Here is a 144,179-nt window from a genome sequence, read left to right on the forward strand (position 1 = left end):
ACGTGTACACAATTGATTCCACCATTAGCAAGCTGCGCTTTTTGCACATGCTGTATTTTGGAATTAAAATCTATGAATAAAGTATTTGGACTAAGATGAGTATAAAAACATGGTTATCCCCTACAAGCTACTATTACAATGCATTGTAAATTCATGAAATGAGAGTGTATCTTTACTCTCTCAGCATTCCATGATGGGACATTTAACCTATATTTCATGCTCTAATTAATTACATAAAATATGTTTTAAATTTCAGATTTACAAACTATTAAACAAGAGAAAATAATTCACTGAAATAGCTCAATTAACACCACACACAATTACAGAAAAAAGTCTCTAACAAGCTCATTAAAACACAGATTTTATGATAGAGAATTTCTGATGTCTCTTTTTAAGAACGTCACATTCTTTGCAGCATTTTGTGAGTCCATTCAATTTCTTGGTATTCATCCTGTAAGTCTGCAAAAAAGAACAGCAGATTAAAACATGGTTCATTTTCTTTGTTTTGAACAAGAATTGTCCATTTCCCTTTATTATGTAGTGAGGAAAACGTTCTAATCCCCAACACAAACGAAGGAAAACAATACATTTAATGTATTTAAGCGTTTTGCTGGATCGGGGCCTTAATACCTCATAGACTCAGACTTTAAGGCCAGAAGGGACCATCATGATCACCTAGTCTGACCTCCTGCACTCCTGTGATAGACCCCTCACCTCTGGCTGAGTTACTGACGTCCTCAGATCATGGTTTAAAGACTTCAAGTTACAGAGAATCCACCATTTTACTCTCGTTCAAACCAGCAAGAGACCTGTGCTACAGAGGAAGGTGAAACGGCCCAGGATCTCTGCCAATCTGACCTGGGGAAAAATTCCTTCCCGACCCCAAATACAGCAATCAGTTAGTCCCTGAGGATGTGGGCAAGACACGTGAGCCAGACACTTGGGAAAGAATTCTCTGTCGTGACTCAGAGCCCTCCCCATCTAGTCTCCCGTTGCCAGCCATTGGGGATATTGCCAATAGCAGTTGCAGATGGGTCATACGCCTTTGCAGACAACCTCCACTCTTATTAATCTATTTACTCTTGAGTTAATCATACTTAGCACCCACCTAGGGCTTTTCATCCATAGAGCTAAAAATACTTTGGAAAGGTGGGTAAAGTCTCATTATTCCCATTTCACAGATGGGGAAACAGCAATTCAGTAATTTACACAAGGCCACACAGAAGTAATCAATAAAATCAGCAACAGCAGATGGCCTTGTGGTTAAGGCACTGGCTTAGGACTCAGGAAATGTGAGTTTGATTCACAGCTCTATCAGCATCCCTGTGAGCCCTTGGGCAAGTTGTTTATCCCAGCCACCCAAGTCAATGGAAATTACCTGAGTGTCAAGGCTGTATGCATGGAGGTCTCTGGTTGGGTGGCCAGGGTGTAAGGTTGCCATACAACTCTCCCTGCTCCATCTGCAGCCCCTCCATGACTGTTGTATGAGGCAGGTTTTGGGGTCAGGGAGGCCATAGGTCTCTCACTTCTTGAAAGTGGACAGGCCAGGCCCATGCACTTTTCACCAGGGTGGACCCCACTCCCTTTCCCTCTGTAATAAATGAAAAGGGGTGGGGGGGAGCTTCCTTTTATGAACACCCAGCCAGCCAGTTAGCTATAAAATCCCTCTTGGTGGCTGTTCTCTGCTTACTTTACCTGTAAAGGGTTAACAAAGTTCCCCAGATAAAGGAAAAGGAGTGGGCACCTGAGCAAAAGAGCCAATGGGAGGCTAAAACCTTTTAAAATGGGAAAAAAGTCCCCTTTGTCTGTTGTACTCTGGAGAAGGAGACATGAAGCACCAATGCAGGAATGTTGTGTAAGGCTTGAAGCAGGTATGGAAATTCATCTTCCATACCTAGAAGAAATTATTTGGATAGGGCATGTTTAGTTAGACACAATCAGGGTTATTTCTTATTTTGGCTTGTGGATCTGCTCTGTGCTAACCCCTGATGCTTTTGTTTGCTTGTAACCTTTAAGCTGAACCCCCAAGAAAGCTAGTTTGGGTGCCTAGTTTTTGCAATTGCTCTTTTAAAATCTAGCAAAAGCCCCTAAGTTCCAGATGTATTTTTTTCCTTTTTGTTTTTAATAAAATTTACCTTTTTTAAGAACAGGATTGGATTTTTGGTGTCCTAACAGGTTTGTGTCTATGCTGTTTGATTAGCTGGTGGCAACAGCTAATTTCCTTTGTTTTCTTTCTCAGGTCTTCCCCGGAGGGATGTGTGTGTGAAAGGGCTTGAGGGTACCCCACAGGGAGGAATTCCCAAGTGCTCCTTCCTGGGTTCAATGGCTTTTTTTGTATTTGAATGGTGGCAGCGTTTACCAAGCCAAGCTCAGAGAAAAGCTATAACTTTTGGAGTGTAATACAAGCCTGGAGTGGAAAGTATTATTTTTTAAAATCCTTGCAGGCCTCCACCTTCTGCACTCTAAGTGCCAGAGTGGGAATTCAGCCTTGACAGCCTCCTCTTCCCTCCAAGGCCCCATCCTATGGTCAGGCTAACTTGGAGCCCAGTCGGGGAGCCCGGGCAGTTGTGGGACCCACAGCGGACCCTTGACCAGCCTGGGGTGTGGGCTGAGAACAGCCCCCGGTCTGTGTTCCCGTCCCCTGGGTTCCCCGCCCAGCGCAGGGCAGGTGGAGGTGGAGTGTCCGCGACAGCTCCACACAGCTGCCCGCACAGCTCTGTCCTTGACCCGGCTCCAGCCAGTGGCGGGAGGGCTCGGAGCTGCAGCCTGGCCATGGTAAGACTTGTACCATGGGCAGCTGTGTGGAGCCATGGATTCTCCATCTGCCCTGGGGGGGGGAATCAGGGGATGGAGACACAGGCAGGGGACTGCTTTTGGCACCCAGACCTTGCTCCATCTTCCAGCTTGGCCGGAGGTAGGATCTCTGAGGGAAGATGAGGGGTTGTGGGGGACGGGGCTTTGGGGGAAAGGGAAGGGGGAGGGGCAGGGCCCCCCCAAACCCTTCCCCCCGACTTGGGAAGGCTCTGACACCCTTGGCTGGGGTCACTGAATCTGCATAAAATGCAGCTCCTGCCCTCACAGGGATCTTCTGCATTAGACCCCTTTTTAAGGAGGGAGGGTGGAGTAACGGTGTTTCAAAGCTCATTCCCTCAGCCCCACTGAGCCATCCAGCCCTTGCTGGGGGGACGTTCCTGCTTCCCCACACAGTGCGGCTCCATATACTAAGGTAGTGGACTTCTCCCCATACATACAGGCAAGTTCGCACTCAAATGTCATGTCAGGGCCTGGTTCAGCAGCTGCCCCCTGTAGGGCAGCCTGCACATGAGCGAACGTGTGGCAGGCTGTTGTAGCATTTCATACCACTGGGGCAGAGAGGGTTCTGACTCCAGCCATGCCCAGGAAGAGAGAGCAGAGTTTTACCTGACAGCTTCTCGGTGAGTTTTTCCCAGTGAGACAAGCCGAGTTTGAGCATGGTGGAAATGTCTGTCTGCAGCTTTGTCACGATGGAGTCCTGCAGCAAACACATTGCACAGCACTTGAGCATGGAAGTGACCTCAAAGCAACTCAGTCCTGGCCGTCAGCTCATCTAGGGGAGAAGGAACCGAAATCTGCACCATCTGGTGCAGCGTCAGCTGAATAGTCTGTGAAGTTCTAATCACAATCAACCACTCCTGTGCAATGCCACCAACCAGTCATGCAGGTACCACCTAGGGCATCATGTGAAGGCTCTGGGGCTGCACAGGTGTAACCATGAACCTTGTTTGCCCTGCAGAACTTTTATTGCTGGTTATGACAGGCAGGAAGGAAAGAGCCCAGCTTGACCCTCAGATCCCAAGGGGAATTTACAGAACTGGCAAGTGGCTTGTAAACAGAGAACATTTCTTGTGGAGTGACAGTACAAATGATGCTCACAATGCCATTTTTACGGTCACTTTTCAGAATAGAACCATCTATTAAGGTTTCATCTGAGGAAGCCAAACACAGTGAACTGCATGAAACTCAATATGTCTATGCATATTGTGACAAAGTTCCTCCTCTATCTTGGTGGGTCTTGCGCTTATTGGCAGATTTGCTTGCCTTGGAGCTTCACAACGGCCCTCAGTTTGGCGGTTTTCATGAACCCACAGTCCAGGTCAACTCCTCCTGTGTCTGACCAGGAGTTGGGAGGTTTGGGGGGAACCCGGGCCCGCCCTCTACTCCAGGTTCCAGCCCAGGGCCCTGTGGAATGCAGCTGTCTAGAGTGCCTCCTGGAACAGCTGTGCGACAGCTACAACTCCCTGGGCTACTTTCCCATGGCCTCCTCCCAACCCCTTCTTTATCCTCACCACAGGACCTTCCTCCTGGTACCTGATAATGCTTGTACTCCTCAGTCCTCCAAAAGTCCGTGTTCTCACTCTCAGCTCCTAGCGCCTCTTGCTCCCAGCTCCTCACATGCGCACCACAAACTGAAGTGAGCACCTTTTTAAAACCCAGGTGCCCTGATTAGCCTGCCTTAATTGATTCTAGCAGCTTCTTGATTGGCTGCAGGTGTTCTAATCAGCCTGTCTGTCTTAATTGTCTCCAGAAGGTTCTTGATTGTTCTGGAACCGTCCCTGTTACCATACCCAGGGAAAAGGGACCTACTTAATCTGGGGCTAATATATCTGCCTTCTATTACTCTCCTGTAGCTATCTGGCCCGACCCTGTCACAATATCTAATTTATATATTGTGACTGGGCAAGGCCAGATGGCTATAGAAAAGTAGTGGGAGATAGATATATTAGCTCCAGGCTAAACAAATCCCTGGTACCAGGATAAGTGAAATGGAAGCTGCTCCAGGTCAATTAAGACACCTGGGGCCAATTAAGAACTTTCCAGCAGGCAGGGAGAATGCTAGGTTGATTGGGACAACTGAAGCCAATCAGGGGCTTCCTGAAACTAGTTAAAAGCCTCCCAGTTAGTCAGGTGGGTGTGTATGTCAGGAGCTGCAGGAGGAAGTTGCACTGTTGGAGAGACTGAGTAGTACATAGTACTACCATATCAAGCACAAGGAAGGAGGCCCTGAGGTAAGGGTGTAGTGGAGCTTGAGGAAGCGAGGGCTGCTGTGTGGGGGAAGTAGCCCAGGGAATTGTACATGTCATGTTTCTAAAAGGTCAGCTACCATAGATGATACTAATAGGGTCCCTGGGCTGGAACCCAGAGTAGAGGGTGGGCCTGGGCTCCCCCTGCCCACCTTTGCCCCCTGATTAATCATTGAGTCTGGGAGACAACAGAGACTGTGCAAGGAAGGATAACTTCTCTTCACCTCCCTAACTGGCTTATGATGAAAAGGGCTCAGTAGACTGTGACCCTTGTCTCTAGAGAAAGAAGGGTTATGTGGAGGGTCACAGTGAGCCTCTGAGGCTAGCAAAATCCACCAGGAAACACGGGACCCACGGAGGCAAGGACAGAGCTTTGTCACTATATATATATATATATATATATATATATATATATATATATATATAGGGGAAGTTTATAAAAATGAATATAAAACAGAACTAGGAATTGTAGAAAAATGATAAGGGAAGCAAAAGAATAAAGAGAATTCTACGGTCAGCAGAGTTAAGGAAAATAAGAAGTTTTTACAATATATTAGGAACAAAGAAGCCTAATAATGGCATTCTTCAATATTGTCCATTATTGAATGGATGTATGGTATTGGACTATTAATAGATGGAAAAGATAAAATTATCAATAATAATTCAGAAAAGACAATAGTGTTCAATAAATATTAGGCAACTAGCCAAAGACTCAAAAAGTAATAGCAAAATGCTTTTAAGTACATCATAAGCAGGAAGCCTGCTAAACAACCGGTGGGGCCACTGGATGATGGAGATGCTAAAGGAGCACTCAAGGACGATAAGGGCATTGTGAAGAAACTAAATTAATTCTTTTCATTGGTCTTCACAGCTGAGGATGTGAGGGAGATTCCCAAACCTGACCCATTCTTTTTAGGTGACAAATCTGAGGAACTGTCCCAGATTGAGGTGTCAATTAGGGGAGGTTTTGGAACAAATTGATAAACCAAACATAAATAAGTCACCAGGACCAGATGGTATTCACCCAAGAGTTCTGAAGGAACTTAAATGTGAAATTGCAGAACTACTAACTGTGGTATGTAACCTATCATTTAAATCAGCTTCTGTACCAAATGACTGGAGGATAGCTAATCATAGAATCACAGAATCATAGAATATCAGGGTTGGAAGGGACCTCAGGAGGTCATCTAGTCCAACCCCCTGCTCAAAGCAGGACCAATCCCCAATTAAATCATCCCAGCCAGGGATTTGTCAAGCCTGACCGTAAAAACTTCTAAGGAAGGAGATTCTACCACCTCCCTAGGTAATATGACTCCAATTTTTAAAAAGGGCTTCAGAGGTGATCCCGGCAATTACAGGCCAGTAAGTCTGACTTCAGTACTGGACAAACTGGTTGAAACTATAGTAAAGAACAAAATTGTCAGATATATTTTCCCCATAATTTGTTGGGGAAAAGTCAACCTGGTTTTTGTAAAGGGAAATCATGCCTCACCAATCTACTAGAATCCTTTGAGGGGGTCAACAAACATGTGGACAAGGGGGACCCAGTGGACATAGTGTACTTCCAGAAAGCCTTTGATAAGGTTTCTCACCAAAGGCTCTTAAGCAAAGTAAGCTGTCATGGGATAAAAGCGAAGGCCCTCTCATGGGTTGTTAACTGGTTAAAAAATAGGAAACAAAGGGTAGGACTAAATGGTCAGTTTTCAGAATGGAGAGAGGTAAGTAGTGGTTTCCCCAGGGGTCTGTACTGGGACCAGTCTTATTCAACATATTCATAAATGATCTAGAAAAAGGGGTAAACAGTGAGGTGGCAAAATTTGCAGATGATACAAAACTACTCAAGATAGTTAAGTCCCAAGCAGATGCAAAGAGCTATAAAAGGGTCTCACAAAACTGGGTGACTGGGCAACAAAATGGCAGATTAAACTGATTAGGATATGAAACGACTGCCATATGAGGAAAGATTAATAAGACTGGGACTTTTCAGCTTGGAAAAGAGATGACTAAGGGGAATATGATAGAGGTCTATAAAATCATGACTGGTGTGGAGAAAGTAAACAAAGAAGTGATATTTACTCCTTCTCATATCCCAAGAACTAGGGGTCACCAAATGAAATTAATAGGCAGCAGGTTTAAAAACAAACAAAAGGAAGTATTTTTTCACACAACGCACAGTCAACCTGTGGAACTCCTTGCCAGCAGATGTTATGAAGACCAAGACTATAACAGGGTTCAAAAAAGAACTAGATAAGTTAATGGAGGATAGGTCCATCTATGGCTATTAGCCAGGATGGACAGGGATGGTGTCCTTAGCCTCTGTTTGCCCCTCTTTTATACTTTCTTCCACTGCTAGAAAGATCCTTGCTGTGACATGGAGTCAGGCAGCCCCCATTGGTCAGGCAGTTCCCCATTGCACACGTGTTCTCTCTGAGAAGTCTCGCGGAGAGTGGATTCCCTTTAATGGGCCATCAGCACATGTCTGGCTGGTCCTTTGTGTTGGAATATGTAAGGGTTAAGTAAAGCCCTGGAAAACCGCTGGTATGCTGGCATGGTATTAGGGAGTAGAAGCATGGGCCGTTTCTGCACTTGATAAATAAAATGCTACCCCTCTCCCTTCCCTTTTGCTTGTGAAGGATTCATAAGCGTTGCATCTGGATAAGGAATGTGGGGATCTAAGGGATACTCTTTGGGTAAAGCAGTGTTATCTCCCCCTCCCTTCCTGTCCCAGCTACATAAATGAGCTCGGGGTCATGGCCCCTTCCTCCCTTCCCTGCGAACTGCTGATTAGGGGAAAACACAGTTACTTACCTCTCGTAACTGTTGTTCTTCAAGATGTGTTGCTCATGTCCATTCCAATAGGTGTGTACGCGTGCCGCATGCATGATCACCAGAAGGCTTTTCCCCTAGCGGTACCTGTCGGGTTGGCTGTGGAGACCCCTGGAGTGGCGCCTTCATGGCAGTGTATATAGGACCCTGCTGACCTGCCGCTCACTCAGTTCTTTCTTGCCAGAATACTCCAACAGTGGGGAGGCGGGCGGGATTTGGAATGGACATGAGCAACACATCTCAAAGAACAACAGTTATGAAAGGTAAGTAACCATTTTTTCTTCTTCGAGTGATTGCTCATGTGTATTCCAATAGGTGACTTCCAAGCAGTTGCCCAGGGGGAGGGGTCGGAGTTCACCTGATCGCTGAGTGCAGGACTGCCCTACCAAAGGCAGCATCATCCCTCGCCTGCTGGGTAATGGTGTACTGTGAAGTGAAGGTGTGGACGGAAGACCATGTTGCTGCCTTGCAGATATCCTGGATAGGGGACCTGCACCAGGAATGCCGTGGATGCCGTCTGTGCTCTGGTAGAGTGAGTCGTAAGCAGAGGGGCTGGAACTTTAGCCAGGTCATAGCAAGTCCTGATACAGGATGTGATTCGTGACAAAATGCGCTGTGATGAGATCGGAAGCCCCCTCATTCTTTCTGCGATGTCAATAAAGAGCTGTGGTGATTTATGAAATGGCTTTGTGCATTCAATGTAAAATGCCAAGGCATGTCTAACGTCCAGGGAATGGAATATACGCTCCCTGATAGTGGCATGGGGTTTAGGAAAGAACACCAGTAAAATATAGATCTTGGTTCACATGAAACTGGGATACAGCCTTAGGGAGAAACAAATGGTCCCTCAGACCAGACATCACTCACTCGATTTTCCAGAGGTGGGGCTCTCATATAGGTGTATAGAGTGGGCGATGCAAAAGTCCCACCGCGTGAGGGCTTCCCGACACAGGGGAGAGGAGCGAGCACTACCCTGTTTGTTTATATAAAACATTGCGCAGTATTGTCCACGAGCACTGATACGAATGTGCCCTGGAGGCAAGACTGGAATGCTTGGCATGCCAGGCGAACCGCCCTCAGCTCCCTTCCGTTGATGTGCAGCGATAGCTCTGTATGGGACTAGAGGCCCTGGGTTCTGATATTGCCCAGATGTGCTCCCCAACTGAGTGCCGAGGCCAGGGAGAGCGTAGGTTGGGGTTTGGCAAAGGGTACTCCTGCACAAACCAGCTGTGGTTGTAGCCACCAGTGGAGAGAGTTGAGAATCCGAGGCGGGAGGGTCACTATTGTGTCCGGTGGGCCCCTGCACAGTCTGGGCACTTGCGCTAACCATGCCTGGAGGGGCTGAAGGCGCAGCCTGGTGTGCTATACTACGTATGTACAGGCTGCCATGTGCCCCAATAGCCTCATGCAATTTCTGGCCGTAGTTGTGGGAAAGCGGTGCAGGGTCTCGATAATGTCCGTGAGTGCTTTGAAACGCAGTTCTGGAAAAAATGTCCTCACTTGCGTGGAGTTCAAGAGAGCTCCTATGAACTCTATTCTTTGTGTGGGGGTCAGTGTGGACTTGGGCTCATTCAACATAAGTCCCAGCCTGCAAAATATTCCACTGGTAAGGGACACATGTTCTGTCACCCATTCCTGGGAATCGGCCTTGATGAGCCAGTCATCCAGATATGGGAATACCTGCACCTGGTGCTCGCGGAGGAAGGCTGCCATGACCGCCATACACATGGTGAACACCCGGGGGGCCTTGAAAGGCCAAAAGGGAGCACCCTGAACTGGTAGTGCTGGCCACTGACTACGAATCTGAGGAAGCACCTGTGGGCTGGGAAAATGGAAATATGGAAATGTGTGTCCTTCAAGTCGAGGGCGGCGTACCAGTCTCCTGGATCCAGGGAGGGAATGATGGTGGCCAGAGAGACCATGTGAAACTTCACTTTCTTTATGAATGTGTTGAGGTCTTGTAGATTCAGGATAGGCCAAAGCCCGCCCTTGGCCCTGGGGATGAGGAGATAGAGGGACTAGAACCTATTGCCCCATAACTCCTGAGGAACCTCCTCTATTGCCCCTAGAGCTAGGAGGGAATGCACATCCTGCAAAAGGAGTTGCTCGTGAGAGGGGTCCCTGAAGAGGGATGGGGAAGGGGGTGGAAGGGCAAGAGGGAACAGAATTGGATAGAATATCCCACCCCTACTGTGCTGAGGACCCAGCGGTCTGACGTGATCTGAGACCAAGCATTGTAGAAGCGAGAGAGTCAGTTCACAAAGGGGGGTGGGGTGGGGGAAGGATCCAAGATAGCATCTGGTTCACTGTCCTTGGGCGCATATTCAAAGTTTGGCTTGGGCCCAGGGAGCTGTTTGGTCGAACCCTAGCCTTGGCCTGAGGAGGATTGTGGAGGGCGCCTCCTATTATTCCTGCCCCTTCTCCTTTGTGGATCTCGCCTAGGGGGCCCAGGGTAGAAGCAGGACAGGGGCTGAGGCCTAAAGGGTTTTCTCTGAGGCGCAGGGGTGTGTAGCCCCAGAGACTTCCGAGTCGCCCGCGAGTTCTTCAGGCTATGCAGGCACGTGTCCGTATTTTGGACAAACAGGCCCTCACAGTCAAAGGGGAGGTCCTGTATTGTGTTCTGGACCTCAGATGGAATCCCTAAAACCTGGAGCCAGGCGATGTGCCTCATAGCGATGGCGGTGGCCATGGTATGAGCTGCAGAGTCCGCCGCATCCAGGGCTGCCTGGAGGGAGGTCCTAGAGACTACTCCACCCTCCTCAAGGAGTGCGCCAAACTCCTTGCAAGAGCTGGCCAGGATTAACTCCTGGAACTTAGCTAACAAGCTCCAGGAATTAAAGGCGAAGTAATTCAGCACTGCCTGCTGGTTCGCTACTTGAAGCTGGAGCCTCCCAGTCAAATAGACTTTACGGATGAAGAGATCCAGCTTCTTGGCATCCTGTGACTTAGGTGCGGGGCCTGGCTGTCCCTGGCGCTCTTTGTGGTTTGCCACATCAACCACCAGAGTCCCCAGCCAGGGGTGGGTAAAAAGGTGCTTATAGCCCTTTTGTGGCACAAAATACGGTCTCTCAACCCCTTTAGCCATTGGTGGTATAGAGGCTGAGGTCTGCCAGAGCACCTTTGTGGTGTTCTGAATTGTCCTTATGAGGAGCAGGGCCACTCTAGAAGGACCTTCAGGAGTGAGGATGTCCACCATCGGATCTGAGTCCTCCGTAACCTCCTCTGTCTGGAGGTTAAGGTTATGGCCACCCTCCTAAGCAGGTCCTGGTGGCCTTTGGTGTCCTTTGGTGGGAGAGTGGTGGAGGTGTCTGCCACCGCCTCATCCGGCAAAGAGGAGGAAGAGGTTCCTGGGATAGGATCTTCCTGCCCTTCCGGTTCTCTGGAGGTTGGGTCAGGTACCTCGGAGCTCCCCGCGACCACATGTGGCTCACGTGTCACCGACATGGGTGCAGGAGGGGCTGCGCTTGCCTGTGGCTGCTCAGCAGCCCTGTCTCGTACGGAGTCCTCAGGGGCCCTAGGGGTGTAGCGTGCCAGTGACGTCGCTGATGGGGGGGCACGGGGTGCCGATGCTACCGATACCGGCCTGGATCCCTGACCCTGAGCCTGGTGGTAGGCCCAAGGGGTCCAAAAGGGCCATTGTACTGGGCCCTGCCACCGGGGCAGCCAGGTGCCGGTTGCTCTGCTGGCCTACGGTGCCGGGATTGGTGCCTGGACCAGGAGCGGTGGCGGCTGTGTCGGGAGACAGAAGACTCGGCTTCTGACCCTGACGAGTAGTCTGTACCTGACCACAGGGGCGCAGAGCCAGACGGTGCCGGCGAGCGGTATCAGGGGACCGCGATTGGCACCGCAGCATGGTGGGCTTCCCCCGACGACGAATTAACGGCGGTGTCACCAGCGGTGCCGCGATGGATGTTGGAGCTGCCCGTGGTGCCAGGCTCGATGCCGCAGTCGGTGCCGTTGCTGATGCTACCGGCCCTGCCTGCGTTGGCAAAGCCGGGCCCCGCACCTGCGGCGCCGGGTACTGCGCAGTCCTGGCGATGAGCTCTCGGGCCGCCTCATAGGTGTCTAGAGTGGAGGGGAGATCAAGCTCATCCTCCAAGTCGTCCCTGGTGGGGGAGTCCATTCTCGCCGGACTCAACAGCTCCGCCACTAGGGCCGGAATCAATGGTGCCACTTCTTGAGGACCAGACCGAGGGTGTCCCGCCAGAGGACGCACCCCACTAGAATCCCCCCATGGCTTCTTGATGAAGGAACATCCCCTGTCTGGCCTCTTTTTCTTACGTGGCACCGGGGATTGGGAACGGTGCCACCTGGAGGCACTGGCCTTGAGGGCTGGGGAGCAGTGCCGGTGCTCCCTGGCAGAGTCCTTCCTCGGTGCCGGGACATCCCACACTGAGGCAGGTGCGCTGCACACTGAGGATGCCAGTGCCGGTTCTGGCTGAGGCCGAAGGGCTGACTCCATTAGGAGGAGCTTAAAATGATAGTCCTGCTCTCTCTTAGTCCTGGGTCTGAAGCTCCTGCAAATTGGGCCCTTATCTTTCTGATGGCCCTCCCCGAGGCACTTGAGACAGGCGGCGTGCGGATCACTTGTGGGCATAGGCCTCGCACACCTCTTGCACGCCTTAAACCCCTGCGACCAAGACATGGTCACTGGGGAGAGAAGAATGGGGGGAGAGCCCCCCAAAGTAAGCTAAACTAATCTACAACTATTAATAACTAACTGACTAACGACTATTTACACAAAACAAGGGAACCACTTGGTAAGGCACTTGCAGATGCAAGTGACTGAGCTGTTCCAAAGACCATCGCAGGCGGTAAGAAGGAACTGAGCAGGCGGCAGGTTGGCAGGGTCATATATACACAGCCATGAAGGCGCCGCTCCAGGGGTCTCCACAGCCGACCTGACGGGTACCGCTAGGGGAAAAGCCTTCTGGCGATCATGCATGCAGCACGCACAAACACATATTGGAATGCACATGAGCAATCACTCGAAGAAGAACTTGTGGCTACAGTTACTGCAAAAAAATGTATCTTCAAGGAAAAATGTCTGTATGATATGCTTAATGCTGTAAACAGTAAACAGGTGCATGTATAATCATATTCAGCTTATAGCTATTAATATTCATTGTATGGGCATTCATATTACTCAATAAGGGTTTTGGGGGTGTTGTAGTAAATGTGGGTATTTACAAACCAACTTAGATAAAAGAGTGTGAAGTGATTAACTCAGTGCTTACTCGACGATTGGGTCGAGGGGAACAAGTATCGCAATAAAGAAGCCCGTACTCAAATCTGCCTCTGGGTCAACCTGCTCCTTTTCTTCTAACACTTTGTTGCCACTGAAAGGCCAGCTGTGGGCATCTCCCAACCTCACAACATAGTTCAGTAACACATCCAGCAACACTTCATACCTTCGCATACAACGATAGCACATGTGAGTCAACAGGATATTTATGTTCAAAAGATGAAGACATTTAAATGATACCTCACAAGGCAGCCTTGTACAAAACATATCAATCACATGACAGTGATGAATATGGGGGTTCCAGGGTGCTACTTTGAGGTAAAGAGTGTCACACTCATATCATACAATAATGATAACACTCTTTCCATTCCACTAGTATCTTGGGACGATATTAAACAGCAGCTTCTAAAATTAGACATTTATAAATCAGCAGATCCAGATAACTTGCATTCAAAAGTACAAAAAGAGCTGGCTGACGAACTCACTGAACAATTGCTGTCGATTTTCAATAAAGTCTTGGAACACGGGGGAAGTTCCAGAAGACTGGAAGAAAGCTAATGTTGTGCCAATATTTAAAAAGATTAAACAGGATGACCTGGGTAATTATAGGTCTGTCAGTCTGACATTGATCCTCGGCAAGATAATGGAGTGGCTAATACAATCAACCCACAGGTGTCAAACAGTTACAGCCCTTATTTTATGAGGACCACATCTTGAAAGAATTTTTTCCCTAAACCCCTTCTGCTGGGTTCCAAACAACCCCCAAAACTTGCTAGTCTCATAATCAGAAGCAAAGTCCCCATTGACCAATTCAAAGCAACACCAGATCCTGCCAAAACAGTTGCAAAACCTGCAGACATATCTCCAGTGCTATGATGGTCAATCCACCCACCCCCTCTCCACAACACACTTTTCAAGATCCAGGGGTCCTACATATGCCTATCCCAGCGTATGGTGTACCTCATCCATTGCATCAAATGCCCCAACAACCACCATGTGGGTGAAACCAGATAATCACCACACCCTTCAATGAACTCACACAGAAAAATGAAAAGAGACAAAACCACCCTGCCACCAGTGGGGGAACACTTTACACAGAGCGATCACTCTATAGCTGATCTCTCAGGCCTCGTCCTCAAAGGCAACCTGCACAACACTCTCAAAAGACAAGCCTGGGACCTTAAATACATAACTCTGTTAGACACCAAAAATCAAGGATCAACAGAGACACTGGATTTGTGGCTTATTGCAACAATCTGTAACCTACTAACCCTCCTTTGTCCTATGACTGCAGAGGTGTTACCTGCCCACTGTATGCAAAGTGGTGCCGCATGTTAAACCCTTATGCTTAACCATCAGTATCACCTCGTATTTATTTGTGACACACTAGTTACCTTTTCTAGACCTGAAGAAGAGCTCTGTGAAGCTTGAAAGCTTGTCTTTCTACCAACAGAAGCTGGTCCAACAGAACATATTACTTCATCCACCTTGTCTATATCAGGGGACAGCATTTACAATGTCACCAGAACGGTTCGCATCTCACAGTTGCTTTTTGTAATAACTAGGCAGTAGCTATGCTCAGTACTATCCACAGGGCCGGTTCAACAAGCCTTCACACTCACTGGGAGCCCCATCAGTTTGCATGCGTAAAAATAGAGAGCAGCATCAAAATGCTTGTTTGCATCTTCCAGTGTCCTGCAAATACTTGGATTCACCTACAAACAGATGTGCTCACAGTTACCATGGGCACATAGCTTTAACGGGCTTGCGGAAAGTGTTGCTCGTTACACTGAGCCAGGTGACCCGCTTGTTGTTCTATACAAAGAAGGTACGAGTTGCTGGAGCATACACTGACTCTCAGGGAAATGGTGCGATCACTACTCTTTCTTGCTACACCTTCGAGTTCCCTGCAGTTCACTGTGGAGAGATCAGTTACACTCTGATCACCTGTTGTCTCTTGTCTTATACTTGGATAGTAAGCTCTCTGGGGCAGAGTCTGTCCTTTTGTTCTATGTTTATACAGCGCCCAAAACGGTAGGGTCTGGCCATGACCAGTGCTCCTTAGCGCTATGGTAACACAAATAATAAATATCAATGATTCTGCAAACTATGCTCACACTTACTTTAAAGCCCACTTGTGGTTCCACTGGAGTCAATGGTCCTATTCATTAGTCACATGCGTGTTTGCAAGTTCAGACCCTTAAAGGACGCCTTGAATATCAAGGTCACATTGTGTCTACTCTTGGTGGAAACTGAACATCCCATGAAGCAGGGGGTTTGCGCCAATATCTTTGGCCCACATTCTGGCTGGGTAGCTTGCTCTGGGCCACTCCCTCTGTGGACACTGTACTGTGGCCAGACAGCACCACCCAAACCCATAAATACAGCCCCACAGAGCAGGGGGGAGCATCCCTCACCTTCAGTTCCTGGAGCTGCATGTTCATCTTCTCCTTTGCCATCTCAAACATTCCACCCGCCGCCTTTTTCTCAATGCTCTCCTTGAGGGTATTTTGCATCCTCTGGCAGGATTGTGGCCCGTGGATCTTAGCCGCCTCTGTTGGAAAGATGGAAGCAGTCAGAGCTCTAGACAAGAGTGGGCAGGATTTGGGCAGGGAGGGTGGTGGGTGCTGGGTTTAGATGAAGAAAAGAATGGCAGCCAATGGCATTGACAGCACCACCGGAGGGGACATCTAGCTGATTCTTCTAGTGACAGTGACTTTAGTGCTGGAGAAAGGAGCCAGCCTGGATGCCCCGGAGAATGACACTCCCTCATATTCCTCAATGCAAATGACGCTGCCATGTTCACACGTGCCCCAGCCCAGAGTGGGAGGGGCCTCACCACCTCAGGGCACTGCAGAGATGCCAGTGAAACTCTGAGCAGGAATTGATTTGTGCCAGATCCCAATTCCTGTTCCAAGACTCTTCCCCATCCCACGCCTCTGCCTCAGCGAAGTGCCCTGGTTCCTTCTCCCGTGCCTCTTTAATCCTTCTGGAACTCCTCTACCCAGGGCCATCCCTAGGGAGATGTGGGGCCTGGGACATAGGCGCCGAGTTTCTAATTTGCCCAGGGGTGCTCCCCCAGGCTCCGTCCAGGCCCCACCCCCACTCCACCCCTTTCCCCAAGGCACCACCCCTTTTCCCTCCTCCACCCCGCCCTGCCTCTTCCCTGCCCAGTTCCGCTCCCTCCCCGGAGCGCGCTGCGCCCTCACTCCTCCCCCCAGTGCCTCCTGATGCTGCGAAACATCTGATATGCGGCAGGCAGTAGGTGTGCGAGGGAGGGGGAGGCGCTGATTGGCGGGGCCTGACAGTGGGCAGGAGGCGCTGGGGGGAGGGGAAGGTTCTGGTAGGGGGCTCCTCCTTGAATCATAGAATCATAGAATATCAGGGTTGGAAGGGACCCCTGAAGGTCATCTAGTCCAACCCCCTGCTCGAAGCAGGACCAATTCCCAGTTAAATCATCCCAGCCAGGGCTTTGTCAAGCCTGACCTTAAAAACCTCTAAGGAAGGAGATTCTACCACCTCCCTAGGTAACGCATTCCAGTGTTTCACCACCCTCCTAGTGAAAAAGCTTTTCCTAATATCCAATCTAAACCTCCCCCACTGCAACTTGAGACCATTACTCCTCGTTCTGTCATCTGCTACCATTGAGAACAGTCTAGAGCCATCCTCTTTGGAACCCCCTTTCAGGTAGTTGAAAGCAGCTATCAAATCCCCCCTCATTCTTCTCTTCTGCAGGCTAAACAATCCCAGCTCCCTCAGCCTCTCCTCATAAGTCATGTGTTCTAGACCCCTAATCATTTTTGTTGCCCTTCGCTGGACTCTCTCCAATTTATCCACATCCTTCTTGTAGTGTGGGGCCCAAAACTGGACACAGTACTCCAGATGAGGCCTCACCAATGTCGAATAGAGGGGAACGATCACGTCCCTCGATCTGCTCGCTATGCCCCTACTTATACATCCCCAAATGCCATTGGCCTTCTTGGCAACAAGGGCACACTGCTGACTCATATCCAGCTTCTCGTCCACTGTCACCCCTAGGTCCTTTTCCGCAGAACTGCTGCCTAGCCATTCGGTCCCTAGTCTGTAGCGGTGCATTGGGTTCTTCCTTCCTAAGTGCAGGACCCTGCACTTATCCTTATTGAACCTCATCAGATTTCTTTTGGCCCAATCCTCCTTGCCCCCCAGCCCGCCTGCCGCTCTCCTCCCCATTCGCCTCCTCACCCCGCTTGCCCTCCTGCCTCACTTCCCTGCCCACCTCCTCATGATTTTATCAAAAGCGCGGGGCCTGGGGCAGTCGCCTCGATTTGCCATATCCAAGGGACTGCTCTGCCTCCACCCATCCACAAGGATCTCAGACTGATCCTAGTAGTAGAGAGAGAGAGAAAGAGACAGACAGACACACACACACATAGCATGGAGCACGGGGTCATGAGACCTGAGCCAGAGGCTGTGAACCAAAGTCAGGCCATGTATTAAAGCTGGTGCTTACAAGTTCACTGTCTGGTACATGAACTGGGCAAGGATCCTGCTAGCATTGGTAAAACACAGGCACTTCTAAGAAGCACCAGTCATTGGGTATGTATGTAAACACATTCCAGAAGGCTAGCACAAGTACACCCCCAATCTAGCACAAGATAAGAGGATTTGACAGAAGTGATGAATAAGGATGTTTTGCCAGAGACATCAGGAGCAAGGAGGTAACAAGCAGGTGTCATGGAACACATAAGGCCGTCTGTAAGTTGTTTGTCTCAGTCTATTAAATGTTGGGGAACCTCGCCTTAACCCTTTGCATGGCTGACAGGACAGCAGAAATTCCACCTGCTGGCTGAGCCGCTCCTTGCCAGGGGGCACTGTGCCTGGAAGGCAATAAACCTGGCCAAGTGCCTTTGTCACTGAACTGTGCCTCTGGTCTTTCTTTATGAGTAACATCGAGGGCTGCTGAATTAGCAGGCTGCACTATTTGCTAGTGCTGATAATGCCGGAGCTCCAGGAACAGAAGCACTGAGCAGCTGTAACAGCTTAGCAGCCTGGACAGCATTACTATGGTAATGACAACCCCCAGTCACCAAACCTTCCAGCCAGGCCCAAACAGAGACCCACCCCATCCCCTACCTGGTCATCACTCTCACAATGACCCTCAGCAAGTATCTATCCTCTGTCCCAGAGATATGCCTCAGTCCAATCCCCCATCCCCAGAAACACTGAGAATCACCACCCCGCACCCCAATTTCCAGGTGAGTTTCCAGTTAAAAGGCAAGGGAGCCATGACTGGTTCAAGTCCTCAGCCTCTCTGCTGAGATTGTCAATAATTGGACTGAGTTCATGGGTGGCTTCTGAGTTGTTGACATCCGTCCCCTAGCACCTGGGCCAATGCCCACCTGTGACAATTTGGGAATCTGTCTGTACAAACGTATGACTTCTGTTTGACACCGGTGGATGTTGCAGGTCCTGTGCCAGGCTGCAGACTCCATTTTGAAAGTGAGAGCTAGCTGTCCTCTCTGTTATGCTATTGCCTTTGTATTGGGCTGAAATTCCAATGCACAGTGACACAGGGCTGATAACGGATGGTCTTTAACAGAAGATATTGAAATGTAATTGCCCTAGACAGTGGACTAGCTCACCCAAGGGAACTGATATGTCAAGGTAGAGGTTGCCTGGGCAACAAAGTCACCTGACAGGGGTTTGTGTTCACATGAAGAAGCTGGCAAGGGTATTGCCTGACAAAAGGTGCTAAAAGTGATAAAGAGGGATGAGCGGATCTATGGGGTCTTTGGCTGTTTTGTTTCTACCTCAAAAGGAGAAAGAAGCAACTTGGCATGCAGGGGCTGCAACAGGCAGAGGGTGTGTCAAGGTTCCTCCCCTACTCTGAACTCTAGGGTACAGATGTGGGGACCTGCATGAAAACCTCCTAAGCTTACTTTTACCAGCTTAGGTTAAAACTTCCCCAAGGTACAAATTAATTTTATCCTTTGTCCTTGGAATATCCACTGCCACCACCAAACTCTAACTGGGTTTACTGGGAAACATAGTTTGGACACGTCTTTCCCCCCAAAATCCTCCCAACCCTTGCACCCCGCTTCCTGGGAAAGGTTTGGTAAAAATCCTCACCAATTTGCATAGGTGACCACAGACCCAACCCCTTGGATCTGAGAACAATGAAAAGCATTCAGTTTTCTTACAAGAAGACTTTTAATAGAAATAGAAGTAAATAGAGGTAAAGGAATCACCCCTGTAAAATCAGGATGGTAGATACCTTACAGGGTAATTAGATTCAAAACATAGAGAATCCCTCTAGGCAAAACCTTAAGTTACAAAAAAGACACACAGACAGAAATAGTTATTCTATTCAGTACAATTCTTTTCTCAGCCATTTAAAGAAATCATAATCTAACGCATACCTAGCTAGATTACTTACTAAAAGTTCTAAGACTCCATTCCTGGTCTATCCCTGGCAAGAGCAGCATACCGACAGACACAGACCCTTTGTTTCTCTCCCTCCTCCCAGCTTTTGAAAGTATCTTGTCTCCCCATTGGTCATTTTAGTCAGGTGCCAGCGAGGTTACCTTTAGCTTCTTAACCCTTTACAGGTGAGAGGATTTTTCCTCTGGCCAGGAGGGATTTTAAAGGCGTTTACCCTTCCCTTTATATTTATGACAGGGTGCCTGCTTGCTTTCCTGAGCCCAGATGGCCCCAGGGACTGCCAAGGGAAGAGGTTAAACTGGCAAGGGAAAAGGAAACAAGCTGACCCGGGGGAAGAAGGCTCCATGTTGCAGCCCACAAGCCGTGCACTGAAGCAGGACTATGGATAACCCAAGGGACCCTGACCTCAGCCCAAAGAATGCCTTGGAGCGGTGAGGAAACAGAGGCAGGGAAATGCATGTAGGGTTTAGTGTTGTGTGTGCTCGGTATTCTCCTGTGCTTTATCTGAAAAAGTCTCTCTTTGGTGTTGAATGCTTCACAACTACTGCCTGCCTCTGCAGAGAGTTACACTGTAAACCAGAAGCTTCACACCTTTGAGGTGGAGTTCTTGGAGAGGGTGTGTTTAAGTAACTGGGGTGTCTTAGGGAGGATCAGTTTGTGGCCTGGGGGCCCAACACAGGAGGTGTGAGGAGCTCCATTTCCGTGAAGGGGTAGCAGACTGGGAGTTGATGTCCAGGAAATGTTCCAGAGAGGCCAAGGGAGGAACCAGTGCTGCACCCCACTGAGACCCAGGGAAGTTTAAAACTCCCAGGGATCCAGAGGCTTGGATTCCCCTCACGCAGTCTGCTGGATAGCTGGAAGGGAGCACCGGCCGGATCTACGGCACCATCAAACCCATGTTGCCCAAGAACACCAATTTACATATTTTGCTTCATACTTTACTGGTGCTAATGAAACTGAGATGGTCCCTGTAACTAGTCCCCAGTGAGAGGCAAGAAGAGTTCTATCTGCCTGGAAAAAACATCTCAAGAGGCCAGAGAACAAACTTCTTCTTCGCTTTCCTGTCCCATTTTAGTCAGGGTCAGTGGCTCTTGTTCTTGGTTTCCAAGCATTCCTGTCAAGTGTATCTTCCAGCCTGACACGAAACTTCTTCATGTCCTCCTCCAGCATCTCAAACCACCCTTTTCTGGGTCTTCCTCATGGTCTTTGTCCTGTGAATAGTAGATATTGTACTCTCTCAATGTGTTGTTGTCTCACACAACCCAACTACCTCAGTCAACACTCCTTCAGCTTTTTCCTGATGGGATGTACCTGCATCATTCCATCTCACTGATTAGCCTCTCAGTTCTGGTCTTACCCATTGTCCCCCAGAGCATTCTCATTTCTGCAGTGTGAAGTAGTCATTCTCTCTTCCTCCTTGGCCAGCATTCTGACCTGTATGTCATGGCTGGTCTAACTATGGTCTTATACGCTTTGCTCTTTAGTTTTCTTGGCATCTTGGTACTAAAGAGAACTCATCAACTCCCTCCATTTACACACCAAGTGCTCTTCATGAGACTCTTAACATCCATTTCCACATTCCCATCAAGGCTCAACACTGATAAGAGGTATTTAAATTGTTGCATGTATTGTAACGCTATACCATCCAGCTTAATGGCTTCTCCTTGTCCCTCTCCATAAAGCATCATGTGTATTCCATCTTTTGTCAGCTGATTTGTAAACCGTGTTCTTCTCCTGCAGCCATCCATCATTCTAGGCCCCTTTCTAGTTCATGTTTATCCTTGTGACACAACATTATGTCATCCGTGAAAAGCACGCTCCATGGAGCCTCTCTCCTAATGCCCTGCCTCAGGGTGTCCATTACAATCACAAATAGGAATGGCTTAAAGCTGATCCTTGTTGTAGACCTTACGGTAAATGGCCCACTGGAGCCAGAGCTGCTCCTCACTACTATTTTGCGGCCCTCGTACATGTCCATGATCATCTGAATATATAACTCCAGCAGATTGTGAGTCCACAGGCATCACCTCTAGGGATGCTCTTATAAGCCTTCTCTAAGTCCACAAACACTAAATGAAATTCCTTGCATTTCTCTCTGTACTTCTCCTGCAGGATTTGGGCTGTAGACACTGCGTTGATCATTGACCTTCCTGGCACAAACCCAAATTGTCTGTCACTTACTTGATGCTCCAGTTCCTCACAAAGTCTTTTCTCGATAATTCTTTCCAGTCATTTCATCATATGACTCATTTACTTGATGGGTTGGTGCCCAGAAATCTGAAAACTCTTTCTGCCCTTAAGTTCATAAGGGGGTCATAGAAGCATAGAATCATAGACTATCAGGGTTGGAAGGGACCTCAGGAGGTCATCTAGTCCAACCCCCTGCTCAAAGCAGGACCGATCCCCAACTAAATCATCCCAGCCAGGGCTTTGTCAAGCCTGACCTTAAAAACTTCTAAGGAAGGAGATTCCACCACCTCCCTAGGTAACACATTCCAGTGTTTCACCACCCTCCTAGTGAAAAAGTTTTTCCTAATATCCAACATAAACCTCCCGCACTGCAACTTGCGACCATTACTCCTCGTTCTGTCATCTGCCACCACTGAGAACAGTCTAGATCCATCCTCTTTGGAACCCCCTTTCAGGTAGTTGAAAGCAGCTAACAAATCCCCCCTCATTCTTCTCTTCCGCAGACTAAATAATCCCAGTTTCCTCAGCCTCTCCTCATAAGTCATGTGTTCCAGCCCTCTGATCATTTTTGTTGCCCTCCACTGGACTCTTTCCAGTTTTTCCACATCCTTCTTGTAATGTGGGGCCCAAAACTGGACACAGTACTCCAGATGAGGCCTCACCAGTGCCGAAAGAGGGGAATGATCATGTCCCTCAATCTGCTGGCAGTGCCCCTACTTATACAGCCCAAAATGCCATTAGCCTTCTTGGCAACAAGGGCACACTGTTGACTCATATCCAGCTTCTTGTCCATTGTAACCCCCAGGTCCTTTTCTGCAGAACAGCAGCCTAGCCATTCGGTCCCTAGTCTGTAGCGGTGCATGGGATTCTTCCGTCCTAAGTGCAGGACTCTGCACTTGTCCTTGTTGAACCTCATCAGATTTCTTTTGGCCCAATCCTCCAATTTGTCTAGGGCCCTCTGTATCCTATCCCTACCCTCCAGCATATCTACCATGCCTCCTAGTTTAGTGTCATCTGCAAACTTGCTGAGGGTGCAATCCACTCCATCCTCCAGATCATTAAGGAAGATATTGAACAAAACCGGCCCCAGGACCGACTCTTGGGGCATTCCACTGGATACCGGCTGCCAACTGGACATGGAGCCATTGATCACTACCTGTTCAGCCTGATGATCTAGCCAGCTTTCTATCCACCTTATAGTCTATTCATCCAGCCCATATTTCTTTTACTTCCTGGCAAGAATACTGTGGGAGGCCATGTCAAATGCTTTGCTAAAGTCAAGGAATAACACGTCCACTGCTTTCCCCTCATCCACAGAGCCAGTAGGGTCAGTAGGGGAACCCAGGCCTGCCCACTCCACTGGGTTCCAGTTCAGGGCCTCAAGCTAGAAAACCTGGATCAGCATGTGTCGACTCTGGCTGTGCCCTGAGCTCCTTCCTACCTTCCCTCAGGTTTCTGCAAGCTTTTCAGCCTGGTGCTCTGGTTGTCTCTTTCTAGGGTGTTGTCCCTCTTGGCAGGAGTTCCCTTCTCCGCCTGCTCACTCCTCTGGCAGGTGCCACGGCCCTCTGCTTCTTGGCCCTTTGATACTCCCAGCTGTGGTGAGGTTGCCAATCAGCAGGGCCTGTGCTAAACCTTTGCTTGCTGGGCCAGCGTGGGGTACATACACCCCATTACAGTCAGTAATAACGACATGCTTAAATATCCCCTTTAGGCTTGAAGATAGAGACCAATGTCTTGCAGGCTTCTCTGAGTAGTTACAACAGCTCCTGAAGAAGCTTGTAGAAGGAAGATAATATGGATGGTGAGAGTTCAGTTGTTGTGACCTGCACTGGATGTGCCATGTTGGTCTTTCTTCCACAGGACAGAAGTGACTTTGTCTGTACAAACTGAAAGCTGGTCTCCATATTGGAAGAGAAGGTTCAAGGTCTGGAGAAACAAGTATCGACCCTGCGTTACATAAGAGAAACTGAAGATTTCCTGGACAGATGTCAGGATATGCTTCTATGGACACAACGTTCTGAAGATTCAGAGCAGGCTGCACAGCGGGGACAGGAGGACGGTGAAGAAATTTGGCAGCATGTGACCTCCAGAAGAAGAAAGGGGAGCGTCCATGTACTAGCAGGGCAGATACAGGTAAGTAACCGTTTTCATGTTTTCTCCACAGGTACTAATGCGGAAAGTGGACTAGATGATACATCTGAGGGAAGGGAACAGAAGGAGACTCCACCGATTGGAAGGCATGAGATGCGCTGTCCTAGGGTTGGGGGTTCCACGACCACCGCTGCCAAGAGAAGGAGGTGGGTGGTGATGGTCGGGGACTCTCTCCTCAGGGGGACTGAGTCATCTATCTGCCGCCCTGACCGGGAAAACCGAGAAGTCTGCTGCTTGCCAGGAGCTAGGATTTACGATGTGACGGAGAGACTGCCGAGACTCATCAAGCCCTCGGATCACTACCCCTTCCTGCTTCTCCACATGGGCACCAATGATACTGCCAAGAATGACCTTGAGAGGATCACTGCGGACTACGTGGCTCTGGGAAGAAGGATAAAGGAGTTTGAGGCGCAAGTGGTGTTCTTGTCCATCCTCCCTGTGGAAGGAAAAGGCCCCAGTAGCGACGGTCAAATTGTGGAAGTCAACTAATGGCTACACAGGTGGTGTGGGAGAGAAGGCTTTGGATTCTTTAACCATAGGATGGTGTTCCAAGAAGGAGTGCTAGGCAGAGACAGGCTCCACCTAACAAAGATAGGGAAGAGCTTCTTTGCAATCAGGCTGGCTAACCTAGTGAGGAGGGCTTTAAACTAGGTTCACCAGGGGAAGGAGACCAAAGCCCTGAGGTAAGTGGGACGTGGTATACCAGGAGGAAGCAGAAGCAGGAGAGCGTGAGAAGGGAGGGCTCCTGCCTCATACTGAGAAAGAGGGACGATCAGCGAGTTATCTCAAGTGCCTGTACACAAATGCAAGAAGCCTGGGAAACAAGCAGGGAGAACTGGAAGTCCTGGCACAGCCAAGGAATTATGATGTGAGTGGAATAACAGAGACTTGGTGGGATAACTCGCATGACTGGAGTACTGTCATGGATGGATATAAACAGTTCAGGAAGGAGAGGCAGGGCAGAAAAGGTGGGGGAGTTGCAATGGTAGGTAAGGAAGCAGTATGACTGCTCAGAGCTCCGGTATGAAACTGCAGAAAAACCTGAGAGTCTCTGGATTAAGTTTAGAAGTGTGAGCACCAAGGGTGATGTCATGGTGGGAGTCTGTTATAGACCACCGGACCAGGGGGATGAGGTGGACGAGACTTTCTTCCGGCAACTAACGGAAGTTACTAGATCGCATGCCATAGTTCTCATGGGTGACTTCAATCACCCCGATATCTGCTGGGAGAGCAATACAGCGGTGCACAGACAATCCAGGAAGTTTTTGGAAAGGGTAGGGGATAATTTCCTGGTGCAAGTGCTGGAGGTCGAGTTCAGGATCCTGACACAAGGGAAAAAAGAGAGCAGCAGAATACAGACTCTGGACTTCAGAAAATAAGACTTTGACTCCCTCAGGGAACTGATGGGCAGGATCTCCTGGGAGAATAACATGAGGGGGAAAGGAGTCCAGGAGCAGGGACAAACCATCCCGATGTGTAGAAAGAATAGTAAATATGGCAGGCGACCAGATTGGCTTAACAGGCTTAGGGGACTGGAACACATGACTTATGAGGAAAGGCTGAGGGAACTGGGATTGTTTAGTCTGCGGAAGAGAAGAATGAGGGGGGTATTTGATAGCTGTTTTCAACTACCTGAAAGGGCGTTCCAAAGAGGATGGATCTAGACTGTTCTCAGTGGTAGCAGATGACAGAACGAGGAGTAATGGTCGCAAGTTGCAGTGAGGGAGGTTTATGTTGGATATTAGGAAAAACTTTTTCACTATGAGGGTGGTGAAACACTGGAATGCGTTACCTAGGGAGGTGGTGGAATCTCCTTCCTTAGAGTTTTTTAAGGTCAGGCTTGACAAAGCCCTGGCTGGGATGATTTAGTTGGGGATTGGCCCTGCTTTGAGCAGGGGGTTGGACTAGATGACCTCCTGAGGTCCCTTCCAACCCTGATATTCTATGATTCTATATCTTCTCCCTTCATCAGGCATTTTTCCAGTTTGGAGGATAAAGTTAAAGTAGTTCATCATCATCACTACTTCCTCACGGCTTGATGCCAGAGAACAAACACCACAAAATTCAGGGTCACCCAGCAAAAGGGTCCTACCTTCATAGTAAGGCTTTAGGTCACTCTGGATGGATAGCGGAAGGGACTCGTAGACAGCCATTTTCTTCTTAAGGATCTCTCTTTCCAGGGTCCTCAGGATGACGTTTGTCTGTGTGAATCAATTTAAAGCATTTGCCATTATCTTTTCAATCCCTCATTTGTAAAAACGATCTGAATAAACGGTTTGGAAGAGGAGACCTGATCAGGGATTTCGGGGTGGGGAGGTGCTTTGCTTATTGGTTAGACCCAGAATCAAGGTGGAATATGCAGGTGTGGGATTCTTAAGGCCAGAGTTTTAGATACAAATATGTGAAAACAAACAGCCTGTGAGCTCCACATACCTTTTCCCAGCTTAAAGGCTAAAGAGCACCTGGTGCCTTCTAACTAACTTCATTACTCCTGTGGCTCTTGAAGATTTCCTGGTTGGGGGCGCAGAATTTGAGTCTCTGCTGAGTTTCCCACCTGGGGGCTGCGGGAAGCCGCGTGGGCCGAGGGATGCGCTGACTGCCCTTCCCACAGCCCCCATTGGCCTGGAGCGGCGAACCGCGGCCAGTGGGAGCCGCGATTGGCTGAACCTGCGGACGCGGCAAGTAAAGAAACCGGCCCGGCCCGCCTTGGACTTTCCCTGAATAAGCGGTGGACCGGCATTGAGAACCACTGCTCTAAGTTATACCAGGGCCAAACCAGTCCTGGAGTCAAAGTGATTTCTTCCCCCCACCCTCTTGGGTCCTGTTCTAAACACTGCTCTGCTGCACCTGAGAGTCTGGCCCTGCATGGATGCCAGGTAATAAATGCTACACACTGTGTGTTGGCTACAACATACAGCTGTTCATGTCTCTTATCAGTGGGTCAGAAGGCAGAGTTCATCACAGAGCCAATCTCACAGAGACTCCCTGAGAGTCCCCATCAACCATTGTTACTCTCCCATTGTTATCCCCATCCTGCAGCCCTCCTCGGCCCTGCCAAGCAGAGGGGCAGGATAGCAGGATGAGCCTTACCCCAGATGTGCTGGCTGGCAGGGCAGAGCACTCACTCTTATCTTAACCTCAACTTACTTCCTCAATGAAGAAGTTGAGCTTGCAGTGGTCACTGGTCACTGGGCTCTTCTTCCCAACCTCGCGGATTTTCTCCTGCACCGAGTCTTTGAACATGTCAAGGCAGGGTTTCAGCGAGGCTCTGGTTCCCTTTTGGATCCTAGTTGGATAATAAAATATGAATCATTAAAAAGACAAATGGGCTCGACACAGCTGAGTGGGGAGGTAGGAGGAGAAACAAAGGTGGCTCTAAGACATCTATATCCCCCCCCTCCAATCCCACAGCTGGCCAGGTGCCATGCTGACTCTGGCATAAGCTAGAGCAGCCACAGGGCTAGTCTAATATCACCTGGACTGATCCCCTGAGAACTGTTCTGTCAGCTCAGGATCACTTGAATCCAGTGCACACAGGTGCCTATCACACTCCCTCTCTCCCTCCGCTCAGCTCCAGATCACCCTCTTCGCTAGGGCTAGGGGCAGCCGATGGTGTAAAGCTGGAATAGTTGGGAGAGTCCCCTAGGTGAGAGCAGTTTTAAGTGCCCTTTACACCAACCTTGTCCAGGCTGAGGATGTGATCTTAACAGTTTAATTCTCTGGGAAGGAGTGAAAATCCAAACACACCTTTCTATAGCAGCTGGGTTAAACACTTTGACCTCCCCAGCTCTGCAGCAGCCACACCTCCACTGCCTCAACTACTGAATCATAGAATCATAGACTATCAGGATTGGAAGGGACCTCAGGAGGTCATCTAGTCCCACCCCCTGCTCAAAGCAGGACTGATCCCCAATTAAATCATCCCAGCCAGGGCTTTGTCAAGCCTGACCTTAAAAACTTCTAAGGAAGGAGATTCCACCACCTCCCTAGGTAACGCATTCCAGTGTTTCACCACCCTCCTAGTGAAAAAGTTTTTCCTCATATCCAACCTAAATCTCCCGCACTGTAACTTGAGACCATTACTTCTTGTCCTGTCATCAGCTACCACTGAGAATAGTTTAGATCCATCCTCTTTGGAACCCCCTTTCAGGTAGTTGAAAGCAGCTATCAAATCCCCCCTCATTCTTCTCTTCTGTAGACTAAACAATCCCAGTTCCCTCAGCCTCTCCTCATAAGTCATGTGTTCCAGTCCCCTAATCATTTTTGTTGCCCTCTGCTGGACTCTCTCCAGTTTTTCCACATCCTTCTTGTAATGTGGGGCCCAAAGCTGGACACAGTACTCCAGATGAGGCCTCACCAATGTCTAATAGAGGGGAACGATCACGTCCCTCGATCTGCTGGCAATGCCCCTACTTATACAGCCCAAAATGCCATTGGCCTTCTTGGCAACAAGGGCACACTGTTGACTCATATCCAGCTTCTTGTCCATTGTAACCCCTAGGTCTTTCTCTGCAGAACTGCTGCCTAGCCAGTCGGTCCCTAGTCTGTAGCGGTGCATTGGATTCTTCCATCCTAAGTGCAGGACTCTGCACTTGTCCTTGTTGAACCTCATCAGATTTCTTTTGGCCCAGTCCTCCAATTTGTCTAGGTCCCTCTGTATCCTATCCCTACCCTCCAGTGTATCTACCACTCCTTCCAGTTTAGTGTCGTCTGCAAACTTGCTGAGGGTGCAATCCACACCATCCTCCAGATCATTTATGAAGATATTGAACAAAACTGGCCCCAGGACCGACCCCTGGGGCACTCCGCTTGATACTGGCTGCCAACTAGACATGGAGCCATTGATCACTACCCGTTGAGCCCGACAATCTAGCCAACTTTCTAACCACCTTATAGTGCATTCATCCAGCTCATACTTCTTTACCTTGCTGACAAGAATACTGTGGGAGACCATGTCAAAAGCTTTGTTAAAGTCAAGGAACAACACATCCACTGCTTTCCCTTCATCCACAGAACCAGTTATCTCGTCATAGAAGGCAATTAGATTAGTCAGGCATGACTTGCCCTTGGTGAATCCATGCTGACTGAAAAGGAGTACTTGTGGCACCTTAGAGACTCCACAAGTACTCCTTTTCTTTTTGCAAATACAGACTAACACGGCTGTTACTCTGAAACCATGCTGACTGTTCCTGATCACTTTCCTCTCACCTAACTGGGCTGAGCCCTTCTCCTTTTGGGCACCGGGGATGGATTGAAGCCACGGAGCTTTATTCACTTCCTTACGTGCCACTATCCAAAGCCACTTAAACCCCAAATGTGCACAGGGTTGCATTTTCCTAAGTTACTTAGGTACAGTGCAATTAACGAAAATGTGAATGGCAGGTGGGAGCAGGCCCGCTGAAATCAATGGAGCTGCAAAATTTGTCAAGGTGTCACCTTATTCTCCTGAAATCCCTCCTTAAACCCAGCTCTGCTGGGACCTAGACAGCACCCCCTCAGGCCTGGCCTATGCTAGTGGCATCTGATACTTCTGCTTTTTGCTAACCCCATTTAATTTTGTTACTCATCTTCCTATCCATCACCAGCATTTGTCTGACGCCCAGACTGTGAGCAGGGTCTGTCTTCTTCTTAACATGTCCGCATAGTGCCTAGCACAATAGGAGCCAGGATCTGTCACTGGGGTTCTGAGGCCCTACCATAACAATTATAAATGGTGGACAAGAGAGGAGAGTCAGGGCTGATCGTCTCGTCTACAGCCATAATAATGTGTCATGACTGGAGCTTGGACAGTCATGCCTAGTGGTCAGAGCAGGGATGGTTAGAGGCCAGGATTCAGAGTATGGGTCAGAGCTGTGGTCAGGAGTCCAACAGTGAGCCAAGAGGCAGATCTTACAGACTAAGACTTTAAGGCCTGAAGGGACCATCATGGTCATCTAGTCTGACCTCCTGCAAATTGCAGGCCACAGAACCTCACCCGCTCACTCCTGTGATAGACCCAGAAGCTCTGGCTGAGTTCCTGGAGTCCTCAAATCGTGATTTCAAGACTTCAAGTTACAGAGAATCCACCTGTCAAGGTTCCTTCCCCACTCTGAACTCTAGGGTACAGATGTGGGGACCTGCATGAAAAACCCCCTAAGCTTATTTTTACCAGCTTAGGTTAAAAGTTCCCCAAGGTACAGACTATTTTACCTTTTGTCCCTGGACTTTATTGCTGCCACCACCAAGCATCTAACAAATATAACAGGGAAAGAGCCCACTTGGAAATGTCTTTTCCCCCAAAATCCCCCCAAGCCCTACACCCCCTTTCCTGGGGAAGGCTTGATAAAAATCCTCACCAATTTGCATAGGTGAACACAGACCCAAACCCTTGGATCTTAAGAACAATGAAAAAGCAATCAGGTTCTTAAAAGAAGAATTTTAATTAAAGAAAAAGTAAAAGAATCACCTCTGTAAAATCAGGATGGTAAATACCTTACATGGTAATCAGATTCAAAACATAGAGAATCCCTCTAGGCTAAACCTTAAGTTACAAAAAGACACAAAAACCTGAATATACATTCTATTCAGCACAACTTATTTTATCAGCCATTTAACCAAAACAGAATCTAATGCATATCTAACTAGATTGCTTACTGACTTTTTACAGGAGTTCTGACCTGCATTCCTGCTCTGGTCCCGGCAAAAGCAACACACAGACACAGAGAACCCTTTGTCTCCCCCCCCCTCCAGCTTTGAAAGTATCTTGTCTCCTCATTGGTCATTTTGGTCAGGTGCCAGCGAGGTTGTCTTAGCTTCTTAACCCTTTACAGGTGAAAGGGTTTTTCCTCTGGCCAGGAGGGATTTAAAGGTGTTTACCCATCCCTTTATATTTATGACACCACCATTTACACTAGTTTAAACCTCTAAGTGATCTATGCCCCATGATGCAGAGGAAGGCAAAAAACCCAAGGCTCTCTGCCAATCTGACCGGGGAAAGAATTCCTTTCCGACCCCAAATATGGCGGTCCATTGGACACTGAGCATTTCAGCAAGACACACCAGTTAGACACCTCAGAAAGAATTCCGTGTAGTACTTCAGAGCCCTCCCCATCTAGTGTCCCATCACCACCATTGGGGATATTTGCTACTAGCAGTCAAAGATCAACTACATGCCATTGTAGGCCATCTTATCAAACCATCCCCTCCATAATTTATCAAGTTCAGTCTTGAAGCCAATTAGGTTTTTGCCCCCCATGGCTCCCCTTGGGATGCCGTTCCAGAACTTCACTCCTCTGATGGTTAGAAACCTTCATCAAATTTCAAGCCTGAATTTGTTGATGGCCAGTTTATATCCATTTGTTCTTGTGTCAACACTGGCCCTTAACTTAAATAACTCCTCTCCCTCCCTGGTGTTTATCCCCCTGATGTATTTATAGAGAGCAATCATATCTCCCCTCAGCCTTCATTTGGTTAGGCTAAACAAGCCAAGCTCTTTGAGTCTCCTCTCATAAAGTAGATTTTCCATTCTTTGGGTCATCTTAGTATTCCCTCTCTGCACCTATTCCAGTTTGAATTCATCATTCTTAAATATGGGAGACCAGAATTGCACACAGTATTCCAGATGAGCTCTCACCAGTGCCTTGTATAATGGTATTAATACTTCCTTATCGCTACTGGAAATACCTCGCCTGATGCATCCGAGGATCACATTAGCCTTTTTCATGGCTACATCACATTGGGTGCTCATAGTCATCCTGTGATCCACCAATACACTCAGGTCTTTCTCCTCCTCTGTTGCTTCCAACTGATAAGTTCCCAGCTTATAGCAAAAATTCTTGTTAGTTCCTAAGTGCATAACCTTGTACGATGAAATTTCATCCCATTTCTATTACTCCAGTTTTCAAAGATTGTCCAGATCTAATATGATATTCTGGTCCCACTCTGTATTGTCAATACCTCCTAACTTTATGTCATCTGCAAATTTTATTAGAGCACTCCCACTTTTTGTGCCAAGGTCATGAATAAAAATGTTAAATAAGATGGTTCTCAAGACCAATCCCTGAGGAACTCCACCAGCAATCTCCCTCCAGACTCACAGTTCACCTTTCAGTATGACATGTCGTAGTCTACCCTTTAACCAGTTCCTTATACACATCTCAATTCTCATATTAATCCCCATCTTCTCCAATTTATCTAATTTCCCATGTGGAATTTATCAGATGCCTTTCTGAAATCCAGGGAGATTAGATCCACTGCATTTCCTTTGTCTAAAAAAATCACTTGTTTTCTTAAAGAAAGAGATCAGGCTGGTCTGGCACGATCTACCTTCTGAAAACCTCTGTTGCATTTTATTCCAATTTCTGTTTACCACTATGTCCTTAACTACTTTCTCTTTCTTTTGTTCTAAGACCTTGCATACAACTGAGGTCAAACTAACAGGGCTGTAGTTTTTCAGATCTCTTTCCCCCCCTTTCTTAAAAACAGGTTGTCAGGGTTCCCTCCCCACTCTGAACTCTGGGGTACAGATGTGGGGACCCACACGAAAGACCCCCTAAACTCATTTCTACCAGCTTAGATTAAACCTTCCCCAAGGCACAAATCCTTTCCTTGTCCTTGTACAGTATTTCTGCCACCACCAAGTGATTTAGACAAAAATCCAGGAAAAAGGGCCACTTGGAGTCCCTGTTTCCCCAAAATATTCCCCCAATCCCTTCACCCCCTTTCCTGGGGCGGCTTGAGAATAATATACTAACCAATTGGTTACAAAGTGAGCACAGACCAAACCCCTGGGTTTTTAGCACACTGAAAATCAATCAGGTTCTTAAAAGAAGAATTTTATTTTTTAAAAAAAGTAAAAGACTCACACCTTCAAAATCAGAATGGAAGGTAACTTTACAGGGTAAATAAAAAGATTTAAAACACAGTGGATTCCCCTCTAGGCTTAGGTTCAAAGTTACAAAAAACAGGAATAAATCTCCCTCTTAGCATAGGAAAAATTCACAAGCTAAAACAAAAGATAATCTAACACATTTCCTTGCCTTTACTCACAATTTCTGTAATTTTATATGTATCATTTCAGGTATCTTTTCAAGAGATGGCTTACCTGCTTGGTCTCTCTCTCTCTATCCAGAGAGGGAACCAAAAAAAAGAGCACAAACAAAACCTCTTCCCTCCCTCCCAGATTTGAAAGTATGTTCTTTCCTTATTGGTCCTATTGGTGTATTTTGGTCAGATGCCAACCAGGTGATTTGAGGTTCTTAACCCCTTACAGGTAAAGGGATTCTGTACTTCTGGCCAGGAGGGATTTTATGTTACTGCATACATAAAGGTTGTTACCCTTCCCTTTATATTTATGACACAGGTACTATATTAGCAGTCCTCCAGTCATAGGGTAATACTCCGAGTTTTCCAGATTCATTAAAAATCCTTGCTATTGGGCTTGTGATTTCATGTGCCAATTCCTTCAGTATACTTGGATGGAGATTATCCAAGCCCTCTGATTTAGTCCCATGAAGCTGTTTAGTTTGACTTCCATCTCAGATGAGGATAAGGAAGTACAGTAGAAATTACCACATTTCCATTAGCCACCCTGTTACTACCCCTGAGCTCCTCATTTGCCTTAGTAAAAACTCAGGCAAAGTATTTGTTTAGGTGTTAGGCCATATTTAGATTATCTTTGATCTCCACCCATCCTCCATGTTTAGTGGTCCTCCTTCTTTCCTTGTTTTCTTTTTGTTTATATGGCTACAGAACCTTTTACTATCGGTATTAATTCCCTTTGCAAGGTCCAACTCTGCTTGGCTTTGGGCAGTTCTCACTTTTTCTCTACACTTTCTGACCTCCAAGAGGTAGCTTTCCTTGCTGATCCTTCCCATCTTCCATTCTTTGTAGGCTTTCTGCTTTCTCTTCATCACCTGTCTGAGATACTTGTTCATCCAGCTTGGTCTGGTAATGCTTCCCTACAAATTTCCCCCCTTGCTTGGGATCCAGGCTTCAAGTAGCTTCTGCAACTTTGATTTAAAGTAATCCCAAGCCTCCTCCACATTTAGATCCTTCAGTTCTTCACTCTTCTGTGAGGTTCTCACTACACACTAATACCAAAATCTAAAATGGCATCACCCTCTTGTGGGTTCGGTGACTCTTTGGCGAAGAAATCTGTCAGCCATCACATCCAGGAAAATCTGGGCCCAACTATTACTAGCACTTGTCCTCTAATCTATATCTGGGAAGTTAAAGTCTCCCATAATCACACAATTCCCAGTAGTATTTATTTCACAAAAAACATTAAAGAGGTCTCTATCCAGATCAAAATCAGATTCTGGGGTCTGTAGCAGATCCCCAGCGCTAACCCAGTAGAGCCTCTGGTAGCTTTCTTCCTCAAAGTGATTTTGACCCAAAACAGACTCTGTTTTATCCATTCCATCACTCCTAATTTCTTTACAGTCTGCCTCATCATTAAAATACAATGCTGCTCCACCACCTTTACCTTTAGTTCTGTCTTTTCTGAACAGCACGTACCCTTCAATACCTGTATTCCAGTTGTGACTACTATTCCACCATGTTTCTGATATCCCTATAGTGTCTGATTTCACTTCCTGCACCCGTAGTTCTAGCTACTCCGTGTTGTTCCTCAGGATCTTTGCATTGGTGTACAAACATCTTAACTGTTGTTGGTTGGCTTTGCCCAGATTCCTCACCCAATTGGGTACAATCATTCTACTGCCAGTATCGCCCGTCTGTTACCTTCACAGGTATTGGCAGTATCTTTCCTGTTAATGTCCATTCTCCTACCTACTGCTGTATTCTGTCTTTCTTGGTTTTCCTCCTGGTCAATATTAGAATCAGGCGTGGAGATTACATGAGCATCTCCCAACCCCCTCCCCCAAGTTCCTCGTTTAAAGCACTTTTAATCAGTTGCGCCAACAGTTGCGCCAACCAGTTTTAATCAGTTGCTCAGGAGGGAGAAAGCCTCCTGATCTGCCCTGCCCCCTGCTGAGATGCCCCACACGCTGCTTGTCTCACATCGTGCTTCCTCCCCTTAGCCATTTGCAACATGTGCAGAAGTCTTGTCCGAGGGAGGCAGAATTTTCCAGAGGCCGCTGTGGTGCCAGATCAGCCTGAGCTGGCTCGAGCTGACTGGTTTTGTGAGTGGCAGCAAACAGCTGGCAGGCAGGTGGTGGGGGCATTTTTTCCTCAAGTCACAGCAGCCTTCTCGGAGCCAGGTTAGGAGGCAGAGCAGGCCACAGAGGGCTTCTGGAGGGCTCCAGGCAGGGCCACATGGGGATGCAGGAGGGGGGCTCCAGGCGGGGCAAGATGGGGATGCAGGAGGGGGTGCTGAAGATTCTGTGCCTAGGGGCGCGTAAATTGTAAATCCAGCCCAGCCCATATCTTAGCGCCCATCAGACAGCACACCCTTCTTTTCTCTGGATCAGCTCTGGTGACAAACCTGTCTGTTCTTCTTAGTAAGGAGCCCCCAATCAGATGGATCTGCCTCATCTTGGAGGTGGTGCGATTCTCCAGCCTTTTTTCTGGCTGCAAGTCCTCTTGTCTTTTGTTCTCTCTTGCAATCTTCTGCAAGTCATCCCCAGGAGGATAGAGGCTCTCTCTATTGACTCTTCCCCTCTGCTTTTAGGGCTAGCCACTCTTCTCTTCTTCCTTGCCCTCTCACCTTCTGTTACTGCCTGCTGTGCCCCTTCTTCATTCTCCAGCTCAGCAAATCTGTTCCTGAGCTCTATTTTCCCTTCACTAGCCAGTCTTTCCTCTGCCTGGTTCTTGTAGGAACATGCTTCCTCTGGCCACTTTCTTCACCCAGCAGCCTACCCTCACAGTTCTCCAGTCCAGCTTGCATCTGAGAGTCTTGACTTTTCCCTTTAGCTTCCTCTCACCTTCTCTCTATCATCCACTCGAATACCCTTTGAAATTCAACTTAGTTTCCACTTGCATCTCCAAGCCTTGGATCTTCTCTTCCACCAGCTCTATGGTGGCATTTCATGCAAATGAAGCTCTTTTCAGGTACCCGCTCCAGGATAATGTACAACCTGCAGCTTCCACATCCAGTCATCTTCTTTGTCTCTTCCATTCCTTGGGTCACTACCACTGCTGCCTTTGTATCTGTCATAACCTTCCTGCTTAAGGTTCTGTCAGGTGGAAACAAAAAACAAACAAACACCAAACACCAAACACTACCTCCCGCAAGCTCCCCTTATAAACTCCCACTCGAACTCCCCTGTCTTCTGTTCTGTTTGCTCACTCCTGTGCCACTGACTGGCTGCTTTGCTGCCTTTATAGGGCTCCTAATCAGGGAAGTCCCACCCTCTAATGGGGGAAGGCCCATCCCCTAATTAGGGCTCTGCTATGATGAAAGGCTTTACTTCTCTCATAGCACACTGGCCCCTATCAGCCCCTGCAAACTGAAACAACCACCACCACCACACAACACACAAGAACTCGCTCACTTCCCCTAAGGAACAGGGGCTTGCCTCCTCCCTTCTCCTCCAATGGAACTCCCACTTAAATTCCACTGGTTTCAGCTCCGTTTGCTGGTTCCTGTGCACATCACTACAGCTAGGGAGTTCACCTGGTTTCACAGACACTTCCTGGCACTCCTCCTGGGTTTAACTAGGGTGCCTGGACCAATCAGGGGCCACGAGGGAAGCTGTCAGTCTGGCCTTCCCAGGTGGTACTTCCTGTGCTGTTTATCTCCATGGTTCTCAAACGTTTGTATTGGTGACCTCACCCACACAGCAAGCCTCTGAGTGTGACCCCCTCTTATACATTTAAAACACTTTTTATCATTTCACACTATTATAAAGGCTGGAGGTGAAGGGGGGTTTGGGGGCGGAGGCTGACTGCTCACGACCCCCCCATGTAATAATCTCACAACTCCCTGTTTGAGAATCCCTGGTCTATATGATAACACATGTAGCCCTACCGTGGCCGCTGGGTAGTCATGTGGAGGTGTCAGCCGTCCTGCACACCCAGGTTCTAGTCCCCACAGAACCTCACGTCATGCTCCAGCTGGAATGGGGTTGGGGAGCTGGTGGGGGACTCCACCAGACTGGGTTACCCAGGAGGGCCAGAGAACAGGGTTCTGCAGGATCCTGAGGCCAATGGGGAGCCCAGACAGCCCTACCAAAGGAGGCTCGGTGTCTTTGCAGCCTGAGTGGGACAGGGCTCCTCTCACCTGAATATGTTTGCGAACTTTGGGTTGATTTTGTCATAGATGGGCTGAGCGAGGGTGACATTCAGGTCTATGCGGGCGAAGACCCGGGACGCATATACACCATTCTTCTGGCACACGGCTTTCAGGGTCTTGTGGAAGCCTCTGTAGCCAGTGTCTCGCTGGATAATTGGAAACACAGTTGTAATGAAATGGGTATGGGATACATTACATACAATTTGTATTACAGTAGGACCTATAAACCCGAGTTAAGATAGGGCCCCATTGTGCAGGGAGCTGTACATACATGCAGAGGAGCTGGAAGATGTAATTTCCAGCTGAAATAGACATATCCACACTAACTCTGATCTGTCCAAGACCCTAGGTATGTACTTGGGGCAGCTAACCCCCAGGGCCGGTGCAAGGATGTTTTGCACCCTAGGCAAAACTTCCACCTTGTGCCTGCCCCCCCCCCACCCTCAGCCCTGCAGCAGCTCCCCCCTCTGCCCTGAGGTGCCCACCCTGCGGCAGCTCCCTGCCGCCCCCTTCCTCCCTCCCTCCCCTTGGCCCAGGGAGCTGTGTGGCAATTCTCCGCCGCCCCCTCCCTCAGCCCAGGGAGCCGCATGCGGCAGCTCCCCGCCCCAGCTCACCTCTGCTCCGCCTCCTCCCTGAGCACGCTGCCACTTCTCCCGCCTCCCAGGCTTGCGGCACCAATCAGCTGTTTGGCGCATGAGCCTGGGAAGGAGAGAAGCAGAGCGGGGTGGTGCTCAGGGGAGGAGGCGGAGCAGAGGTGAGCTGGGGCGGGGAGCGGTTCTCCTGTGCACCGCGCCCCCCCCATTACTTGCTGCAGGCGGCCCTTCACCCCCCCCCACCCGCCCCAGCTCACCTCCACTCCACCGCCTCCCTTGGCGGCCCCCTTGTTCGCTCAGTGGTTGCACCGGCCCTGCTAACCCCCCAAACTCCCAACACCCGTGCCACCACTGCTACACTTCTATTTGTAGTGCATTCACTCGATCAGATGCCAGCTGCAGTGTAGATGCACCCATAATGAGAGACAGGCTCTGTCCTGAAGAGCTACTCTAACCCATGTGCTTTACCCTGAAGCATTTGACTTTGTCCCTTCACGGGAGGCGGGAGATACAGTGGGGGAGAGACATGGATCTTAGCTGGTTATTCTGTGTCTTTGCAGAGACATGAAGACATGCAGAGAGCAGGGCAGGACAACTCCGAAAGACCCAGAAACTTCCAGAACAGGGCATGGCAGTTATCTGATGAGCTCAGTAGTGGTTAATGAGGCTGTGTAGCTTTGCAGGTCATACCCAAGTCACCTCTGAGAGCTGAGCCAATCAGCGAATGGGGGAAAGTTATAAATAGAGGAATTAAAAACAGCCCTGTGGACTCAGCAGCTGAGTGAAGCAGGACCAAGAACTGAAGTTGCTGTGAGGGCTGGGTCCCAATCCCTGCACCACTACGGGTACAGGTCAGTGCTATTCCAGCTTTACTTACTAGGGAAGTATTAGGATAATATTGGTCCATACTGTGACGTTGCACTCCATATGCTTTATAAAAATATGCTTGGAATGTGAATATAATGTAACTGGAAAATGCTTTATGCAAAAGGTATCTTGTAAGGAATCATTACAAATCTTATAATCTACTGAGTGTGTTAATCCTATTTGTATGAATGTATCATTCTTGTATCTGAAGCTAGAAATATGAAGTATTACTCTGAAGTCTTATTGTAATTATGTAAAGTGTGGGCCATTAATGGTGGTTTAGAATCTTGATGGCTCCCATTGACCAGGACAATTGGTTGTAAATGGCTCTGTTTACTTGTAAGCCTTCCTGTATACGTGGGAGCCAGCCAGTGGGTAATGAAGTCTCACAGGCCATGTGAACATGTCATATGATACTGGAATCCATCTTAAACCTGGTGTTTTTCCATTTAGAAGGAGGGGTGGAAACCCAGAGAGAGACAAAGGATTCCCTCCTTGTGCCAAAGCTATAAAAAGGGGTGGCACAGAACACAGTCATGAGAAATTCCATAGTTACCACCTGAGCTGGAACTAACAAGAACTGTACCAGGGAAAGGATTGGGCCCAGACTAAGAAGGAGTCTAGTCTGTGAAAGAAGCGAATTGGAACATCTCTGAGGGTGAGATTTACCTGTATTCAGTTTCTTTACTGTATTAGGCTTAGACTTGCATGTTTTGTTTTACTTTGCTTGGTAACTTACTTTGTTGTGCCTGTTATTATTTGAAACCACTTAAATCCTACTTTTTATACTTAATAAAATCACTTTTGTTTATTATTAAACCCAGATTAAGTGATTAATACCTGGGGGAGCAAACAGCTGTGCATCTCCCTCTATCAGTGTTATAGAGGGCGGACAATTTATGAGTTTACCCAGTATAATCTTTATACAGAGTAAAACGGATTTATTTGGGGTTTGGATCCCATGGGGAGCTGGGTGTCTGGGTGCTGGAGAGAGGTGACCTGCTGAGCAGTTTTTAGCTAAAGTCTGCAACTTTGGGGGCGTGGACCAGACCTGGGTCTGTGTTGCAGCCGGCTAGCGTGTCTGGCTCAGCAAGGCAGGTTTCTGGAGTCCCAAGCTGGTAGGAAGGCTCAGAGGTAACCTCAGCACATCAGGTGACAGTCCCAAGGGGGTCTCTGTGACCGAACCCGTCACACACAGTGATGTGTTTTATGGACCTAGAAGGAGAGCGGGGGGCGGGGGAACATTTATTACCTTTAGTGGTGTAGCCCATTGAGCTAGCTTAGCCTTTTATTTTACTTAGCAGTAACGCAAGGAACCTACAGGCCTGTATCCTGTAAGGCACTGACTTAACCACCTTAGGATAAGTAAAGTACGCCTATGACCCTTAGCATAAATAAAATGGCCCGGCAGTTCTCAGTTCCCCAAAATCTAGGGTAATAGCTTGCTCAAGAGAGGGAGCTGGTATTTAACGATACCAGGCAACTGCAGAAACTAGAACTGATACTGGGCTGGGATATTTTAGGATAGAATTGTTGGCAGATGTTTAACCACAAACTTGTATTAGCAATAGCTGACATCTATGATAATGAGCTAAAGGCATTAATATGTTAACCTATCAGATAAGGGCACCCACATATTATGGGGGTGAGGAAGTCAGATTTGGACATGGGAAGCTGGGCATCTGAATGAATATTCATGATAGCACCTAGGCCCTACAATAGCCCAAGCCACCATGTAGCGGGCACTAGCTTTCCATCACTGACCCTTCAGCTCTTCATTGTTCTTATCTACCACTGACCTTTGGGTGTTGGGGGTCTGAACCATCAGACTCATTTGGCATGCCAGGGACAGGGCTACTCCTTTGTCTTTCACCACCAGGTCCCCTAGGAAGGGTGTGAGTATAAAAGTATATGACCATATGGAGGGGATGACACCACAGGTATCCCTAATGCTATATTACTGCTATTTGTTTTTGTGGTTTGGAACTTCCTTGTCTTCCTTGATTGTGTTAATAAAAGTGGCTAAGGCTTTGCTTTGCCCTCAGCGTGAGTGTCTTTGCCATGCACCCTGGGTTCCCTACAAGATATTGAACTTATTTGTTTTAATTCTGTTGAGTCTGATTCTGGAATGAGAATCTATTAGCCCCAGCTCATTAAATTAATATCAAATGGCAATCAATACCATTAACAACCATGCTACAGAATCTGTGGAACTTATACTTAGCTCTCAGCTAACTGCTCTGAACTGGGATTCTGTCTTGGTTAGAGAGCATGTGAATGGGGAAGCACTTACTGAGGGGAGGGTCTGTGAATTCTTGCCCATGTTAGCTGGGTCTGTGGGGAGAAGATGGTGCCCTGTAGAGTGTGAGGTTTGTAGAGATCCAGGGAATGGATATTTTATAGGCTGATCCCAATCCCTGCACCGCTTTGGATACAGGTTACAGATTTGTGTTTCACCAGCAACTGAGAGGCCCAGTCAGCTACTGCCCCAAGGGCTGGAAGCTGCTAGCTGGGGAGCTCCCCAGAGGATTTGTTCGTTGCCAAGGTCTGAGTGTTTGACAGGAGCATTCTCGACCTCTGAAGCGTCCAGGTGACACACATGACACACCACGGTCGCACTGCCAAGACTGAGGGCTTGTCTACACTGGGGCTTTACAGTGCAGCAACTTTGTCGCTCAGGAGCGTGAAAAATCACCCCCCGAGCGCTGCAAGTTTCAGCGCTGTGAAGCGCCAGTGTAGACAGTGCACCAGAGCGGGGAGCCATGCTCCCAGTGCTGGCAGCTACGCCCCTTGTGGAGGTGCTTTTCTAGAGCGCTGGGAGAGCTCTGCCGCGACTGCACAAGCCACGTGGCATGGCTTTAACGTGGACGAGCCCTGAGAAATCATCTTTGAGAGGAGATCGGAGGCAAATGTGTTTTGATGTGTGAGCTAAAGTACAGACAGAGTTACACGGAAACCTTAATTTGGAATGTTTGTAGCCAAACCAAAAGGCGGAGAGTCTCTATAAGCAGATTTACTGTCTAAGAGCTTTTGTTTAAAAGTTCTTCACAGTATTCCAAATGCGATTACAATGTTGTATAGAATTCACTGTGTGTTTTGTGAGCACTCAAAGTTTGTTTTATCAATAAAGTGTCCGGTGCTTCCCCAGGAAACGACTGGGAACTATGACCCTCCATTTATCAGGGTTTTACTTACAGTAGCTCCAGAGTTACAACAGAGAGGTTTGACTCTCTTTCTGGAAAGACAGAACTCTGGCCAGCGCGTCAGCAAAAAGCTAAGTTGAGGTGCAGGAAGAAGGGGACTGGGATAGATCTATACAGAATTTTGTGTAAGCACATCCTGCCCTTTCACTTACTGTCTTAATAGACTGACGAAGGAAGGATAATTATCTCTACCGTACAGATGAGGAGCACAGGCACAGAGACTAAGGCCTGGTCTACACCTAAAATGTAGATTGACATAACTATGTTGCTCAGGAATGTGAACGATTCACGCCCCTGAGAGATTTAGTTAAGCTGACCTAAGCCCGGTGTAGACACTGTTAGGTAGATGAAGAATTCTTCTCTCGACCTAGCTACCACCTCTCAAGAGGGTGGATTAACTCTAGGATAGAAAACCCCTTCTGTCGCAGTAGAAAATGTCTACACTACAGTGACACAGGTCAAGTTGAAAAGCATCTTACTCTGCAAGTCATCCCACTGAGGGCTACTCAGGGGAGCAAAGTACTACTCACCCGAGTAAAGGCAGCAGAATGGAGCCCTACATTAATTTGGGGCTGGATTTCAATACCCTTACTCACTGAGTTGCGCTGGACCCCACAAGGAGTCCCATTGGTGTAAGTGGCTACTCCATGAGAATAAGAGAATCAGAATCTAGCCCATAACATGCTGCTCTCCTCTGGTGCCTTTCATCCAGTGCCCTTTACAAACTTTAATTAATCCTCTCAACACTCAATAATACTACATAGCCCTTATAGGACTTTCCGCCACAGATCTCAAAGCACTTCTCAAAAGTTAATAAGCTACAGGGAAGCAAAGGTGGAGGTGGTTGCTGGCCAGAGAATGAAAGCTGCACATGAGGTCTAAGTCAAGAGCTTGCTACTCACTGTAAGGAGCTGAGAGAACGCTTTTTGATGAGATAATTTTGCTTGCTTCACGCCTTCGTTAAGGGGCTGTTCCAGCTGGGCAAAACATTGCTCAATCTCCTTCTTCAAAGCCTTGATCTTGTCCTCCACAAAGCCTTCCAAGCCGCTCTGCTGATAGTGATCCTGCAATGGCAGAACAGCACAGGACACATCACTGTGCAGCTGATGCTGGAGGCAAAATAAAGATACACTCCAAGATTTCTTCTTGAGAGAAACCGCAGCGCAGGCCTGGGTTCGGTCAGCACCTGGATGGGAGGCATCTAAAGAACACACGGTGCTGGAAGAGTTGGTGTCGCCCGTCCAGCTGGGGTGCTCTGAGTCAGTACTGAACCAAAGCCCTAGCGTGGCATGATGCTGGAGGCCGCAGGAAGGAGAGGGGGAAGTGACAGCTGGGCAACAGGGGAGGTACAAGGTTTGGCTGCCTTTGCAGATAAAGCCTGTAGTGATTTTAAACTTCAATTATAGATAGGGGGAAAGGAACAGAATCTCTGTATCTTTTTCCTCCTTTCACTGCTTTGCCCACCCACAGAACACAATGGACGCAGGGATATGTTTTTGTCCCCCAGTGATATGGGTCAGTGGTGAGCAATTGGGAGGTAGTGCTTGGTGTCACATCATCAAAAAGCCCAACTGGCCAAGTAGAGCATAGCCTTGGACAATGTAGGTGTGTCTCCCCTAGGGAAAATAGCATGTTTCAACTCAGACGCAGTTTCACTGATGCTGCCAATGGATTAAGCTGTACTGTAAAAAGGGTGCCGGGTTTACTACCATGTCATCATCTAGCCCTGCTCTAGGGACAGAACTCAGAGCCCCCGTGTCAAAAAGTATAGTCCCTCTCCCTACGGAACTGACCCCATTAGCGGTCAGCAGTATAGGGTCTATGGCTCCAGATCCATCCACTGGGGGGCAGTGAGGCATTTACACACTAGCCAGCTCATTACTAGATTTTTTGGAGCAGATCTGCATATGTTTCCTGCTAGGAACCATGGGGCGAGGGGCCTGGTTCAAAGTAACAGGGATGGAACGGGGAGAAGGCAGAGTGCAGAGAAACTGCTGCAGTGGGAAGAGAGGGGAATATTCACTGCATCATCACTATGCTAGCCATGAAGCAGATTGTAGTGCTCAAAGCTGTTCCAGCCGTACCACCATGTCTTGTGTGGAGTTGAAATTCTCAGCCAGCAGGACAATGCTGAGAGCCTTGGTTACATAATCCACTAGGAGCTTCTTCTTCTCTTTCAGATAGATATTCCTGACGTACTCTCTCAGCTTGGGGATCTCTGGAATAGCACAGATAGGCGGAGTTAGTCCTGGTCTACACCGAGGATGACCTAGCCATGGTGCTCAGGGCTGTGAAAAATTTCACACCCTGTGTGATGTAAGAAAGAACATAAGAATGTCCATATTGGGTCAGACCAAAGGTCCATCTAGCCCAGTATCCTGTTTTTATTTTAAACCTGCTGCCTATTCATTTCATTTGATGACCCCTAGTTCTTGTGTTATGAGGAGTAAATAACACTTCCTTATTTACTTTCTCCACACCAGACATGATTTTATAGACCTCTATCATATCCCCCCCAGTCATCTCTTTTCCAATCTGAAAAGTTCCAGTTTTATTAATCTCTCCTCATACAGAAGCTGTTCTATACCCGTAGTCATTTTTGTTGCCCTCTTTCTAAACCTTTTCCAATTCCAATACAGTATATCTTTTTTGAGATGGAGTAACCAGATCAGCACGCAGTATTCAAATGTGGGCTTGCCATGGATTTATATAGTGGCAACATGATATTTTCTGTCTTACTATCTCTCCCTTTCTTAATGATTCCCAGCATTCTGGTCGCTTTTTGGACTGCTGCTGCACATTGAGTGGATGTTTTCAGAGAACTATCCACAATGACTACAAGATCTCTTTCTTGAGTGGGAACAGTTAATTTAGACCCCAACATTTTATATGTCTAGTTGGGATTATGTTTTCCAATGTGCATTACTTTGCATTTATCAACATTGAATTTCATCTGCCATTGTGTTACCAAGTCACCCAGATTTGCAGGATCCATTTGTAACTCTTTGCAGTCTGCCTGGGACTTAACTATCTTGAGTAGTTTTGTATCATCTGTAAATTTTGCCACATCACTGTTTACCCCTTTTTCCAGATCGTTTATGAATATGTTGAATAGGATTGGTCCCAGAACAGACCCCTGGGGGACACCACTATTTACCTCTCTCCATTCTGAGAAATGACCATTTATTCCTACCCTTTGTTTCTTATCCTTTAACCAGTTAACAATCCATGAGAGAACCTTCCCTCTTATCTCATGGCAGCTTACTTTGCTTAAGAGCCTTTGGTGAGGGACCTTGTCAAAGGCTTTCTGAAAATCTAAATACATGATATCCACTGGATCCCCTACATGCTTGGTGACCCCCTCAAAGAATTCTAGTAGATTGGTGAGGCATGGTTTCCCTTTACAAAAACCATGTTGACTCTTCCCCAACAAATTATGTTCATCTATGTGTCTGACAATTCTGTTCTTTACTATAGGTTTCAGAGTAACAGCCGTGTTAGTCTGTATTCGCAAAAAGAAAAGGAGTGAAGTGAGCTGTAGCTCATGAAAGCTTATGCTCAAATAAATTGGTTAGTCTTTAAGGTGCCACAAGTCCTCCTGTTCTTTACTATAGTTTCAATCAGTTTTCCCGATACTGAAGTCAGGCTTACTGGCCTGTAAGTGCCGGGATCAGCTCTGGAGCCCTTTTTAAAAATTGGCATCACATTAGCTATCCTCCAGTTGTCTGGAACAGAAGCTGATTTAAATGGTAGGTTAGAGACTACAGTTAGTAGTTCTGCAGTTTCACATTTGAGTTTCTTCAGAACTCTTGGTGAATCCCGTCTGGCCCTGGTGACGTATTACTCTTTAGTTTATCTGTTCGTTCCAAAACCTTCTCTAACGACACCTCAATCTGGAACAGTTCCTCAGATTTGTCACCGAAAAAGACTGGCTCAGCTTTGGGAATCTCCCTCACATCCTCAGCCTTGAAGACTGTAGACAAAGCTGGATCAGCAGCCTTGCTACCGCCTCTCAAGGGGATGAATTTGCTACGGCAAAAGAAAAACCGCGTCCGTTTCTGAAGCGAGTGCCTACACTACAGCACGTCAGCAATGTAGCTGCCATGGCAGCGCTCGTAGTGCGGACAGAGCCTTAGACATGTGGCAGGAGACGGTCCTCCTGCAGGATGTTCAACAGGGGGAACATTGCTCCTGCAGAGCTTCCCGTCAGTGAACACAGGGTTGGATTAAGGCATAGGCCTAGGACCCCAGCTCCAGGAGCCGTGTGATTACATCAGAACCCCAGCCTGCATTTACAAAAAGTAAAGTCTCTAGTCCTCACAATTGTGAGGAATAGCTTGGAAACTGGTTCAGTAACATCTGCCTGAATCTGCACAGAGCCTGAACCAATTGCTGTGCGGGTGGGCACTGCCCCATTTATTTCAGTGGGGTATTAACCCCGCTACCCTGGGGCTCTCCGAACTCCAGCCCAGCAGAGCGCTCTGTGCATAGCAGGAGGGGAAGAGTGCAGATGGCTTGACCCATCCAAACAGAAACACAGAAAGCAGAGGGGACTCCTGTTTACACTCATGCTGCTCCTGAGGAGAAGGGCATTGGGCAGTCAGGCCTGGTGGGAAGAAGTAGGCTCTCTCAACTATTAAGCCAAAGGACCTATTGCTAAGTAAAGGCCTATTATCAAGTGAACCAACCGCTTTGCAAGCTTTATGAATAATTTGTAATAATGATGTTACGTTGTGCAACCTTTATTAAGAGTGGAAAATTTAGTTTGGTGAGAGTGGAGAATTTAGTTGCTTGAGGTTTAGCATAACATCCTGTTTATCAGAACAAGTGCTTTAACTGCAAGATGTACTGACCGCATTAGTATGGGAAGTTTGGATATTGCAATATGCGTTTGGAAATTTGCAACATGCCTTATTGTGATAGAGGCTCAAGGTAAACCTTAACCTTTTCTTTGTTAAGTTAAATAGATTGAACTCCTTGAGTCTATGTACCTAAATGGGGAATAAAAATTTGATAATGGGCTCTTCAGTCTAGCAGACAAAGCTGTAACATGATCCAGTGGCTGGAAGTTAAGCTAGACAAATTCAGACTAGAAATAAGATGTACATTTTTAACATTGAGGGTCATTAACCACTGGAACAACATACCAGAAGTTGTGGTGGATTCTCACTCATTGTAAATGTTTGAATCTAGTGCTGAAAAGCTAGGTCTTATTACTGGATGTTTTTCTGAAGGGCAGGCTCTAGTTCAAACCCAGCAGTTGGACTTGGAGCAGGAATTACTCCAGCGCAGTCCTATGACCTGTGTTATGCAGGAGGTCAGACTAGATGATCACACCGGTCCTTCTGGCCCTTACATCTGTGAATCTCTGCCATTGCCACTCTGGGAGCAGAGGGGGCCCTCCTAGCACTGGCAGTATAGGTGGGGGTGAGGACTATAGGGGTGAAGCCACGATACCCCCTCCCCATGTCATGATGTGCTTAGAGCTCCAGGCTGCTTTGGTATGAACATGGGTGAACGTTCCCTCTATAGAACAGCTCTTGTTTCAGTCAAGAGACTTGGAGGAAAAGCTGGTGTCTCAGAAACTCAGGGACCTACACATGGCCTGCTGCAGATCTGAGCAGGGCAGCAGTGGCTGGTCTGTACAGGTGTAACCCACACATCTCCTGGGTGTGGTGTTCTGTCCCATCTAGTGGCACTGAGACCATTTAGAGAGATATAGAAAATGAGTCTGCTCTACAGCCTTAGCTAACAGCCAGTTGGCTTTTAATTCATGCGGTAGACGCTCATGCACTAAGCTCCAGAGGTCCCCAGTTCGATCCCGCCAATGACCGGGGTCTGTCAGTGTTACACAGGGATCTGCACACGGAGGCACAAGCTACACAACGTTGGGAGAGGAAAAGGGGAAGCAACACAAAGAAGAAAACAGGGGGCCGAGAAGCAGAGCTAAGCCTTGCTATCAACAACACATATAGTGCTGTGTCCTGTGAATGCCACCTCTCCTGCAGCTTCCCGGCAGGCTGTGTGACAGGCAAGGAAGGTTGTGGCTGTGCAATGACAGGTACTTGGGGTATTGAACCTCTAGCACTCAGGGGCTGAGTTAAGTCCCCTCGCTGGCCCTGTATGTTATACCCCCTGAGGCTCAGGCAGAGACAGGGATTCACAGCACCCACAGCAGTGACATCAATGGCTACAACGTCTGCTTTGCCAGAGGGCCAGTGCAGCCCGATGTGTGGGCAGTGCGAGCTGCAGAGGTGGTGTTGCTGGAACAGCTGAGGGATAGGCTAATACAGGGCACTGATCCCTGGGCAGCCCCCATCTCCTGGAGAGCCCAGGCCCTCAGCTGCAACGGAGAAGGTGCCTCCCCTGCAGGAACCCCACAGAAGGGCGCTGGTGGCAACAGCACTTGCCTCCCCTTAGGACAATGCCTCCCTTTGGGTGCAGGGGCCAGGCTGGGGCAGGGGTGCGGAATTTACAACACCCTGGGCCAGCTTTAGCGAGTCTGATCCTTGATCATTAACAGGTAAAGCTTCTCAAGCCTTGCACTGCAGGCTAAGCTCCCGTTCAGGGCACAAAGATGCCAGGATTCTGGATTCAGCAGTGGATGGGCCCAGCAGAACAACTGGGTCCCATGCAACAAGGCAGCATATGTAGGGGGCTGTAGGTGAGGGCTACCTAGATGTCAAGGGAAGGGACTGGACAGGGGGCCTATAGAGGTTTGGGTTGGGAGAAAGATGGGGTCACTGGTGGAAGAGAAGCCAGAAGTGGGGCTCTCAGATGGTCATTGGAGAGGGCCTGAACCTGAGAGGTGCTGAGCACCTGCAACCCCCATAGATTTCTGTGTCTGCAGTGCACTAGGACTCAGAGTTGTGGATTCAATTTTTGGCTCTGCCACAGATACTGTGTGACCTTGGCCAAGTCACTTAATCGCTGAGCCTCAATTCCCCATTAAAACAGAGACAGTGACACTCACTTTGTTTGTCGAATCTATTTAGATCATCAGCTCTTTATGGCAGGGACTGTCTCTTATTATGCGCATGTAGATCGCCTAGCACCACAGAGCCCTGATTGTGGTTTTAGATTTGTAATACAATTGTAATACAGGTGTAATTGTAATACAAATAACAATAAATATAATCCCCACAGTTTGGGGAAAAGCATCTGCACATTTAGATGCTGCTTTGAACCAAATTCCTGCATCTGTGGTGTGTGCTCATCACCAGTAAGAGATGCACACAGATGCAGAGTCAGCACTCCGAGCAATGAAGCATTAGCAATTCATGTTGAAAGAATAATTGCATGTTACCTGTCTCTTCCTTAGTGATATAATTCTCCTTCCAGTACTCTTTAGCGCTGACCGTATAAACGAGATCAGCCTTGTTCAGAATTTCTGAGTCACTTGGCAGTATTTTCTAAAAAAAAAACAAAAATCAAACAAACAAAAAACCACCCACACAGAGATTGTGTAAAAAGTGGGGTTATTTAAGCAGCTTCAGAAAATACATAAGAACGGCCATACTGGGTCAGAATAAAGGTCCAGCTAGCCCAGTATCCTGTCTTCCCACAGTGGCCAAGGCCAGGTGCCCCAGAGGGAATGAACAGAACAGGGAATCATGAAGTGATCCATCTCCTGTCGCCCATCCCCAACTTCTGGCAAGTCCTATTGTCACTGCAGAATTCCGCCACAGTTGGTACAATAAGTGGTGCAGTAAGTGTGAATTGAATCAGTTGCGTATCCTCAACCTACCCCATTCATATCAGGATCCAGTTCAAAACTGCGCTTCCTCCCTCCAGCGGCAAACTCCTCTGTCTCGTCACATAATCTCACCATTGTTGGGGTGAGAGCCTCTTCCCCTGCAGCTTCTCCCACCAGGAACAGCCTTGTGAAATTTCTGCCCCATCAATGTCCCAGCTCATCTCTCTCCCTTTCTGAGGCCTTGTTTCCTCTCTCCCTATGTTACCAGATTCGTTTAAGGAATGCTTTGTGCTGCAGACAAACAGTGCATCTTAAATTCCTAATTCTGTATTACTGTGAAACGATGGGATTTGTGATGTCAAATTTTCATTGAGCAAACACCGAATCAAGGATCAGCTTTGTCTGCACATTGATTTTAATGCCTGGATCCCTTATTTATGACTCAGACTCAAACCACAGAGGATGGTCAGCTCCAAACACACAAGTTTTTATCACTGGAGGTAAAGGAGAGTTCCCTAATGGGATTTTCAGAAGTGCCTAACAAGGTTAGGCAACTAACTCCCATTGGAAGTTGACAGTAATTAGGCACCTGAAAGCCAAGATAGATCTGGCCCCAGAATTCAATAGGGCTTAGAACTTTGTGTGTTGACATCGAGGTTTTTATAGTATAGTTGAGACCACCTAGAAATCATCACATCTCATGGAAAAATACTTGCTTACAAATGTTAGTCCAAGGACCATCACATTTACTATTGAAATATAATAGGAATAGGTTTCCTGAAACTAGAAAACCCAGTATTATACTTTACCTTGAGCTTTGTCTTCATGCTATTGCTTTTTTTCCTTTTCACGGATGCGTTCCTCTCTAAAATGGCATCGTGTTTGGTTTCTATAGGTTTCTACATTTGGAAAGACAATGAAAGCTACTATAGGTAGTCCCCAAAATGTTTTCATAGATTTTAAAGCCATCAGACACCATCTATTCTGGTTTCCAACATAACACAGGGCAAACTTCACCCAGGAATTTCTGCATCAAGCCCAGAACTTATGATTGAGCTAGAGCAGATCTTTTAGGGCTTGTCTACATGAACCAGTAATGGTAACTATAGGGATGTGATTTCTAGAGCCCACTAATATGTTGCACATTAACTGGCCCATGTGGACCCTGCCAGCGTGGGCTAGAAGTTCCCTAGTGTGCTTTTAACATACTGCTGTTTGAAACAGCACTATGTTAGTAATAGTCAACATGGATCGTCAAGAACAAATCATGTAAACTGAATGTAATAGCTTTCCTTGATGGGGTAACAAGCCTTGTGGATGTGGGGAAGCGGTAGATGTGGGATATCTTGACTTTAGTAAGGCTGTTGATACCGTCTCGCATGACCTTCTCATAAACAAACTAGAGAAATACAGCCTAGATGGAGCTACAGTAAGGTGGGTGCCTAACTGGTTGGAAAACCGTTCTCAGAGAGTAGTTATCAGTGGTTCACAGTCAAGCTGGAAGGGCATAACAAGTGGGGTCCCACTGGAATTGGTCCTTGGTCTGGTTCTGTTCAATATCTTCATCAATGATTTAGATAATGGCATAGAGAGTGCACTTAAAGTCTGCAGACAGTGCCAAGCTAGGAGGGTTTGCAGGTGCTTTGGAGGGTAGGATTAAAATTCAAAATGATCTGGACAAGCTGGAGAAATGGTCTGAAGTAAATAGGATGAAATTCAACGTACTCCACTTAGGAAGGAACAATCAGTTGCACACAAAGAAAATGGGAAATGGCTGCCTAGGAAGGAGTACTGTAGAAAGGGATCTGGGGGTCATAGTGGATCACAAGCTAAATATGAGTCAACAGTGTAACGCTGTTGCAAAAAAAGCAAACATCATTCTGGGATGTATTAGCAGGAGTATTGTAAGCAAGACACGAAAAGTAATTCTTCTGCTCTACTCAGCACTTATAAGGCCTCAGCTGGAGTACTATATCCAGTTCTGGGCACCACATTTCAGGAAAGATGTGGACAAATTGGAGAAAGTCCAGAGAAGAACAACAAAACATGACCTATAAGGAGAGATTGAAAAAATTGGGTTTGTTTAGTCTGGAGAAGAGAAGACTGAAGGGAGACATGATAACAGTTTTCAAGTACATAAAAAGTTGTTACAAGGATGGGGGATGAAAAATTGTTCTCCTTAACTTCTGAGGACAGGTAAAGAAGCAATGGGCTTCAATTGCAGCAAGGGAGACTTAGGATGAACATTAAGAAAATCTTCCTGTCAGGGTAGCTAAGCACTGGAACAAATTGCATAGGGAGGTTGTGGAGTCTCCATCACTGGAGGTTTTTAAGAACTGGTTGGACAAACACCTGTAGGGAATGGTCTAGTTATTACTTAGTCCTGCCTTGAGTGTAGGGGACTGGACTAGATGACCTCTCAAGATCCCTTCCAGCCTTACCCTTCTATGATCCTATGGTAAAGCTCACAGGGAACTTCTAATGCATGCTGGCCAGCTCCACATGAACCAGTTAATGACTAACATGTCAGTGCTCTTCACAACTCACGCCCACGACCCATAGTCCACCTTACTGCTCTGTGTGGACACGCCTTTGGAAAGACAGTCAGTCTTGATGTAAAGACTCCAAGTAATGGCCCCATCCTAGGTAAGTTGGTTCAATGATTAATTACCTGCACTGTTAAAAAAAATGTGCCTGATTTCTAGTCTGAATTTGTCTAGTTTCAGATTGCAGGCACTGGATCTTATTAGGTCTTTTTTGCTAGATTTAAGAGTCATCTGCTCTCAGAAATCTCTCTCCCATGAAGGTATTTGTAGCTTGTGATCAAGTCACCTTTTAACCTTCTCTTGGCTAAATTAAATCAATTGAGCTAACTGCTCATTATAAAAAGAGTTAAACAGGATTATTGCTTTCAATAACATTAATTTTATTTTTGGTTCATGTAATTTAAAAGTATCCTTTATTAAGGTTATTATCCCAGGTTAGTTAGTGAGGCAGATATCGCTGCATGAAACATAAAAACCAACTCTAGGGGAGTTAATTAGTACTGTAACCTGCAGCACATCTTCAGTTCCTAATTTGGTCTTGTTCTGGAGCCATTTTACACTGGGAAATACTCGATCAAGGCTTGTTTTGTCTGTGAACTGAACTTAGTTCTTTGAACCCTTGTTTACGACTCAGAAATAAGCCATAGAAGGCTAGAAAAGATGGTCTAATGGTTAAGACACTGGACTGGGACTTGAGATCCAGACTGAATTCCCAGCTCTGCCACTGACTCCCTGTGTGCCATTGGACAAGTCACTTAGTCTCTCTGTGCCTCAGTTCCCCACCTGTAAAATGAGGATAACAGCCCTGCCCTGCCTCACTGGGGCATTGAGGATAAATTCAATAATGTTTGTGAGGCATTCAGATACTACTGGGATTATGGCCATAAATAAGTGAACCCATATGGCTAAAAAAACAACAAGGAGTTCGGTGGCACCTTAAAGACTAACAGATTTATTTGGGCATAAGCTTTCGTTGGTAAAAAACCCACTTCTTCACATGCATGGAGTGAAGATTACAGATGCAGGCATTATTATGCTGACACATGAAGAGAAGGGAGTTACCTCATAAGTGGAGAACCAGTGTTGACAGAGCCAATGACACCTCCTAATCAATTATTGGGAGTGGACTACGTCCACCCTGATTGAATTGGCCCGTCAACACTGGTTCTCCACTTGTGAGGTAACTCCCTTCTCTTCATGTGTCAGTATAATAATGCCTGCATCTGTAATCTTCACTCCATGCATCTGAAGAAGTGGGTTTTTTACCAACGAAAGCTTATGCCCAAATAAATCTGTTAGTCTTTAAGGTGCCACCGGACTCCTTGTTGTTTTTGTGGATACAGACTAACATGGCTACCCCCGATACTTGACTCCATATGGCTAAGTCCACTCAACTTTGTTGTTAATGTTGCTCAGCTGCCTAAATTCTAATGTCTTGCATTCCTCAGGGCTCCCATGTATAGCGACGGCCTTATTGCTCCAGTTTTACAGCTGGAGAAGCTAGGGGGCACAGAGGTTAAGTGACTAGCCCAAGGACACACAATGAGACTGTTACAGAGATGGGATGAGAACAAGGGACTTTGCAGCTCTCATGCCACTGCACCAGGCCTCTCTTAGGATATTTACCCTATTCCAGCTGATGATCAACTTCCTTCCTGAACTACAAATGCCGATAGCTCTTGTAATTTTACCCTGATTGTGGGCTAAACTGTCTTTTTCTTACCCACTCAAAGCGAATGGGGGGCTCACATGTGTAGGGTGAGCAGGTGATACCTAGACTGGGCCCATGGATGCTATAAATGCCTACTGTTTAAAAAAATTAACCCGGCAGCTCCTCTTACAGTAATCAGGACTCTTGTTAGCAGCCCTAGTGGATGACTTCCATCTTCAGAAGACAAATCAGTGACCCCTCATTTTTGTTTATGGAGAGTTCCTTTTTAAGACTATAATTTGTTTTTTAAAAAGTCTGCAAATACTCACGTGTTTCTCTTTTCTTTCCCTGGAAAAAAATCAAAATGACACATTTAATCAGGTATGGCAAACATCAAAAATCCTGTCATGCCCCTTGCACATAACTATGTGCAGGGGGTTATGGGAAGGTGACAATATACAGTCTGGAAAGTAGGAAATGGGCTTAGCATATTCATAAGCATGGCCAGACTGGATCAGACCCGAGGTCCATCTAGCCCAGCATCCTGTTTCTGGCAGTGGCCAGCACCAGATGTTTCAATGGAAGGTGCAAGAATCATTGTAGAAAGCAAGTATAGAATGACCTGTTTATTCCTAACCCCTGTGACACAGAAGTGAATTGGTGGTTCGCAACTCTTGTCAGATCTAACATACTTGCTACACCTCACACACTGTCATCATGATATATATCCAAAAGTTTGCATGTAATATATCATTAATATTCTTGCATTATGTACATACATATGGTCAACCCACAAAGAACTTTACAGATGGGCAGGAAATATGTGACTAAAATATGTGTAAACCAGGCATGTCAGGGGGAATTGATAACTTTTCTCCAGACAAAGGAAAGAGGCAGACATCTCAGACCAGGTGTGCCCAATTCATTTGTATCTCAGGTTGCAAGAAGAGATCATTTGCATTGTAAAAATCACCAGCAAGGGAGAAGACAGCCTGGAATCTACAGGAGACAGATTGGCAGCCACACCCAGCAGGGGAAAGGAACTTTATCTGGGAATACATTTCAAAGGCTTACTGGACTATAAAGAGAGGGGGAGCAAACCCATAAATGATAGATCACTTAGGGGATTCAAGAGGCCAGAGCTCTTGAAATAAGAGGTTACTTACTGTACTGGAGGTTCGTCAAGATGTGTGGTCCCTAGCTGTACTCCACACATAGGTGTACATTCACGCCATACACTCGAGTCCTGCTTTTTTTCCAAGCAGTGTCTCTTGACCTGCATGTGCGTGGTATGTCCTTTTGTGCTCCCGACTGAGAGTGTAAGGGGCAGTGCAGATCAACACTACTCCAGTTCCTCCTCTTACTGCACTGTGGTGAAGTCCGAAGCAGAGGGACAGGAGGGCAGGTAGTGGAATACAGCTAGGGACCACACATCTCAGAGAACCTCCAGGTACAGTAAGTAACATTCTCTTCTTCAAGTGATGGTCCCTGTGTGTATTCCACACGTGGGGGACTTGTGAGCACGGATCAGTGTGGTACTGGGTGCAAGGAGGCTTATTGTAGAGTCATTTGCAATACACCTCATCCCATGGCCTGTTTCTTCCTAAATCCCCTGTGACACACATACCAGCTGGTGGTTCACTACTCTGTGTCAGCAACTCTCGTCAGGCCTGGCATACTCACTACACCTAACATACTGTTGTCATGATACATATCAAAAACGTGACATATAACATATCACTGGAAAACTTACTGTTCACTGACCATTAATGTTCTTGAGTCATGTACGTACCATCAACCTATAAAAAACTTTACAGGCAGGCTGGAAATATGTGACTAAAATGTATTTAAACCAGGTGTGTTGGGGGACTTGATAAACAGGTTTTCTCCAGACAAAGGAACGAGGCCAACACCTCAAACCAGCTGTGGCCAAATGTAATGGGCTATTCATTTGTATCTGAGGTTGCAGGAGGAGATCATTTGCATCGTAAAAATCACCAGCAAGGAAGAAGACAGCCTGGAATTTACACCAGACCAACTGGCAGCCACACCCAGCAGGGGAGAGGAACCTTATCTGGGAATACATTTCAAAGGCTTACTGGACCATAAAGAGAGGGGGACTGAACAATTACTTGGGGGATTCAAGGGATCAGAGCTCTTGAAATCACAGGGGGTTGAAGTTTCTGGGAACTGAGGGTAGGTGAGAAAGATTGTAACTTGCTGATGCTTAAATTAAGTTTTAGTCATAGGATAATGTCTACACTGGCAGAGTTACAGTGCCGCTCAGAGACCGCTGAAGGGAAACTGCTGTTGTGTGTTCACACTGACAGCTGCCTGCACAATAGCGTGTTCACACTTGCAGCAGTATTCGGAGCGGTGCACTCTGGGCAGCTATCCCACAGAGCATCTCTTCCTCTTCTGCCGCTAAGAGTTGTGGGAAGATGGAGGGGGTCGCAGGGCATCCTGGGTCCTGTCCCAATGCCCAGTGATGCATTGCTTCACATCCCTGCAATCCCTGTGCTTCCGTCCGCATTTGACGCCATCTTTCAACGGTTTGTGTACTCCACACTCTGCCTCTTTGGTCTGCAGGAATGGATCCTGAACTGTTGACCAGTATGCTGCTTGCTCTGACCAACACATAATAATAATATGCTCCATAATATTTGTGAAGGGAAGGGTGAAAGCTTCACTCAGGGCTGTACCGCTGAGGCTCAGCGCCTGGAAGCTGAGTTTGAACAGCCAGAGACCAGGGCTATTAGAGGGGTGCAGCGCTGGGCCATAAGGATGCCTTGAGGCAGCAATTTGAAGCTGAAATCCACTAATATTTGTTGCTATGCTCGGGAGTGCAGCGCTTGTAATGCTAGGAGGTGATTGTGATTGGTGCAGACGATGCAATATGAAGGTTTAAGATAATTTTCTGTTGATTTTCAGGGCTCTGTTTCCTTTCAATTAATAGAATAAAGATTACTTTCAAACCAACTCAATTCTTGTATTAAAAAACAACAATCGGAGGAGAGAGTCAAACAAAAAAACACATCAACACTGAGGGGGATTGGGGAAGGGAAGATCCAGGAGGAGGAGGGGGCCCCAGGACAGCTAAAGATCTGTGTATGTCCAGGGATCATATCCAGCCTTCTTCTCTGGAGTACAATGCAGCGGGTACTGTACTTCAGCAGGGCCAAACTGCAGAGGGAGGGGTGTTGAGTGCAGTGGGTGCAGGGAGTCTGCAGTGCTGGACTGTGACGGGGTAGGAGTGGAATGCCACGGGTGCAGACTGGAGTCAGGAGGTTGATAAGAGTGTGTTGGCTGTGTCTGGGGGACACTTGAGGAAGAGTTTTGCGACAGCGGCTGCAGGGGAGGGTGGGCGCAGAGCTGCTCGGTTTGCATTACTGGTAATGCCTGGAGCGTGTCTGCTTGGTGTTCCATAATGTTTAAGAGCCGATCTGTAGCTTCATTCTGGCGTGCCGTGTTCTCCTTTCGGTCCCTCTTCTCGCTGTCCCGCCATTCCTTCAATTCCTGTTTTTCGGTCGTGAAGTGCATCATAACGTCATGCAGAAAGCCCTTCTTAGTTCTCCACGGCTGCTTTCTAATTCTGCGCAGCCGTTCAGCTGGCGATAACAAAGAGGGAGGCTGGGCACCCAAGGTCATCTCTGTGAAGTTTAAGTGCAACGTTTTACAGAAGCGGTATTGTTTGCAAGACACAGACCACTGATTCAATGATTTAAAACACAGCCAGAGTTCACATACCTGTCACTAACTGGATGACCCCAGGCAAGCACACATGAGCCACAAGACCCCCAAAATGGTGAGTAGCTGCAGGGGCAAGGTAAATCAGTGTTCCCGGACCCTATTGTACACTGGGCATGTGGCTCTTGGGGGAGCCAGCACAGTAGCGGGGGCTGATAATCATTCCTGTCCCCACATTTTCCACAGGATGTGGTCATTACGGAAGATATCTGGCTTCTGAGGGTGAGCAGGGAATCAAGTGAGGGTCTTCTCCAAGACTGCGGCTTCCGCCCTGGCCCTTATGCGGCTTGCCTGCGTGCAGCAATGATTCCCCCTATGCCCGCCCTCCCTGTGTGACAGCAGAGTGGCGTGGGACAGTTACCATTAATGGGGCAAGAAACAAAGTAGCTCTGCCAAAGAACCTGCGGCAGCGGATTGCCCAGTATCTCCATGAGAGTTGCCTGGAGATCTCTGAGGGAGATTCCCATAAAGTGAGGGATTCAATCAACACCCTGTTCCGCCACTCAGACTAGGCATATGGTGGAACATGCATCATACAGACACAAGCCTGCTTTCTGCAACTCTCCTGCCCCCAACAACTCGCCTCAGCGATTCCCAGAATCAAATCCACTTACCAGGGGCCTCCTCTCCTGTATGCGCGTCACCAAGATCCGACAGCTGTGACTGGCTAGCCTCCTCCGAGGTAGAAAAGAGCTGGCTGCATGCATTTCTCACTTCCGAGTCATCCTCTGCCTCTGGGTCCCCCTCCTCGTCCAAGATCTCCTCCACCGAAATATCCAGAGTGGCCTTCGCAGTGGAGGTGGGGTCACCACTGAGTCTCGCGTCCAGCTCTTTGTAGAGCCGGCACCTCGTGGGCGCAGCACCGGAGCGGCAGTTTGCCTCCCGCGCCTTGTGGTAGGCGTTCTGCAGCTCCTTCACTTTGACCCTGCACTGCAGTGTGTCCTGGTCATGGCCCCTTTCCGTCCTGCATCGTGAAATCTGTCCGTAGGTACCATAATTCCTATGGCTGGAGCGCAGCTGGGACTGGACAGCCTCCTCTCCCCAAACACTGATGAGGTCCAGCAGCTCGGCATTGCTCCAAGTGGGGGGTCGCCTGGTGCGTGGAGCAGACATGGCCACCTGGAAAGATGCACTGAGACCACTGCATGTATCACCGAAGGGAAGGGGACTTTCAAATTTGCAAAGGAATGTACGGGGTGGGGATGACAGTTGGTCACCTGAGGGCAGGGCAGTAGAATTCAAACCGATGACCAGAGAGGCGAGAACAGGCCTTGTGGGACACCTCCCGGGGGCCAATCGCAGCGCTGTCATCACCGCAGAGCTGTACCCCCGGCACAGAAAGCTCTATGCTGCTCGTCGGGGTGGTTTTTTTACAGCGCAGTTTCTGTAGTTTCTGCCCACTAAGGAGCTTGGCAGTGTGTACACCTCGGGAGTTACACCACAGAAAGCTGCTTTACTGCACAGAAACTTGCCAGTGTAGACAAGGCCTTAGAAGCATGGTTTTATTTTTGTTTGTTTGTAACCTTTTCTATCTTCATCCCTTATATCTGAACTCACTTTAAACCTCTCTCTTTGATGAAATAAATGTGTTTTACTTTTACCTAAACCAGCCCAGGCCATTGATTGAATTGAAGTGATTCCACTACCTCAGGTATTCCTTCAGATACAGCTTATCAGACTTGGTGACCACCAGAGCGATGTCACTGCACATCCCGCCTTGGTAAGCTTTGATGCTCTCTGTCAGCAGCACTTCATGGACTTTGTCCCCCACAACTCGTTCGATGTCGCTGATAACCCAGATGACTGAACATTTATTGATGCTCTTAAGGAGAGAGAGAGACAGAGAGACAGAGATAATTATATCTGGAACCAAAGAGGTAGCCAGGCTCCATCCTGAGACATGCCAAGCACCCTGGATTCCCCACTGACTGCAATGGCAGTGCAGAGTGCTCAGTCTTTGCAGGATTGTGCTAGCAATTTGCAGACTTCAAGCCCTTCAGCTGTGTGCCACTCCGGACTGTGCTAGCTGGGGGTTCTGTGCTGACTGCTAGGGGTATGCCTACACAGCAATTAAACACCATGGGGGAGCGAGGGTCCCAGAGCCCAGGCTCCAGCCCAAGCCGGAACATCCACACAGCAATTTTACAGCCCCAGAGCCCGAGCTCAAGCCAGCTGAAGCGGGCCAGTTGTGGGTGTTTAATTGCTGCGTAGACATTCCATGGGATAGCCCAAGTGCAGAGAAGATAAAGGTCTATCTGATCGTTGCAGGGTCTGCACTTCTGAGGAAAAACCTCAGTTTCCCAGTGAAGTGTGGATGGAGAAAGGCACTATGGGTCTCTGATGCTACAGGAATCCAGGAGCAGCAATGGATCCAAGCCTGGAAGCACCATTAGCTAATATCAGAGGTTCACCCTCACTATACGGTGTGGACGCTGGTTCTGTTCATTCCACTAAAGCCTTCCCCAGGCCACAGAGCACACTGCCCTCTCTAGAGCTTTCCTTCCTTTATTACACTGGAATAATAACATTAGCACCAATGGTTAAATGCTCTCCAGCCAAATAGCATATCAGCATTTTCCCCCACACACCACAGAGCTGGTAAGTCACCTCTTTCCACATTTCATCCCTTTTGCTGTTGTAATCTCCTGTCCCGGGAATATCCATAAACACGACACCTTCCGGAATCATGTCAGACTTCGGAATAGTCACTTCCACGTATTTGATTAGCGGCCAGAGCCGCATCTTGGCTTTCTCTTCCTCCTGTGCTGGCTCCTCCTCATCCTTGTCACTCTGACACCGCACATAAGGGTCCAGTTTGTCAGAGAGTTCTTTTGCCTGAAACATGATAAATAAATCAAACTCTGCCCCTTCATGGTGATAGGACCTCAAAGTCATCCGTGAACAGTAATTAATTGAACAACCTGCCACCTGGGCGTGTTATGAGACTAAGTTTCGTTTCCCACCATTTACAGAGGAGGAAACTGAGGGGCCGGGAGGAGCAAGAACACGCAATGAGTCATTGTCTGAGCTGAGAATAGAGTCCAGGAAGTCTAGCCTCCTTCCACTTCTGACAGAGCTTTCACAAGAGCTAAACAGCATGGTGGAAGCACAGAATCTCCCTCTCTGGTACTGCAGAGGACACCTGAGAGAGTCACTGTAGCCCGAGGCCTGATTAACTTTCTCTAGCATCCCCCATAAGTCCCTGGGAGGTGGGCTGCTGAGGGCAGAGGGTTACAGCTGCCTCTGCATGGCTGGCAGTAGAGCTGATCAGAAAAGCAGAAATGTTCCCTGTGGTCAATTCCTCAGGGAAAATTCCCACCTGAAATTTGGGAAGAGAAAGGCAGGAAATCCCCTGAAAATCCCAAAGCCAAGATGACATTTTTAAATGGAAACAAAGCAAAACAATTGTTTCACAGTGATGATTCACCACAAAGTATTGTTGCTTTGGTTTGATGTCCCTGATCAGAAAAAATCAGAATATCAGTTACAATGCACATTTTCCTGCCTAATATTTAGACTTCAAATAACCCAGACTTTCCCACCGGAAATTCTTTGGGTCAGGAACTGTTGCCAAGCTCTAGGTGGCAGCACTGGAGCTGCCTTCCTGCCAGGGGGTGTGGAGGAGTGGGATGGGGCAGGCAGAGTTCACTCCCTCAGTGGGACAGACTGGGTTAATCTCCCTGGGGAATCCCACAACAGATTCATGCAGGAGGGGACAATTTTGCCCTGAGTTTTGCCTATTCCAAGTTCTTTGGAAAAATCCATTCTAATCCAGCAAAGCTGGTTTGTAGCTAAACGTAAAGCTGAAAGAGGCACCTGCTGAATTTAAATGTTACCACCTTTCCTTAAAGAGAAACAAATAAGGGAGGTTGCACTGAGAACGGGGACAGAGGGGTATGATTGCAGCACACGGAAATGTACCCAAGCTAGCTTTGACATAGGTACCGCACAGACCAATAGCAGTGAAGCTGCAGTAGCACGGACGTCTGCGTGGGCGAGCTGCCTGAATAATTATCCAGGGTTCTGGGTGGGTTTGTACAGCTGCCGCAGGCTTACTGCTATCGGTTTATGAGCTAACTGGATCACAGCTGGCTCAGGTGTGTCTATCACACATCCGACTGCAGTACTGCCAACCTCAAGAGATCGAAAATCTTTCTGTGATTTTAAAAACCACCAAATCCTGGTTTTTTAATTTGTCTTTTCACTTTTTAACTCCCCTTTATGCCTCAGTCACTGTGTGTATGATAATTTCAGGTTGAAAAAGTTAGACTTTAGTGTACACCTCTCCCTATCCACTCGTCCCCTCCTCACCCCTAAGACTGGGAAATGCCTGGTCACCCATTTCCTATCACTGTCTTGGCTCTGTCCCCTCCTACTTTTGTTCCTCTGACAAAAGAACGGCTGGCTGGTAAATAGTTTGAGCATCACTGCCCTAATTAATGTAGCAGGAATCACGCTCCCACACAGAACTTATATAATTGTTCAGGGTTGATGACTTACATATTAAAGAACTTTAAATTTATGTTTGTCACTCATATAAGCGATGTCACAGGAAAAACTATGAGGAATTGGTTTAGCCATTGGCAAGAAGCAACACTGCCCTGCTTCTCCTCAACACCTCTCCCCTGCCTTCACTCTCTGAAACTGGGACTGAGCCCAGCTGCTCCAGACTCCCTCTCCCCACCCATGCCTCCCCTGGCTCTAGCACCTCCCTCCCCTTCCCCTCGCCTCCCCAGCTTCCTCCTGCTCTGGCCTCACCCTCTCCACGCATCTCCCGGACATAAGAACGGCCATACTGGGTCAGACCAATGGTACATCTAGCCCACCACCCGGTCTTCTGACTGTGGCCAATGCCAGATGCTTCAGAAGGAGAAAACAGAACAAGGCTCTTTACCTAGTGATCCATCCTGTCATCCACTCCCAATTTCTGGCAGTCAGAGGTTTAGAGCATGGGGTTTGTCCCTGACCATCTTGGCTAACAGCCATTGATTGATCTATCCTGCATGAACTTATCTAATTCTTTTTTGAACCCACAACGGTCTTCTGGATTTGGAATTTATGAACACACACTCACTCACCTGCACTCCCTTGAGGAGAATACATTTTGAGGCAGGAATATTTACTAGTGGCTTTGCCCTCAACAGGTCTTCATAAGGTCTGGTTTCAGCATGTCTCCCGTAGAGCGCTCGAAGCTTTTGGACAGCTTCACCTACATCATCCTCGCCCTCCCCTTCCTCCTCCTCTTCTTCCTCCGCCCTGGGTTTCCGCACAAGCTCCACCAGATTCTTCATTTCCTCCTTCCATTCCTGCCAGTACAGAGCAGAGCAAACAGGCCATTGTTATTTTGGGCATTCGGGGGGCAGGGGCTGGGCAAGGTTGCGACAGAACAATGCAGGTGTTGGAGCTGGGTTTAACTAGGGTTGTACGGGCAGCAGTAGTGGATTTCAGGAGGTATGGCGGTGCCTAGAGCTCAGGCTGGGTGGGATTGGTGTAAAAGCATTCCAATCAAAGGGACTACAGAGCTCTTTTAGTGCAGAGCAGAGGGCAGAGGATGGGAGCTGGGAACCGGCTCGGTGCTGCAGGAGAAGGTGCGGGGAGCTATAGTGAAGAAGCAGCACAAGTGGTTCCCTGGCTTCTGCAGCAGACAGACCAGCTGTGGTTCCAGCAGCGGGATTCCCCTCTGGACAACTACAAGCAAAGCAGGGAGGGAAGTGTTGTTGCTTCCACCTGTCCCCTCCTGGCTCCTAAGAGAACCAGCCCCAACCCTGTCCTTTACTTAGAGGTCACTCATTCCTTCCTGCAGCCCTTGGCAATCATCAGGCAGGGCTGAGGTTTAATACAAGAAACAGCCAGCAGGGGCCTTCTGGGCCAGGGAGCCAGCTGCCCTCTCCATAAGACAGAGTTACCTTGCAGAGGGGCTGTGGCTACACACTCTGCAGCCAGGATACTGTCCTAAAGAACCCATCTGTGCCCTGTGCCATGCTGAGGAATTAGCCTTGCCTGTAGTGAGAGAAGGTGAATTTTTGCCTCATAGTTTTTGCTCTGGCTGCTGCTGACTTGCACCACGCACGACGTGCAGGCTTCGCTCCCCGACACTGGCAGGAAGAACTGCTGCTCGATGATGGCATTGAACAGAGAGCTCTTCCCAGCCCCGGTGCTGCCAACGAGCCCAATGTAAATGGGGTCCAGAGAAGACTTTTCTTTCAAGGTGAGGAGGCGGTTCCTGTGGAGAAGGCAAGAGGGAGGGAGGGTTAGACAGATTAAAATATTTGGGAAGGGCCAGGCAGCTCCCTTCCTCACAAATACAGCCCCATTGGAGTCAATAGAAAGATTCCCCTTCTCCCCTACCCCTAAATTAATTTAGATGAACACTGGAAAGAAAGAATAGCTCCGCTATTGTTAAGGTTTGGCTGGATGGTGTTACGAATTACACCTGGGAGGACACGCACACAACTGCTGCGAATTACTCCTGGTAGGACACGCACACAAATGCTGCGAATTATACCTAATAGGACACACACAGTTCGAATCTAGGCTGAGACACATAAACAAAGTCCACAACTGCGGAGTTCCCAAAAGACACTAAGTTTATTACGCTTGAGCGTGGTGCCCCCCTGCTAGCCAGGAGGGGACCCAGAATACAGATTATACAAAGGTTATATACTTTTTAGCAAAGCATGTTGCCCTCGTGCATCAGAAATCTTAGCCAATAAACAAACCCTTTTCTTATCTACCTCCTATCCCTGCTTGGTGCATTCCTAGTGCTAAACTAGTATGTTAATTACACAGCATGGTCCTAAAGCCATGCATCGGTAACTTTTATGATCAGGATGGGAGGCCTCACATCAAAGGCCAGGAGATAGGGAGTTTAGGGACTGACAAAGAACAGATACTGGGAGTCAAGGCAGGCTGGAAACAAGGAGGAGGATTTTCACAGGAATGCAGTAGCTAAGGAACACGCCTCCTGGTGCATGATGTGCTTGTTTTTGGACAATGGTGGGCCCCAGACCAAAATGGAGTCACATGTGCTAACTTTTCCTTAACAGTGGACAGACAAGTTTTCCCACCATACACCATGAACCAAGGCCTAGAGCAGCTACAGCTGGGGAGGGTGCTAGGAACCCTGGAATGTGCCCCTAGAAGCAGAAGGTCTGTGTCATGAGGTGTATGTACCCCATGCTTTCCCAGCAACCAAAGGGTTAATACAGGCACTGCCAGCCACTGCTGATTGGCCGGCTAACAGCAGCTGGGAGGATAAAAGGGCTGGGAGGCAGAGGGTGGGTGGCTAACTGAGGAGTGAGCAGGCAGGAGAAAGGAAGTCCTGTCAGCAGACTACTAGAAAACTGCCCAGGGACAACACCCCAGCAAGGGGCAAACAGGCCAACAGACTGAAGAGGCTGCAGAGGCCCGAGGGAAGGCAGGAAGAACCTCAGGGTACTCTCCGAATCAGCAAACCCTGACTCTCCTTGTCTGGCTTGAGGGCCCTGAGCTGGAACCCAGTGGAGTGGGTGGGCCTGGGTTCCCCTACCAGCCCCCGCGACAGACCTGAGAACAGAGAGGTTTTCCAGGTTCCTGGACACCAGGAGTGGCCTAAGAGCCCTGCGGAGCTGAGTGAGCCAGAGCCATGCCCTCTCCACGTTTGGCTGTGGGGACACCTTTGCACTGATGCACCACCTCACGGTCTGACTCAGGTCTGCATAGTGCAGTATGGACGTGTCAACACAGTTGTGAGTCCTGGGTCCAGCCATCGTAAACCTGGGTTTACTATGCCATGTGGATGCACAAGCGCAGTCTGTGTCTCCAAGCCTATCTAGGCGTGGGTCTCACAGACCCAGGTTTACAGTGCAGTGTAGACGTACCCCTAATGGCCTTATTCTCCCCATGTCATCCTGTTCAGGGGGCAGGGTTCACCCTGGCTGGAAAAGGCAGTGGGGCCCAATCCCAAACTGGGAGCATCCCCAGAGAGCCACGTAAGCCCAGAGAAGCCTGTGCAAAGGCCCTGAGCCGTCAGACCAGCTCTTTGCTTCTCCTTGGTTCCTGAGCTACAACATTCTATAGAATCCGCACCACTAGGGATGGCTCCTGGACACAATTTCCTCTTGGAGCCCTGGGGGGAGACCCATGCTGAGAAGGTATCTGTAGTGGAGTTCTCTTTTCCAGGGACATCCCAGAATTGTGGGGGTCTTATACTTTCCTCTGAAGCAGCTGGTGCTGCCTCTGTCAGAGACAGGACCCTGGGCTAGAGGGACCGTGGTCTGATCCAGTCTGCCAATTCCTATGGTGCTATCTAGACACAGGCCTGCATCAGAACCCTGCAAATGCAGGAGGTCAGAGCTAGATCTGCCCATTGCAACATGGGTCTGTCCATAGAGCAGGTAAGCAGAGCCCTGCGTGAGCGTAGGCTGTGGTGTCTAAATCATTAGGCTTTCAGGGAGGAACTGGGCTGCAGACTCACCTGAGATATTTAATCTCATCCGACATGTTATCCTGGGACAGAGAGTTGGTCAGCTTCTCATACGTAGTGTTCAAAGCATTTTGGATCCTGGATTCCATATTTTCATCTGGAAGGAAGATACAGTTACATGCTAGGGATAGACTCAGCTCTCACCAGCTAAGCAGCATTGTGCCAGGTCAGTGCAAGGAGAGGAGACCTCCAAGGAAAACCCAGGATGCCACAGAAAATGGCAATGGTGATTCAATAGATGGCTCTTCATCCCTATCAGCCACAATGCTCCAGCATGGTGCTAGGGGGTTCTGTGCTATTAGACCAGTGGTTCTCAACCCACGACCTACAGGCTGCTTGCAGCCCAATCAGTACACAGCTGCAACCCATGTGCCATACTCAGGGCCATACAGATAGTATATATATTGTGTGGATGGGACCCACATATTAACATATTGAGAGATGCATATGCAGCCCTAGGGTGACCAGATAGCAAGGGTGAAAAATCGGAACGGGGGTGGGGGGTAATTGGCACCTATATAAGACAAAGCTCCAAATATCGAGACTGTCCCTATAAAATCGGGACATCTGGTCACCCTATGTGGCCCACAATGGTAAATAGGTTCAGAACCACTGTGCTAGAGGCTATTTCAGATGAGCTTTAAGAGTGAGGCCCTGCGGCCAGATTCCACTTGGTGCAACCACGGCATGCAGGGTGGTGGCCAGAGTGGCATTCCCCTGGTGCGGAGGACCTGGGCATAATATTTAAGGAATAATGTCACTATATTGAAAATTTGTGCCCTTAAGGTCTTGGAATGAAAGTGAGCCACTAGGGAACATATGTCTGGGTGATGGCCCAGTCAAGTGGGAGGGAGTTGTCACTCCTCCCTGGCTAGCCAATCATGTCATGCATTGCTTATTCTCTGCGTTTCCCCAACTCAGAAAAGTCAATGGAAAACCATCAAAGACAAACGATAAACCTCCAAACCACTTGGAAGGGAAAAGGAACAATACGGCAATGAAGTAATGTCCCTGCCTGTGAATAAAGACAAAAGACTGATTCAGTAGATCAACGTTTCCCAAACTTTTTTGGCCACGGAACACTTTTTAGCCTATTACGTAGTCGTTTGGTTTTCAAATAAAAAATTGGGTTATTTAGGCTCAAATATATTTTATTTTATAAAACAAAGCAAAAATACAAATTTAAAATAACTTGAACTAACAATTTCTAACTGGAAAGCGCGTATAAAATAGTACAAAAATCAAGTGCAAGAGTCAAAATTAAATTCTAGATTCTTTCACGGAACACCTATTCACATCGTGCGGAACACCAGTGTTCCACGGAGCACAGTTTGGGAAATGCTGCAGTAGACAATAGGATGAGTGGGGGTTGTTCATGGAAGACTTGGTCTTGGCTACTTGGGACAAGCAAGTGCTACAAAAGACAGAACTTTGGGGTGAGACTCTACTCTATTAGCTAGGAAAGGTAACTATTAGTAAGTGTAGACCGTAGTTCATGTCTTATGATCTTGTTTTATATGAAATCATTTGTTTCCATCACTCACACTTGTTTCCAGTTGAATCTCTAGTCTAATTCCCTTTCGTTTCACTATGATTAGGGCCCTATCAAATTCACAGCCATGAACAATGTGTCATGGACTGTGAAATCTGGTCTTCCCCCGCCCCCGTGAAATCTGGTCTTTTGTGTGCTTTTACCCTATACTATACAGATTTCATGGGGGAGACCAGCGTTTCTCAAATTGGAGGTCCTGACCCAAAAGGGAGTTGCAGGGGGGTCGCAGTGTTATATTAGGGGGTTTGTGGTTTTGCCACCTCTACTACTGTGCTGACTTCAGAGCTGGGCAGCCGGAGGAGAGCGGCAGCTGTTGGCCGGGCCCCCAGCTCTGAAGGCAGCGCCCCGCAAGCAACAGTGCAGAGGGGTGGCAATACCAGACCACGCCACCCTGACTTCTGCGCTGCTGCCTTCGGAGCTGGGCTGCCGGCCAGCAGCCGCCGCTCTCCAGCGGCCCAGCTCTGAAGGCAGAGCCGCAGCGCAGAACGACGAGTAGCAGTACCGCAGCCCCCCCTTGCAATAATCTTAACTTAAATAGCTGAACTCATGACTTTTATGATTTTTAAAATCCTATGACTGTGAAATTGACCAAAATAGTTCGTGAATTTGGAAGGGCCCTAACTGTGACTGAACTGAAGAGCTGTGTGTGGTACAGGAGGTAAAACTGGGATACATTGTTCCTTTGGGAACAGAGGATCTGGGATTTCTGTGGGTATCCAGTGACCAGGGGCTGGCCACCACAGAGGGACACTTTGAAGGCACTTGTGGGCTGGCATGTGTCTATTGTCAGCCTGCAGGTCAAAGGCAGGGCTGGTGTAGCCCAGAGGAGAATGCTTGAGTGGCTGACAGGCTGGTTGTATTATAGCGTTAACTGCCAGCTGGCACAAGACTCCCTCACACGGGAAGCAGGTGGCAACAAGGTGACTCACAGCCCTGGATGCCCTGAGAAGCATCACAACTTCCATGGGATGCTGCAGCCCTGATCCTCCCCTGCTGCAAGTGCCATAGAGCAGTCACATGAATATGGGCTGGTGTAGCCTTTCACCCTAGCCCTGGGGAGGGAGAGCGGCTTCTGTACCCTCAACCACAGCCAGGGCTGGATCCAGTTTTGCCCTCTCCCCAAAACTCTGTGTATTTCAGGCACATCCTGGGCACAGCTCCCCAGTATCAGCAGGAACTGGGGACAGTTTTTCATACTTACAGACTATCAGGAACTCTTGCTCTTCTGGTACAAATGCTCGATACGGATCCAAACGCCTCTTTTTCTTGGCAGGTGGTTCATTTATATCTTCCCCCTTGGCACCTTTTCAGATTAAAAGGGCCTTCTCGTTAGCATGATTGTGCTAGAGATAGACACCTGCAACAATGCTCACTAATAAAGGCCCTGAGGTTCAGTACAGATGGCATGCAGAGACACTGACCCATTTACTGGTATAAACCCAGCATTGTTATTTTCATTACAGTACTGCTAGAGGCCGAGACTGCGCTAGGTGCTGTACACACACTAAGACCTGGCTGCAGTTATTCATGCCTTTGTGACCTCTTGGCTAGGCTACAGAAATGCAATAAACCTGGGCCTGAAACCTACAGCATTTAGGAAACTCCAACTATTACAAAACATAGCAGTGCATTGCCTCAGCTACGCACGCTACCACGAGCTCATAACACCTGTTCTCCGCTCCCTAAATTAGCTTCCCATAGAATCATAGAAGATTAGAGTTGGAAGGGACCTCAGGAGGTCATCTAGTCCAATCCCCTGCTCAAAGCAGGACTGATCCCCAACTAAATCATCCCAGCCAGGGCTTTGTCAAGCTGGGCCTTAAAAACCTCTAAGGATGGAGATTCCGCCACCTCTCTAGGTAACCCATTCCAGTGCTTTACCACCCTCCTAGTGAAATAGTGTTTCCTAATATCCAACCTAGACCTCCCCCACTGCAACTTGAGACCATTGCTTCTTGTTCTGTCATCTGCCACCACTGAGAACAGCCGAGCTCCATCCTCTTTGGAACCCCCTTCAGGTAGTTGAAGGCTGCTATCAAATCCCCGCTCACTCTTCTCTTCTGCAGACTAAACAAGCCCAGTTCCTTCAGCCTCTCCTCCTAAGTCATGTGCCCCAGCCCCCTAATCATTTTCGTTGTCCTCCGCTGGACTCTCTCTAATTTGTCCACATCCTTCCTGTAGTGGGGGGCCCAAAACTGGACACAGTACTTCAGATGTGACCTCACCAGTGCCGAATACAGGGGAATAATCACTTCCCTCGATCTGCTGGCAACGCTCCTACTAATACAGCCCAATATGCCATTAGCCTTCTTGGCAACAAGGGCACACTGCTGACTCATATCCAGCTTCTCGTCCACTGTAACCCCTAGGTCCTTTTCTGCAGAACTGCCGCTTAGCCAGTCGGTCCCCAGCCTGTAGCGGTTCCTGGGATTCTTCTGTCCTAAGTGCAGGACTCTGCACTTGTCCTTGTTGAACCTCATCAGATTTCTTTTGGCCCAATCCTTCAATTTGTCTAGGTCACTCTGGACCCTATCCCTACCCTCCAGGATATCTACCACCTTTCCCCCAAGCTGAATGTCATCTGTGAACTTGCTGAGGGTGCAGTCCATCCCATCATCCAGATCATTAATGAAGATGTTGAACAAAACCAGCCCCAGGGCCGACCCCTGGGGCACTCCGCTTGACACCGGCTGCCAGCTAGACATCAAGCCGTTGATCACTACCCATTAAGCCCGATGAGCTAGCCAGCTTTCTATCCACCTTACAGTCCATTCATCCGATCCATACTTTTTTAACTTGCTGGCAAGAATACTGTGGGAGACTGTATCAAAAGCTTTGCTGAAGTCAAGATATATCACATCCACTGCTTTCACCATATCCACAGTGCCAATTATCTCATCATAGAAGACAATAAGGTTGGTCAGGCATGACTTGCCCTTGGTGAATCCATGTTGACTGTTCCTGATCACCTTCCTCTCCTCCAAGTGCTTCAAAATGGATTCCTCGAGGAATGCTTCAGGAATTTTCGAAGGACTGAGGTGAGGCTGACCAGTCTGTAGTTCCCCGGGTTCTCCTTCTTCCCTTTTTTAAAGATGGGCACTATATTTTCCTTTTTCTAATTGTCCGGGACCTCCCCCGATCGCTACACGTTTTCAGAGATAACGGCCAATGGCTCTGCAATCACATCAGCCAACTCCCTCAGCACCCTCAAATGCATTGCATCTGGATCCATGGACTTGTTTATGAAGCTCTGTCAAGTTTAAGATCTTGATCCTTATCTTGAAGACACTCCATGGCCTTGGCCGGGATACCTAACAGACCCTGTAAAGCTCTGTGATGAAGACCGTGGTCTGTAACTTCACTCCTCTGGCCCAATGGAACTCTCAACTGTACGAGCAAAGCTCGTCTGTGCAGCAGACCGAACATTCCCTGGGGTGCTCCGGGACTGTGAAACGGACTTGCCCAAGAACTGAAGACCATCACAAACCTCACCACTTACTGCTTTAAGTGCAAAGTGCATTTCTCCGACCTTGCCTTCTCTGTAACAGGTATATTTAACTAATGATAAAGTGCCTTAACTCTCCGTACAGTTAGAAAGCTTTCATAATATCTAACCTAAATCTCCCTTTCTGCAGATTAAGCCATTTACTTTTTGTTCTACCTTCAGTGGACATGGAGAATGATTGCTCACCGTCGTCTTTATCACAGCCCTGAACAGATTTGGAGACTTACCAGGTCCCCCCTCAGGCTTCCTTTTCTCAAGACTAAATAGGCCCAGTTTTTTAACCTTTCCTCACAGGTCAGATTTTCTAAACCTTGGATCAGTTTTGTTTCTCTCTTCTGGACTCTCTGCAGTTTGCCCACATCTTTCTTAAAGCACGGTGCCCAGAACTGGACACAAGACTCCAGCTGAGGCCTCACCAGTGCCAGGTAAAGCGGGACAGTTACCTCCTGTGTCCTACTTACAACACTCCTGTTAATACACCCCAGAATGATATTAGCCTTTTTCACAACTGCATCACACTGTTGACTCATATTCAGTTTGTGATCCACTATACCCCCAGATCTTTTTCAGCTGTACGGCCGCCTAACTGGTGACTCCCCATTCTGTAGTTGTGCATTTCACTGGTTTCTTTCTAAGTGAAGTGCTTTGCAGTTGTCTTTATTGAATTTCATCTTGTTGAATTCAGATCAATTTTCCACTTTTTGTCAGGGTTGTTATTACTTCTAATCCTGTCCTCCAGATACTAGCAACCCATCCCAGCTTGGTGTCATCCACAACTTTTAAGCATACTCTCTACTCCATTAGCCAAGTCATTAATAAAAATATTGACTAGTAAATGACCACTGTGGGATCATACTCAACACATCCTCTCAGTTTGACAGCAACCTACTGATAACTACTCTTTGAGTATGGTCTTTCAACCAGTTTTGCACCCACCTGATAGTAACTTCATCTAGAGTGACCACATTTCCCTAGTTTGCTTATGGTTATGTCACAAGGTACTGCATCAGAAGCCTTACTAAAATCAAGATATATCATGTGTACAGCTTTCCCCCATCCACTAGGCCAGTAACCCTGTCCAAGAAGGAAATTAGGTTGGTTTGGTATGATGGGTTCTTGACAAATCCATGCTGATTATTCCTTATAACCCTATTGTCCTCTAGGTGCTTACAAACTGATTGCTTAATAAGTTGTTCCAGTATCTCCCCAGGTATCTAAGTTAGGTTGACTGGTCTAGAATTCCTTGGTCCTTGTTCAGTATTGAAAAGTTGACTCTGGCTTCTGATCAGCCCACGAGGCCAGCTTCCATCGCCAACTTGTTAAATTTCCAAACAATCCCCTTCCTCCCATGCTGCCTCTCATGCTTGGAAGAAGCTCTGTGTAAACATCCACAAAATTATCTCATTATCCACCTGCAGCTGGTTTCACTCACAGGCTGGCAGGCCTTGGCCTGACAGTCCTTCCACCCCCATAGTCCTGTGTGCATGTGTGTGGTTGACTCACAATGTGTGTATGGGAGAACAACTGTACTTGGAGTGCTACAGGGGCAAGTCTGGCTGGCAATCGGCAGGACTAACAGTCAAGCTGCAGCCCGTCAATTCCCAGTGCAGTGGCATTTTCCTGGACAGAGGTAGTGGGAAAGGTAGGGGACCCTGGGCCCTCCCTCTCCACTGGGTCCCAGGGACCAAGAGGGAGAGGCATGGAATGTCTCGGTTGCTTCCTCCTGGTGCACCTGGCCAACTTCCCCGGGGCTGCTTCCTACCTCCTGATCGCTTTCCGTTTGGGGCATGGTCATAGCCCACTGCCCCCTGTCCCCCAACAGGCAGTTCTCATTCAGTCTCAGCAGCTCACTCAGCCAAATAGGCATTCCCCAGTTCCCTTCCTAGTGTCCAGTTATTTTCTCTCAGCAGGGAGTGGGGAAGGGGAAAAGATCAGGCCCCTATGCTCCTGGTTGGCTCTTACCCACAGTCCAGACCCTCTCCTGTGCATTGCATGGTCCCCAGAAACAGCAAACTGGCTTCCTCCCTTCAGACAGCCTCCCCTTCACTCTTCCCCTCAACTGCGCTTGGCTGTCAGGGTCCCCTTTACAGCAGATCCCCCATTTGGAGCCTGCTCCGCTGCTGCTAAGTGGTGGGGCTCTCTTTGTCCAGTACTGCTCCTTTACTCCCTATGTCTCTGTGTGGGGTCTGTAAAGCCCGTCACACGACCTTCAAAACCCTCCTTAACGCTCTGCTGTGCCGGGCTGCCTGCAAAAACCTGACAGTGGACAGGCTGCTGCTGTAGTAGAACCACAGCCTGTCCACTGTCAGGTTTTTGCAGGCAGCCCGGCACAGCAGAGCGTTGCAACATTGTCTCATTGCGCTGCCCAATCTGTCCATTTCTAATTGTTGTCTCTCGTCTTATGCTTACATTGTCAGCTCTTTGGGGCAGGGACTGTCGTTTTGCTCTTTGTATTTGTACAGCGCCTAGCACAATGAAGTTCTGTTCAATGCCTAGAACTCCTGGGGGCAATCGTTAACCTTAACTATAACAACCTTAACTATAACAAGTTTTACTAAGAAACAGGGTTGAAAACAGTTCAAATGTCAGGGGCAAAGTCCTCAGCTAACTCGGCAGAGCTCTGCTGTCTTCAATGCAGCCACACCAATTTGCACCAGCTGAGGATCTAGCCCAGATCGTAAGCAGGTTTCAACCTTGATTTGACTTTAGCAGCTCAGCCCTTGCTCTGTGCAAAGTCTAAGACTGACAGAAACAGAACACTTTTTTGTTTTTCCCTACTGGACTTAGAGGTTTTGCACTGGCATCCATCACTGTGGTATCTCAGCACCTCTCAGCTTAATTAGATTGACATGGCATGGTCCCTACATGGCAATTAAAGACAGGCAGCTGACCTGGGTCAGCTGACTCAGGCTGCAGGGCTGTAAATTTGCTCTGTAGACATTTGGGCTTGAGCTGGAGCCTGAGCTCTGGTACCCCGTGACGGGGGAGGGTCCCTGAGCCCAAGCCCAAGCCTGAACATCTACACCTCAATTTTTAGCCCCTCAGCCCTAGTCGGCTGACCTGAGCCGGGTCTTTTATTCCAGTGTAGCTGTACTCAAAATGGCTGAACATATTTTCCTCACACTCCCAACTGTCCCCTCTGGACTCTGGCTAAGCAGGGAAAATCTCCCATTTCAGAGTTATGAGCAAGTGAGAGCACAGGGTTAACACTGAGATCCTGGGCCAGATCTCCCACTAGTGTAAATCAGTGTATGCAGAGCTACACCAGCTGGGGATCGGTTCCTCTACATCAGTGGTCAACAAATGGTAGATTGCGATTGATTGGTCGATTATGGGGCCTCTGACAGTCTATCTCAGTATCAGTTAGGGTTGCTAACCCTCCTGGTTTTGCCGGGAATCTCCCAGAAATGGGCTCGATCTCATGGAGGCTACTGCAGCCAATCCGGGAGATTTTCGGCTGCTAAAAGTCCGGCGGCGCAGTGGGGCTAAGGCAGGCTCCCTGCCTGCTCTTGCCCCGTGCTGCTCCTGGAAGCGGCCGGCATGTCCCTGGGGCCCCTAGGGGAGGGCAGGGGAGGTCTCCACACGCTGCTCCTGCCCCAGCACCAGCTCCGCAGCTCCCATTGGCTGGGAACAGGGAACTGTGGCCAATGGAAACTGTGGGGGCGATGCCTTCAGGGAAGGGCAGCTGGCAGAGCCACATGCCCACCTCCAGGGGCCGCAGGGATGTGGCGGCCGCTTCCGGGAGCGGCACGGGGCCGGGGCTAGGCAGGGAGCCTGCCTTAGCCCCACTATATCACCTACCGGGAGCTGCCTGAGGTAAGTGCTACCTGGTGTGAGCCTGCACCCCTCACCCCTCCCGAACCGCAACCCCCTGCCCCAGCCCTGAGCCCCCTGCCAGAGCCTGCACCCTGAACCCCCTCCTGCACCCCAACCCCCTGTCCCAGCCCTGAGCCCCCTCCTACACCCAAACTCCCCCCAGAGCTTGCACCCTTCACTCCCTCCTGCACTCCAACCCCCTGACCCAGGTTCAACCCAGAGCCCCCTCCCACACTCCGAACCCCTCGGCCCGACCCCAGAGCACACCCCCTCTTCCGCACCCCAACCCACTCCCCAGCCTGGTGAAAGTGAGGGAGGGTTGGGGAGAGTGAGTGATGGAGGCAGGGGGGATGGAATGAGTGAGGCGGGGCTTCGGGGAAGGGGCAGGGTAGATCCTGGATTGCAAGTAAATTCAAAAGGTGATCTTGTGCTTAAAAAGGTTGGAGACCACTGCTCTACATGTAACAATGTTCACAGTAAGGGTATGGTTTCAGAATTTGGCAGCATGTGACCTCCAGAAGAAGAAAGGGGGGCGTCCATGTACCAGCAATGCAGATACAGGTAAGTAACCGTTTTCATGTTCTTTCCACAGGTACTAATGCGGAGAGTGGATCAGATGATACATCTGAGGGAAGGGAGCAGAAGGAGACTCCACCGATTGGAAGGCATGGGATGCGCTGTCCTAGGGATGGGGGTTCCATGACCACTGCTCCCAAGAGAAGGAGGAGGGTGGTGGTGGTTGGGGACTCTCTCCTCAGGGGGACTCAGTCATCTGTCTGCCGCCCTGACCGAGAAGTCTGCTGCTTGCCAGGAGCTAGGATTCACGATGTGACGGAGAGACTGCCGAGACTCATCAAGCCCTTGGATCGCTACCCCTTCTTGCTTCTCCACATGGGCACCAATGATACTGCCAAGAATGACCTTGAGAGGATCACTGCAGACTATGTGGCTCTGGGAAGAAAGATAAAGGAGTTTGAGGCGCAAGTGGTGTTCTCATCCATCCTTCCCGTGGAAGGAAAAGGATTGGGCAGAGACCGTCGAATCGTGGAAGTCAACGAATGGCTACGCAGGTGGTGTCGGAGAGAAGGCTTTGGATTCTTTGACCATGGGATGGTGTTCCAAGAAGGAGGAGTGCTAGGCAGAGATGGGCTCCACCTAACGAAGAGAGGGAAGAGCATCTTCGCAAGCAGGCTGGCTAACCTAGTGAGGAGGGCTTTAAACTAGGTTCACCAGGGGAAGGAGACCAAAGCCCTGAGGTAAGTGGGGAAGTGGGATACCGGGAGGAAGCACGAGCAGGAGCGCGCGAGAGGGCATGGGTCCTGCCTCATACTGAGAAAGAGGGACGATCAGCGAGTTATCTCAAGTGCCTATACACAAATGCAAGAAGCCTGGGAAACAAGCGGGGAGAACTGGAAGTTCTGGCACAGTCAAGGATTTATGATGTGATTGGAATAACAGAGACTTGGTGGGATAACTCACATGACTGGAGTACTGTCATGGATGGATATAAACTGTTCAGGAAGGAGAGGCGGGACAGAAAAGGTGGGGGAGTTGCACTGTAGGTAAGGGAGCAGTATGACTGCTCAGAACTCAAGTATGAAACTGCAGAAAAACCTGAGTGTCTCTGGATTAAGTTTAGAAGTGTGAGCACTAAGGGTGATGTCATGGTGGGAGTCTGCTATAGACCACCGGACCAGGGGGATGAGGTGGACGAGGCTTTCTTCTGGCAATTCATAGACGTTACTAGATCGCAGGCCCTGGTTCTCATGGGAGACTTCAATCACCCTGATATCTGCTGGGAGAGCAATACAGCGGTGCACAGACAATCCAGGAAGTTTTTGGAAAGGGTAGGGGACAATTTCATGGTGCAAGTGCTGGAGGAACCAATGAGGGGCAGTGCTCTTCTTGACCTGTTGCTCACAAACCGGGAAGAATTAGTAGGGGAAGCAAAGGTGGATGGGAACCTGGGAGGCAGTGACCACGAAATGGTCGAGTTCAGGATCCTGACACAGGGAAGAAAGGAGAGCAGCAGAATACGGACCCTAGACTTTAGAAAAGCAGACTTTGACTCCCTCAGGGAACTGATGGGCAGGATCCCCTGGGAGAATAACATGAGGGGGAAAGGAGTCCAGGAGAGCTGGCTGTATTTTAAAGAATCCTTATTGAGGATGCAGGGACAAACCATCCCGATGTGTAGAAAGAATAGTAAATATGGCAGGCGACCAGCTTGGCTTAACAGTGAAATCCTTGCTGATATTGAACACAAAAAAGAAGCTTACAAGAAGTGGAAGATTGGATAAATGAGCAGGGAGGAGTATAAAAATATTGCTCGGGGATGCAGGAGTGAAATCAGGAAGGCCAAATCGCACCTGGAGCTGCAGCTAGCGAGAGATGTGAAGAGTAACAAGAAGGGTTTCTTCAGGTATGTTGGCAACAAGAAGAAAGCCAAGGAAAGTGTGGGCCCCTTACTGAATGAGGGAGGCAACCTAGTGACGGAGGATGTGGAAAAAGCTAATGTACTCAATGCTTTTTTTGCCTCTGTCTTCACGAACAAGGTCAGCTCCCAGACTACTGCACTGGGCAGCACAGCATGGGGAGGAGGTGACCAGCCCTCTGTGGAGAAAGAAGTGGTTCGGGACTATTTAGAAAAGCTGGAGGGGGTAGGAAAAAACAAGAGGACACAGGCTACCTTGCATAATGACTTAGCCACTCCCAGTGTCCTCTTGTTTTTTCCTACCCCCCCCCCCCCAGATGTTCTGGTTTAACTTGGATTTAAACTTGGAGAGTGGTCAGTTTGGATGAGCTATTACCAGCAGGAGAGTGAGTTTGTGTGTGTATGGGGGTGGGGGGGAGGGATGTGAGAAAACCTGGATTTTTGCAGGAAATAGCCCAACTTGATTGTCATGCACATTGTGTAAAGAGTTGTCACTTTGGATGGGCTATCACCAGCAGGAGAGTGAATTTGTGTGGGGGGGTGGAGGGTGAGAAAACCTAGATTTGTGCTGGAAATGGCCCACCTGATGATCACTTTAGATAAGCTATTACCAGCAGGACAGTGGGGTGGGAGGAGGTATTGTTTCATATTCTCTGTGTATATATAAAGTCTGCTGCGGTTTCCACGGTATGCATCCGATGAAGTGAGCTGTAGCTCACGAAAGCTCATGCTCAAATAAATTGGTTAGTCTCTAAGGTGCCACAAGTACTCCTTTTCTTTTTGCGAATACAGACTAACACGGCTGTTACTCTGAAAGCTACAGACTAGGGACCGAATGGCTAGGCAGCAGTTCTGCGGAAAAGGACCTAGGGGTGACAGTGGATGAGAAGCTGGATATGAGTCAGCAGTGTGCCCTTGTTGCCAAGAAGACCAATGGCATTTTGGGATGTATAAGTAGGGGCATAGCGAGCAGATCGAGGGACGTGATCGTACCCCTCTATTCGACATTGGTGAGGCTTCATCTGGAGTACTGTGTCCAGTTTTGGGCCCCACACTACAAGAAGGATGTGGATAAATTGGAGAGAGTCCAGCGAAGGGCAACAAAAATGATTAGGGGTCTGGAACACATGACTTATGAGGAGAGGCTGAGGGAGCTGGGATTGTTTAGCCTGCAGAAAAGAAGAATGAGGGGGAATTTGATAGCTGCTTTCAACTACCTGAAAGGGGGTTCCAAAGAGGATGGCTCTAGACTGTTCTCAATGGTAGCAGATGACAGAATGAGGAGTAATGGTCTCAAGTTGCAGTGGGGGAGGTTTAGATTGGATATTAGGAAAAACTTTTTCACTAAGAGGGTGGTGAAACACTGGAATGCATTACCTAGGGAGGTGGTAGAATCTCTTTCCTTAGAGGTTTTTAAGGTCAGGCTTGACAAAGCCCTGGCTGGGATGATTTAACTGGGAATTGGTCCTGCTTCGAGCAGGGGGTTGGACTAGATGACCTTCTGGGGTCCCTTCCAACCCTGATATTCTATGATTCTATGATTCTATGTAAGCAGAGTCAGGATGAGCTCCACCCTGACATCTGGTGGTGAGGTGTGGCAAGTTGTGGAAAAGAACTTCAGGGGCTGATCTCATTTGCATAGGCACACCCACCCCGCCTAGAATGAGACCATAGCTGCCCAAATGGTCACTTTGGCTGCTGTGGGATCCCCAGTGTCTCTGTTCTTGGGGCAGGAAGAATAAATTGTTATTACCCTGATTATGGGAACTGTGCTTGGAACTGTATGTGGCCTTTTGTTATGATGGAGGGATTCACCATCAACTAAGTAGCACTCGCTAGGCAAGGGTCATGGGTTCCAAAACTCTGTGAATGGAGAAAGGCTGGGGACAAGTATTAATACTTGATGGTATGGGCCCTGTGGTGAGGGCCTTACATGCTAATTGCACTTCCTCCTCTCTCCACTGTGGAATATCAGAGCTAATTTTGATTTCATTAGAAGTCTAGTTATAGGCTGCTGAGCTCACTTTGGGCTGACAGTGCACCAGCACTGAGGCTCCCCTACTACAAGTTGAATTCACCTAAGAGCTGAAATCACTGAGTGTTGTGTTAAGCAGTGGGGGAGCCTGAAGATATATTGTGGAGCGGTTTGCGGGACGGCTGGAGTGCCTTGTGGACAGGCTGGTGAAGCAGTTCAATGAGGAGCAGTTCGTGGATGGCAGGAGCTGCTTGTGGGCCGCGGAGCGGAGCTGAGCGAAGGAGTTCGTGGGGCGGCTGGCGGAGCGGAGCGCAGCTATGGGGCGGTCAGTTTCAGATTATGTAAGGTGCCTCTTACCTCCGTCCCATCTCCACCCAGGTTGGGAGGTAAAACTCCGCAGATAAACTTTCGAACTCTGGGGCTGCCCTGACCAGGGACAGAGACTTTTGGGGCATTGGACTTTTGGGACTTTGGGTGATTTGGGGTTGCTGGACTCAAGAACCAAAGGGAAAAGGGCATGCCCCAATTTGCTTGGGGTGGGTTTTTTTTTTTGCTCATGGGTCCTGTTATGAATCCTGTTGGTGGTGTTTCCCCAACATAATGCCACATTGTTTCTCTCTGTTATTAACAGGCTTTTGCTACACTCAGACTCTGTGCTTGCGAGAGGGGAAGTATTGCCTCTTGGAGGCGCCCAGCGGGAGTGGTATATATTTGTCCCAGGTCACTGGGTGGGGGCTCGAGCTGGTTTGCATTGTGTTATTGGAATGGATCTCCGAGATATTGAACCCGGCCCTTGTTGCTGCCAACTCTGACGGGCAGAAGGGTTACACTTATATATTTTTAAGGTCAGGCTTGACAAAGCCCTGGCTGGGATGATTTAGTTGGTGATTGGTCCTGCTTTGAGCAGGGGGTTGGACTAGATGACCTCCTGAGGTCCCTTCCAACCCTGATATTCTATGATTCTATGACTCTATGAATATATCATCTTACCTGAGAATTCAGGTCTTTTGTCTGACATTCTAGCAGGCCAGTTCCAAGGTTACTACCGAGCTCTACTTGACACTGGGTTGTTAGTGCTTTTCGAAACCAGGACTCATTCAGATTTGAAGAAGACTGAGGATGACACTGCAAGGCGTAATTACCACAAGAGCTGCCCTAGAGGGAATAAAAATAAGAGTTACATTCTTAACTAATCTGCTTTGTGTTTAATCACCTGCGTCATTAGCTTGTGCTGTTTACACCTTCCGCAGCTCCACAGTGATTTTCTTATTACCTGGGATGCTCAGACTGTATCTACACTGGGAATTTGCACCAACTCCAGCCAGCAATGCAACCCCCTTGGTGCACACACAAACCCGCTATTTGCACAGGTGCAGTTAATCCCCTGCTGGAAAGCAGGCTGTTGCATCTTTGCTGGTATCAAGCTTCTTGAGTCTTTCACAAAGGGGTTCGGGCACAAAACAAACTGGGGTAACTATCCGCACGTAGCTAGCTACAACATGGGCTAAGCTGCACCACTGAAAATCATGGCTTCGGGTGACTTCCCCCATTTACACCAGGGCTTTGCATTGGGGCAGCTACCCCAACAGCTGGAATTGGAGCAAACCCCCAACACGGACAAAGCCTGGCACTTTTTCCAAGCATTTGTAACCAGCTGTGATGTAGTTAATACTTGGCAGCAGGCCAGGCACTCCCATACCACAAGGAAGGATCCTCCCTACACACTTGGACCCCGCCCTCCCTCTGCAATGGAATCCTAAACTGTATTATACGGTTCAGCCACTGCTTGGCACATAATGTCTTCTTGGTACAGTATGTATGTGACAATCCCCTTTGGTATTATCCGGACCAGTGATCTGCTAGGTCACTCCAGTCCTCGACTCTGGGAGACAACCTTACCCTGCTCTGCTGTGAGAACCCCCACTCCTGGGCTGGTCACGCACAGCCTCTGGCATGTAAGCTGCTCCTTGGATTGTGCAACTGAATGACACTAGCCAATATCTCTGGTCCCAGACACAACCCTGGGAACCTCCGTCTTACAGCGTCCAGTTATGCCCACTGGATGCTGCAAGCTTATATGAGTTCGTCAATTTAACAAAGAAATTGATATGTACCAGGTTTGTTACCCCAAGGGGAGTATCTGACATGCTTCAAACCAAACGCACTGCTTCAGGTAGAACAGATAAACAAATTTATTAACTATAAAGATACATTTTAAGTGATTATAAGTCAAAGCATAACAAGTAAGATTTGGTCAAAGGAAATAAAAGCAAAACGCATTCTAAGCTGATCTTAACACTTTCAATACCCTTACAAACTTAGATGCTTCTCACCATAGGCTGGTTGCTCTTCAGCCAGGCTCTCCCCTTTGATCAGCACTTCAGTCGCTTGGTGTGGTGTCTGTAGGTGTAGTAGGAAGAGCTGGCAAATGTCTCTTCCTTTTATCATGTCCTTTCCTCCCCCTTGGCTTTGCCCCTCCCCTCAGAGTCAAGTGAGCATTACTGAGTTTCTCCAAGCAAGGTTGAGTAATTCCCCTGGTGTGGCTTCATGCAGATGAGTCATCGCATTGTAGCTCCCTTGCTGGACAATGGCTGTGGATGGTTGTTTGACACCCCACCCGGGTGTTGGTTACTTTCCTTGCTGTTGCCTCTGGGGAGCTAATATCTGGCTGATTCCCCCAATTTACAGCATGTTTTAGTGACAACCATACTACACAATTCTCATAACTTCATATGCATTAATGATACACATATATGGATAGAGAAATGACTTTCAGCAGATCATAACCTTTCCCCGATACCTTACAAGGCATACTTTATATGGAAGATCACAATTATATGAAAATGAGGAATATGGGGGTTACAGCATGCTCCCCCACAGTATAGAATGTCACAATGTGACATACCTTATCTAAGCTGATGACAGTGATAGCCAGCGGTGCATTAACGTATCTTATGGTCTTGGAGGACACATGTCTGGCATCTCTTTCTATAAAGGAAGTTCTGTAGCCAGTCTGTAACTGGTACAAGAGCCTGACCTACTATCAGCAGCCCTGCAACCTACCGTGTACAAGGAATACATGACATAGACCTACACGAGAAAATTAGGTTGGTTTAACCACATTTGTCAGGAATGTGAAAAATCCACACCCCTGAGTGGCATTGTTAAGCTGTCTAAGTCCTCATGCAGACAGAACTAGGTGGAAGGAAGAATTCCTCTGTCGAACTACCTACCATCTCCAGGGGGGTGGATTACCTACATTGATGGGAGAACCCCTTAGGTCGGCATAGGTGGTGACCTCTGCCGAAAGGCTACAGTGCTGCAGCTGTGCTGCTGTAGGATTTTAAGTGTAGACAAGCCCACAGTGTCAGAGGTAAAGGCGAAGGGGGTGAGGTAATATCTTTTATTGGACCATGGTGAGACAGACATGCTATCGAGCTTACAGAGAGCTCTTCTTAGAACACAAACCAAAGGAAAACAGCAACAAAGGTTGCAAACAGAAATAAAGAAAAAGCAAGAAGCAACACAGGTTGGAGGATCTCATGAACATGCTTCTCTTCAATGCCCCAGCAAACTTCAGCTCTGAAAAACCTAGAGCGTGGACAGACTGAAAGCAGCGTTTTGGAAGATGTTGCTGCAGACATTCAGGCATCATCTTTACTTTATGCTGTAGGGAAGCTTTATATTTAAATCCCTTCCCTTTACTGAAAACAATCACAAAGGTGACTATGACAGAATTCTGGGTGTATTTGATGCACACTTTATACCTCAGAGAAATATGGTTTATGGAAGGGCGTGTTTTCACCAGAGATTTCAACAACCAGGGGAATCTGCTGAATTGTTCATAAGCGCTTTGCATGCATTGACAGAAAACTGTGACTTTGGAACTGTAACACATGAAAATATTAGGGATAGTGTGGTTATTGGCCTGCCAGATAAATCTTTGTCAGTAACTAAAGACAGACTTAAACCTTCACACAGCTACCCAAAGAACAAAGCCCTCTGAACCGGAGCAGCAAAACAAACTTCGCAAACCTGAAAAACCAGAAACTAGCTTAGAAACTGAAAACAGACTCAGGGAGAGCTTAATTTGTGCTGAGGCTACTCAGAGCCAAGCCCCCTGGGGACCTCCCTCCTCAGGCCGGGGCCCCGGCTGCCCCGGGGGAGCCTCCTCCTTGCTCTGGGGCAGCTGCTCTTTCGGCTGGGCCCAACGCCCCCCGCAACACCTGCTTGTCGCACCAGGGCCCAGCCCTCCAGTGCCTCCCCTTCAGCCCAGGGCTTTTCAATCCTATTTGAGCTCTGCATCGATTGTTATTTGGCCTCTCAGGCCATCACTCACATTCCACCCTCCCCCCTCGCCTTCTGAGGGGCTGGGCCACCTGCCACTCATTCATCCCGGGCAGGCCCTGCAGGTGGACTGGCCAATCGCTCTGCCGCTCGCTTGCAAGACCTGCCCCTTATTGGCTCCCCAGCCTGGGACCCCAGCGTGGTTCCCACTTCTCCTGGCTGCTGATTAGCTGCCTTTTCAGGTGTGCTGAGCCTCTCTCCCCACATAGGCTAGGAAGGGGGGGACAGTGCTGGCCAATCAGGGCTGCCTTGGGGGGCAAGGCTGGACTTTGGGGTTGAACCTGAGGTTCCAGCTGCATGAGTGCAGCTCTCGCTGGGAGGGGAGGATTTCCTGGATGTGGGGGAAACAGGAGGATGGATTTCCTGTTGTGGGGGGGGGAGCCCTTTTGGGGAGGGGAGAGAAAGCCAGTGGGAGGGACAGGAAGACCCTGGGGGAGGGGGACTGTGTGTGGGAGGAGATCCCAGGAAGATGTGAACGGGGAGGGGAAACAATATTATCATCCATGCCTGAGCCCCAGCACCTCTTCATTTACAAATCAACCACTGGCCCCTGCATGACTGCTAAAAGTCATCATAGTAAAACCTCTGGGGCAGGAGCGTTAAGTCCCAGGAAAACTACAGAGCCTTTAAGGCTAAATGCACAAGATGTGGAAAAATTCATTGCCCAAAAGATGTATGTCCAGCTAAAGACACAAAGTGAGCTGTAGCTCACGAAAGCTCATGCTCAAATAAATTGGTTAGTCTCTAAGGTGCCACAAGTCCTCCTGTTCTTTTTGCGAATACAGACTAACACGGCTGTTACTCTGAAAGATGTAATAAATGCACAAAATGCAGACATTTTGCAGCTGTTTGCCATACTAAGGCAGTCATGAAGCTGACTATGATTACTGACAGTCAAGAGCCATTGTTTCTGGGATCTGTCATGTGTGATGACACAGAGCTGGCCTGGAAAGTGAAAATGAATAGTCACAAAACCACTATTGACTTTAAAATTGACTCAGGAGCAGGTGTGACAGTCATATCAGAGGGGACTTACAATCACCTTCAATCCCTCCCAGAGTTGAAGTGACCTAACTAATCCTGGAGCTATTCTGAACTATATGGATCAGTTAACCACAGAAACAACTTACAAAGACAAAAGGTTTGCATTCAGAGTGCATGTGATCAAAGGATCAAAGACCAACAAACTTCTCAGCGGCAGAGTGGCAGTCATGATGGGCCTAGTGAGAAAGGTGGAAGAACTCCATGGAGCAGTTACTGCAATTGGATTTTTGAAAGGAGATCCAGTACAAATAACCTTGAGAGACAATGCTGAACCATGTAGAATAACAATGCCTCTACAAGACAGACCTTGAAAGAGACTAGCTGCAGACTTGTAGAATTCAGAGCATATCATTATCTGATCATAGCAGACTATTTTTCCGGGTATGGAGAAGTAATGTACTTGGAAAACAAGGTATGCTGCAGTGTCATTGAGAAGCTGATATGCACTTTTGCTCCCTTTGGTATTCCAGAACAACTAGTGATGGACAATGAACCAAAATTCACTGCAGCGGTAAGTCAGTCCAAATGAAATATGATTTTGATCATATTAGTAGCAGCCCGCATTCCCGACAAGCGAGTGGAGAGGCTGAGACAGCTGAGAAAATTCAACAGTAGTAGCAAGGAATGGGTCTTCTTCTGTGCTAGCCATCAACACCAATATGGATATAGTCCAGCACAACTCCTGATGAGAAAACAATTCAGAACTGCTGTTCCAACTGAGGAAAAGGATCTACCTCCAGAATGGCCAGACATGAAACAAATAGCCAAGTCTGATGAAAAGGATTACAAAAACTTCTATAACAGATGTCACTGTTACAGAACTGCCATATCTAGAACCTGGTGCCCGTGTTTGTGTCAAACTGGATGGAGAAAAAGGACGGACAACTCCTGCTGTCATAAAGAAAACAAACAACCAAACAAAAAAACAAAAAAAGTGCCTAGATCATATGTGATCGAAACTGAGAGTGGAAAGTTCAACAAAAACTATTGATATCTATATTTTGTTCCTCAGAAAGAACAGAAGCAATGTTGCCAATTAAGTCATTAGTTGGAAATTTGAATTGAAATTGCAACTTTAATATACACCTTAAAAGCATCTATGGTATATGATAAAATACTAGTACCTGAGAAAGCATAATAGGTTTGAAAAGTATGAACAAAGTCTAGCTTCCTCACACAGCTGTTGTTTTTTATGACAATGTTGGTGCATTTGTTTCAGTGATGCTGGCCAACCTAATAATTTTAAATTATGATCTGTGAGTAAGGTCTGAATGAGCTCTTCCCTGACAATTAGTGATGAGCCAGGAGGTGTTACCTATCAGCTTTGTGTTCTTGGGGAACCAGGGCGCAGCACCCAGCCTGTCTGACTCAAGAATGACCTTCTGCTCCCCAGCCTCAGCTTGAACCAAAGCTGATCAGAAGAAAGACTTACAAAAAGCAATGAAAAGGCAGTAGGAGACACACCTAAACCCCTGGGATAAGGGTGACAGGATTAGGGAAATTCCCCTAGCGTCATTTCCATCAAAGATGGGACAGGGAGGCATCTCCATTAGCATACAGAATGGAGAACAGAGATTCTAAGGCAAGAACCGCACAGAACTCTGGGACCAGAAAAGCAGGGAAGCACTGCATGATGGGGAATCTCTGCTCCAGATGTTAATGAACCCACACCTGCACACACCCAGCTCAGTAGTTATCAGAACAGTTCTAGTAAAAAATCCTTTATTGGTACCCAAAATACTGAAGCTGCATAACTGCATTGTGAGCTCCATGGAAGGAACACCGACCATAGCCAGGAATAATCAGTTCCTATTGTCTAGCCTGAACAAAACAACTGTGGTATACTCCCTTGAGCCATCAGTTTACCCACAAACAAATCTAGTGTTCTCCCTTGAACCATTGTTCTTTCCCTAGAAAAACCCCTACCCATGCTCAAGTAAGTGCTCTGAGGCCTGGATCGAAAATCTGTATCAGTTCCATTGGGACTTCATCTTCTCCTGACTGATCGTGCTGGGGGCTCTGCCTGTCTCCAGCACTCTGGACCCTCAGCTACCACCACCACCTGGGAACCTGATTGATTCAAGCTTCACCAAGTGGTGAGAACTCATATCTCTCTCTCTCTCTAGGTATAGCCTTCTGACCCTGACTTGTGTGATCAGTAAGAGTTTTTTTAACCTTTTATCATCAAATTTAAGTTAGATTACTATAATAACTGTTTTGTTTGTTTGGCTCCCCTTGAATGGTTATTACCTGGCAATAAATAACTGTCATGCTTAAGCTGGTTGCTTCTCTCTCTCTCCCCACCCTCGTGGATATTTTTTTGCCTTCCCCATTCGCTCTGCAGCAATGCTCCTCGTACTTAAACTAAAGATCCCTGCAGCACCCAAAAATTCTGTGGGGTTTGCTCATCAAGTGGGTTACTACCAGAACACCTGTAATGTGAAAGTGGGGATAGGAACGTTCTGAACCTGGGGGATACAAAGGTGGCAGCTTGGAAGTGTTGCTCGACCCAGTCTGCTGAGTCCAGGGGCATATAAGGGATCAGCTTGGGAGTGCTGATTAACCCGGTCCTCTCAGACACGCTTTCTTAATGTGTGTATGTGTGTGTGTGTTTGTTCATCTGATTCTGGGTCTGGAGGAACCCAGCCCTGGGGAACCTCGGTCCTGCAGGATAGCTCCATTGGGAGGGCACTTGCAGCAGGGAGAAGTAGAGCTCCGTATGAGAACACAAGTGACACGAGCAGTACATGGATAGAATTACAGAACCCTCCCACCCCTTCCCGGAAGAGTAACCCTAATAAATGAGCATACCCCAAAGTAATGGGCGAATCTGGTAACAAATTGGTGGAGGAACCCAGGCAGCACGTGACACCAATCACATGGTACTTGTTCAGTAGTTGCTGCAGAGTGGGGAAACTGAGGCACAGAGCTAAGCAAACTGTCTCTTCCTTTTTCAGACTAAGCTCCTTTAGCGAGGTCCCTCTCTCATAGAATATTTGATAACATCCTGTAATTTTTAAGTTAAGAATCATGCTTAGAATAACAGTAGGACCATGCAATAAAGAGTTAAAGGGTTGTGCCTTAAAAGTAAAGATTTTAGAGCAATACTCTGACTGCGTGAAAGGGCTTTTGGTAGGGATCATTAGTGAGATAAGGGAAGAGATGGCTGGAAAAAAAAACCCTTGGCTGCTCGCTTGAGACAGGAGAAAACCAACAGGTTAGAGAGATGGGTAATGAAGAAGGGGAAATGCCCCTGGGAAAGGGGGTGCTTTAAGGGTGAGAATCCCCTGCTTGAAGCGAGTCTGAGCTTTGAACAATATTGCACAACTTTTAAGTCACGGGGTAGCAGAAAGAATGTGGCTGCTGCGTAGGTGTTATTTTATGCATGTCTGGAAATGGTTGAAATGATAAAAGGGAAGGCAGGAACTGGAGCTGGAGAAAAAGCAGTTACAACAGCGTTTGAATAAATGAGAGATAGATGCATGTGAATTTAGAGCAGAAAAGCTTAAAATGGTGACTCTACTTAGAAATATGCAAGAGGAGAGAGACAAGGCCAGGAGGAATGCAGAACAGTATAGGAAAGAGTTAAAACTCACAAAATTTTGTTAGAAAAAGTGAGAGCAGCAACTTGCTTCCTTGCAGATGAGAATAAGGCAGCCAAGGCAGCAGCAGGCCATCAGAAGTGTGAGGCAGAGATTAATAAATTGTGTGCCCAACTGAGAGCCCATAAAGGGGTGGTAGCGGCTATAAGGTTGAGGGAGGAATGCGATTTGGAGCCCCCTGGGAAAAAAAATACCCCCTGATGCTGACCCCAAAAACCCATTCAACCCTGATTCGCCACAAATACATAATGTTGCCCCTCTTTCCACAAGGGAGGTTAAACACAGAGTTGCAGGAGCCGATCTTCCCACAACAGAGCTGGTCAAGGACGTAGTAAGATGGTCTCCTAATCAGGAAACCAAAAGTCACACAAGCAATTTCCTTAGAAACAGGGTGTAGCCTCCTTTACTCTGGCAACCATCCAAACAAACAGTGAAACAGGAAGGGGAGAAGATTAGCATCCCAGCAGGGTGGCTGGTAACATGAAACTTGTTAGAACCTGAAATGTCCTATATGCAAAATCACTGTTGTATTGTGTGTCAGAAGAACAGAAAGAAAGAAAGAAACTGAAAGAGAGAGAAAAGCAAGAAATGGCAATGCTTTTAAGATTAGCAACTCAGATTAGCCGGATCTCATTCCCATTGATTTTAGTGTGTGCAGAATCTGCCCCTGAGATTTTTGATTTTAGACACAGTGGTGGCAGATAACAGAACAAGGAGCAATAGTCTCAAGTTGTAGTGCGGGAGGTCTAGGTTGGATATTAGGAAACACTATTTCACTAGGAGGGTGGTGAAGCACTGGAATGGGTTACCTAGGGAGGTGGTGGAATCTCCTTCCTTAGAGGTTTTAACCACCCGGCTTGACAGAGCCCTGGCTGGGATGATTTAGTTGGGGTTGGTTCTGTTTTGAGCAGGGGGTTGGACTAGGTGACCTCCTGAGGTCTCTTCCAACCCTGATCTTCTATGATTCTGTTATTTACAAAGCAAAAAACAAACAAACAAAAAATGAAAAACTAAATATGAAAACACCTTGCTCTCATAATTTGATATGAAGGTACTTTACACACATATCTTGTATAGAAATACAGGGGTCTCAGCCTATTCTCATTGAAGTCAATGGAAAGGCTCCCTGAGGGAGCTGAATCAGACCCATTGTGTGTGTGTCATCATGCATACATAGGTTTTAGAAAGGATGCAAATTTCAGCTTTAAACAGAAACCATGTTATACCCATAACTATGGTTCATCAATACCCCATGCTGCTCATACACATGGGCACTAATAATACTGTCAGGTCTGAACTGCAGCAGATCAGCAATGGCTACCAGGCTCTGGAAGCTAAGGTGAAGGGACCAGGGGTGTAGGTTCTGTTCTTATCCATCCTGCTGGATGAGGGTAAAGGCCCAGGCAGGGACATGTGCCTCCTGGAGATTAATGCATGGCTGTGCAGATGGTGTCCATGGGAGGACTTTGGCTCACTCAACCATGGGATGCTGTGGTCTGCTGGGGAGAGATTGGGTCCACCTGACCAAGATGGGGAAGAGCATCTTGAGTCTCCGATTTGCCAACCTAGTGAGCAGGGCATCAAACTAGGCTCAAAGGATGCAAGTGACAAAAGACCACAAGTAAGTATATAAAAAAAGGCGACCTTAACAGAGGGTTAGATTTTGGGAGGGACACAGAAAATTATAATAGGGTTATAGAAGCTACAAGAGGGAAATCAAGGGGGGAATCTGATCAGCATCTTAGATATCTATATACAAATGCAAGGCAGATGGGGAATAAACAGGAAGAACTGGAAGTATTAGTACACCAGAACAGTTATGATTTAATTGGCATCACAGAGACTTGGTGGCTTAAGACTCATGACTGCAATGTTGGTATAGAGGGGCATGGTTTGTTCAGGAAGGATTGGCAGGGTACAAACGGAGGAGGGGTTGCATCATATATCAAGAATATATATATACAGATTCTGAGGTCCAAAAGGAGGTGGGAGGCAGACGAGTTGACAGTCTCTGGGTAAAGATAAAAAGGAGTAAAAAATCGGGGTGATACAATGGTAGGCGTCCCACAGTAGGCCACCAAATCAGAAGGTGGTAGATGAGGCATTTCTAGAACAAATAACAGAAATATCCAAAACATAAGCCCTGGTTATAATGGGGGACTTTAACTACCTAGATATGTGTCCAGTAAGTTCTTGGGATGTACTGGGGACAACTTTTTGTTCCAAGAATTGGAGGAAGTAACCGGGAGAACGGCCATTTTAGACTTGATTCTGACTAAGGGGGAGGAATTGTTTGTGACTCTGAAGGTAAAAAGCAATTTGGACGAAAGTGATCATGGAATGATAGATTTCATGATTGAAAGGAAAGGAAGGAGTGAGAGCCACAGAATAAGGCCATAGAATTAAAATAGACTTTAAGAGAGAATTGGTAAGTAAGTGTTACCAACTCATCCAGGATTCTCCCAAGGGTTTAATCTTTGGTGGTGGAGTGGCTGAATACACAGAGTCGAGGTCTTCTTTGAAACCTTTATTTAACAGCAGAAGGCATTCATATAGTCATTCTCCCGACTATAAGCCAGCTATCCATAATAGTCAATGCAAGGCTTACCTTTCAATGACTGGGAAGCTTGGTGGGTTGAGATGGATTCACTGTCCAGCTCGTTCTTCCTCAGGCTGATCCTTCTTCCTCTGCCTAATTCAGCTCCTCCCTTATCATAAAATTTCCTATGACTCTTGCACTGAGTGATCCAAGCTTTAATGATACATTCAAACTAGCAACAGTCAACTACCAACTGCTAATACTTGTTAACCCTTTCCTAGCTGCTTGAGAGAGAGAAAGAAAAGAAACAAAACTTGATTAAGAACATTCAGTTCTACAGTGAAAACGGTACAGCAGGTAAAAACACAGTTAACAGTCAGTCCTGTAATCAGTGCGTCAGAGCACGTAAAACACGCCACACTCAATTCAGCAGTCAGTGTGGCAGGGCAAGTCCCATGCACTCAAAGGGTTAACGTTCAGCTCCGAAAGCAGCAAGCAGCAACCCTTAGCTGTGCAAGCAGCAAGGGCATCTGTGCTCCAGGTGTTCCAGAGGAGGAGAATTAGGAGAATTCTCTCTGCTCCTACTCCTGTAGGACCTTACTGGGAGCTCATGGGAAGAAAACCTCAGGGAAAAAGAAGTTCAGGAGAGCTGGTGGTCTCAAGGAGGCAGTATTAAAGGCACAACTGCAAACTATCTCTGCGCAAAGGAAAGATAAGTAGAATGGTAAGAGGCCAATATGGCTCCATCAGGAGCTCTTTAATGACCTGAAAATAAAAAGGAATCCTACAAAAAGGAGAAACATGAACAAATTGCTAAGGAGGAGTACAAAAGAATAGCACAAGAACGTAGAAACAAAATCAGAAAGGCTAAGACACAAAATGAGTTAAATAGCAAGGAACATAAAAGGGAACAAGAATAGATTCTTTAAATACATTAGGAGCAAGAGAATAACAAAGGAAAGTGTAGGTCCTCTACTTAGTGGGGAAGGTGATCTACTAACTGATGACATCAAAAAAGCAGAGGTGTTTAATGCCTGTTTTGCTTCAGTCTTCACTAGAAAAGTTAATGGTGACCAGATACTGAACACAATGAATATTAACAAGAGGAAAGGAAAACAAGCCTAAGTAGGGAAAGAACAGGTTAAAGAATATTTTGCATAAGTTAGATGTATTCAGGTCGTCAAAGCCTGATGAAATTCATCCTAGGGTAATTAAAGAACTACCTGAAGCAATCTCAGATCCATTAACAATTATTTCTGAAAAAAAAATTCTGAAACCTCCTGGAGGACTGGTGAGGTCTCAGAAGACTGCAGAATCATAGAATCATATAACCATAGAATATCAGGGTTGGAAGGGACCTCAGGAGGTCATCTAGTCCAACCCCCTGCTCAAAGCAGGACCAATCCCCAACTAAATCATCCCAACCAGGGCTTTCTCAAACCTGATCTTAAAAACCTCAAAGGAAGGAGATTCCACCACATCCCTAGGTAACGCATTTCAGTGCTTCACCACCCTCCTAGTGAAAACGTTTTTCCCAATATCCAACCTAACCTCCCCCACTGCAACTTGAGACCATTACTCCTCATTCTGTCATCTGCTAACACTGAGAACAATCTAGATCCATCCTCTTTGGAACCCCCTTTTCAAGTAGTTGAAAGCAGCTATCGAATCCCCCCTCATTCTTCTCTTCCGCAGACGAAACAATCCCAGTTCCCTCAGCCTTTCCTCATAAGTCATGTGTTCCACTCCCCTAATCATTTTTGTTGTCCTCCGCTGGACTCTTTCCAATTTTTTCACATCCTTCTTGTAGTGTGGGGCCCAAAACTGGACACAGTACTCCAGATGAGGCCTCACCAATGTCGAATAGAGGGGAATTATCATGTCGCTCGATCTGCTGGCAATGCCCCTACTTTTACATTCCAAAATGCCATTGGCCTTCTTGGCAACAACGGCACACTGTTGACTCATATCCAGCTTCTCATCCACTGTAACCCCTAGGTCCTTTTCTGCAGAACTGCTGCCGAGCCCTTCGGTCCCTAGTCTGTTGCGGTGCATGGGATTCTTCTGTCCTAAGCGCAGGACTCTGCACTTGTCCTTGTTGAATCTCATCAGATTTCTTTTGGCCCAAACCTCTAATTTGTCTAGGTCCCTCTGTGTCCTATCCCTACCCTCCAGCGTATCTACCACTCCTCCCAGTTTATTGTCATTTGCAAATTTGCTGAGGGTGCAATCCACACCATCCTCCAGATCATGGGAGAGGGGAACGATCATGTCCCTCAATCTGCTGGCAATGCCCCTACTTATACAGCCCAAAATGCCATTGGCCTTCTTGGCAACAACGGCACACTGTTGACTCATATCCAGCTTCTCATCCACTGTCACCCCTAGGTTCTTTTTTGCAGAACTGCTGCCGAGCTATTCGGTCCCTAGTCTGTAGCAGTGCATGGGATTCTTCCGTCCTGGGTGCAGGACTCTGCACTTGTCCTTGTTGAACCTCATCAGATTTCTTTTGGCCCAATCCTCCGATTTGTCTAGGTCCCTCTGTATCCTATCCCTACGCTCCAGCGTATCTACCTCTCCTCCCAGTTTAGTGTCATCTGCAAACTTGCTGAGGGTGCAATCCACACCATCCTCCAGATCATTTATGAAGATATTGAACAAAACCGGCCCCAGGACCGACCCTTGGGGTACTCCACTTGATACCGGCTGCCAACTAGACATGGAGCCATTGATCACTACCCGTTGAGCCCGACAATCTAGCCAGCTTTCTATCCACCTTATAGTCCATTCATCCAGCCCACACTTCTTTAACTTGCTGGCAAGAATACTGTGGGAGACAGCGTCAAAAGCTTTGCTAAAGTCAAGGAACAACATGACCACCGCTTTCCCCTCATCCACAGAGCCAGTTATCTCGTCATAGAAGGCAATTAGATTAGTCAGGCATTACTTGCCCTTGGTGAATCCATGCTGACTGTTCCTGATCACTTTCCTCTCCTCTAAGTGCTTCAGAATTGATTCCTTGAGGACCTGCTCCATGATTTTTCCAGGGACTGAGGTGAGGCTGACTGGCCTGTAGTTCCCTGGATCCTCCTTCTTCCCTTTTTTAAAGATGGGCACTACATTAGCCTTTTTCCAGTCCTCCGGGACTTCCCCGGATCGCCACGAGTTTTCAAAGATAATGGCCAATAGCTCTGCAATCACTTCCGCCAACTCCTGTAGCACTCTCGGATGCAATGCATCCGGCCCCATGGACTCGTGCTCGTCCAGCTTTTCTAAATAGTCCCGAACCACTTCTTTCTCCACAGAGGGCTGGTCACCTCCTCCCCATGCTGTGCTGCCCAGTGCAGTAGTCTGGGAGCTGACCTTGTTTGTGAAGACAGAGGCAAAAAAAGCATTGAGTACATCAGCTTTTTCCACATCCTCTGTCACTAAGTTGCCTCCCTCATTCAGTAAGGGGCCCACACTTTCCTTGACTTTCTTCTTGTTGCCAACATACCTGAAGAAACCCTTCTTGTTACTCTTAACATCTCTTGCTAGCTGCAACTCCAGGTGGGATTTGGCCTTCCTGATTTCACTCCTGCATCCCCGAGCAATATTTTTATACTCTTCCCTGCTCATTTGTCCAATCTTCCACTTCTTGTAAGCTTCTTTTTTGTGTTCAAGATCAGCAAGGATTTCACTGTTAAGCCAAGCTGGTCGCCTGCCATATTTACTATTCTTTCTACACATCGGGATGGTTTGTCCCTGTAACCTCAGTAAGGATTCTTTAAAATACAGCCAGCTCTCCTGGACTCCTTTCCCCCTCATGTTATTCTCCCAAGGGATCCTGCCCATCAGTTCCCTGTGGGAGTCAAAGTCTGCTTTTCTGAAGTCCAGGGTCCGTATGTCCTAGGGATGGGGGTTCCACGACCACCGCTAGATTGTCCATCTAGTTCAACTTTCACCTGGAGTATGTCATCTGAGACTAACTTTTCTCTGTGATAAGTCTTCAAAACCTTGGAGATTTCTTCTAGGGGAACTTGTGACAAAATCTGGTGATAGGTAGATGCAGATCAGTGAAACAGCAAGTCCAGTATTAAGCTCTATTGTTGTAGGAATTCCTCGATCAAGGTTGTAACCAAATGCCATCTCTGACTCCAGCTTCTGATAACACATGTAGTGCAAGATCTTGGTCAGCGTCACTAGAGCTCTTATCTTTTCCCACATTAAGAATTCCCAACTTCAATCCCTTCTTAGATTTAGTCTTCAGAGGTGTCTTCTTGAATGTACAGTTACTGTGTTGTTGGTCATTGAACTGTGTAACATGTCATGCCAATGTCTCCTTTATTCTGGCACTTGCTGCAAATAACCTGATGTTCTCAGCGATCCAGTTTGTGCACAAAGGTCAAACAGAAATGCCTTATGTGCCCGTGGTCCTCTGTCTCACCAATGCAAGAGGAGAACTACTTGGTTCATGCTAAATTCCAGAGAATCCTTCTCTGTGGTCACCATTGCAACTGCTACTTCAACAGGTTTCTTGAATGTAAGCGCTGATACAGTCAATAACTTCTTCCAGATCTGGTCATTTCATAATCCAGAGACTAATTGGTTGTGCAGGATATTACTTAATGTTTGTCCAAACTCTGCTGGCTGTGTGCTTACACACACCTTTCATTGTTCTTGGTCTCCTTCTGCTGGCTTTGGACCCTCAGTGTGGGCTAAGCTGTTTCTTTACCAGCCTGCTTGCAGGAGATCAATCAATCTGTCTGTCTGCTTACATTTCACAGTTCTCTTTGAACAGTTCTGGCATAATTGCACAACCCCTAGCTGCCATTCTGTCTTTATTTCCCTACTTCCCCTTCTCTAGCTAGCTGGTTCCCACTGTCCCAGGAGCAAAAACAGCAGTCTGTTACCCTGTGCCTCTTGGTCAGTGGTTTTCAACTTGTGATCCTTGGACCCCTGAGGGTCCATGGACTGTGTATAAGATTTCCAAAGGGGTCCACACCTCCATTCGAACATTTTTAGGGGCTGGCAAATGAAAAAAGGTTGTAAACCACTGCTCTAGGTGAAGTGAATCCCTTTTTTTTAGTATTATTTGTTTACTTTTTCATCTTCTTGGTCGGGCAGTGGGAGCACTGGACACTGATGGGATATAAATTCCTCCTCATCAAATGGTATATTTCTAGAGCCAGGCAGATAGAAAGACAGACGCAGAGGGAGCTGATGGGCACACAGCTGTCTGCTGCTCTAGCATTATAGTTCTGGCTGCAGAACTGAAAGTAACCTGAAACTGGGGGTGGGGGGTGGGGTGGGGTGGGGAAGAGCACAGAGACCCCTGGTCATTTAAAGAGAGTGGGTACAAAATTTTCAGTCAAAACAGTTTCTCAACAAAAGAGAAATGTTAGCAAATAAGTTCCATGAAAATGGACTATTCTGGGTTTACATAAAAACAGAGAAAAACCTCAAAACTGACTTTTTTGGTTTTTAGCAACCAAAAAAATTTGCAGTATTTCTCCCCCCCCCTGCACCTGAAAAATATTTTTTTAAACATTTTCAGAAAAAAAAAATCATTTCCTGAGCAGTTGTAGTTCTGTTGCTAAACATATCCAAGTTTGTATCTGACATGTACACAATGGACTCCAGGATTAGCATACTGGGCTTTTTGCACATTCCGAGTTTTGGAATTAGACTATGAACAAAGTATTTTAACTAAGAGGAGTATAAAACCATGGTTCTCAGGGCTGGCCTTACAAGTAAGGAAGAAGGGGAGAAACCTAATCTGTATTATACTGTTCAGCTAGTACATAATCCTTTAGACATGCATTAGACATAGTGCAGCATAGCATATTATTAAACTTATATCCCAGCCTGTGGCTTGGGGAGGGACAAAGATGGCCCTTGAGAGGTGCCAGGATGACAGCCACTGGCGATTGTGATTGTTAGGGGGCTTATTCCTTCACCCACTTCCTTCCCTGGTCCTTCTCGCAGAGAGCAACAATACCCGAAGTCCAAAGGTGCAAACAATTTGATGTTTATTGGGGTGAACTTCTAGCAAGCATGATTCCAGTTTCCTTCTTTAGGGTCCCCTTCTCAGCTCTGACACCACAGAGCCTTACCTGTGTCCCTGTTCCCATTCCCGCCCCTTAGCAAAACATGATTCCAATTTCCCCACCCCCGTTCTGTTCCCATTCCCTCCCTTAGCAAGACATGATTCCAATTCCCCACCCCCATTCCCTGTTCCCATTTCCCCACCCACCCACTCACTCACTTCCTGATTGACTGCAGACTATATAGTAAAACTTGAGTTCTCCTTAGCTATACCTTAACCAATCATTTTACTGAAATTTAACTAACAAATCCTAACATATTGTAACATGATTATTTAACCAATTATATCCCACCACCTTCATTAGTTTACACCCAGCAAAATTAATTGTACAGCAGACAGAAACAATCACAGAACCAGACAGAGATTATGCAGACAAACAATAGGGAAATGGGGACTACATAGAATCATAGAATCATAGAATATCAGGGTTGGAAGGGACCTCAGGAGGTCATCTAGTCCAACCGCCTGCTCAAAGCAGGACCAATCCCCAATTAAATCATACCAGCCAGGGCTTTGTCAAGCCTGACCTTAAAAACTTCTAAGGAAGGAGATTCTACCACCTCCCTAGGTAACGCATTCCAGTGTTTCACCACCCTCCTAGTGAAAAAGTTTTTCCTAATATCCAACCTAAACCTCCCCCACTGCAACATGAGACCATTACTCCTTGTCCTGTCCTCTTCTACCACTGAGAATAGTCTAGAACCATCCTCTCTGGAACCACCTCTCAAGTAGTTGAAAGCAGCTATCAAATCCCCCCTCATTCTTCTCTTCTGCAGACTAAACAATCCCAGTTCCCTCAGCCTCTCCTCATAAGTCATGTGTTCCAGACCCCTAATCATTTTTGTTGCCCTTCGCTGGACTCTCTCCAATTTATCCACATCCTTCTTGTAGTGTGGGGTGCAAAACTGGACACAGTACTCCAGATGAGGCCTCACCAATGTCGAATAGAGGGGGACGATAACATCCCTTGATCTGCTCGCTATGCCCCTACTTATACATCCCAAAATGCCATTGGCCTTCTTGGCAACAAGGGCACACTGCTGACTCATATCCAGCTTCTCGTCCACTGTCACCCCTAGGTCCTTTTCCGCAGAACTGCTGCCTAGCCATTCGGTCCCTAGTCTGTAGCTGTGCATTGGGTTCTTCCGTCCTAAGTGCAGGACCCTGCACTTATCCTTATTGAACCTCATCAGATTTCTTTTGGCCCAATCCTCCAATTTGTCTAGGTCCCTCTGTATCCTATCCCTGCCCTCCAGCGTATCTACCACTCCTCCTCGTTTAGTATCATCTGCAAATTTGCTGAGAGTGCAATCCACACCATCCTCCAGATCATTTATGAAGATATTGAACAAAACCGACCCCAGTACCGACCCCTGGGGCACTCCACTTGACACCGGCTGCCAACTGGACATGGAGCTATTGATAAGTGAGTTCTTGCCAGACAGGATGCTATCAAACTAAGTTTCCTTTTACATTTTCTAGGCACTTCCCTTTCTCTGGAGGCGATAGGCATTATCAGGACAGGATTGTATCCTAACAGCCCAATAGCACCTTCTTTCAATGTGACTAGTTTGGAATGTGAGGATGTGACCGTTCACTTCCCAGCTTATGGCTGCCTCTGCTGCTTAGCCAAAGATCTTAGCCTAAGAACAGGACCTCAGACTGTCCCAGTAAGAGAAGGACCTTACACCGGCAGACAGTGATTTTGATTCTTTCTTTTATACCTCTATAACTAACTAAGTGATAAGAATACACCTAAATTCTTAGAATATAGGCCTTTACAGACAGGCCTGAATATCTATATCCTAACAGTGATGAGGAAGGTGATGGTGATGAGGAAGATAATGGCTAACATTTCAGGTTGTTCTGCAAGGGATGGTGTGAGTATATGGATGTTCAGATGTACATTCTGTAGTGTCTGTCTACCTTGCTGGGTTAGAGGGTTGGTAACTTTGCTAACTGTACTAATAAAACTATTGCAAATACAGAAGGGTTCCTAAGTGTGAGTGTTGCAACCGTGCACATCAGGGTTCCCAGGTGAACAGTCATTTTAATAATACTGGGCCTGATAAGAACATATCAACCCACATATAACACACAATGGGCCAGTGGAACTCATTGCCACAAGGTATCATTGGGAGCCAGAGCTTAGCAACATTCAAAAAAGGATTGGACCTTTATATAGATAAGGTAAATCTCCAGAGTGACACAAGTAAGGATTACAGAAAGATCAACCAGAAGATTTGGAAGGGATGTAAACCCTCATGTTTCAGGGCATAGTCTGATCTCTGACTGCGATCAGGAAGAATGTTCCATGTGGACAAGTTATTCCACAATTGTCCACTGCAGCATTTGTTGCACCTTCTTCTGCAGCTAGAGCCAGAACTAGGGGTAGGTGACCCAGGCAACCTCCTGGGGAGGTGGGCTTGGGGGGCATCGGGCTTTGGGTGCTGTTATTGCTCTTAGTGACAAAAGGGAAAATAGAACGTTTGAAGTAAAATGTTTCAGGTATTCCATATGCGGATTCATTTTTCACTCACTTCCTAGAATGTTCTGGACCTTTGTAGAATCTTGTGGAACCTTCCAGACTTTGAGAGCTACATTTTCCTTGAACCTCCTAGAATGTTGTCAGCCTCACAGGTATATTTGCTTATATATGGCATGAATAAAATATAGATTTACAGATCCTAGTTTGCAAATTTATTGTTTTATATGACAGGGATAAATCATGCATGCAGATCATGGGTCAAAGTCTTGAAATGGGCTACAAATGCAATAAAAATAAGGTTTTCTAAAGTTTAATAAATGGAGGGGGCGCCGAAGACGCTCCTCTCCTGGGGTAACATTTGGTTTAGGGATGGCCCTGTACGCAGCAGCTAGTGCTGGCCACTGTTCAGAGACAAGAAAATAATTAGATGGACCCTGATCTGATCCAGGTTGACAATTCCAATGTTTCAAAATTAGGTTCCTAAATCCATATTAAGGCACCTAATTAAAGGGGCCTGATTTCCAGAGATGCAGAGCACCCACAGCTTGCAAGGAACCAGGAATTTTTCATGACTATTAAAGTGACCAAACTTGCCCAAGCAGAACTTCAGTCAATGCCATGAAACATCTGCACGCATAAAACAGAAAATAGCCCAGTGAGAGCACCAAACCTAACCACCAGAACACACCAGATACAGTAAAGCAGCTCACGCAGCAACTCCCTCTAGGTTAGATAATGAGCAGATTGTCTTACCAACACCCTCCTCGAAGTGCTACAGACTCTAGCCACCTTAACCAGTAAAAAAACCCTGTCACTTACTGAGGAACAAAAGGATTTTGTCTACACCCCACTTGTATTACCCAGAAGTGCCTTAAAAGTTACCACCTCCTCCCAAAAGAAATATAAATATAGTTAAAACATGCAAGTTTATACAACCTACTTCTCACTTGGTGTCCTCTGACTGACTCCTGACTCCTCCTTAATTTCCTGGAACAGCAGAAACGAAACTTAGCCTCCATCAGAGGTTACAGCTCGGAAAAGAGATGACTAAGGGGTATATGATGGAGGTCTATAAAATCAGGACTGATATAGAAAAAGTAAAGAAGGAAGTGTTATTTACTTCTTCTCATAACACAAGAACCCGGGGCCACCCCATGAAATGCACAGACAGCAGGTTTAAAACAGACAAAAGGAAGGATTTCTTCATACAGCCCACAATCTGTCGCTTTTACCTTGTTCATAGAATCAAAGAATATCAGGGTTGGAAGGGACCTCAGGAGGTCATCTAGTCCAACCCCCTGCTCAAAGCAGGACCGATCCCCAACTAAATCATCCCGGTCAGGGCTTTGTCAAGCCTGACCTTGTTTGCCTTCTTTGGCTAACTGTCAGTTCTATTTTTAGGCTTACAGCCATCACTTACCTCACAGGGGGGTGATCTGCTGAATCACTGTTGTTTACCACCTTCTTTTCCCCACCAATTTGGTTTTCCCACCAATTTCTAGTGCTACCTGACCTGCAGTTGTCAGCTAATGGTGGAGTGACTCTGGCTTATTTAAAACAGAAGCCAGGAACACAAAAGGGAGTCTGGGGACTTCAAAATGGAGTTTCTCTGGTATCACCGTCCACCACTATCCCTGTCCTGGGCTCCCCACACGGCTCTGCTGACGCCCCTCAATCCTGACCTGCAGCCTGCCTGCCCCCTGCCATCCCTGTCCTGAGATCCTCCTCCCCCAAGCTCCTCAATCCTAGCCCGCAGCACCCCTTGCTATCCCAGTCCCCTCACCCCCGCTGAGGTGTCTTGATCCTGAGCCACAGTTGAGCGCCACCGACCCTCCCTATCCCTCAGATCCCCATCGCCTTGTCTCAGGGGAAGCCCCGTGGCCCGGCGCGCTAGAGACCTAGTCACATCACACAGGAGCGCCGGAACCTCGGGGTGGGGGGGCACTGAAATGGGAACTTTGGCAGCACCCCCTGCTCCTTCTCTCCCCCCCAAGGCCCCACCCCTGGTCAGGCCAGAAGCTGGAGCCGAGCCATGGTAAGAGCTGCCCAGGGAACCTAGGACCATTGTGGGGAGCCCCAGACCCCCCACGTACCCTGGGTGGCATGCCCCAGGGGGTAGGGACGCAGGCCAAGGGCTGCTCTCAGCTACTACACCCATGTTAAAAAGTGGGTGGGCCATGGCCCCCAGGACCTCTCCCTTGTTTCTAGCACCCCTGACAACCCAGCAGGAGGAGAGTTTGCTAAACTGCTCTTTGATCCTCTGGGTTTGGAGATCACAGAGGGCCCTGGGGTCACCCCGCCTGGCCCTCTAGCTCTCCCGTCAGAAACCACACGTGCATTGAAGACCAATGGGTTGTCCTAGGCTACAGTGGCGGTGGGCCGATACCTGACTCATCCAAGGGTCTTGGGGGGGGAGGTCCCTCTCTTCTGCAAGCACCTGGCCTCTCTCCATGGAAACCCCTCTGTAAAACTCTGTTATTTCCTGGACAGCCCCAGCCACACAGCCAGGGCTGAGCAAAGAGCGCTCCTCTCCGGGGATGTCACGCTAACCGGGAGAGGCTGGGCCACATGGGAAAGGGGCTAATGGCGGGGAGCGGTTTGTGCTGGTGTCTGAACACCAAACGTGTGTCACTGGTGAAGTGAATCCTGCTGCCATTGCGACAGGTACTCTGGAAAAACCTAGACTCGCGCAATAGGTCAGAAGTCGTTAACCCATCGTTCCCCCAACTCCCGGGCATCAAGCTAAGCCACATGCTGGGGCAGCGTAGACCTCCCAGGGCCCAGACCTACTGCCCCCCGACCCAGGCTGCTCCCTATTCAGCGAAGGGGGAATTTCCCCCGCTGCAGCAGTGTGCGGGCTGATCCCACGGGTGGCTGCTGCCACTCGAGGCCGACATAGTTACAAAACGCGGGAGGGGCTCTGACGTGCCATGCAGCGTGGGGACAGCCTGGCCAAGCGTGCACAGCCCGGCCACCTTGACTGGAACCCCTCTGCTCCGATTGAAAGGCACCTTCCTCAGCGGCTAATGAAGAAGTGTGCTGCAGGGCCCGCGGGCTAGCCCTTCTGAAGGCCTGGTTGAAGTGAACGCTTGAAACGATTCCTCCCAGGCCCCAGTGGATGTTTGTCCATCTCCCAGCATCGCCACATAAATCTCCACATTGTACCTCTTTACTCAAGAGAGGCTAAGAACTGGGATAGCAGGTCAGGAGTGAGGGGCCTGGACAAGGCTGTGTAGGGAGCCCAGGACTGGGATAGCCGGGGGGGCTGCAGGTCAGGAGTGAGGGGCCTGGACAGGGCTGTGTACGGACGGTCCCCCAGCCCCCTGCCCTGACTCCTGCACCCCCCTCATGTCCCCCAGGCCCCTGCCCTAACTTCTGCACCCCCCTCACACTCCCCAGCCCTCAGCAATGACTCCCGCTCCCCCCTCATGCCCCCAGCCCTCTACCCTGACTCCTGCACCCCCCCAGAACCCCAGCCCTGATTTCTGCACCCTGACATCCCCAGCCCCCCCACACCCCATGCCCTGACTCCTGCACCCCCTCACACACACCCAGCCCCCAGTCCTGACTCCTGCACCCCCCTCCACATCCCCACTCCCACCCTGAGCACCAAATGGGAGCTCCTCCCCCTCCCCCCCGCCTACCCACCTGCACCCCTTTCACCAAATGGGAGCTGCCCCAGGTAAGTGCTCCACAGCCCAACCTCCTGCCCCAACCCCGAGCCCCCTCCCTCATTCTAGCTCCTGGCCAGACCCTGCACCCCAATCCCCAGCCTCTTCCTGCACCCTAACTCCCTCCCAGACCCTGCACCCCCATCCTCAGCTCAGTGCAGAGAGAGATGAAGAGAACTTCTTGTCAGCAAGTTAAAGAAGTATGAGCTGGATGAATGCACTATAAGGTGGGTAGAAAGTTGGCTATATTGTCGGGCTCAATGGCTCCATGTCTAGTTGGCAGCCGGTGTCAAGTGGAGTGCCCCAGGGGTCGGTCCTGGGGCCGGTTTTGTTCAATATCTTCATAAATGATCTGGAGGATTGTGTGGATTGCACTCTCAGCAAATTTGCGGATGATACTAAACGAGGAGGAGTGGTAGAGTGTGTCCAGTTTTGCACCCCACACTACAAGAAGGATGTGAATAAATTGGAGAGAGTCCAGCGAAGGGCAACAAAAATGATTAGGGGTCTGGAACACATGACTTCAGTGTTAGGGGGGTGCAGGACCTAGGGGTGACAGTGGACGAGAAGCTGGATATGAGTCAGCAGTGTGCCCTTGTTGCCAGGAAGGACAATGGCATTTTGGGATGTATAAGTAGGGGCATTGCCAGCAGATCGAGGGACGTGATCGTTCCCCTCTATTCGACATTGGTGAAGCCTCATCTGGAGTACTGTGTCCAGTTTTGGGCCCCACACTTCAAGAAGGATGTGGATAAATTGGAGAGAGTCCAGCGAAGGGCAACAAAAATGATTAGGGGTCTGGAACACATGAGTTATGAGGAGAGGCTGAGGGAGCTGGGATTGTTTAGCCTGCAAAAGAGAAGAATGAGGGGGGATTTGATAGCTGCTTTCAACTACTTGAGAGGTGGTTCCAGAGAGGATGGTTCTAGACTATTCTCAGTGGTAGAAGAGGACAGGACAAGGAGTAATGGTCTCATGTTGCAGTGGGGGAGGTTTAGATTGGATATTAGGAAAAACTTTTTCACTATGAGGGTGGTGAAACACTGGAATGCGTTACCTAGGGAGGTGGTAGAATCTCCTTCCTTAGAGGTTTTTAAGGTCAGGCTTGACAAAGCCCTGGCTGGGATGGTTTAACTGGGAATTGGTCCTGCTTCGAGCAGGGGGTTGGACTAGATGACCTTCTGGGGTCCCTTCCAACCCTGATATTCTATGATTCTATGACTTATGAGGAGAGGCTGAGGGAACTGGGATTGTTTAGTCTGCAGAAGAGAAGAATGACGGGGGATTTGATAGCTGCTTTCAACTACCTGAGAGGTGGTTCCAGAGAGGATGGTTCTAGACTATTCTCAGTGGTAGAAGAGGACAGGACAAGGAGTAATGGTCTCAAGTTGCAGTGAGGGAGGTTTATGTTGGATATTAGGAAAAACTTTTTCTCTAGGAGGGTGGTGAAACACTGGAATGCGTTACCTAGGGAGGTGGTAGAATCTCCTTCCTTAGAAGTTTTTAAGGTCAGGCTTGACAAAGCCCTGACTGGTATGATTTAATTGGGGATTGGTCCTGCTTTGAGCAGGGGGTTGGACTAGATGACCTCCTGAGGTCCCTTCCAACCCTGATATTCTATGATTCTATGAATAGGCTAGAACCAGGGAGAAGGTAGGTACCCACTCTATGTGGGCATGGGTGAATGCGGGATCCTGTTTACCCCCTAAGCTCACAGTTTACTCCCGGCCCCTCCCTTGCTCCAAGGACCAACCCTAGTTCCCGCCCCACTGTGTTTTTGCCCCCAGCCCCTGACTTACTCCAGGCAGCAGGGACTAATCCTCCTCCCATGTCCCACTGTGCTCATCTTGCCCCTGGCCCCTGCCTCGCTCCAGCTGGGGACCAATCCTTCCCCCCACCATGCCCAGCTGTCAGGGTGGATAAAAATCCATGACTTTTAAAACAAAATAATAAAAAAATTAGATTTTTTTAATTTAAATCAGATCTAAAGATTGTTTTAATTAAGATACATTATATCATGGAATAGGGATTATACATTCTAATTCTATAGTAAGAGACACTATATTCATGTCATGTTTAAGAAAAGTTTTCTAAATGAGTTCTAATAGTTAATGGATTAGGGACCCAATATTATGGGGTTCCAGCAGCTTCTGTATCGATTATTTAGGTTAATTTTTCTATCTACCCAATGAGACTCAGTGCTCAGTCTGGAAGATCCCACCAGAGATGCTTAGTTTTGCAGTTCTCAAACTGTGGATTTGTGACTCCAGACGTAACATGCTTGTTAACAGCAAAAATGTTTTAAATAAATAAATAATGTATCAAGGTGAGAAATAATAGACCTCAACTCTATTGTCCCTCTGCAAATTTGTGTACACAGGGTCAACCCCTTACCTCTCTTTAAAAGTGAAAAAGTTCAATGAATCGAAGATTGTTCGGGGGAGGGGGGGCACAATAGATCTGGAGAAGCAGAAGAAGTCTGGAGATAAATGTGAGAAGTGAGGGACATGTGCTTTTTTGTTAAAAAACAATATTTGCTGTTGAAGCAAAAAAACAATTGAAATGTCTGTCTGGTGATGTTCTCCTCCTAATACAGCCTGGCAAGAAAGTCCTCCAAATATTAATGATTAACCTTTTGAATTGGAGATAGTTCACTTCCCAATGACTTCCTAAATATCTCCTTCAATTATCTTTGGTAAATGAAATAACCAAACAATCATTTTCTGATATAGCTGTAAAACTCATCTGAAAAGTTTTCAAAATAAAACATCGAAATTAAAAGTGTGTAGTGTGTACATTCTAAAAATGAAACCTACATCTATCTCTGAGTTGTGAAGAATATGTATTCAGGTTATAACAACCAATAAGAAGGCACTTCTATGTCGAAACCCATGATTAAATCGAGTCTTCCTAACTAGTGATTTAAATCATGATTTAAATCAAATCCACCCTGCCCGCTGTGCTCTCGCCCCGGCCTCTTCATTCCCCAGGGGGGCCCACAAATATGTTTGGTGCTGGGCCCACAAAAAGTTAATCCAGCCCTGGAAGAAAGGGACATGGCAGCGTGGGGAGGGGGGAATGATGAGGAGGGAAGGAAGGAGGGAGGAGCAGGGAGGGCAGGAGAGTGAGGCTGGCAGCAGGAGATGGTTCAGAGGATGTTGCCACAAAAAGTCAATCAGTAGAGAGGAAAGAGTCTCCAGAGTGCATAGGTAGAAAGCAGAATTTGGTGCCATCCTTTTGGGTCCAGGAGGCGGTGAAGATGCCTCCCCCACCATCGTCCGGTGCTGCTGCCCTGAGCTCCTGCTCTGGGGAGAGGAGATCTGTGATTGCAGGGGCTGGCTTCAGCCCACAAATAACTAGGAGGGGACAGTGGGGCCCTGGTTCCCTGGTCCCCCAAACCCTCCAACCCATTTCATGTGGCTACCTAAATATCCACCTTTAACAACCAGCCCCAGATGTGGGGTTTAATAAAAAGCAACATAGGGAAATAAGAGATGACACAACAGTTGAGATCTGAGGTTGGGGAAGAGCCATCAAATGGGGTTAAAACCCCTTAATTCATAGGACTAAGGTTGTTCAGAGTCATGGGTACGGATCCTTTCAGCTGAGTTTGTTTGCAGCTCCCTGCGTCCCCCTTCGCTCTTGTATTCATTCTGTCTCTGCAAAAATCAAATCCAATTAAAAGAGGGTTAGTCATTTCCAGAGGAGTGTATTAAAAGCAGGAGTTCGGGGAGTGACGCTTTGCTTCACCTATTACTCTTTTAACATAGCGATAAATATTATTCCTCCACCACGGTCAAAGCAGACCAGTGTGGGTGTTGTCCTGGAGCCAGCTGACGGAGGTACTGCTCTAGCTTAAGGGGCGGTGTTTTGGGCTGCAGGGCTCCAAATCGAGCGCAATGTGTAGCGCCTCAGGTGAATTTCTGATACAACACGGAATACTTCGCTTTTCCGATTGTTGTAGCTTCCTAGCAGTCAGGAAAGATTTGGGGCCAGGGCCTCAGCTGGTGGAGGCATGCTGATTTCTGCGGGCTGACGATCTGACCCTTGGTTTCCTTGCTGGGAGAGAAGTCCGTGCTTACAGGCTCGGGGATGTTTGCTCCTGCTCTACCCTCATGTTCAGCATCGACATCGCTCCAGTTAGTGCTTCCAAGCGGGAACGATACGAAGCAGCAACAGCAGCAGGGAAGCTGAGTTCACTGCCGGCTTAAAAGCAGCTGGGTTCAAAGCACTCTGCTCCTCTGTCATAGCTGCTCCCCCAACCTCTTAGCAGCCTTTAAGGGCACATTCCTTGGCTGCCACACCAGATCCCCCAGTCCTTGCCAGTCAGGCTCAGGCTGAACAAAAGGGAGCCATGCTGGCAGCTCCAAAAGTAACACCTCAGGTCTGCTTATGACCTTCTCAAAGAGCCTTGGAGACAAGCGGTGCACAAAGGGCAAAGGGTGGGGGAGCTCCAGAAAGGTGGAAAATGTATGTTTTGGGGCTGGGGGTGGTTCTGCTTGTTAATGGGGTTTACATGAGAAATTCAGGTCTTCTCTCCAGTCATAGGAATCTACCCAGTCTGACAGCAGGCCCATCCTCTGCCTCAGTTTCCCCTCTCAGAAGTTATCCACAGGCTGGCAAGCGGCTGTGGGGTTCTCATGTAGGAGCACTGCTGCACCGGGGTGACATAGCCAAGTCACAGAGTTCATCGCAGTTGGAGTCAATCAGAGTCCAAAGGAAAATGCCAAACCCCATCTTCCAGCCCAGCCCTTCCTCTGAGGGTCTGTCCTTTCCCCAGCTGGCTTCAGCCCCTCAGTTGGCTCCAGCATCCAGCCCTCCTGGGCTCCAATGTTGCCCTTGTTATGGGGCAGCATAGGGGGAACACCCACCCACCGTCTACTTCAGGCCTTGGGATCCTAAACAATTGGTCTGCCTCTCCTATATCCCAGGCTGCCCTGGCTTCCTTTCCCAGGGCCTCTTCCCATGTGCGCATGTAACCCATGCATCTGTCACTGTTCCTTGAAACAGTCATACAAGATGGTTTGTTCTTTTTGCCAGAGGAGTGAAGCAGCTGTCTACAGGCCCCAGCTAGTCTGGGACTAATGTGTGTGTGGAGGGAAAGTTCACAAATCCTTGGGACATGCTGTCATGGTCTTTCTGGTTCAGGGTACAAATCCAGACCAGCGAGGGGCTGTGTCACCATCTTCCCTGTAACCGTGGGTGCCTCACAGTGCTTTGCTGTTGTAGCTCCCAACCTGGGCCACTCACAACCAGCCTACCAGCAAGCGGGTCACCCCCTGAGTTTCTGTGTGTCAGGTGCCCTGGTTCCGCAGCTCTGACCCCAGTAGCCTGTTTACAGCCCCCTCTGGCTTCCACCAGCCTGGGTTACTACATGCAGGGTGACCCCAACACACACCCAGTCCTGGATTTTCCTCAACCCATGGACAGTCCAGAGAAATCATATGGTTTGTTTCTTCCTTTAGAGACACCAAAGCCCTTCACAGCTTATTCACTTAACTGGAGGTAACTAGACCCTTCCCTTGAAACGCAACCCTGAGTTTAGGGTCAAACTGAAATGAGTCTATTAACAAAACTTACATAGGAGTCACTGAATTCAAGTACAAAGAATGCAGATAGAAAGAGTTACAAGTTAAACAAAACAAATTACACTTTTAATGGTCTAAAACTTAATCTAGCAAGACACAGGCTCTGTTCAAGGTGGTTTCTCTCATCCACAGTCTCGCGGCAAAATGGTGACTGGCTCTCCCCTTGCTCAGGGTCTCTTCCAGGGGCCCAAAGGTGCTCGTGTTTTTGTTTTCTTAGGTGAAAGAATGTGGGGTTGTCTGCCTCTTTCTTTTATAGTCCATTGACTCTTGGAAGTTGATTCTTCTAAAGCAGTGGTTTAGACAGGGGTACGGGGTAGACAGAGGTCCTCTAGGGAGGACATCAACTCCTGTAGATATTTCCCTAGTTTTCCAGCAGGCTACATAAAAAGCATGAGTGAAATAAGTACAAACCAACATTTCGTACAGACACAAGGAGAAAGTCAGCAATTTTTCAGTAAGAGTGTGCTGTGACCCATCTGTATTTTATGTCTGATTTTGTAACCAAGTAGTTTCGAAGTGAGGTGAAACTTGGGGGTACACAAGACAAATCAGACTCCGGAAAGGGGCACAGTAGACGGAAAAGGTTGAGAGCCACTGTTCTACAGGACATCACTCAAAGCAAAGTTTATCCAAGCTGTGAGGAAGGCGACCTGAAGTCTGGTGGTCGAAGGCTCCATGTGTAACCCACACACCTCCTGGGTGAGGTGTCCTGTCCCATCTAGTGGAACCAAGACCACTTACTGAGTGAGAGATCAAATGAGTCTGCGGTACAGCCTCAGCTCAGAGCCAGTTGGCTTTTAGCCCATGCGGTAGAGACTCATGCAGTATGTTCCAGAGGTCCCAGGTTTGATCCTGCCTGCCAATAACCAGGGTCTGTCAACATCACATGTGCTCTTCTTTTTTCCCCCCACTTGTGTTTGCTGAAATGTAAATTGCCCTGTTCTCTACCATCTCCTTCACCTGCTTTCTTGATGACCCTGTTTGCTGCTTGCATAAACCCCCATTCCTTTGCTTAGGACAGACATCTTTCATAGCATTTGCCAAGGAGGGGCTGTCGAGTTTTCACAAGTAATGTCGTAGAGGGGGAACTCATAACTCTATATGTGATGTTGCATCATAATCTTATTGACCAGAGAGTTGTTCCTTTTCAAATGGTACCTCACAAGGCATATTTCGTACAAAGATTCTTACCACAGCATGTAGGGTGTGAATAGAGGGCTGCTTCGGGTCACACATGCTCAGAAGGGCATCTCCAAGGGCGGAGGGCCACTTCCACTCCCAAATTGAAAAAAAGGGGGGTGCCAACCTGTTCCCCCACTTCAGCCACCTCCAGAGGCAGACAGCCGTACCGGAGGGGCGGTGAAGATCCTTGCCCTGAGGACTGATGTTCACAGGCCTGCTTTGACTACCTGCAGCAAGCAGAGAACTGCCAGGAGAAGGATCCCAGCCCATTCAAAGAACAGGGTCCTTGCTGCTTGCTCAGCTCAGGAGGGTGTGAAGACATAAATGCCAAATAAGCAGCGCATGCTTCAAATGCATCGGCTTAGTGGCCCGTGTACCTTTCAGTACTGAAGAAATCTGTTATTATTATTTTTCTTTGACCGCTAGGAGCTGTATTGCTGTAATGATAAGAGCATGTTTAGATTTATGAGGCGTCTTAGTTAATCCACAAATTGTCTTCTTATAAAGGGAAGGATTGTTTTGATTAGTCTGAACAGCTTTACTACACTGTGGTGTCTTTCCTCCAAATTGGAGCAACTCAGGTGACTGGCATCCCCACTGTCCCAATTTGCATATTTGTGTTCTCCACAGGTGGGAGTTCCGCTGTCAGAACAGACTGAACCTGCTCACTAGCCCTGAACTAAAGTGGAATTACTATGGGTACGGGTGTAATCAAAGTTTGGTGGGTTACACTCAGGCCAGGCCCTTGTCTCTGGCTCTTTAACGGAGCACTGACTCTGCTCTCCCAGGAGCCCCTCTCTGCCTGAACACAGGTTGCTCTTACAGACCCAGCTCACGAGGTGACATCTCCCCTGTCTTTCCACCCAGACGCCATGGAAGGCTGGAGAACTGAGCAGGATTATGACATCACAGGTATCAAGGAGACTGAAGAGCTGTAACAGAAGAACGGCCACGCTGGGTCAGACCAAAGGTCCATGGAGCCCAGTCTCCAGTCTTCCGACAGTGGCCAATGCCAGGTGTTTCAGAGGGAATGAACAGAACAGGGAATCATCAAGTGATCCATCCCCTGTCGCCCATTCCCAGCTTCTGGCAAACAGAACCTAGGGACACTCAGAGCGTGGTGTGGCAATCCTGCCCATCTTGGCTAATAGCCATTGATGGACCTATCTTTCACGAAATTATCTCATTCTTTTTTGAACCCTGTTATTGTCTTGGCCATCCCAACAGCCTCTGGCAAAGAGTTCCTTGGGTTGACTGTGCACTGTGTGAAGAAATACTTCCTTTTGTTTGTTTTCAACCTGCTACCTCTTAATTTCATGTGGTGACCCTGAGTTCTTGTGTTATGAGAAGGAGAAAATAGTGGTGATTGGAAGAGCCCAGACTAACCACCACAGGAATGTACTGACTATGACCCCTTACTTCAAATGCACTGTGGCCTCGTGGATAGAGCACTAGATGGAACTCAGAAGGCTTAAGTGCTCGTCCTGGCTCTGCTACTGTCTTGCTGGGTGATCTTGGGCAAGTCACTGCTCTTCTCTGTGGCTCAGTTTCCCATCTCTAAAAGGGGGCTAATGTTCCACGCCTCCTTTGTAAAGTGCTTTGAGATCTACTGATTGAACATGTTAGATAAGAGCTAGGGCTCTTTATTTTCTTATGATAGAGGGTGCTTTTCCTAAAGCTTCCAGGCCTGGAGTCAAGTGAATTATTTGAGAATCTCTGCTTTTTAGTTTATTTGTTAACCATTTTCAAGCCCTCCTGGCTGCAAAGAGAAGCTGGAGGACGTGAATTGAATGCACCCTCGCGGCTGAGACACCAGCAGGCAAATGAAGAGTTCCCCAGAGGAATTTTTTTGGAAAATCTCACTATTTTGAAGCCACTCTCATGATTTTGGTGGGGCCCAACTCATGGTTTTGGAATGCTTGGGCTGGCAATACCGTGAAAGTTTGTCTGCACTCGTAGCGCTGGGTAATCACTTCAGGGCTGCTTCTCGCTTCAGGCTGGGAGATTCCGCCTCAGTCACAGCGGTTTTATGAGTTCCCACAAGGAGGGGGAAAATGTCCCTTGCCTAGAGGCTTGAGAGTCGTAAAGCTCGGAGAAGACCCAGGGTTTTCCTGGGAAATCGGATGCCCTCTCTCCTGCCTTATTCTGAGCTCAGCAGCTCAGCCCCCTGGGGCGGTTGCCCCATCCTATCTCCTGATGTAAGTACGGCATTGACAGCTCACAGGCGAGAGGGAGATTGCAGGAGGGCAGCCCCATTCTGACCTACTGACGACATCAGCACCTGCCTGATGCCAGAGCAGCAAGCTGCAGTCAGGTGTAGCCTGGGTACTTGTTGCTGGTTTGAGAGTATCTGTGGTTCTTAGTGTCTGAACCCTGGGAAATGAGTTCACTCCTCCTATATCTCAACTGGGCCTCCTGCCTAACGATCCTGAGATGCACGGTGCTGTTTCTTGCCTTTCATGCTGTGATGAGCCTCGCCAGATCAGAGGTAAGTGAGAATCCTCGAGAGATGGAAATGCTGGACTGATGCCAGCTGAATGCAGAACCAAACATAAGTATTTTTAAATCAGCAGGCTTGGATCATCTACAGCAAAGAGTCCTCAAAGAGCTGGTTCACGAGGTTATTGGCCCACTGACCTTACTTTTTAACAAATTTAGGATTACTGAGGGAATTCCAGAAGGCTAGAAGTATGCTCATGTTTTGTCAATATTCAAAAAGGTATGGGAGGCTGACCCGGCTTATTATAGGCCAGTTAGCCTGAAATAATGGGCAAAGGGATACAGGATTCAATCGCTAAAGAATTAAAGGACGGGAATATATCTAAAGGAGGTTAACGATGTTTTATGGAAAATGGGTCATGTCAAACAGAGATGTGACAAACTTAGACTTTTGTAAGGTGTTGTTTTTCATAGATTCCAAGGCAAGATGGGCCTATTGTGATCTTCTAGTCTGACCCTCCTGCATAGCACAGGCCAAAGATCTTCCCCACTGTAATTTCTAGAGCATACCTTTTATCAAAATATCCAATCTTGATTTTAAAAATTGCCAGTGATGGAGAATCAATCCACCAGGACCTAGGGAAATTGTTCCAATGGGTAATTACTCTCACCGTTAAAAATATACGCCTTATTTCCAGTCTGAATTTGTCTAGTTTCAAGTTCCAGCCATTGGACCATGTTAGACCTTTCTCTGCTAGATTGAAGAGCCCATTTGTAATTATTTGTTCCCCATGTCGGTATTTATAGCCTTTTAATCAAACCACCCTTAACCTCTTTAAGCGAGATTGACTGAGCTCCTAGAGTCTATCACTACAAGGCATGTTTTCTAATCCTTTAATCATTCTTTTGGCTCTTCTCTGAACCCTCTGCAATTTAGCAACATCCTTTCTGAATGTTAGACACCAGAACTGGACACAGGCTTTTAACCTCTCTTCTCCAACTTGAGATTCCCCTGTTTATGCATTCAAGTACCGCAGGACATTTGGATTAAAAAATTAGAACTATACAATATCAATGGAGCACAGGTTTAATGGATTGAGTACAGGCTAATGGCTAACTGGCAGATCTCAAAAAGTAATTGTCAACGGGCTCCTCGAATGTGGCTGTTTCTAATGGGGCTCTGCAGGGATCAGTACCCGGTCTGATGCTAGTCACTATTTTTATCAATGACTTGGAAGTAACTATAAAACTGCTGCTGATAAAAATTTGCTGATGACCCGAAGATTGGCAGAATGGTCAATGGTCGATGAGGAAAGGGCAGTCACACAGAGAGTTCTGGAGAGGTTGTTTGGCAAATGGGGCCCATTCAAACAAAATGAATGTTCACACAGCCCAAAACAGAGTTATACATCTAGAAAAGGGAGGGCATATTCAGCTTTGGATTGGACTAGCTTTAGTTTTGTATCATCTGCCAGTCTGGCCACTTCCCTGTTTCCCCCCTTTTCTAGATCACATATGAATATGTTGAACATCTCTGGTCCCAGTACAGATCCTTGGGGGACCTTGCTATTTATCTCTCTTTATAAACTCAAAATTTCTTCCTACCTTTTGTTTCCGATCTTTAAACCAGTCACTGGTCCATGAGAAGACATTCCCTCTTCTCCCATAACAACTTCTTTTGCTTAAAAACTTTCTGAAAGTTGAGGTCCACTAGATCCACTGGATCGCCCTTCTCCACATGCTTGTTCACCTCTGTAATGCCCCATATTCTTCATAGAAATATTGTTAGATGAATGTGGCATAACTAAGGTATGTTTTTTGGAATATGGGTCGTGTGAGATATCATTGGAAAGGTTATGATTTACTGAATGTGATTATCCTTTTTGTGTGGATGTATCATTTCTGTATCTGAAGTCAGGAATATGAGCTATGTATCAATTACAAAAGTGCTTGCACCAGGGGAATGCCCACCAAACAGTAGGGAGTCAGCCTGGATGGGCCATTAGGAAGGACAGTGGGACTTGGAAGATACGAATCTTCCTCCTTCCTGAGAAGTTTCCTGGGATGCTGCTTTGACACTGCAGGGTCATGTGATCATGTCACCTGGTACTGAGCATCATTATGGACTGGTGGTATTTGTCCACTAGGAGGGAGTGGGGGTCAAACTGGGAGACAAAGGATTCCTGTCCTATCCAAAACCTATTTAAGGCTTTTGGACTGGAGTTAATCTGGGTTCTTGTCCACCACCTCCCTGCTCAAAAAGGAAGACTGCTGAAAACACCTGGAGAAAGAAAGAAACTAAACTGTGGGGGAGGAGGGCAGGGGCTGAGCCCAGGTGAGAAAGATCTAGCCTGTGAAAGGAATAGCTGGATATTTAAGCTGCAAGCAGTGCAGTTTACCTTCCATAAACTTTGCAACTGCACAAAACAACATTTAGGGTGAGAATGTACTTTCTATTGAGCAGTTAATTTCGCGTATTAAGTTTAGGTGGTGTGTTTTGTTTTATTTGCTCAGTAATCTGCTTTGATCTGTTTCCTATCGCTTCTAATCTCTTAACATTTACCTTTTGTAGTTAATAAACTTATTTTTACAAATCAGCGTTACATTAGCGACCCTTCAGACATCTCAGACAGAGGATGATTTAAGCAATAGCTTACGTACCACAGTTAGTAGTTCTGCAATTTCATATCCGAGTTCCCGCAGTACTCGAGGGTGAATCGGGAGTGCCTTCACGAAACCATTCATTGAGTCAAACTCAAATGATAGGACTCCACACAGGATGAAATATTCTGGCCTGTGTGATTCAAAAGGTCAGACTAGATGATCGAATGGTCCCTTCTAGCCTTAAATGCTATGAATCTGTGAATGATTTTACACCTCTAGCATGTTCCCTCTTGAAATAGTCCCAGTCTTTTCAATCTCTCTCTGTATAGAGGAGTCTTTCCAGGCTTTTAATCACTTTGGACCCTCCCATTTCAACTCATGACAAGGTGCTCCACCCTTCCCCACTACCCCCGGAAGAGGAGGTGAAAGTGCTTTGGAATGCAGGGAGAGTATCTTCCACACCCCAAAGGGATGGTCCCTGATGACAGCTGAGTCTGGGGTAGAAGCACCTTAAAAGGAAGATTTTGAGCCATGGGAGAAGTCCTTGCTCACAGAAAGAAGCACACTCAGTCTGGGCCTGGGTTGAGAATACTTGTCCTACAGAAAGGACCCAGAGCTGGGCAGAGTGATGCTCTCTCAACGCAGGGTGCTTGGTCCTCTTAGCACTGTCATAACAGTCCCCGGTCAACCAGGGACACTTTGTTGTGAGTTAATGCCTCAAGAGGGTGAAATAAGACCTGCAGTGGGTATGTAGCGAAGTGTTTGAAGCCTGAAGTTGGCAGACCTTCATCAGCCCACTGCGGGCTGGCAGGTGTGGTGCCAAGAGTGGGATCTACAAGGCACCATATCCCAGTGACTGCTGCTGTGGTGGGCAGAGAACCAGACCCACTGCTATCCCTTTTACAAATGGCATCTCGGCAGCCTCGGGGGCATGGATCAATGTTCACATTGCACTCCCTGACCCCAGCGGTACCCAGGCCGGGTCGGGGAAGCCAATGATCCAACCAACAGACCAAATTCATTGATGAATCCTGCTCACGTGCCACTTGAGGCACCTTGTGCGTACGCTAAGAAGAAGAAGCAGCAGCCTCAAATGTTAGATAGCAGCTTTCTCCCGCCTCCGGGTCAGATGCCACCCCTCCCTGCAGGACTAGCCTAGGACTGGCCACCAGAACTAGCACCACTGACCCAAATGGTCCTGATCATGATCCTAAGGTCACCATGAAGAGCCCATCAATGCTCAGCAGCTCCCAGGCAAGTGGGCTGAACTCGTGCCAAACTGTTTTCTTTTGGTGTAAAACAGCTGCCGTTAAGGATGGTATCGGGGTTATATCAGCACATGTTTGGGAGAATTTGCATGACCCATTCCTGGCTTCACCACTCAGGAGTAGCATGGCTATCGCAAATGCATGCAGATAAAACCCCTATATCATGCATTCTCTAAATATGGAAATAGGAAACACTGTTGTCCAGATGTCAGATTTCTCCCCCAAGGTCTGAATTCGGGGACTGGTATCTGTGGTTCGTTGCATACACTGCAGTCCTTAAACCTGCAGAGTTTTATAAGCTCTGCAGGAGGGAGAACTTTGCAGGCTCTCTCCTTCAACGCTGATAAACTCTGCAGGCTCCTGGTGCCAGCAATCCCTGTTTCTCCAACTCCTGGATTATTCCAAAAAGAAAAGGAGTACTTGTGGCACTTTAGAGACTAAAAAATTTATTTGAGCATAAGTTTTCATGAGCTACAGCTCACGGCTCCTACGCTGAAACCTGGATTATTCCAGTGACCCCTGTCATGGGCTGTGCTGTGTGCCCTATATGGGCTGAATCATAGGAAAGCACAATGCCTACGCATGATGCCTCAGAGTGCAATACTCTCCCAGAAGGAAAAACTTTCCTCTGGCCCCACATGGCAATCCCCTCTGGCTCCTTGTTATCCCAGTTTTATTGAGGAGTTCTCTCTAACCGTGCTGCTTTTTCTGTGTGTGGCAGGCTTCTGAGAGGAAGATGAGGCGCAGACACAAAAAGAAGAAAAAGAAAGGTAAGCAGTCCCTGTCCCCACAGCTGTGGTGGCAGACTCGGGCCCCATGCAAAGCAGAGAAGTCTATTCCCCCAGTTGCCTCCCCTCTTCCTGCGAAGGCACAGACATGCCCAGAGTCGTACAGAGGCACTGGCTGGGGCTCCGTTCACACGCTGCCCCTGAAATCTGGGGCTCTGGGGTGCTAGGAAGCAAAGGATGCCCATGCAGTTCAATATCTCCCTTATGTCTCACTTCTGGCAGCTTTTGGACGTCGTGAGAAAGAGATGGAGGAGGCTTGTGCACCCCTAGAGACATGGTAAGCAATGCCCCCCTCCATAAATCTGCAGTGGCTCAGTCCCCTCCTTTAGCGTCATGCAATTCATCCCCACTCAGGGGTAGTAGCCCTAGTAATCCCTCCCCTGTCCCGACCTGTATACCAGGCAAGCATCTATTCTCCTTTAGAATCATGCAATTCATTCTCACCCAGCAGAAGCTGCCATCTCTTATCCACCCCCATGCATCATACAGCGGGTCATTCCGTTCTTCAAGCATCATGCGGCCCATTTAATCTGGAGTGGGGGAGGGGCAGTAGATTGTGTCTACTGGACTGGACCATCCTCCCCTGCAAGAGCGGGAGAAAACGTTTTCTGGGAGCAGCCCTGTGCACACCTGGGAGGTGAGGTGGAGAGTTCAGGTAGGAAGGCTGGCCTTTCTTGTACGGTGAGTAGGGTGAAAGGGATCCGGCAGCACTTCTGTAATGCCCACTCCTCCACCCCCACCTCCAGTCCCCCAGCATGCGTTCTCAGTTGAACTTCAACGTTGGACCTTCAGCTCTGCAGCATAAAGCACCCCTTCGAGCTAAGGAGGTAGGTGCATTAGTTGGTAGCTGCAGTAGGCCATTCTCCTATTTGTTGATTAGCTTGTGCGGAAGGGACATGACACACACGCTGCCAGTAGGACACACTCTCACCTTCTCAGCACTAGACAGGGATCACCTAAGAATCCAGCTTACCCAAAACCAGAACATCCAAGGCCTGGGTATTGCAGGGGAGGAGGTTGCCTCAGTGGAGAATGGGACACGGAGCCTTTCAGTGCCGCACCTCTGTGTGAAAGAGGGCCTGAGAGCAGGGCTTGCCCTCAACTATCTGCTCTCTCTGTTCCACAGCTGCTGCGTGCCCCTGGAGAGGCTCACCTTGGCTGACAGCCTCAGGCTGGTTGAGAGGAGGACACAGTACGTGGACAGATACCTGGATGAAGTTCTGATACCGTAAGGCAACTGAATGGGGGGCACCAGACTGGGGTCTGTGTGGGAGGGGATAGTGAATGTAGAGAGCAGGGAACAGAGAAAACCAGACACTCCAGGAACGTAAAATAACAGGGAAAAAGCCTCTAAGAGGCTTTAGCTTTCAAGGTGAGACACCAGTGAAAGTGAGGTGAGGGAGCAGGGAATTGATTGCAAGCAGGCTCAGTTGGGCAGGAGTAGGCCAGGCCTATAAATCCAGGAAACTGGCAACAGACGGAGGCTGCCGCTGGGAAAGGGCAGTCCCTCCCTGGGAAGAAGGGGGAGTGTTTGGAGGTTGTACACCCAGCAGGGGAATGAGGAGTAACAGGAAGCAGTCCAGGGAAGAAGTGGTGAGGCTGGGAGAGGAAAGCCCAGAACTCCTGGCTGGAGGGTCCCTGGACTGGAACCGGGAGTAGAGGGCAGGCCCAGGTTCCCTACCAGCTACTGAGGGCGTGGCACAGACCGGAAGGACAATGAACGGGAAGCCTGCCTGGGTCACTGCAAGAATCATAGAGAATTGAAGGACTGTACCCCAAAGGGGAGAAACGCTGAGAGACAGGGCCAGCGGGCTGAGTCATGAAGACTGAGGTTCCTGAAACGAGAGAGTAGCTGCACTCCCAAGAGAGAGACGGAGTGATGGCGTGCGACATGGGAAGGGGCATTGACCTCAAGAGCCCATCCACGGAGTGACCAGGAGGAGGCACCAGAGAAGCAATGAGGGGTGCCCCCCGTGACAACGTGGTGGGAAATGCGGGTACTCGGTCACCTCTGTGGGAAAGGGATTGTGCAGAGGACTGTAGACCGAGTGAAGCGTTGTATGAGACAGTCACCCTGATGTCAGGGGACTGTGAGAGAGACTGTACCTGACGGTCACCCCTGATGTAAGGGATCAGATCTAGATTATACAGGATGAGTACCCCAAGGGGGCTAGAACGAGACTGTAAAGCAGCTGAACGCTGCCAAAAGGGTCTGTATTTTGGGAACTGTCCTCAAGGGCAAAGAAAGACATTCAAGAAAAAGGCAAAGGCCTGAAGAAAGAAAAGAAAAGGAGAAAGAGAGGCCCCTAGTGAACCTGTAGATGTTGTGGTGAAAGCCAAAAGTCAGGTGAGACTGGGGGGAGCAGAGAGACCCCCCCAGGGGAGGAAGCTTAAGCAGGTAGGAATTAATGCCGAGGTGACCCACAAGACAGTGGGGACTGAGACCCTGAGAGCGAGGGTGCTGGAGGACTTGATGGGGCAATGAAGCAACTGTAGGGGAGGCTAGTAGCTGCAGCGCAGACCCTGCAAGAGGTTGTGCAAGACCTGGAATCTCAGCAGCAGAAACGGAGAGACAGCACGGGGGAGAAACGGAAACTACTCATGGTGGGTGACATAAAGAAAGAGAGGGAAAGTCTGTACACTTGGCTGCATGAGAGGCAGGGGAGGTGCTACCTTCCTCTCCTCCCCCCATGAGGAGCAGTCTTGAGCGGGAGGCTCTGTGATGAGCTGTCCACCCCACCTAGGACTGGAAGGGGCTAAGGTGGCCAGGCAGACGTGTGAACTCTGCAGGGTGCACCCGGAGGAAAAGTCAGGGAGCAGTGAATTGACTGCAAGCAGACTCAGCTGTGCAGGAATAGGCGGGGCCTATAAAGCCAGGAAGCTGGCAAGAGATAGGGGCTACTGCTGGGAAAGAGCAGTCCCTCCCTGGGAAGAGGGGGAAGTACCAGTTTGGAGCTGGTACACCCAGTTTGGAGCTGGTACACCCAGAGCAAGGATGGGAACCAGGAATAGTAGGAAGCAGTCCAGGGAAGTAGCAGTGAAGGCTGGTAGAGGAAAGCCCAAAACTACTGCGTTGAGGGTCCCTGGCCTGGAACCAGGTGTAAACTGCGGGCCCGGGTTTCCCGAACGGCCACCGAGGGCACGGCACAGACGGGTGGGGCACTGAAAAGCAAGACTATCCGGGTCACTCTCGGAGTGAGAGATAATTGAAGGACTGTACCCTGGAAGAGTAGGAAATGCTGTGTGGCCTAGCCACGGGGCTGAGACAAAAAGAGGACACTGCAGTTCCCGGAACGAGAGAGGAGTTACAGAATAGAATCTTTCTATTAAAAGAGCACTCGGTCCCCAGTCATGCTCAAGGCCCCATTGTGCTAGGTGCTGCACCTGTGCGTGTGACAAGGGGGTTATCGTTATCGATAAAATGGGTGCCAGCTCCCTCTCGCAGTCCTTCGTTCTCCAGTTGATGTCCTTGTGTCAGAGTGTGGTGTGCCATGAATGCCTAGACACTGCCCCATTGCAGTACAGTTGGAAGGCTGTGCCCAAGGTTTGCCTTTGCTCAGCAGGGCCATGTCCCATCTGTCCCTGTCTGCTCTCTCCCACAGGCCGAGTGTGATGACATTTGCCGTGAGCCGGTTCTCTGATTCCTCCATGGAATCCATCAGCTCTTTCCCCTGGAATCCCAGCTCCTTTTCCCTGACAGAAGCCTCCGTGGCTCGGTCAGAGCCCCTCTGCCACACAAGGGAGATCATGGCTGTCACGGGCTGGGAAGGATCCACTCATCCCATCCAAGACCAGCCTCTCCCCAGGCCTCCTGTCCACAGCAGACGAAACCGGCGAGAGCAGATCACGAGTCTGGACCAGACATCAGCCCATGGCTTAGACTTCAACATTAGACAGAAGCATCTGCAGAGCCAACTGGGGACACCTACCCCATACACAGAGTCACTGGCCAAGATGATCCCTAATGCCCCTGCTCTGCACCCACCAGACAGAGACCCCAGGGTGAAGTTCAACATGAGCGGGATCCCTTTCCTAAGCCATGAAGTCCTGGAGGAGCTGGACTGTCACCTTAACACAAAGAGACTCCAGCATGAGCAGGGCTTACCCCTCACCCCGCAGAAACCTCACACAGCTCCTCTGTTGCCTCTAAGGGCCCCCAGTAAGATGTGGCTGGAGGATGGACATGCCCTACCCACAGACAGAAGGCAGGAGACTTGTTCCACACGTCTTCCAACACCAGTGGAAGATACCACCATGGAGACGGGCAGGAGTGATGGCACAGCTGGAAACCAAACTAACCCGGATCACTGCACTCTGCCAGCAGGGGTGGATCTGACATCGGCACCTCCAGGAACTGTAATAACAGAGAAGATGCTCGCTGTGACATTCCACATTGATAGGAGTGAGCTGAGAAAACCCCTTCCCAGTTTGAGTGGCACCAAAGGGACTGAAGAGAAGCTGGAGCTGCACATGGAGAGGAAGGTTATCTCCGGAGAAGTCTCCTGCCTGAGGCCAGGGGCACAGGCTAGTGAGAGCAGGGAAGATCTTCCCAGGACCCAATGCCACCAGGTTGTCCCAGAGGCACCAGGCTCTGGGCAGCTACCAAGATCCATTCTTGACTCTCTTATTGCTGGGCAGGCTGCACACGACCTGCAGATCAATCACCTGATGGAAATGTTGAGCAGCTCCTGCCCCTTGGCGAGCCATGTCTCAGTCTGCCATCTGTGCCGCAAGGCACATCAAGGAAAGATGAAGGGTAAGAAAACTCAGGAGGAGACACAAGAATCTGCTGAGCTTCATAGTCTTCGAGACATCCCGACTCCACATGGGTTCGATGGAACTGTGAATTCAAAGCTCTTCAGGGACCAGCAGCCTATCAGAGTCTGCAAGAAGTGCGGTAAGCTTCTACAGAAGAGACCAGCTGGCTCTGCAGGTGCTGACTTGCCCAGAACATCCCATGGAATTCCCCAGAGATGGACTCCAGGAGACTCTGCAGCGTCATCCAACCACAACAAGATGCCAGTGGTGTGGCTCCTTCCAGCAGACAGGAGCAAGAAGCAGGATGGAATGGGGAAAAGGGCTCCCACCAAGCAACCGAAGATGGTGTCCATTGTGACAAGTACAACAGGGCTTTCGCAAGCAGGGGAGAAAGCAACTGGGAGTCCTGACGCTTCTCCTCCAAAGCCACCAAAGGCCTCCAGAGCTAGGACATCATCCCCTGCAAGGAACAAATTTCCAGTTCTCAAACGGATCTTCATGTGCCTGAAGCAAACCTTCTCCAAGCTTCAAAAGAAAGTGAAGTCCCAAATGTCCAAGGACTTTTGTTCAAGAACACCTAATCCTAAATTTACAAAGCCACCCTTTCGAAAGGCAAGGGCCTCTAAGGGTGTCTGGTAATAGTATAAGAGACCTACTGTCAAACAAACCCTAACTCTGCCTCTTTACCCCTTATACCCCACTCCTTGACTGCTTCAGCCCCGACTCCCTGTCACCGGAAGTTCCACCCATGGGGGTATTACTTCCAGAGTCAAGGCGGACACATGACAGGAAGCAGAGTGTGTCATGTGACCCCCTCGAAGAACTCCTCCCACTGCCCTCTACTAATCAGGCTCAGTTTTTCCCCCGTAGGCCTCCCCGAGAGGAGATTTGACTGATCCGGGGGAGTTCCGGGGCAGGGTGACCCCACTAAGAACTCCTCCCACCACCCTTCTGCCAATGAGGAGGGGTTTCAGCCTCATAGGACTGCCCTGAGAGCAGATTTGACCAGTCGGGGGTGTTCCACGTTTGGGTGACCCATCCAGAAGTGTTTCATGTGACCCCTCAAAGAATTCCTCACACCGCCCTCTACGAATCACGAGGGGTTTCAGCCACATAGGGCTGCCCAGAGACGAGATTTGACCAACTGGGTGTGTTCCAGGGTGGGGTGACCCATCCGGAAGTGGTTTGTGTGACCCCTCTAAGACCTCCTCCCACCTCCCTCTACCAATCGCAATGGGTTTTGGCGGCATAGGACCACCTGAGAGCAGATTTGACCCATCAGGGGTGTTCTGTGGCAGGGTGACCTGCCCAGAAGAGGGTCCTGTTACCCCTCTAAGAACTCCTCCCAGTGCCCTCTGCCAATCAGAGTGCAGCACCATCACCCCATAAGTCCCAGCACTGGGGCAGAAGAGGCCATCTTTTACCAAGAACGCGTGCTTTAGAAATCGTGGAAACATGGACTCCTTCACCACCCCCGTGAGAACTTGGGACTTTCTTTTAGCCCTGAGGACCTTTGGACTTGTGTGGAGACACCCCGATGAGCGTGGTGGCCTCTTGTCATCCACCCCCCTGGAGGAGGCAGGCGAACGAAGCTTGGGGGAGTCACCAGAGAACAAGGTGAACGGAAAAGACATGGCTCAGGTAAATGAATGATTAAGAAGTGGCGGTTGATGATGGGGTGAAATGGGGTTAGGAACCGGAGGGGCGGGAGAGTTTTGTAAATTTAAAAACAAGCAGTGGGAACTTACACTGTTTCTTTTCTGAAAATCTCTCGACAGATCGACGATGCCTTTCCAGAGGCCCCGGAGGCCCCAGACAGCTTCGCATCAAGCAGCGAAAATGAACCAGGCCCACCTTGTTTTTGCTCAGCGCCGATCCAAATTGTTGAAGAGGACTCCGAGGATGACGGCTAGGAGGCGTTTCGGAGGAGGTTTGGCATGGAACCCACTGAGCCAGTGCCACGTCGTGAGCGTAAAAAAGTCATGCGGACTATTGTACGCGTTGCTGTTTCTGCTGTCCTCAATCGGTGCCTTCGGGAAAAGCTGTTTGAAGATGAGAGGGCTGTGTCATCGGTGCGCCAGCCTAATGGCACCATGGCTGTGTGACTTGGACTTCAGTGGATAGAAACTGCCAGCTCCGGGGCCGGCGTGCTGAGCTGTGTTTGGAAAGCCTATTAAACACTGTTCTTGCCATAGGTTAAGCTGTGCAATGTCTGTGCCTCACCGAAGAACATTTAGCGCACGGGGTGACCTTGATAAATGCTGTGCAATTTAGTGCAGACCCTGACCGTGTTTGAAAGAAAATGACCAAACCGTAAGATGCTGCTTCCAGCGTTATATTGACCGTCTGGTCTGCACAAAAAGTTACAGAACCCTGCTTCAGAAAAAGGCCAGTTGTAAGAAATCAAAAAGGATTAAGTTAGAAAATGGTGAGGGGACAAACAGCGACATACAACTTGGTAGCTGTAAATTGAAAAATAAAAAAGAGGGCTTTGTGACTATCTGTGTTTCTGTTAGAAGGTCTCTGGCCCTTGGTTTCTTTTCACAGAGCTGTATGTCTTTTAAAGAAAAGAAAAGAAAAGAAAAGAAAAGAAAAGAAAAGAAAAGAAAAGAAAAGCAGCCCAGTTGTGCAGACAACTTATTCCCCCACCCCAGATCACAAAAGGGAATGCTAGGGAGGGGGAATCCAATCACCTTGCTAGTTATTTTGAAACAAAGAGTTACGATGGTATAAAAGCCTCAGGTAGCTTGGAGACTGTCTCTTTCAACAGAAACTCTCTTGAATTGCTGCTTAGGGCGTTTAGACAGACACGTCCACTGTGCGTCGAAAAAGCGAGTCGAATGCCTGTCTAAAACTTTGTGTGATAAGTGTCAGTTTTGTGTGGACAAGCGGCACAGGTGTGAAGGGAGGCGCTGTAAACAGGGTCAGGGTTTGATCGCTGGTGATGTAGACAGTCACCTGTGTTTTCTGGAGAGCATTCGAAAACCCGAATCCTCAGAAAAGTATATATTTTTTATGATTTTGAATGCACACAGAAGACTGGGTTGCACACGCCCAATTATATTTTCGGTATGTCCCGAAAGCCTGAAAAGTCCTGGGAATTTAAGGGCGACAAGTGTCTTTCTCTGTTTGTTTAGACCTTTATTGGCAAAGAGTTCCGGGACTACACGTTCCTCGCGCTCAGTTCCAAAGGTTCTGATACGTACTTCATCGCGAGACCAGCCTGTACTCTTTTGTAAACAAACCAAGGAATACCCCATCGGACACCCTGATATAATTTACGACAAATTTGGACCCCTTGCAAATTATTTTGGAATTGCAAAAGTTAAAGTGTACCCCCTGCGAAGCCTCTTTTTCCCGTTGTTACCTGTCAGAGTCGGTGGCAAGCTTCTGTTCCTGCTATGCCAAACCTGTGCAGAAACTGAGCAGCGGGAGACATACATCCACAGTGATGAGGAGAGGGCCATCCTGGGGACTTCGTGGATGGTGGAATTGAATACGGCCATAGCAAAGGGGTATGCGGTGGCTAAAGTCTATGAAATGTGGCATTTTAATGAAAAATCTGATGAACTCTTTTCAGCGTACATAAAATTACACTTCTACCAGAAAGAAGAGGCTTCAGGGTATCCCAGCTGGTGCACAGATGAAGAAAAACAAAATAAGTACATTAACGATTTCTACCAGCAAGAAGGCGTGCTTTTACGCCAACACGAGATCAGGTCGAACTCCGCTAAATGCCAAATCACTAAACTGTTTTTAAAATCTCTGTGGGGTCAGTTTGGCCAAAGAACAAACCTACCCAACACCAGCATCATGAGAGATCCTGACAAACTCTTTCAGAACCTGTTTTCCCCCAATTACAAGGTTTCATCCTGCAAGTTTATTGAGGATGAAACCGCGTGTGTGTCTTGGAAGCAGGCAAAAGACCTGCACTCTGTCTCTGGCAATACCAATGTCTTCATAGCCTGTTTCACCACCGCTTATGCCCGCTTAGAACTATACAACCTCCTAGACAGGTTGCAAGAGCGGTGTCTGTACCACGACACTGACTTGGTGACATTTGTGAAAAGGGAGGGTGACCGGAATCACTTTCTGGGGGATTATTTAGGGGACCTCACAAGCAAGATCCCGCCTGATCCACACATCACCGAGTTTGTGTCGGCAGGCCCAAAAACATATGGGTATAAGCTGTTGGGAGGAAAGGCCTTAGGAAAGTCAAAGGTATTACCCTGAACGTAGCAAACTGTGAAAAGATCAACTTTGACAGTATAAAAGATCGAGGTCTGGACTATTGCACGGGCCTGCGAGAAAACACCTCAAAAAAGACAGAAGTGCAGCACCCCTCTATCGCAAGGAACAAAAATCAGTGGCAAATAGCAACAAAAACCCTTCAGAAAACAAACACAGAAAGTCATTTACAACAAGAAGGTCCAATGAGAGGGTTTAAAACCCTACCCTACGGTTTTTAAAAATGGATAATTTCGAAACACCCCTTTTCTGCAATTCTCGCAGGGCCTAGCAACTGCCGGAAAAGTTACTTTATAAAAAATGTGTTGGATAACCCCAGACAAACACTGTCTGTTATGCCTGAGAACATCGTGTGATGTTACAGTTGTTGGCAACCTCTGTAGACAGAATTGCTCTGTAAATATCCCTTTCTCAATGTTGTGGAGGGGCTGCCTGATGCTTTTGACGATGACCGTTTGTTTCCTACCAGTAAAGTAAAGACGATTATCTGATGAACGATCTGATGAACTCTGCTTGTGAAAGCGCTGAAACCGAGGAAGGCTTTACCAAGTACATGCGTCACAGAAACCAGAGCATTATGTTTATAGTTCAAAGCGTATTTTGTCAGGGGAAAAAGAGTCGCAAGATTAACCTAAACACAAAGTACATGGTTCTGTTCAAAAACCCCAGGGATAAATTACAAATCTCTACACTCGCTTGGCAAATGCCACACTCAGGGACACCCGTACTTCCTTCAAAAAGGATCACGGATACAATGATACAGTGATACAATGCACAGTTTAAAGCCTTCTGCCGCACTGCCCGTTAAACAGAAAGTGTCTTTAATGCACGTCAGTTTAATGTTCACATCCACTCCGTTCAACAAAAGTTTTTCTTGAAAAAACAGGTCACTGTGCAGATGAACCAGCAGCTCTACCATCCTGCTCTGGGCCATCAGCTTTGCACACCTCACAAACCCTAGATTCCCTCCATCCATCTCGAGTTTCTTCCTGTTGTCTGGCAGTGTCTTTGTAAAACAGGCCGGTGGAAAATTGCATGGCGAGGGTGTCGTCACTGTAATTGAGCACCGATTCTATAAAGGCCCTGTAAGGGTAACAGTTGTTGCTTTGCCTTACAAGGCGGTCTCCCAGCGTGACATCGCACTGACTAGAAATAGAGGCCACGGGGTAATTCACCAGGCCCACCTCGGCGTCCACGGTGAGTTCAGTTATTCTCCTTTTACAATCTTGCAACACAGCTCCAGCAGCGTGTTGTTTAAATCCATACAATTTACACCATTCCCTGCTACAAAAAAGTCAATGGGGGCAGACTCCATAATGACCGACAGAGGCGGCGCCTCGATGTAGATGCTTTTCTCAATGCTGGTCTGCGTAGGGGCTATTTGGAACAAGTCTAGTTCGGATGTGGTCCACTCATCAGACCTGCAGTGAACAAAAGCCATGTTGATTCAAATATATCTCTTTCACCAGGTGGAGAGCGTCTCCTCTTTCGCCCAGGCTTCCTCTTGGACTTTCCCTTGTGGCTGGCCTTGCGGGTCAAAGCCCTTCTTTTAAAGGGTTTTGGGGGACCTGAGCATCGCGAGTATGACACATTGCTCGTGCTCTTCCTCCTTTTAATGTACATCAGCCCCGATCCTTCCTGTAAAACTGTGTTCCCCACTTTCTCCAGAACAGCGTGGGAGACATGACCTACCACGTCTGTAGCTATGTTTTGAGTGGCGGTTTTTATGTGGACTTTTATAATCTCTAGCCCCCTCCTCAAAAGTGGTACAGCTTTTCAAAAGAGGGTGTGAAATCTTCCACGAACACCAGCCCCGTGAATCACGGGGGCCCCATGACATCCAGGAAGGGCGTATCCAGCCTGGGCTTTGTAATAGTTTCTGTAGATGGTGGGGTCACCGTAATTTTTTAGGATCGCCAAAATAGTATTTTGCTTTTCAGAAACCTCGCTCTCTCCGTGGACGCAGGTGCAGCTTGACGATCACCTTGCCAAAGCAAAATGAGACGCGTCTGTTCTGATCTGTCTTTAGTTCAATGGTGATGGTGGCAATGTGCTGTTTACTGTCAGGGACGTAGTGAGGTTTATCATAAGTGATGGTGAGAAACTTTTTGTTCCTTCTCGGACGGGGATGCAGCGTAACTGGGCAACAGAAAGTCCCCCACAAACTCGTGTTGTACAATAACTGTGTACAGATACAAAGAGTTGAAACCCCCTGTGATGTCAGCCGAGACGGGAAATTTTTGAGCACCGCGCTTGGGGTCCAAACCCAGAATGTTAGCTAGCTCCCTGCTGGTAGAAAACATGTACGTAAAATTGGCAGATTTAAGTCTCATTTTTCTACCCACAGGGTCGTAGTTCATGACCACCTCACGTGGTGCGGAATGACAAGCCACGGTGCTGTTCATATGATCCAGTAATTCGGGTATGGTCGAGTAATAACCTCGTCGTAGGATGAAATTCCACCTCTTATCTCCAAAGGTGATTTTGAAAGGGGTGTCTTCGTTGATAGTGTTCCAGAAGTGCGGGTATTGTGTTTCCACTAACCCCACCTCCTAGGCACCCAAGAGATCCAAGGGCTTAATTAGTCCTATTTTAACGTTGGAGCTGGTCTTTTGAGGAAAAGCTGCAGAGCTGGCATTGCTGGGCAAAGTAATGTAAAACCCGCCATCACTCATTTCTCTCTCGCTCTCTCTGTTTGGGTCTAAGTGTCACAGAGTTGAAAAGCTTTCACCTAGCTGTTAAACTCATCGGGCCACCCCAACCATTTCACCAGTAGCTGCTTTTTTCTCCCTTTTCCTTTCGCCGCTCTCACTTTTTCAACCCTGTAAATCCTGTCTCGTTTGGGGTTTACTTTTTCTAATTCTTTAGGGTAAAAAGATCCAGTAACTGTCTCACCCTCGTAAAATATCTCCACATCCTAGTTTTTAAAGTTTTCTTCAATTGCTCTAGAGCCCCTGCTTTGACTTCAGTATTAGTAACAATATGGTGAACTCCATGCCGCTTTAACAATCTCCTTAAAGGTTTGTTTAAAAATTCTTTCCCCCGATCGGAATGTAATTTTTGAGGCACGCGACCTTTGGTGAAAATAGCTTTAAAGGCCTTGGAGACCTCACCACTCGTCTTGTCTTTTAGGCCGAAGGCCCAGGCATATTTGGATAGAATGTCTACGACTGTTAAGATGGACTTAAAACCGCTGTTGCGTTTGGAGAACCGGTGCATATCCATCAAATCTGCCTGCCATTACGCATCCACATCTGAAACAATGGTCTTGTTTCTTTTAAAACATATTCGAGCTGGTTTGTGCCAAGTGTAAGCGTCCTGGTGTGAAAACCAAGCTGTTACTGGTCTTCATTTAAAGTTTTAATCTGCTCTTTGGCCACTTGAAAAAGAGGGTTCACCCTGCCGAAGCTCCCAACTTCTCCGGGGGTCAAATATATTTTCTTTCACAGAGCTGCCTGTGTAGACATGACTCTTACTGGTACCGTCTCTTACTCACACACATATGAAGGGGGACACATTCATATTAACACTTTTAACTAAGTGTTATTAATCGCCTGGTTTAACACGACCTTTTACAGCCCCCTGTAAAAATGGATGCCATGAACCCTACCAAAAGGGAGTGATTCTGCCATTTTGTCCTTTTCTGGATTTTCCTCTTGAGATCTGTGTCTCAGACATGAGGAAAACCAGCGGATGCATGGTATATTTACTCCCACGGGGCAACTGATGTAGAAGTTCTCAAATGCCTCTGGAAAGGCATCGTCAAGCTGTTGAGAGATTTTCGGAAAAGAAACAGTGTAAGCACCCCACTGCTTGTTTTTAGATTTACACAGCCCCCCGTTTCCTAACCCCATTATACCCCATCATCAGCTGTCACTTCTTAATCATTCATTTACCTGAGCGACGTCTTTTCCCTTCACCTTGTCCTCCGGTGACTCCCCCGAGCTGCGTTTGCCTTCCACCTCTCGGGGGGCTGACAATGAGAGCCCATCATGCTCCTCGGGGTGCCTCAGAAGAGTTTGGGTTTCAGGTTCTGGCGTATCCATCAATGGGTGAGTCAAAGGGCCCTCGTCAGACCTGTCACTGATGTAGCACTTTCTCCACACAAGTCTAAAGGCCCTCGAGGCTAAAACAAACTCCGAAGTTCTCACGAGGGTGGTGAAGGAGTCCATCTTTCCACGATTACTAAAGCACGCGTTCTTGGTAAAGGGTGCCCTCTTCTGCCCCTGCGCTGGGACTTATGGGGTGATGGTGCTGCGCTCTGATTGGCAGAGGGCGCTGGGATGAGTTCTTTGAGGGGTCACGTGGCCCTCTTCGGTGCGGGTCACCCGGCCCAGTACACCCCTGATTGGTCACATCTGCTTTCGGGGCGGTCCTATGCGGCTGAAACCTATCGCGACTGGTAGAGGGCGGTGGGAAGAGGTCTTAGAGGGGTCACACGAACCACTTCCAGATGGGTCACCCTGCCCTGGAACACCACTGATTGGTCAAATCTCCTCTCGCAGCGGGTGTATTGGGGCAAAACCCATCCTGATTGGTTGAGGGCAGTGGGAGGAGTTCTTAGAGGGGTCACATGACACATTTTGCATCCGGTCATGTGTCCGCTTTCACCCCGGTAGTAATATCCCCCATTGGTGGGACTTCCAGTGACAGGTGGTTGGGGCTTAAGAGGTCAAGGGGCGAGGTTTCAGGGGCCAAGGGGCGGGGTTAGGGTTTGTTTGACAGTAGGGCCCTTCTACTACTTCCTGTTTCCATATTACTGAATCCCACCCTGCCAGCATTCTCACTCACAGAAGGGGCCCACAAATTCTACTATCTCCCTCGCATCCAGCGGGCCTGGTAAGCATGGACCAAAGTGGCTGAGAACAATTGCATGTTGTCCTGGGACACAGAGACTGATGTATAAGAGACTCTCCTTGGGGTATGACGTTTAACCCCAGATTCCAAGGTGAAAGGCAGGCCTGGGGCTTGGATGAGACTGAGGGTGTGAATAGATCACTGGATTTGTTACTTTACCTCATTTAGTTCGAGAATAAATCCTTTCTTTGCAGATTCATGGCATAAGTCTTGTCCTTTCAGATGTTTTGGCCACAAGTGTGAAGAAAAGCCAAGAATCCATGGAGGAGGATAAGAGCAAAGCCTCAAAGTTTTCAGAAACTGACCTGGTGCTAGACATGGAAGGGTGGTAGCAGTGGGGGGAAAAGCCCCAGAGATGTTTATACTCGAGGGTGGAAAGCAGGGGACTCCGTGGTGCACTTAGATTGCACGGGGCTCAGAAGAGAAACTTACTGGGAGATAAAGGGCAGGTCTTTCCTGGGGTGATGGAAAGAGAGATTTTGGAATTTCCAAGGTGGCAGACCCAAAATCCGAGGGAGGGGCTGGGGTAGGAAGGAAGTGAGGCCCTTGAACCAAAGAAAGAAGGAGAGATCTGCCACAGAGCTGAGGGGAGTACCATCCACCTGGAGTGATGACCAACCCCCATTTCCCCTCTCTACATCACACCTTCCAAGAGCTGAGATGTCATGGGCCTGGGGTGTCGGAGCGGGGGAGGAAGATACCAATAATTAAAGGGGGCTTGAGCATAATGAATGGCCACGGCCAAGCTGTGGAAAACAGAGATCTCAAGAACTGAGGCTTGGATAATTGAGGTGCCCTGCAACTTAAACCCCAGTCCACTGTGCCTGCATTGCACACGTTAGCTGAGATTCCTGGGCTCAATTACCTGCAGCACAGGGACGTAGGTAGGCCAAGGTTTGGAGAGCAGAACGTGGGCCATCTACCTGGTGTCTGAGAGCAGACAAGTGGCTGGAGATAAGGTTCTGCTAACCCTCTGAGAGAGGCAGGTCCTATTACAGCAGGAGTCTCCGGTCTTAAAGGGATACAAACCTCAAGTACAAGCAACCCAGTGGCTAGCCATCCTCAGCATCAGTGGGCGTGGGGATTGGCTGCATGGGGTGGCACTAGGGCCCAGGGAAGGTGTTGTAGCTGATACCTCTACAAGGAGCTTCTCAAGCCTGGGAATTATTGTGGTATCTAGCTCAAGGAACCTGATGAGATCAACTGATGACAAAACCAAGTCCTGGTTGGTTTGCCCCAAGTCATAAGGGCCGGGGCAGGTTATGGGTCTATTAAAGGAGGGGATGGGTGAGGTTCATTGGCCTGCAAGGTGAAGGAGGTCAGACTAGATGATCACAATGGTCCCTCCTGGCCTTAAAGTCTAGGAGGAACTTCTTTGCTTTCCAAAAGATGGGAATGGCTCCGAGGGGATACCAGGTAGTAAGCCCCTAACCTTCTGAGCCCCTCCCAGGTGTGATTTCTTCTTCCGATGAGCTCATATCTCTTCCCAGCTCTGCCTCCTTCTTGGGGCCAGATTCACCAAGGGGCTTAAGTGCCTAAATGTTCATTTGGACACTTAACTGCCAGAATCAGGCCCCACTGGGATTTCCAACCTCCCGCCCAGCTGCTGCTCACTATTGCAGCATCCAAAACATTTTTTGTAGAAAAAGTTCACAGGGCATCTGTGTTTCTGAGCATGCACCCTGCAGCCCCCACACCAGGGACGGTAGGAGTTTGCCACCTAACATGGCTGTGGGGCCCAATCAGGCTCCTCTAAGGGAGCTTACATAGGTTGAAGGAAGGATGGGGAGGTGGAAGACCCAATGTCCAATATCCCTGCACCAATGTTTTTTTTTTAGTTATTTCCCCCACGATAGAATAGCTTCAGGGGGAGTGTCATAAATATAAAGGTAAGGGTAAACCCCTTTAAAATCTCTCCTGGCCAGAGGAAAAATCCTCTCACCTGTAAAGAGTTAAGAAGCTAAAGGTAACCTCGTTGGCACCTGATCAAAATGACCAATGAGGAGACAAGATATTTTCAAAAGCTGGGAGGAGGGAGAAAAACAAAGGGTCTGTGTCTGTCTGTATGATGCTTTGGTCGGGGATAGAACAGGAATGCAATCTTAGAACTTAGTAAGTAATCTAGCTAGGTATGTGTTAGATTATGATTTCTTTAAATGGCTGAGAAAATAGCTGTACTGAATAGAATGAATATTCCTGTGTGTGTGTCTTTTTTGTAACTTAAGGTTTTGCCTGGAGGGATTCTCTATGTTTTGAATCTAACTACCCTGTAAGGTATTTACCATCCTGATTTTACAGAGGTGATTCTTTTTTACTTCTATTAAAAGTCTTCTTGTAGGGAAACTGAATGCTTTTTTCATTGTTCTAAGATCCAAGGGTTTGGGTCTGTGGTCACCTAGGCATATTGGTGAGGATTTTTACCAAACCTTCCCCAGGAAGTGGGGTGCAAGGGTTGGGAGGATTTTGGGGGGGAAAGACATTTAGAAACTACGTTTTTTTCAGGAACCCAGATAAAGTTTGGTGGTGGCAGTGGAAGTCCAAGGGCAAAGGGTAAAATTAGTTTGTACCTTGGGGAAGTTTTAACCTAAGCTGGTAAAAGTAAGCTTAGGATGTTTTCATGCAGGTCCCCACATCTGTACCATAGAGTTCAGAGTGGAGAAGGAACCTTGACAGGGAGTGATTGAGGGAGCCCCTGTCAGGCTGTCCCAAAGCCCAGTGTGTTCACCTGACAGGTGGCAGATCCCCATTCAAATTCTTCTCCCCTCAGCTAGAGGGTGGGACTTCAACCTGGAGTCTTCTCCATCGCCAGCTTTTGTGAATCCCTTTCTCAGGTGTCTGTCTCTCCCCAGTTGTTCTACAGGGAGTCGAGGCACCAACGCAGGGTTTGTGAATCATCCAAAAGATCGGCATGGTGACGTTCAGTGTCACCGCACCTCAGTCACTTGTGAATTTAGCTCTTGGTGTTCTGTGTAAAACTGGGTGACATTCTTTGGATGAGGAGGATTATTACATGAAAAATGCAGTTCTGAGTGACCTGAAATGAATAGCGCATTCGACACACACAGTTTTGGCCAGTCCCAAAAGGGCCAGGAGAGAAGGAGAAAGGTGGTGCCCCTGGTGTTGTTGCAGCTGCTCTGTCTTTAGTCCAGTGGTTCGGGTGCATTTCCCCTCGCTGTAAAAGGCAGCAGTTCAAATCTCTGCTCTGGAATAAGCCACCACAGCCTGTCCTTGAGTCACTGAAAAGTTTCACATTCAGTTTGACCCCAAACAAACGAATGTATTTCTCATAAGTGCCACTGACCGGAAATATCCATGATTTGCCCAGCTCTAGCTCTGGAGAGAGCCCACTGCCGTAGTGCCTGGGCGTCCAGTCAGGGAGTCTGGGCCCCTGTGTGATCGAGGGGCATCCCCCTTTCACCTGCAGCAAACCCCATGTCCCAGGGGAGCCTGAGCTGCAGACAGGAGGCGCTGGGGCAATCTGCATTGGTTTCCACAGTGAAGCAAAACCACCACAACCGAGCCCAGACCGAGGCCCCCGGGGCAAACAGACTGATATCATGCTGTATGGGGTGGGAACCGTTCCAACCCGGTCCCTGGCAGATGTGCTGAAGGTTTTGTCAGGGCAGCCCCGGGCTTCCCGTGCAGTCGGAAGAGGGACTGGAGGGTGGGTGGATGAAGAGCTTGGAAGGGGGGAACCTCCCCCAGATCTAAGGACTGTTTGGAGCTCCAAGCGTCAGGGGCTCCCTGTGTGTGTTTTGAACCCCGATTTCCGGTTCAGTCCACGGGGCCTGCTCTGGAGATCGGCTCTAGGCCGGCGGGAGGGGGCTGCTGGCCCCCACGGACACTCAGAGGGGTTTGTGGCTGGCCTCTCCCAGTCCCCAAAGAAAGGGGAATGGAGGGAGAGAAATCAGGGTCCTGAGACTGACAGTCCCCAGGGCCAACGGGGAGACGCCAACGCTCCAGGTCAGCCCGATTGACAGGGCAGGCCAGGCAACGAGGGAGCCGGGAGCCCAGGGTCCCGTCCTGCGTGTGAGGGGAGCTGCCGGAGGCGAGCGGGGCCGAGCTAAGGGCAGAGCAGCAGCCAGAGCGGGGCCAGAGCTGGGGGAGCCGGGGCAGCCGGGAGCTGGGGCCGTGCAGACCAGCCGCGCCGTCGGGGGCCCGGCCAGCTCGCGCCTGAGGGCCCGTGGCCAGCGCCAGAGCCGGGTGCGACACGCGGTGTCACTGCCGCCCAGCCCGGGCCTGGGAGGGAGGCTGGGGGTGTGAGGAAGAGCCGGTGAACTTTCCCTACGTCCCAGAGACACCGGTGGTGGTGCCCCCGAGCCCACAGGGCGGGTCCCTTGTTCCCCTTCACCCTCTTCCATTTTTCCTTATTCTCCTCACCGTTGCTGTTTAATACACTGTCTTTGGTGTGAACTCAATGCACTGACCAGGGGGTCAGGGAAGGGCCGGTGCGGAGGGAGCACCCCAGAGTGGGGCCGCCCCCGAACCGACAAGAATCTCCACTTTCGTTTGAAAAATAGGAAATGTCTCGCCCGTCATGCTTGAAAATGTGACACCCCCCCCCCCAAGGTTCAAAAAGTAGAAGGCAAATAAAGAGAATCCCCCAGATCATTTTAAAATCTCCTGATCTGGGAGGCCTGACTTGTGATCCTGGAATGAATTGGGTTGGCCGTACTTGGCAATGTGTGGGGGGTTTGGAAACACTTCTCTTTACAGCCAAGCAAATAATTTCTGGGGATAATTTAGGCTGTGAATCCGTCCCGTTTTCCTCTTCACAAATTCTCCGTAAGAAGCTTACAAGGTTCTCAAATTTATCCCTATTTCAAACATCATCACGGGGTGAGTTCAATGAATAATTCTTATTCAGGAATCAGTTTGCTCGTTAAAACTCACAGTGTGTGGATTGGACACTCGGGTCATATGACTTGACTTTTGTTCCCTGATTGGATGAGCAGAACTCCAGGACTGAGCCATTCAGTGGGCTGGGCCCAAGCTGTCCGTGTCCTGTATCTTTCCTAGGTGGCTCCTGGAGGCAGCAGGAGGCATGAGCCCGGTGCCAATCTGCTTCCTGCCAGACCTGGACCTAACACGCAGGCCACCTGAGGAGATCCACTCTCTTTGGTTCCAGCTGACCCGGGGGGCACTGGGTCTGAGACATCAGATCTGCCATGGTTTCCCCTGTGTCCTGGGGCCTGGCTTGCTCAGAGGAGGGCAGGGGGCAGGTTGCAGAGACAAGGCGAGTGCGGTTACTCATTAGCCCTTCTTCGCCTGGAGGAGGGAGGTGCTTTGCTGGCCAGACACTTTCCCAAACAGGTTTCAGAGTAGCAGCTGTGCTCATCTGTATCCGCAAAAGGAACAGGAGTACTTGTGGCACCTTAGAGACTAACAAATTTCCCCAAACAGGTACTGCATCCAGCCAGGCTGACTCAGCGGCTGCTCTCTGCTGCCCTTGCAGGTCAGTAGAACGGTCTCCCCACTCCCTGCTCCTGCTCATCTTCTTCTGCCCCATCTGGACACAGCCCACCACACACCACAGCCTCCCTTCACCTGGAGCCACAGCCCAGGTGCCCTGCTTTGGTCAGAGACCAGACCCCAGTGAAACCAGTGTGATGGTAAGGATCTGTTCCTGGAGGAAACTGCTTCTGGCCTCTGGGAAAAGGGGTGAGGGTGAAACCCCCTGCTATGGCTCAGGAATAATCCAGGGGTGCCCAGGGGTGCAGGGCACACATGGGGGGATTTTTAGAATTGTAACTTGCGCGGGGGGTGGGGGGGATGAAAAATACCTCTTTGACCAGCTCCCAGCTTGTTGATGAAGCAAACAGGCCCTACACCAGAAACCGCTTCATTTTTGCTACCCAACGGTCAGGTTGGGGGCTCGGGAAAGCAGCATTATTTTGGGCATAAGCTTTTGTGGGTAGAAACCCCCACGAAAAGCCTACCCACGAAAGCTTATGCCCAATTCAATCTGTTAGTCTTTTCGGTGCCACCGGACTCCTCGTTGCTTTTGTGGGTACAGACTAACACAGCGACCCCCGATACTCAGAATTATTTGGTCCACCTGCAGTGAAGACAGACCCTGGATTTCCTCCCTTGTAATGCTGGGATAGGGACGACTTTGTAGCTTGGCAATTGGGGGCGGAGGGTTTCCTCCGAGCTGGTGTTGAGGCAGTAGCAGGTTCTCAGAGGGAGGGAAAAGGATCCCCCTCAGTTCTAAGCCGTGGGGATGTCTAGAAGAAGGGCAGAGGAGAGGGAGATCATAGAATGATATAATCATAGAATATCAGGGTCGGAAGGGACCTCAGGAGGTCATCTAGTCCAACCCCCTGCTCAAAAGCAGGACCCATCCCCAATTAAATCATCCTAGCCAGGGCTTTGTCAAGCCTGACCTTAAAAACTTCTAAGGAAGGAGATTCCACCATCTACCTAGGTAACACATTCCAATGTTTCACCACCCTCCTCGTGAAAAAGTTTTTCCTAATATCCAACCTAAACCTCCCCCACTGCAACTTGAGACCATTACTCCTTGTCCTGTCCTCTTCCACCACTGAGAATAGTCTAGAACCATCCTCTCTGGAACCACCTCTCAAGTAGTTGAAAGCAGCTATCAAATCCCCCCTCATTCTTCTCTTCCGCAGACTAAACAATCCCAGTTCCCTCAGCCTCTCCTCATAACTCATGTGTTCCAGACCCCTAATCATTTTTGTTGCCCTTCGCTGGACTCTTTCCAATTTATCCACATCCTTCTTGTAGTGTGGGGCCCAAAACTGGACACAGTACTCCAGATGAGGCCTCACCAATGTCGAATAGAGGGGGACGATCACGTCCCTCGATCTGCTCGCTATGCCCCTACTTATACATCCCAAAATGCCATTGGCCTTCTTGGCAACAAGGGCACACTGCTGACTCATATCCAGCTTCTCGTCCACTGTCACCCCTAGGTCCTTTTCCGCAGAACTGCTGCCTAGCCATTCGGTCCCTAGTCTGTAGCTGTGCATTGGATTCTTCCGTCCTAAGTGCAGGACCCTGCACTTATCCTTATTGAACCTCATCAGATTTCTTTTGGCCCAATCCTCCAATTTGTCTAGGTCCCTCTGTATCCTATCCCTGCCCTCCAGTGTATCTACCACTCCTCCCAGTTTAGTATCATCCGCAAATTTGCTGAGAGTGCAATCCACACCATCCTCCAGATCATTTATGAAGATATTGAACAAAACCGGCCCCAGGACCGACCCCTGGGGCACTCCACTTGACACCGGCTGCCAACTAGACACGGAGCCATTGATCACCACCCGTTGAGCCCGACAATCTAGCCAGCTTTCTACCCTCCTTATAGTGCATTCATCCAGCCCATACTTCCTTAACTTGTTGACAAGAATACTGTGGGAGACCGTGTCAAAAGCTTTGCTAAAGTCAAGATACAATACATCCACTGCTTTCCCTTCATCCACAGAACCAGTAATCTCATCATAGAAGGCGATTAGATTAGTCAGGCATGACCTTCCCTTGGTGAATCCATGCTGGCTGTTCCTGATCACTTTCCTCTCATGCAAGTGCTTCAGGATTGATTCTTTGAGGACCTGCTCCATGATTTTTCCGGGGACTGAAGTGAGGCTGACTGGCCTGTAGTTCCCAGGATCCTCCTTCTTCCCTTTTTTAAAGATTGGCACTACATTAGCCTTTTTCCAGTCATCCGGGACTTCCCCGGTTCGCCACGAGTTTTCAAAGATAATGGCCAATGGCTCTGCAACCACAGCCGCCAGTTCCTTTAGCACTCTCAGATGCAGCTCGTCCGGCCCCATGGACTTGTGCACGTCCAGCTTTTCTAAATAGTCCCTAACCACCTCTTTCTCCACAGAGGGCTGGCCATCTATTCCCCATGTTGTGATGCCCAGCGCAGCAGTCTGGGAGCTGACCTTGTTCGTGAAGACAGAGGCAAAAAAAGCATTGAGTACATTAGCTTTTTCCACATCCTCTGTCACTAGGTTGCCTCCCTCATTCAGTAAGGGGCCCACACTTTCCTTGGCTTTCTTCTTGTTGCCAACATACCTGAAGAAACCCTTCTTGTTACTCTTAACATCTCTCGCTAGCTGCAGCTCCAGGTGCGATTTTGCCCTCCTAATTTCATTCCTACATGCCCGAGCAATATTTTTATACTCTTCCCTGGTCAGTTGTCCAACCTTCCACTTCTTGTAAACTTCTTTTTTATGCTTAAGATCGGCTAGGATTTCACCATTAAGCCAAGCTGGTCGCCTGCCATATTTACTATTCTTTCGACACATCGGGATGGTTTGTCCCTGTAACCTCAACAGGGATTCCTTGAAATACAGCCAGCTCTTCTGGACTCCTTTCCCCTTCATGTTAGTCCCCCAGGGGATCCTACCCATCCGTTCCCTGAGGGAGTCGAAGTCTGCTTTCCTAAAGTCCAGGGTCTGTATCCTGCTGCTTACCTTTCTTCCCTGTGTGAGGATCCTGAACTCAATCAACTCATGGTCACTGCCTCCCAGATTCCCATCCACTTTTGCTTCCCCCACTAATTCTACCCGGTTTGTGAGCAGCAGGTCAAGAAAAGCTCCCCAGCTAGTTGGCTCCTCTAGCACTTGCACCAGGAAATTGTCCCCTACGCTTTCCAAAAACTTCCTGGATTTTCTATGCACTGCTGTATTGCTCTCCCAGCAGATATCAGGAAAATTAAAGTCACCCATGAGAACCAGGGCATGCGATCTAGTAGCTTCCGCGAGCTGCCGGAAGAAAGCCTCATCTACCTCATCCCCCTGGTCCGGTGGTCTACAGCAGACTCCCACCACTACATCACTCTTGTTGCTCACACTTCTAAACTTAATCCAGAGACACTCAGGTTTTTCTGCAGTTTCGTACAGGAGCTCTAAGCAGTCATACTGCTCCCTTACATACAGTGCTACTCCCCCACCTTTTCTGCCCTGCCTGTCCTTCCTGAACAGTTTATAACCATCCATGACAGTACTCCAGTCATGTGAGTTATCCCACCAAGTCTCTGTTATTCCAATCATGTCATAATTCCTTGCCTTCACCAGGACCTCCAGTTCTGCCTGCTTGTTTCCCGGGCTTTGTGCATTTGTATATAGACACTTGAGATAACCTGCTGATCGCCCCCCATTCTCAGTATGAGGTAGGAGCCCTCCCCTCCCAGACATTCCTGCCTGTGCTTCCTCCCGGTATCCCGCTTTCCCACTTACCTCAGGGCTTTGGTCTCCTTCCTCCGGTGAACCTAGTTTAAAGCCCTCCTCACTAGGTTAGCCAGCCTGCTCGCAAAGATGCTCTTCCCTCTCTTCGTAAGGTGGAGCCTGTCTCTGCCTAGCACTCCTTCTTGGAACACCATCCTATGGTTAAAGAATCCAAAGCCTTCTCTCCCACACCACCTGTGTAGCCATTCGTTGACTTCCACGATTCGACGGTCCCTACCCAGGCCTTTTCTTTCCATGGGGAGGATGGACGAGAACACCACTTGCACCTCAAACTCCTTTATCCTTCTTCCCAGAGCCACGTAGTCCGCAGTGATCCGCTCAAGGTCATTCTTGGCAGTATCATTGGTGCCCACGTGGAGAAGCAGGAAAGGGTAGCGATCCAAGGGCTTGATGAGTCTCGGCAGTCTCTCCGTCACATCGCGAATCTTAGCCCCCGGCAAGCAGCAGACTTCTCGGTTTTCCCAGTCAGGGCGGCAGATAGATGACTCAGTCCCCCGGAGTAGAGAGTCCCCGACCACCACCACCCGCCTCCTTCTCTTGGGAGTGGTGGTCGTGGAACCCCCCATCTCAGGACAGCGCATCTCATGCCTTCCAACCAGCGGAGTCTCCTTCTGCTTTCTCCCCCCAGACGTATCATCTGGTCCACTCTCCGCAATGGTACCTGTGGAGAGAACATGAAAATGGTTACTCACCTGTGTCCGTGTTGCTGGAACCCGGACATTCCCCCTTCTTCTTCTGGAGGTCACATGTTGCCAAGCTTCTTCACTGGCCTCTTGGCTCCGCTGTGCAACCTGCTCTAAATCTTTAGAGCTTTGTGCCCGTAGAAGCATATCCTGACTTTTGTCCAGAAAATCCTCCGTTTCTCCTATGCAACGCAGGGTCGTTATCTGTTGCTCCAGACCTTCAATCTTCTCTTCCACTATGGAGACCAGCCTGCACTTAGTACACACATGACCATGCCTTGCAAATCCAAGAGTTGCGATTCCAGATCCGGCTGGCCTGGGCCACGCTGGCTTTTCATGGTGCCCATTTGACGAGGGATTTCCCTGTGGATGGCCCATTTCCCCAGCAGGAGCAGCAATCTCGCTGGCATTAAGGACTCTGCGTGGCCGAGCCTCCCAGGCTATGCACAGGGGCTGGCTCAGCTTTGAGCCCAAGTCCCTTTCCGTTCACACACACATCAGGCTGACTCGGGCCAGCGAGCACCCAGGATGTGGCTCCTCGGTCCTGGCTGGGGCATGGGTCAGAGCTGAGCCCTGCTGTGACTCGGGTCCATGCCCTGTCCTTGAGCAGTGTGGACACAGGCCCGAGTCAGAAGGTGGGCGGAGCACAGAGGGACGTGCTAATACAGGTGTGAGACCCGGCTCCAGCGAATGGAAACCCAGGCTCACAATGCAGCCTGGACACTCAAGTGCAGGCACGGAAATGCCGAGTCCACAAGCCTGGATCGGGCAGCCCCGGGTTTACAAAGAGTGTGGATGCTCCCGCAGGGAGCTGGGTGGCCATACAGAGGGTTGTGGCTGCAGTTAGAGAACCGTTTACAAAGGCAGCTTCTAGCAGGCCAGGCATTGCCTGCTCCTGGGCAGTGGAGGGACGGGGGCCGTAGGGGTTGGGTGGGTGGGAATACAAGAAATACCTGTGGCATTTTGTCCCTGCTGGGACCACTCCATATAAAGTGATCCGGTAAGAAGAGGCTCTGTTCTTGAATCCTCCAATTTTCATGAATGCTTTAAATTCAGCAAAATCACAAAGAAGAAAATGTCTGATAAGAGCAGGCAAATACAGACTTGTTTTGCTCAGATTAAAATGCAGAGCAGCCTCTAATTGGCATTTTACAGGTATATTACAAGTTAAAATATTTACTCTAAGATCAAATGAATAATTCATGACCTCCAAGCAACAAATACTTAACCATGTCCTTTTGAATATTTAGTTTTAATAGAGATTTATCTGGAAGAATGTTCCAGGACTTCATTATGTTTTCCTGAAGGCTGCAGCGCTTGTCACAGTCAGCATTTCAGATGCCACAGGTTGGGTCATTATGTACCCGTGAGTTGGGCACCTCTGCAGTGCACCTTCTTTCCAACTGCGGAAGTAGAAAATAAAAAGCAAGTTCGAGTTGTAGCTCTTTTGGGATGATGTCCCTGCAACATGGAGCCAGTCTGTAGGAAACCAAAGAAGTATCATTTCTTTACTCTATTTGTGCAATTTGGCACTGACTGGGGGTCTTTTAATATTGTCCCAAAGGATCTAAAATATGAGAAGAAAATATTAGCAACTTTGCAAGCTGTGCTCTATCGAAAAAAGTCAATGTTTGCTTCACTCCCTGTAGACTAGCTCAACGTTACAGAGGTGGTTAATAGTTTGAGGCTTCCTGTGGCATTATATTGTAATAGGACCACATAAAAATAGAGGATCGTGCCTAACAATAAAAATATAACTGAGTTTCCAGTGTTGAATACCCCTGTTTAGCCTGGTTATTGGCAACATTCAGAGCATGTAGTTGCAGAATGTTGATAATTCCCTTGGCAGGGTGATTAACATTTTGTTTTCACGTTTTTTCATTCAAATGATGAAAAGCATGTCCAAGTGGGAGGGGAGTTTTAAAACGCAGAATCGAATATTCTGTGTTTACTTCCAGTTTGTGGGGATGTTAACAGTCTCTGGTACTAAGTTTTAAAGGACAGTCTACTGAAGCCATTCAGAGGTTCCATCCTGTGAAGTGTAACAGTTCTGTGTTAGGGGGTGGTAGTCTGCAGTGAATTCTATTTCCCTCCTTCCTTGCTTTTGCTGCCAAACTAATGTTGTAACTTTTAGTGTGTAGCATCCATCGTACAGATCAACATCGTGCAATCAATTTATTTTTTAGAGAACTCTTTAAGTGATGTCTGACAAGCCACTAAAGAGAGAGAGAGAGAGAGAGAGAGAGAGAGAGAGAGAGAGAGAGAGAGAGAGAAATTAGTACATTTATATTGTCGGAATCTAAGATTCGCAGAAGGCAGAAAGGATAAGCTAATGTGCAAAGATGGAGGAAAGTAAATGTAACCCTTCTGCCCGTCAGAGTTGGCAGCAACAAGGGCCGGGTTCAATATCTAGGGGTTCCATTCCAATAACACAATGCAAACCGGCTCGAGCCCCCACCCAGTGACCTGGGACCAATATATACCACCCCCGCTGGGCGCCTCCAAGAGGCAATACTTCCCCTCTCGCAAGCACATAGTCTGAGTGTAGCAAAAGTCTTTTAATAACAGAGAGAAACAATGTGGCATTATGTTGGGGAAACACCACCAACAGGATTCATAACACAACCCATGAGCAAGAACAACCCCACCCCAGGCAAATTGGGGCATGCCCTTTTCCCTTTGGTTCTTGAGTCCAGCAACCCCAAATCACCCAAAGTCCCAAAAGTCCAATGCCCCAAAAGTCTCTGTCCCTGGTCAGGGCAGCCCCAGAGTTCGAAAGTTTATCGGCGGAGCTTTACCTCCCAATCTGGGTGGAAATGGGACAGGGGTAAGAGGCACCTTACGTGATCTGAAGCTGACCGCCCCATAGCTCCATAGCGGCGCTCCGCTCCGCCAGCCGCCCCACGAACTCCTTCGCTCAGCTGCGCTCCGCTCCGCCAGCCGCCCCACGAACTCCTTCACTCAGCTGCGCTCCGCTCCGCCAGCCACCCCATGAACTTCTTCACTCAGCTCCACGGCCCACAAGCAGCTCCTGCCATCCACACACTGCTCCGCGTCGAACTGCTTCACCAGCCGTCCCGCAAATTGCTCCACAATATATCTTCAGGCTCCCCCACTACTTAACACAACACTCAGTGATTTCAGCTCTTAGGTGAATTCAGCTTATAGTAGGGGAGCCCCAGTGCTGGTGCACTGTCAGCCCAAAGTGAGCTCAGCAGCCTATAACTAGACTTCTAATGAAATCAAAATTAGCTCTGATATTCCACAGTGGAGAGAGGAGGAAGTGCAATCAGCATGTAAGGCCCTCACCAAGGGGCCCATGCCACCAAGTATTAATACTTGTCCCCAGCCTCTCTCCATTCACACAGTTTTGGAACCCATGACCCTTGCCTAGCGAGTGCTACTTAGTTGATAGTGAATCCCTCCATCATAACAAAAGGCCACGTACAGTTCCAAGCACAGTTCCCATAATCAGGGTAATAGCAATTTATTCTTCCTGCCCCAATAACAGAGACACTGGGGATCCCACAGCAGCCAAAGTGACCATTTGGGCAGCTATGGTCTCATTCTAGGCGTGGTGGGTGTGCCTATGCAAATGAGATCGGCCCCTGAAGTTCTTTTCCACAACTTGCCACACCTCACCACCAGA

The 144,179-nt window shown here is 48.3% G+C and overlaps 1 protein-coding gene across 1 annotated transcript; it reads right to left on the reverse strand.

Moving 5' to 3' along the window:
* Nucleotides 1–269: 269 nt before the first annotated feature.
* NUGGC (nuclear GTPase, germinal center associated) lies at nucleotides 270–81,537 on the reverse strand. Its single transcript, XM_084623191.1, has 19 exons — nucleotides 81,449–81,537; nucleotides 80,106–80,270; nucleotides 68,587–68,688; nucleotides 65,825–65,930; nucleotides 63,370–63,592; nucleotides 62,448–62,675; nucleotides 59,977–60,204; nucleotides 59,016–59,191; nucleotides 53,952–53,970; nucleotides 50,235–50,324; nucleotides 49,036–49,141; nucleotides 43,814–43,947; nucleotides 42,632–42,793; nucleotides 37,055–37,212; nucleotides 27,040–27,178; nucleotides 25,985–26,093; nucleotides 15,549–15,685; nucleotides 3,421–3,511; nucleotides 270–459 (listed from the first exon to the last, which is right to left on the reverse strand). Exons 2-19 carry the CDS (start codon nucleotides 80,131–80,133, stop codon nucleotides 401–403), a joined length of 2,295 nt encoding a protein of 764 aa, XP_084479317.1. The 5' UTR covers nucleotides 80,134–80,270; nucleotides 81,449–81,537; the 3' UTR covers nucleotides 270–400.
* Nucleotides 81,538–144,179: the final 62,642 nt, after the last annotated feature.

Source organism: Lepidochelys olivacea, assembly GCF_965140295.1.
Source record: "Lepidochelys olivacea isolate rLepOli2 genome assembly, chromosome: 3".
Classification (NCBI taxonomy): Eukaryota; Metazoa; Chordata; order Testudines; family Cheloniidae; genus Lepidochelys; species Lepidochelys olivacea.

Coding starts and splice junctions, on each gene's coding strand:
- NUGGC (XM_084623191.1), bottom strand. CDS start 80,133: ATGTCAGACAAAAGACCTGAATTCTCAG. Junction 60,205..62,447: donor TTCTCCTCAAGGGAGTGCAG/GTGAGTGAGTGT, acceptor ATCATGTTTCAG/GCAAAAGAACTCTCTGACAA. Junction 26,094..27,039: donor TCAACTTCTTCATTGAGGAA/GTAAGTTGAGGT, acceptor TGATTCACACAG/ACAAACGTCATCCTGAGGAC.